Genomic DNA, 111686 nt, shown 5'->3' with positions numbered 1-111686 from the left:
AGCCTCTATTGACTTTCAGGAGTTAGTTTCAATCGTGCTAATTTTCCTTTTCTTTTTCTAAATGTTTTATATGTTGTTAGACTATTTTTTTTTTTTTGGTTATTTTTATTATTCTAAACTTCCAATTACCCTCTTGGAAAACTAAGGTAAATTTAGATATAATTCTCACTCTTAAGGACAACTGTAACGCCCCAAAATCATAGGCAATAAAAGTCTATTTAATCTTAATAATCCATAAAAAATATTAAATAAAAGAAACTAGCAACCTTGAATCTGATTACAAAAGTCAGAGCTCTAATTCACCAAGTACAAAACATCCTCAAAATAATTCTCCAATACAAAGTTTAATGCCATAAAATAATAATAAAATCCTCAGTTCCACAAAAATAATTTGTAACTTCTGTCTCCCAAAAATCTCTACTCCAATAATCCACCTAATGTATTTGTAATGGGAAAATAAAGGGGGGTGAGATAACTCAATAAGTGGAATTCACTAACATTGGGGTGTGGGAACAAACCTTTCAAATAAATAATTCTTTCAACAGATTCACAACTTATAACTCACCAATATTTTGTCATCAACTATTTCATGTAAAAGAAAATAATATCTTTATATTGTGAGCCATCATAATATATATATATATATATATATTGATACCATCACATAAACAATTCCCTAGGCTTTTCTTGTGGTCAACGTTTGCGCCCCGTTGACAGGGTTGTGCTGTCCCCTTTTTGGGACTGGAACCTCCTTTCATCCCATTTCTCAAGGATGGCTCCTTTGGAACCTAAAGGTACACTCCCTTGCTAAGGAGCTTCCTTTTGGATCCTCAATAGTATGCTCCCTTGCTAAGGAGCTATCAAATGTGCACTGTCCCCTTTTGGGACTGTCCCTTGCTAAGGACTCGTTGCAGCATGATTGTCCCTTGTTAAGGACTAAATACCATACTGAGCTTCTAATCACGACTTGCCATAGGTTTTCAAAACATATTCAATATGCTCATAAAATAATCCATTCATACTTCTCAAAATATAAAGACATATTCACATATACAAGTTTAAATAAAATTAGGTTGGCCCACAAGTTTTTCATAAAACGAGTAGCCAATGTGCACATCAAACATTTGTAAAATATTCATTATATATAGAATATCAACATATTCTTTCATATAAAATAGTTTAATAATTAACATTGTTTTGGGATAACCCCCAAAATTAGTAAACACCACTTACCTCTTAGTTGCAAAAAAATAAAGGAAATCAACCTCCCTTGAATCACAACAATTCAGTAGAATTAGAACCTAGCAATACCAAAAATAGGTTCATCAATACACAATTTCCCACTTCAAAATTTATTTTCACACTTAAACAGTTTTATCCTAAACAATATTAATATATCCAAAATCCTCCATTCATTCACTTAACTATCAAATTTACTATTGGAAGCCACGTATTGTCTTAATTTGTTGCTTAGCATTCCCTCTTGATGTCATTGGATGTCCATTGACTCTAACCATTATATATATAACTATATATATTCAACTTAACATTGAAGGCCACGCGAGATTGCTTTAATCCATCAATCTAGTGCTAGAATGCTCTCTTGATGCCGCTAGGCATCTACTGACCTTAATATTACATATATATATATATATATATATATTAAACCAAAGTAAAAGCTACGTAAACAATCAAGCTTGGACCATGCTTAGTAGGGAATAGCATGGCAATACATGAGGTAGCATGGCAATACGTGATGTAGCATGGCAAACGGTCAGAATTTATTTAGTATTCTTAGTTTTTCAGCCTCAATGTTGGACTTAGAACTACTAGATCAGTGCAACTATATAAACAATTGCTATTATAATATTGAAATCATCACTCCCAGGACCCAAAATCTATTACACGTTGAACTAGTGTGAATGCAAAATAACCGGTCAACAATTGTGGCTTAGTGTAAATGCAATAACATAAGCATTCTTTTCACTTTAACATGGTGACCAAGTCCACACCTATTACTCTATTTGGCTCAATTTCAAGTCTGTATCTTTGCCTGACATATTGACCAAATCTTTATCTAATATAATACAATTATAGGAAACCCTTTTCTATTAGTATAATGATAGTCTAGGTTCCAATCAATTGCAAGCTATTGACCATACAAACTTTTTAAATCTTGAGCATGAGAAAAATCATACCTGAAGACTCCCACCAACGCCACAGTGGAGAAAGGCAGAATTCAATTGTCGGCTGAAGCAAAAAGAAATCCCATCAGAAAAACACGTGTGACCTAAGAGAAAAAAGGCTAGGGTTTTTAAGGCCCATATATGTACTTATGTCACCTCACTTGGGCTTCATATTCCATAGAATTTATCTTTTTTTTTTTTTTTAATACCTTAGGCCCAAATTTATTTAATCCATTTTAATTATAGGCCTCCATTAAAAATTTACGTATAATAATTTAATTGGTATCAAATTATGGGGTGTTGCAACAACCATAAATTGGTAAATCTAAAACACAAAAACCCTAAACTTGCACCTCTTCACTTCCCTTTAAAAGACAGTCAGTGTCTAATCAGAAAAAAAGAAAAAGAAAAAAGACAGTGCTCTATGATATACACATCTCATACATGTGTAGCAAGCAAAATTGTCATAATTAAGTACTACTTTATCGGAGAAAATGGGCAAATGCCCCTTTCAAAAAAAAAAATCTAGCATTTTGCCCTTTTTCCCAAACTAATTAGGGAAATACCCCTCTTTTAAAACTCAATTTTCTCAAAATCGAGTTATAAAAAAAAAAAAATTTGGACCCCTATAATTGCGTTTTAAGGAGCCTATAATGACGTTTTAAGGACCTATAGTGGCGTTTTGTAATCCGATCTCTATGAAGTCGAGTTACATGCAAATTTTTTATTCTATTTTTTTACCTATAACTCGACTTTATGGAAATCAAATTACAAAACGCCACTGTAGGTACTTAAAACGTCACTATAGGATTCTTAAAACGTCACTATAGGGCTTAACTCGATTTTGAGAAAATTGAGTTTCAAAAGAGGGGTATTTTCCTAATTAATTTGGAAAAGAGGGCAAAATGCTGGATTGTTTTTTTTATAGGGGCAAAAGCCAATTTTTTCCCTACTTTATCAAACATGTTTTGGAACATTCACTTGAACTTCTAATGCAATCATGACAAAGCCTTCCTTATAGATGCATCAATATATTCCTATATGATTTCATTAGAGCATAGAATAGAGTACTAAAAGCTTATGGTGTTTACATATATGGCCATTTAGTTTTGTTGATGAATTCGGGTTTAATGTTTTGTATTAGATTTGCTTCCATTAAGTTCTAATCACCAAGTTATATTCTAATTAATCATTCGGTGATTGTGCTTCCAAAACTTTCATGCCTTGGTTGATGAATTAAATAATTCAAGCTGAAGCATAACCCCCAAATAAATGTATTTATTGCCTAGCAAAATTGATGGGAGGCACAGGACAAGCATCTGAAATTCCATTTAAACACGATACCAAAGGTTGTGTTTTACAACCATTGATCTTTGTTAATGGTTTTATAATTAATTTGCTTTATAAATATACAATGATGAACTAAAAATCCTGCACCTATTTTTGTTTATTGTTTAAAGTTTAGACCCATTAAAAATGTTTGTTAATGGTTTTTCGTGTTTTTTTTTTTTTTTTTTTTTTTTTTGTAGGGTTGCTAAGAACACACCCTAACAAGTGAGAAAAAAAATAATTTATTTTATGATTTTTCATGTACTTTTTAAAAAGTGATCTTGATACAGCCTTCTATACAACTATGAATCACCAAACCCTATGCCTTTCATTGTTTAAAGTTTAGACCCATTAAAACTTGTTTCTTTTTATGGGATCATGTATTTCTGTTTTGAATAGTTATATATTTTTTTGAATTGTTTCATTAACTTTTATGCTCTAGATCTTCTAATTCTTTAATTATATATATATATGGCATTTTAGAAGGGTTTTTTTTTTTTTGGTGCAATATTTGAACATGTTTGATAAATTTCAATGATCATACCATAGATTATTCTTTTGAAGATAATCAATTTTCCTCTTATATTTATCTATTGTGTAGTCATATATATTTTTTGTTTTATTTCAATAATCTACAAGAAGTGAATCTTATGATTTTTTGGCTTTTCAAAAGTTTTAATATCTAAATTTTTTTAGTTAATTTTTTTATAATATGTAAAATTATTTGACAACTTTCAATAACTATAGTCATAAAATATTCTTTGAGGGATGGTTTTATTACTGTTTTTCGAGGTAGGCTTGCTTTGGCTCTTTCCATCCGCGTCGCAACATTCATTTATATATATATTTTTGATAAATTTTTCTTTATATTATATAATTGAAAAATATAATAATCTCAAATTATAATTTATGTAAATTATTAAATTTTATTCAAAAAATAAATAGCCTTTAAACCCGGGCAAGCATGCACGTGTATATATATATATATATATATATATTTTTTTTTTTTCTTTCTTTTGATAAAAGCCTCTCTTATTTGACTCTCTTTCGATGACAAATTTTTTCTCCTTTTCTCAACCTTGGATCCCCAATATTTATCCAGTCTTCATCGTTTCCACTAACCCTCCCCTGTTACTGCCTAGTCATCAATTTGCTACCCTCACCGAAGCTGCTTCTCCCCTCTCTTTTCTTTTTCTCTCATTTACAAACAAAACCCGATAACCTCTTTGTCCCTTTTTCCCTGATAAGCCAAACCAAACGAAACCATTCGACTACTTTTCGATATATTACTATCAAACGCAGACCCACAAACGTCTTTCACCAATTCTCACTTCCTTCCTCTCCTCTCCTAATATTGCGACTGTGTCCTCTACGCCAATGAAAGAGAAATTTGTTTATAGCTATTGATGTGCAATATGATGCATGTAAGTGTGTGCTCACTGCTCACTTAGGGAATCATATATGAAACATGCATAACTTAGGAAATAATCATGAAGCGGGCGCTGATTCACTTGTGATTAGAATATGGGAAGAGCTAAGCTAATGCTAATGCTGTTTCTAGGAAAATTTTGGAGTTGGGTATTGTTAAAGAGTTTGGAGAACTTAGTCTATCAAAGGATTTTGATGCTGGGTTTTGAGTTGAATGTATTTGTGGGTAGTTCTTTGATAAGATTATATATGCAGCAGTGGTTGCAACAATAATGCATGATGTGTGTTTGATAAAATGCCTCGAAAAGATTATATGATGTGGAATGTTTTGCTAAATGGTTTACTTATTGTAGTAATTCTCTAGAACTTTTTTTGAAATCAAATTAGTAGCATGAAATGCTTACTTATTGGGTCAATAATAGATTGTTAGTGTTTAATTGGAAGAAAAGCTAAGCTTGATAAGTTTAAATTAGTCCTTAGAAATCAACTATTTTTAAATTTGTGATTGCCCCTTCCTACTGCTTGCAGTTCATTTGTACGGCCATGTGTGTGGTTTTTGAAAGTTTTTGAGCACCATGCTTAGTAGCCAAAAAAAAAAAAAAAAAAATCAATGTTATGCAGAAGGTAGAAGTGTTTTAAGGGTATGAAACTGCCTTGAGTAACTTGGTTTTCCTCCTTATGTGTTTATTTTCTTGCTCAAACAAGTATTAGAAGTCTAATGAAATTTTTGATTGGGTTTTTTACAAAAGTTTTGTAATCATGTTGACTCGCCCAATATTTTGTTGGGAATGGCTTATGAAAGTGATCAAGTCTTCTAATCATAGCACTATCTAGCTCATTTTTGTTGAACTGATGCATCCATGTCTTCTTAGGTCCCTAAAAATCAGGCCGACTTCTCACAAAAAGCTTTCCTCTTCGCTTTTTGGACTGTAGTTCACCATTAGGCCTACTTCCTCCCATTGTATAGCGTCCTGCTACCGTCTTTTCGAAGTCGCTACCAAACTCTATTGTGTTAGTTGGCCTATTTTGAAAGTCCATTCAGTCAATTTGTAATATATTATGTTATCTGTCTATTGAGCCAAGCTTGGTTTTGATGCAGGTAATGTAGCTGGAGCTGAATTTGAATATGAGGGTATAATTCCGATTAAAGAACTTCAACTTACTATGTCCAATGAGTTTGACTTAGTGCAGTCAGCAATTTATTTATTATTTTTAGAAACCATCTTGTAAGCAAGTTTGTGTATAGCTGAGTGATGAAGGCAAATCTAAAATAGGGACATTTTTTGGATCTTCATGGTTCACTGAAGAAAATAAGTCTCTACGGCCAAGTAATACATGATGAAACTCCATACTGAACCACATGCTTCACTCTCTTTAACTCATCTTCATTAGCACCTGAAACAAAAACATGAAAACTAAATGAATAACTTGCAGTAGATCTATCAAATCACATATACACTAATTTGCAAACTTTCTACATTTATTGTTAAGGTTTGTGGTAGAAATTTATTTGTTCTGTTAAGTCTCAGAATAGGCAAAGGAAAATGCAATCTTCTAATCTTAATGTTTTTATATTTCTATTTGTATTCAAATTAAAGATGTGCATTTCAACATTTTATCAGGGACGTGCTTGGGAACCCAAAGATGGATGATTTTGTTGATGATAATTCAAGAATCTCATTTGGTCACCAATTGATACTTATATTAGATGAACTCTATGAGGTATGCCATGTCTCATCTTGCTTCATTTGTTCTGTTCATTCTATTGTACGTACCTAAGCTAGCATATGGATCATCTTTTAATTTGAATTAAATCATTCTAAATCAAAGTAATGTTTCATGCCTTTGTAGTCAGCCAAAGAAAGCTGCAATGGTGATTGTGTGAATTTAAATGAGAGCAACATTATATTGGATATTCAAGTGATCGATGAGGTCAGAGGGTCTACCACTTTTTGATATGCTTAGATATATCCTTATCATTATTAAGCCATGTGCCTATGTGGTAACCTTTTCAAAATATTTTTTCTTTAGGAACAGCCTTTTCAAATAACCCCATATTCCAAAAGCTGAAAAATAAGCTATACCAATCTGGTACGTAAGCATTTAAACATATTGTTATCCTTATTAAGTTATATAAGCATTTAGACAATTTTGAAATTTTGCTATTACTGTTGCTGCTTCAAATAAACCTCATGTAAGTTCTGCATCTTGAAGATCAAGTAAAGAATACCTTAAGAGAAGATTTTTTGAAGAGAACTCCAATGAGAGTCTTCTTTCTATAACAAATCCTGCATATTGGTGTTAGGTAAGCCTTTCCCTCTTTGTTTATGTGAGTTTTTTTTTTTTTTTTTTACTCTTTTTAATAACATATATAAATGTCCTTAACATTTTTCACATTACTTTTGTTGTTTTCTAAAATAAATTTGTTGTTTGGTGTTAATATCCCTATTTGATGCAAAAAGCTTTGTTGTTTTCTAAAATAAATTTGATGTTTGGTGTTTATTTCCCTATTTGATGCAGAAAACAAAATATTATAAACAATTATTCTTTTTTCCTTCTATTCACATATCTGTTGTGCTTGGAAAGTTTTTCCCCTTTCATTTCAAAATGCATGACATCACCCCTCATCTTTATAATAATGTCATGATATGTGATAAGTATCTTATTTTAGCTTAGGGTAGAAGTTATTTTTATTGTGAACATGATGTGATGATGCAATGATGAGTTTATTTTATTTTGGCTTCGGATAATAGCCATTCTTATCGTGAACAAGGTCACTGACCTGATCAAACCACTTTGCAACAAGTTTAGCCCTATACCGATCAATAAAACAGTTAACCTTCTGTTTAAGCTTGTAAACCCACTTGTTACAAATAACATTTTGATGTGTGAGATGTGGTACAAGGGTCCATGTGTGGTTAGATAAAAGGGAATCAAACTCAAGGTCCATGGCTTTCCTCCATTCCTCAGACACTATAGCTTGAGAATAACATCGTGGAGCAGGTGGAATTTGAGTGTTGTCTATTGAAATATCGAAAAATTGAAGAAAGCTAGTCTTTTTTTAATTGGTTTCTTGTAAGTTGGTTAGTTTGTATCTTTTCGGCTTACTCTGTTCAGTATATAACTATATATAAGACGGTCTCTGTAACTTAGTTCATTATGTGAATATAGAAACGACTTTCCAAAGTCTTGGTTCATCAGCTTAAAGTTCTATGGTCTTCATCTTCTATGGTTTCCTCAAGCAAGTTTAATATTGTGAAAAGCACAAAAGGGATGCTTAGATGAATAGAAGACATTAAAGTTAACCGTGCCTAAGTGATTTTTATTGTATGTTTAAATATTAATTTACAAAAAAGCACTCAGTTTGAATTTACAGAATGATTAGTATACATTTGAATCCTATACAGATATTCTAGTATTTATCTTCATGGTCTAGAATTCTTCCAACATTTTCTTCTTGTGACTTTATATCAAATTCTATCCCTTCAGCTCCTTCATTTGATTCTAGAGTTCTTCCAACTTTTTCTTCTTGTGTCTTTCCTTCAAATTCTATATCTTCAGCTCCTTGATTCTCAGGTCTACTAGGCTCAGACACAGGTTGGTTGACAGTAACAGTGTCGTGTGGTTGTTTTCAGTCTTTACAGATTCATCTTGTGTATCATCCAAGAAAATTTCTTTTGCGTTTGTTTCAGTTGTGCCACCATGGCTGATAACATCTTCTTGTGCATCATCTATGAATTCCACTGATGCATTATTTTCAACTGTGATAGTTTCACTCTTGGAATCATCTTGCGTGTTATGTAACAAATGATACTGTTCATCTGCTTCAGTTGTGATAGAGTGGCTGATTTCATCCAAAATTAAGTCTTGTACATCATCTAAGGCAATACTCTTTATGCATTCCTCTTCTGTAATGCTTACAGAATCCTCTAGTTCATCTGTTTCGATTGTGATAATCTGGTGGTTTTCACCATCAAAGTTTTCCGTATCATCTAAGACATCTATCTTATTAGTTTCTATTGTGATAGCGTGGTCATCGCCACCCTTAACAGGGACCTCTTCTGTATCATCATCGAAATAATCATCTTTTGCATTCAGTGCAAGCATAATTGACACTAGCCAAAAGAGAGATGCATCCAAGGACACTGAAGCAGCACCACCAATGAGACCTTTTTTAGCTGTGGAACAATCTTGGTTGCCACGTATGTTGCATGACAGGTGAAGTTGCTCGATTATGGTCAGCCACAATAAAAAAGTGGCCCCAATTGCAGATGTAGATCTGCATACACAATTTATAAAAGAGTGCAAATTTGGTCTGGACTTGGCGCAAACCCATCATTTTACACCATCTAATAGCATCGGCCACATCAGCATTTCACAAAACAATCAAATACACTTAACACACACAATCACTTCTTAAAACCCACCCACATCGTCATCAAATAAGCTTCCAGAGCGTTGACGGACTGTACAAAAGCCGTCGGATTCACTGTTTTTGTGGTAGAATTCAGCAAAACCCAAAAGCCATCAAGCCCAGATTCAGATGATGGTGTTGCCAAGTGAAAAACTCCAAAAAGTTCAATTGGCTCAAAACCAAAAACAGAAGTAAAAGTGTAAAACCAAAAAAAAAAATTCTAATCTCCGATCCAAAGTAAAAGGAAGACCACCCCCACCCCCACTATTATTCTCCTCTTTGGCATTTGCTCTCTTTGTTTATTAGCTTAGACTTTGCCTTCAGATCTACCAAATACGCAAACAAACTCCTTTACACAACCAAAAAAAAAATCCAACTTCTTTCACTACCATTAAAGACTTATAGTCTCCCCCAACTTCAACCTCTTCTTCTTCATTTTCATTTACCAAAAAAACCCAAATAGATCTGGAAAATGCTCTAGCACCATTGAGACTCCAGGCCAAATCATCATTTGTAACTAGGCTTGATGGGTTCTAGGTATCACTTAATTTGAACACATAAACAGCGGCTCTGACGGCTTTGTACTGTTTGGCAATGCTCCGAAAGCTTTCCTAACGATGGTGTGCAGTGTGGGTGGTTCTACCGTGCTTGGGTGGTTTTTTATTTTTATTTTATGAAATTGGGTTTTAAGGAGTGATAAGTGTGGCAGGTGTATTTGATTGTTTTGTTAAATGTTGATGTTTCTTGTTATTATTGGAGGCATAAAATGCTATGTTTACGCTAGATCTGGATGGAATGCTTTCTCTTTATAAAATAGGTTATTAGATAAATTAATTAAGACACATAATTTGTTTGACATACGTATGCATTTCTATAAAATAAATTAAACCTACATTGGATACGTGACTAAATTTGTAATTTTTAATCTAAATCCTAACAAAGTAAATAAAAAAGTCAAAACATTCTTAACCGTGATTTAAGTGAAATATGGGAAGTTGTTCCATTGATAGACCATGCCTTATGACAGAATATCAAAATAGTTGGTCTAGTGTTACAATATATATATATTTTTTTAATTTTGGAGAAGTTTATTTTGAAGACATAGATTAGTAGTAGAGTGTCCTATTTTGTACGAATTTTAAATAGAGTTGAAGATATATTTTTTAGTGTTGTCCACTTTTTCCTGTTAAATCTAAAGTTTATAGGTATTTCTGAACCACATAAAAATTCAATTCAAAAAGAGAAATTATCTAATAGATAGTATAGATAAACTTATAAATTAAATTATACAAAAAATGACGGTGAAGTTGGTGCTTTTAAATAAAATGCAATTGAAATTGTTTTTCCTTTGTATGGGCAAAAGATTGACAGCCAACCAGCCACGCTTGAAGCTAATAGAAACAGAAATGAGATACATCTGAAAACAATTGTGGGAATCGATGGATACTTGCCACCTGCAGGCTAAATCAAAGCCCAAAAGAACAAAAATCAAATATATATATTTATCAAAAAGGAAAAGAAAAGAAAAATTATTGCAGCGCTAATTATGAAGGAAATTACACATTAGGGCAGCAGAAAAATAGTAACAACTAATTCAAAAAAAAAAAAAAATCACCCAAAATGGTAAAGTAAAGAACAAGTTGATATCTTATAAATGTTTACAACATTTTTCTTTCCAATATAGTTTGTTGTGATTCAAGGTGTACCCACAATAAGAGCCAATTTTGTCTCAATGAAGGCCATGATGCCAGCCAATTAGGATGACATATAATGGAATGTGACTGTCACCAGAGGATCAGGGTGAAAATCAATGAAAAGTATAGCATCGTGAAAAATCAATGAAAGGCTTTTGTTAAAAATTTGGGATTCAAACTCCATCTACACTAAAAACAAATTTGTGCTTTAGCCCGATGATAAAAGGTAATCACCATGAAACATACATCATATCTTGAAATTCCATCGTATCTATAACAGAAAAAAAATATTAATGACTAATATTTTTTTTATTATAGAATTAATCACTAATAATTTAGAGTAGTCTAATTTATCTAGCAAGTAAGTTGGAATCTTTGAGGCAACTCCTATTTAGTTTTGGCTTTTCTATTTAGAGTCCAAATTTGGTAAGGACGGGTTGTAAAACCCCTGTTTTACGCATCCAATAATAGATTGATACATTAACTTTTTACTTAACAAGAAATACATCCTACCATAGCTAATAATATCCCAATTAACTCCCACTTTCATCAACATCTTTGATTTCAGAACAAACTGAAGCCCAAATCTCATCCTCTCCTATCCAAAATAAAATAAAAATCTGAAATCTCATTGTTTCTAGCATCGTTGCTAAAGTTTTAATTTTTCAAATAAGAAATCTCATCGTTTTTGCAGGTTTGCTCAAGTTTTAATTTTTCTTGATTTCTTCTTTTTCCCAAAATGGATTTCGAGATTCCTCAATCGTTCCCATTGTTTGCTCAAGTGAATACTACTGAGATTTCTTAATTGTTTTAGCAGCATCGTCCCAATCGCAGTCGTTGTCGAATCCTATGTTTCGTGATCTCAAGGTTTATTTCTCTCTTTTTTTTTTTCTTTTTTTTTTCTTTTTTTTTTTTTTTTTCAAAATGGATTTCAAGATACTGACTCTTCATGTAATTTTGAAAATTTTCTTTTAACCTTATCATTCAGATTTATGTATTTACTTTGTTGCATGATGGGAGAAGTAGATAGATTTTCATAAAGTTGTACTGGTTTATTTGAGTTCTTCCAATTTTTTCATTTGTTGGGTGTATATTGCTTTTGATTTAATGGATTTTGAGTTTTGTGAAGCATATATTAGTAAGGATGGTAAAATCTTACTTTTTGGATTTAAAGATAGACTGAATATTGGCCTGAATGAATTAGTATTCTTTAAAATAATGAACCCATTCACCCATATATTCGTCACTCTCACACCCATAGTGCAGGAATTTTAATATCAGTCAAAAGATCTGTTGGTTAGTGTAGGAATTTTGTAACATCAGTCAATAGTGCTTCTTAATGCTCTTGGGAAATATATATATATATATATATATATATATTTATATTGAAAGAGTTTCAACCTATGGCATCTGCTCTTATTTTTTATTATTAGACTAAGACACTAATCAGTTTTTAGTACATGCGGAGATTGAACCCTAAATATCTTATTTAACAATAATAGATTTTAGTAGTTGAGTTAACTTTATCGGTTAAAAAAATAGTTTTTTCTTTTTTGATGAGAGGTCAAAAAAATAGTTAAATCAATGCAGTATAACATTTTGGTATGGAGGCACATGCACCATATTGGATACCTTTGGTGTTAATTCTTTCGTTCAGCTTCATAAGATAAGATTTGAAAAAGGTACTAGAGTTGTGAACAAACATTCAATTGTGTCAATTCATTGTAATCATTCATGGTACTAACTAATTACAACAAAATAAAGGGACTAAATCACGAAATTGCATAAGAAAAGGTAGGGGTAAATAGCAAAAATGTGATTGAAAGGAAAAGCCAGAAACTTCGTAGAAATCATCCCCTCCCAAGACTCACAAAAGGCAAAGTCAAGAAAGGAATTTAAAATTAAAAATGGCCTTGCAAGTTGAGGAACACGACCCAGTGACCCACGAAAATTGTTAAAAAGATCAGTACTTCTCTCATAGAGAGAGACAGACAGTACACGTGTCACAATATTATTCGATGAGAATCAGTGTGCCCCAGACACTAGGCTTTAGGTTTTTGATTAGATTCTCTCTTCCTTTATATAGTGAAATAAAAAGAAAAAGCAATGAGCAAAATGTTGATGGCACCTAATGAATTGGCTATTCTTTTACTTATAATTTTTCATGCTCATTGTTGATTGTGAAGTTTGGCAAAAGTCATTGTTTGAACAACTTTGGTCTTGTAACCACTGATGATATGCAAAGTTCAAGGATTGGCCGTATAATCTCACTTTGTGTCAAAGCCCTTTACAAACTCATTGAAAAGCTGCACTAGCATTTTTAGCATGTGCAATGATCTCTCTGTAAATTATAACATCATGTTTATTGTGGGTAAAGAAAATGCAATAGAGTTATATGTTAATAACTGACAGAGTTTGAAAATTCACTAAAATTTTTCCCTTTAATCTATTTTCCTTCGTAACCCAAATTCTATGGATAAGTAACATAAAGACATTCTTTGTTATTTTCCGACTCAGCATTATGTGGCTCATTCTTTTTTTATTTTTTTGGTATTCAGGTATTTTTATGAAAAACACAAGATTCATCATGTTAGGACATCACACCCTTTGCCACAACTCACCAGCCAAGACATTACACCATTTGCTACAATTCACCCGCCAATCTAATAAACAAGATTCAAAGGAGACAAAACCAAACAAGTGAAAGACTACAAGCAGAGACAAACATGATCACTACTTAGATTAAGACAAAACAGTAAAGTATCTTTTAGTGGTTGAGTAGGGTGTTCAAATGAACCTTGCCCTTGTTGTTCATGGAATGAATTTGAACTTCCAAGAAGAAGAATGCAATTAAGGACAGCAGATTGAATGAGAATCTTGATACTATTATAGGTGGAGTCAATAGTGATTTCTCTATGTGTTAAACTTCTAGATCCATGTCAATAGTGATTTCTCTGCGTGATAAATTAGCAATGAATAAAATCAATGAAAAAATTTTCATTGTACTAGCATTGAAAAATTATGTTGCTAAAAACACCAATGAAAAATTATAAAACCCTGTCACATTTTTTTTTTCCTGGAAGTTTCTAATCTAAAATAAAACCTGTCACATTCATGTGAAATAAAACCAATCACAATTCAAAATATAGGACGGAGGTCCAGCGAGGTATGTAGTGGTTAACGAAGGTCCGATGAGGTTTGTGGTGGGAGACAGAGGAGCTGAGGAGGAGGGAGATGAGATTTTTGGGACTCTTTTTCACATCTAGTATGATAACGTGAAATAGGATTTTTTTTTTAAGATGTTATTAGATGTATTAGTATGTATTGGTTTTAAAACGAGTGTTAAGCAAAAAACTAATATGGCTCCTTATTGGCAGGTGTAAACCAAAGGTTTACACCCCGTCCTTATTAAATTTATTCTCTTAGTTTAGATATGAGCTTGTTAATTTCAATATAAAATCAACAAATGGATAAGTATAAATTTGACTATTTGTTGGTAGGTAGATCATGAGAGCTACTTGAACTTTAAAAAATACACAATCAGAATTTTAAAGATTCACTTGGTTGATAACTATTGATGCAAAACAAAGCCATCACTCATCACAATTGATTTATTATGTAGCGATGTAATCATTGGCATAAAATATATCAATTTATGTTACATTTATAATTTACTTTTTAGTTGCCACTTCAAGAGCTTTATAGTCTAACGTTTTCCATGACAAACTTTAGGCATTATCTTAGAATTTGTTTTAAATTTTTTATAATTCATGAAAACTGCTTGTAAGGATACCAATTAATTGAGTACACAAATTGCTCATCATCGGTCTATTATTCCCTTTTAATTAGAAAAGAAAGTAGAAGTAGCTTATTGAACTACTCCATTAATATGCTTAGTTTGAACTTCACAATTTAAAATTTGTTTTTATGATATAATTGATTTTGATATATATATATATATATATATTAAAATGTTACTAAAATTGATTCCTTTATTAAAATCCATTGAAAAGGTGCAACAGAATATTGTATTATTACTAAGTTTTTCAATGAAATTTGTATTTGAATAAATGATAATAAGTTTAAAAATTCTTTTAAAAAAATTATGTTGGGATAAGATTCTCATCCATTAAATCCTTCAATTTCCTCAAATTTTTAGTCAAATGCAAGACACTTGATATATATTTAATTTTTTATGATTGATAAAAATTGAAAGAAAGTTGAATATTTAAATAGGAGGGGATCTTATTGTTATCCCAACCTAAATTAGAATAAACTAGCTTAACTAATGGGAGGAATCCCTTAGAAGATGGGGTTAGGGGTTTTGAACCCAACACCTCATGGATTTCATGATGTTTTTAGAACCATTATACCAACTTATTGAGGTTTTAAGTATTTAGTTTAGATATGAGCTTGTTAATTTCAGTATAATATAAAAAAAAAAAGTATAAATTTGATTATTTGTTGGTAGGTAGATCATAAGAGCCACTTGAAGTTAAAAAAAAAAAAAAATACTAAATCAGAATTTAAAGATTCACTTGATTGATAACTATTGATGTAAAACAAAGTCATCACTCATTGAAAGTGATTTATTATGTAACAATGTAATCATTGGCATAAATTATATTGATTTATTGACATTAATAATTTATTTTTTAGTTGCCACTTCAAGAGCTTTATAGTTTAGTGTTATTTACTGATTTCTTTATAAAAAGAATCAAAATTCAAATTCCCATTTTTCAGTTTTGGTAACAATTCAATTATTTAAGAAAGAAATTACTCATAGATATAGAGGCATATATTATAATCAAGATTTAATTGAGTATGGCAAAGAGAATGTACCATGCATATGAACCCAGGGAATTAAGAGAGACAGAAGTAGCTATAAAATATGAAGATCCAAAATTTGGTATTTTTGTGGATGCGGTGAAAGTATTATCTTATAATCTCTATTATGTAATACCTATCAAAACTTTTATTTTCAAAAAGTAAAATCAAGTTACTTTCTTTTCAATTTGGTATTTTATGGATGTGGAAGGTGTTCGTCAACATATGATGACTTGTAAGTGCCATATTGGACTCTTGGAAAATTTCATGACAATTGACTTATAAGCACCAATTGGACTCTTAGAAAATTTCATGACAATTGACTTATAAGCACCAATTGGACTCTTTGGAAACTTCACAGCTACCAATGCCATTCAACATAATAAGGCCATGATGAGAAGGGAGGGGAATTTCATTCAAATGAGAAAAGGAGAAAAGGATTGCGGAATATATGGTACAAGACCAGAAAAACACAAAAATCCATAAGCAAATAGGTATAGAAAGAAAAGAAATGGACCCTTAGGAAGGTAAAGATGAGTTCGGGGAAAGACAAACATAATTGAAGGGGTGCCACAATGTGCGGTTGGCAGGTAAAGTGGAATAGTAAGCTATGAATTATAACTCCTCACATAAAAAGAGCCAAAACATTTGTCAGTGACTTCAAATTCTTGGCTTTGTTAATCTAAAGGATGACATAATTGGCCGACGACCATGGACTCTTGGGAAATTTCTTGACAATTAACTTGAAGGTTCTTGGACTTTCTTTTTAATTTGTGGACAAACTTCTTTCAATTATTTAATTTTTAGTTTTTGTTTTGTTTGTTTACAGTTAGATAGCTCCAACAAATAGAAATCTAATATCAAAATATTTACTTGACTTGACTTAACTTTTTTTTTTTTTTTTTTTAATTGCATGCAATTGATTGCAATTTTTTCTTCTTGTGCTTTTACTTTTGGAAAACACAAAAGTATTTCTTGCTTTCGGCCATGTCCATGGGGCAACCCCACGCCAAACCCACATAAGATTTGCCCAACTTTTATATATATGGGAGGGTATCAGACAAAAACTTTTTCTTTTGGGGTGGGTCACAGACACAAACTTTACAACCCACTACTCTTCTTTTTTATGCGTTCTGTTCTTAATTGTTTCATTTGCTTTGTTTGGACGGTCCTAATTCTTAGTCCAAAATAGAAGGCATACTTTGTGGAAAGAGTGGTAAAGTTTCTTTCATACGTTTGAATGAATATTAGTGTGGAAAACGCGTGTTAAAGTGTTACTGTACTTAAAACTAGTGTTTACAGTGCTGGTAGTCTTTTACCAGGTACCTTCTTGGAAGAAAGGAAGAAAAATTATAGACGCGTGTTTACAATGTTCTTTTTAAAAAAAGATATGCATTTTTCGTTTTCCTACACCCCACTCTCATACTTTCTTCTCTTCGATCGCATTCAAACGCATTACCTGATGCACTGATCTGATTCCTTTTTCTTTCTCTGATTCAATTCACTCCTTTCTTAATCTTCTGTTTATAGATCCCATGATGTCTTTCTTGAACAATAAAGGAGCCTCTTCTTCTTTTTCTTTCACTCGCCGATGGAACTATGATGTCTTCTTGAGTTTTAGAGGTGAAGATACCCGCGAAGGTTTTACCAGTCATTTATATAAGGCTTTGTGTGACAAAGGCTTTTATACCTTCATCGATGATAAACTTCGGAGGGGAGAAAAGATTTCGGAAGAACTTATCCAAGCCATAAAAAATTCATCGATTTTGGTTATTGTCTTCTCTGAAAACTATGCACAGTCCAAATGGTGCTTGGATGAACTTGCTGAGATTGTTAACTGTAGAGAAAAGGACCAGGAGGTTCAAATTCTTCCAGTTTTTTACAATGTTGATCCATCAGAAATACGAAATCAAAAGGGAAACTTTGGAATGGCACTGGCTAATCATGAAATGAAGTTCAAGAATAACAAGGATAAGGTGCAGAGGTGGAGGGATGCTCTAAGAAAAGCAGCTAATGCATCTGGATGGCATTACAAGAAAGGGTATGTATCTAATTGTTGATATCATGATTCATGAGTTTACTAATTTTATACAGCTATTCTGGTTTGTCATAACCACTACATGCAAAAGTATTCTATTTTGATCATATCATCTAGTACAAAGTTATTTAGTCTACAAAGGTCCAATTATGAGTTTCTCTCATGTATTTTTATACTTCTAATATGATGTTAATATCAATGACAGCTATCAAAGATATGAATTATATTCCATTTACTTTATTTAAAAATGTGTTAACTGTGTGTTACAACTTACAACTAGATATCTTGAATTTGTAGTTTATCTTCTATTTCAACTAATTATACGTTTTCTTATGCTATGTGATTGTCAGCTGCTCTATATATAAATCTGAATCTCACTTCATTCAAAACATTGTTGAAGAGATATCAAGTGCTATATTAAATTGGACGTCATTATATGTTGCTGAATACCCAGTTGGAATAAATTCTCGTGTAGAGGCCATACAGTCACTTTTAGATATTGGGTTAGATGAATTTTGCATGGTAGGGATTCATGGCCTTCCCGGAGTAGGAAAGACTACAATTGCAAAAGCTGTTTATAATAAAATTGCTAAACATTTTGATGGAAGCAGCTTTTTAATGAATGTTAGAGAAAATTTAGGGACAGAGGTTGGCATAATCACACTACAAAAGCAACTTCTTAATGACATCTTAGTGGATGAAAATTGGAGAGTGGACAACAAATTTAGAGGAATCAGTTTAATAGAGAAGAGACTTCGCTGTAAAAAGGTTTTTTTAATCCTTGATGACGTCGATGATTCGACAAGAATAGATAATTTTCTTGGAAAATGTAATTGGTTTGCTCCCGGAAGTAGAGTCATTTTAACATTAAGAGATAGATGCTTGTTAACTGCCCTTAAAGAAAAGCTTTGTACAACTTACAAGGTCAAGGAATTCAAGGTCGAGCAATTAAACAAACATGAAGCTCTTCAACTCTTCAAAGACCATGCCTTTTCGGGACACAAACCTCATGATGAAGATTATTCTAAACTTGCAAGCAAATTCATAGATTTTGCCAAAGGCCTTCCACTAGCTCTAGAAATAATAGCTCGTGATTTGTGTGGAAAAGCTAAAGGTGAATGGGAAAGTGCATTAGATATGTATAACAAAATCCCCAACAAAGACATTCAAAAAATACTTAGAGTAAGTTACGATGGATTGCATGACACAGAGAAAGATATTTTTCTCGATATTGCATGCTTCTTCAAAGGATGGAACAAAGATTATGTTGTAAAGATATTAAATGCTTGTGGATTACGTCCTGGCTTTGGTATTCCGAGACTTGTTAATAAGTGTCTCATAATTGTTGACAGATTTGGTAAATTGTCAATGCATGACTTGATACAACAAATGGGCAAGGAAGTTGTCCGACAACAAGCACCAGACATTCTCAAAAAACGTAGTAGGTTATGTTGTTATGAGGATTCACTTAAAGTATTAACTACAAATAAGGTATAAGTTCTTTTTCTTCAATTGTTTTGCTCTTTAATTTTTTTTTCTTTTTCACTAGCTACAAGTATTGTATTTTTTCTTTAAATTTTTTTAACATTTTATAAAATATTAGTTCATTAGTATTTTTTTTTTTTGGCTTAAAATTTCAAAATCATTATACAATTTGAAAATTCTATCATTTTCTATGGTTGACTTGATGCTTCTCCAATTAGGGTTCAAAACACATTCGAGGCATAATGTTGCATTCGCCTCAACAGGTAAAGGTGCAACTACACACTGAAGCTTTCAGAAAGATGGAAAATCTCAAATTTCTAATAGTTGAGAATGTACATATATGTAAACCACTTGAATTTCTTCCCAACAATTTAATACTTCTTAAGTGGCCCTATTATCCTTTTCATTGGCCATTAGAATATTTTCCTAAACAACTTGTTGCTATTGAGATGCCACATAGTCGCATTAGATTGCCAAAGCTAATCCAGCAGGTATGATTATGTGTATTTTTAAATTGGGATTTTTGATAAATTTTTATTTCAAATTTTGTTTTAGTTAACTTTTGATTTTTTCCACCCTACAGGAGTGCCGCTTAGAAAATTTGAAAGACGTCAATTTTGAAGGTTGTGAATTTATTAGGATTTTACCTAAATTATGGGCCCCAAATTTAGGGAAATTGAACCTCTCTTGTTGTAAAAATTTAGTTAAATTACCTAAATTATGGGCCCCAAATTTAGAGTATTTGAGCCTCCATTGTTGTAAAAATTTAGTTAAATTACCAAAATTATGGGCCCCAAATTTAGAGTATTTGTACCTCTCTTATTGTAAAAATTTAGTTAAATTACCTAAATTATGGGCCCCAAATTTAGGAATTTTGGACCTCTGTGATTGTGTAAATTTAGCTGAGATTGATGAATGCTTTGGATATCTTGAAAAGCTTAGAGTATGGAACCTCAGTGGCTGCATAAAACTTCAGTTTCTTCCAAGCCAACTCAGGTTGAAATCTCTTTATTATTTTTATCTTACTGGCTGCTCAAGGCTTGAGAAGCTCCCCGATTTTCATCAAGAAATGGAATGTTTAGAGAGTTTATATTTAGATGGGAGTAGTATTAGAGAGGTGCCTTCATCAATCGAGCATCTCACTAAGCTTAGAACATTAAGACTTCATAATTGCAAAAACCTTCGGGATCTTCCAGATAGCATTTGTAAATTGCAACAGCTTCGGGAATTGCGGACTTCTACTACCAAATTGAGACCAACGTGCAATTATTTTGATAGCTCTTCCGAGGGCTATGAAGACATAATTGAATTAGATCTTTTGACGAAGCCTGATTACTTCCCCGCATTGCAAGTATTAGAATTATTTGAAACCAATATTGTTACCATCCCTAAAAGCATTAGCAGATTTCCCAACTTAAGATCCCTTTCTACTACGAATTGCAAGCTTCTACGTGAAATTCAAGGACTTCCAGAATGGGTAACTGTGAACAATTCTCAATCAGCAAGCGGGCTATTGAATCAGGTCTCTCTCTTTCTTTAAGATATATATAAAGAAACAATTTTTGTTACTTTCTCTTAATACTTTACTTGATTTGCTAAATGAAAAAATATCTTGAATTTTCTAATTGCATGCAGGTAATAGAAATTATTGGGATTTCACCAAATAGAGTATGTGGTAATAGAAGCACCAATTACTTCCCATCTGAATCTGAAGGTGGGGACATATCAATGGATCGGCAGTTCTCCAATCATTTCCCATCTGAAACTGAGGGCGTTGAATATGAAAATCAGTTCTCCAATCGTACTATTATTTTAGGGGAAACTGAGATGCCAAAATGGTTTAATCATCAAAGTGTTGAAAATTCCATATTTTTCTGGGTTGGTCGCAAATTTCCAAAATTGGCTGTCGGTATTGTTCTTGAACGACAGTTCTTTATTGATTTTGTTTACATTTCCATCAATGGTTATAAAAGACGTGAATATGAGCGTATTATACACTATGGAAATAATTGTAATCTACAGTTATTTTCTCTATCTCAACGGTCTCTGCAGGAGCATTTGAATGAATCAAATCCAACTGACCAGAATCATGTTGAGGTTACAATCCCTCGCGGTGCGAATGTTATAAAAAGGTGGGGGGTCCATGTAGAATGCACCTGTCCTCCTCAAGAACCTGCTATACCTAACTTGCCCCTTCTAACTGCTGGATATGATGATGATGATGTTGTTGATTACATGCGTGAGTTGCCATTTTATGTATCTGATGGTAAAGAAGAATATCAGTCTCCTCTGGTCCATGATGATGGTGTTGATTACTGGCGTGAGTTGCCATTTTATGTATCTGATGATAAAGAAGAATATCAGTCTCCTCTGGTCCATGATGATGGTGTTGATTACTGGCGTGAGTTGCCATTTTATGGATCTGATGATAATGAAGAATATCAGTCTCCTCTGGTTCATGATGACACATCTATGTCGTGCATGAGTTGGCTAGTTGGGCCCACCACCAAGCTTTTTAAGCTATTTTGCTTTTGCTGCACTAGAGATTTTTCTTGAAAGGGTTACTGAACTGAGGCCCTTAGGCCTTGGTTGGGTTTTGTTTGTTTTACACTTCAATGGCCCAAGACTTTGTAAACTTCAGTCTCTATTCATCGTGGTTTCTGTCTGTTTCCTTCTTGCATTTGATGAAAAGGTATGTTTCCCTTTTTGGTAGCACTGTTTCATTTGCGTCTTTTACCCAACGGCAATGGATATCATATCGACTTATAAGTATTTATTGTGTTTCTGTAAAAACAATTGGGAACTGAATAAGTTTCTGAACTTAAAAATTATTATTTTATTTCTGTTAATTGATCTTTTTTTTGGTTAATGCAGTTGACTGGGATGGTTGCAGTTGAAGTCACGGATTTCCTTCTGCCTTGGATGTGAGCTCAGTCTTGTTTTCTTTTGTATGATTTTATTTTTTTATATCTGATTTGTCAAATTGAGATGCATAATTTCTGCATAGCTTACCATGTGGCCTTCTCGTGGTGAGGAAAAATCTTGCAATTGTTTCCTGGTTTTATTTATTCGTTTGAACTTAATTGGTTTCTTAATTTAAAATGGCTGTGCATATTAATATCTAAGAAATGCACATTTTTTCTTATTTCTTATTGTCGCTATTTTTCCAAAGTAATGAAAAAGTCTAAGAAATGGGACACAAGAAATGCAAATTCTGGAACAGCTTTCAAGATTATCTTCTGCATAATCCTAACAAGTTATGAGGCTGATATAATACTGGCCAAAATTGTGTCCAATGACATCTTCCTTATGTGTAATTCTATATTTTAAATATCATAAGCATTAGATAGTATTTCAATTAGGTAGTATCACTGTCCTCTGCCATTTTTTCTTCAGGTTCAACCTGAATTACTTGAATTTTACAACTAGTGAACAAAACTATCAAAGGCCCATGTAAATATGAAAATAAAATTATTTTCAATGCTTAACTGGACAAATGAATTAAAGTTAGATTTTATTCAAGTTCATTAAAATCCGACTCTTTTATTCTTTAAGAACTAGCCACATTGCTTTGGCCACAGTCTGTTTGTAATATTGATGCAAAAGGGACATCTCCTGAGATAGTTCTAACTCCTATAGATAATTCATAATTTATAATTCACCATTATCATATTGATGCACAAGGGACATATTCTGAAATAGCTGCAACTCCCTTACATAATCCTGAACTATCATAATTGAGAAAAACGTATAACCAATTCCATCAAATAATGGGAAAGCAAATTAAATAATACCATGCAGGGTGAAGAGATGTTCCCATTTATGCAGCAGCAACAGAGGCACTCTCACTCTCTGTACATTGAAATCGAACAAATGTCATCCTTCATCAAAGAGGAAATGAAATTTAACTTTGAAACAAGTAAATACTCAAAATTCTGATAGCAAATATAACAAGTGTTTCATAATTTTTACTTGAAACATTGGGGAATCACTGCTAACATCTTAGAAGAAACCACCCAGTGGAAGATCATAATTCTCGGGGAAAAACAGCAACAAAAATCATATTGACTGGTAGTAGGTAATCCATGTCATATAGGTACCAGAAAACTAAGATATTATTTGTTCCAACCATGCATATGACAAAGAGAATTCCCTTGGCACTCCTTTATGCTAAATTCTCTGTCAAAAATTTCAGTTGTAATATCAAAATTTCATTGTAGTTTTATTTATTTATTATTTTTTTTAAAATTCTGCCTAGAAAATTCATGTCTATATTTCTGCACTGTATCAAGCTCTGCTAAATTGCATGAAGTAAAGACTCAATGGGAAGTAATGGTTACAGATGAATCTGCTCAGCTTAAGGAATGTGAATCCACCATTCCTTTACAACTTCCTGGCCACCGCCTCCCTATTCTCATTGGGGATGAGCAGCAACTTCTTGCAGTGGTTAAAAGCAAGGTTTAAAGTTTTATCTGTCTTTCTGAAAAAGCTGAATTTGGAAGAAGTTTGTTCCAGAGGCTGGTATTGCTAGGACAAAAGAAAGAACTTCTTAATATCCAGCACATGAAGCATCCATCCATAAGCTTATTTCCAAATAGGGTGTTCTATGAAAATCAGATTTTGGATGGCCCCAATGTCAAATGAAAGGAGTTTCCTTCAGGGAACTATGTTCGTCTCCTACTCTTTCATTAATGTCACACATGGAATAGAGGAACTCGATAACAGCCAGTCTCAAAAATATGGTTGAGGTTGCTGTGTCGTCTGAGATAGTTGCAAGCCTTTTCAAAGGTATGTCTACATTTGGAACTAATCCTAATCTCAATTTTGCTGAAATGTTAGTCTAGGAATTTTAAATTATGGCCAGCTTGATGATAAATCATTTTATGAGTACAATGGCTCTTTTTTATTTGTTTCTCTTGCCACTGCTAAAGAATCCATTTGCACAAAGAAGAAAGCTAAAGTTGGTATCATCTCACCATACAAGGCACAAGTCTATGCAATTGGAGAGAAGGTGAAAAACTACAATGCTGATTCTAATGATGACTTCTCAATTAGTGTTCGCTCTGTTGATGGGTTCCAGGGTGGTGAGGAGGATGTGATAATTATCTCTACTGTTAGATGTAATATGAATGGAGTAGTTGGTTTTCTTAAAAATCATCAAAGAGGAAATGTGGCACTAACCCGTGCAAGGTAATACATTCTTGAGTCTTGACATATTTTGAGGCTTTGGTGGCTTTTGCAATTAATAGGCACTCTTTCACTCTGCAAGCATTGCCTTTGGATATTGGGAAATGAAGCAACTTTAAATAAAAGGTGCACTATTCGGAAGGATTTAGCCATCGACGCCAAGAAGCAGGGGGTGTTTCTACAATGCTGATGAAGACAAAAGCTTTGCTCAGGCTATTACAATTGCCTTGGTTGAACATAACCAAATACACATTTTACTCAACATGGATTCCTTTCTGTTCAAAAAGACCAAATGGAAGGTATGCTAATTAAATTATTTTTTTCCTTTTACTATTTTTAATGATACATCAACTATTGTTTCCAGTTTCTATGCTTCTTTTATCAAAAAGTATGAGCTGAAAAATTCTTTTATTTTATATATGGTAGTTTCTTTTCGACAATATGAAGAATTTATTGACCTCAGTTTCTATTTTGTCCATAAAGTTAGTATGGTTTGTTCATAATATAATAAAACTGCTCAAAAAATGAAGGGGAAAAGATTTAATCATTGTGTCTCAGTTTTGTTCTTCCCCTTGAATAGATATTATCAAGGGAACAACATATTAAAATTGATTTTAAATATCCAAGTGAGTTCATTTTAATTAATTTCCATTTACTTCTTAATTACAATTTTATGCTAGGAACCAAAGCATAGATTATATTCAATATAGGAGGCCGAGGCTTTTGGAATTTGAATTCCATATTCCTCAATTCATTAGGTTTAAACAATAATCAATTGACCCTCACTAATTTTTTATTTTTTATTTATTAATATAGGCCTCTTTCAGCAATGACTTTTTGAAATCCATGTTGAAAGTTGAAAATGCTGAGACTTGTAAAGAAGTGCTTACTTTATTGGAAAATCTTGCAAATGGTTGGCGTCAACCTCTCAAAATGAAAAAACTCTTTTACCATCATGGAACTTCTTCCCAATTATTAGAGCAGTACAAGGTCAATGGGTTGCTAAATCTTGTTTGGACGGTTGACATACTTGAGGAGAATTCATATTACATTCAGATTTTGAAGGTCTGGGACATTTTGCCATTATCTAAAATGCCAAGACTAGCAAATCATCTTGATGTCTTATTTGAGAATTACACAGTGGATAAGATGAATCGCTGCAAACACAAAAGTCTCACCAGGTATGCATTTGTCAGTATTCATGCTTGTCAAATAGCTTTTAATTTTTTCCATGATTGTTGAAGATGTGATTTCTAAAGTCAAAATGGTGAACTTTTTCCCCCTACTCTATAGCCTTTGAACCTTTGACGTTGGGGATAAACACAAATTCAGCTAACCACCTATTCTAGTTAGCTTTCCTGGTTGGAGGCAACGTGGAATAATCAAGTTGGCCTCAACCAAAGAAATCTGTCAGAGTTTTAGAAGGCAGTTGAAGATTCTTCATCTATTAATATAAGTATATATATATATATATATATATATTTATCGTACACACATAAGTATAACTAGACAAGGAGAGAGAAGACCTCGATATATTTTAATAATTACTACTTAAGCAAGGGCATTGTTCCAGAATATGTGCTTTAGGCCTGAAGGGTTTGGGAAAGAAGAAAATTTAAACTTTTATGTTGGATTTCTCAAATTTGGGAAAAATTTGTGTTGTGGAAACCTAACTCAAAGTTTTATTTGCTATAGGTCTTTGGTTGTTCCAATGAGATAGTCGATTGGCTCAAATAGATGTACTAATGCTGATCCTGTGCAATCAATATCAGAACCATTGGCTTCATTCAGTATGAGGGATCATTCAGAATCATCATCTACAACTTTTAAGTAAGTAACAAGTTCAAATTTTCAGCAATTATTTTATTAGTTAATTTGTCTTACTTTAGAATAGCTTAAACAAATTTAAATAGAGAGCATAGGGAAGTTTTTATTCAAAATTTTAAGCATGCATTACATTATTGAATGGGAGTTACCATGCTGTTGGAGTAATGTGTCAGTTAAAAACATGAACAGCAAGTTTTGTTATGCTTAGGCCAACTAGCACTGCTACTTGTTGAAATCCTGATACTGCACATAATGTGACTAGGTACAGGTGATTTTTATTCCTTTGACTTTTGGTGGTCCTTGTCTAAATGGAAAATTTCTAGGTCATATAGTATTCGATCACTAATTACTTTTCATAATAGCTTTTGTTATTATCAGTGTAGTTCCTGATTTGTGACACATCTAATTATCATTAGTGATATATCATATATTATTATTATTTTGGTGTGCAACATTGTAAAATAATTTCTTTGTAACCTTATTTTGACTGGTATTTTGAAGGCTTCAATCTGCATAATCAGAACCTCATGTCATTTTTTTTTTCCTTACTTTCTCTCATGTGAGAAAACGTGCATGTTAAATTGAAGGCTAGTTTGAAGAACTTACTGTTTTTCCAATCAATATGATTTGCAGAAATAAGTCTACTATGGGGAGAAGTGATGTCACGAAGTGGTTAAGAAATTTTCCTGATGACTAATGAAGTATGTTTACATTCTTCCTGGGACAACTAGTAATTTATCATAATCATTGAGTAAATATTTGAATTTAAGTAGTAGTTTGAAAATGCTGTGAGACTTATTATTTTTAACTTTTAATATCTTATTATTATTGGATTCTAGCTAACATGAATAAATCTATAATTATCACTTCTTGTTCTGTTTGGATGCAGATCATTGGGTTTGTAGTCATGATTCCTCAAACAAAGATCATAACCATCACCAGCCATGTTTCTTACATATTATACATGTCCTGCCCATCTTAACTACATTCAATGCACATTTGTTCTTGTTTTCTTTTCTTTTTCTAAAATATTGAAAAACTCTACCATGGATAGAGGATTTGAACTAAGAATACAATACTCTCTTGAGAAAGACTACTGCCCATCTCTTCGTAATTGCATGCAAAAAAGTATTTTGGTCTTATTTGCACAAAGTGCTTGATCTTCAAGACAATAAAACTAGCATTGCATCATGATCCTGCATTATTGCAATTTCTCAGACTACTTGATCATCAACAGTGTTGCAGCAACCTATACAAAACAGTCAAATGCACAATTTCAGTCTAATAAATGAACACCTGCTATTCTCTACTAGAAAGTTTCTGATTGTGAATTATATATAGCTCTTAGACCTTACTCGCTTTTGAGTGTCCCCATCCAACATGTTCTCATATGCTAAGATACACAAGAGGCTGTGATTAAGGAGACATCTTGCATCTTCGAGACAACTTATGAATTTCATAGAATAGTATTATAGCAACCAAGAAAGAGAAAAGTCAAAGGAAACAACATGGCTGCTCATGATTAATTAGTACCTACTAATGAGATAAATGACAATAGCGGCGTACACTAGCAAATTTTTTTCCCAGTATTATCTTATGTGAAAGAAAATTTTCTAGTCAATATCAAACTAGTCAATCAGTAAATTGACAAACATCCTCTAGACTTCAAAAGGTTAGTTTAGACATTACATTATTATTTTGGTTAGATACAAATTCCCCTTAAGTTCGATAGTACTAATTATTTATGTATTTACATGTTAACTTTTTTATCAATTGTGGAAAGATATAAACATGGCACTGTTTTGGAAACTTGTGAAGACTTCTAGTTGAGCATTGCAATTTAAGATGTGAATGTCTTGAGAGAACTAGTAGTACTCATGGACCCAAAAGATAGAGATTGCCAAGTGAGCTGGAAATACTTACAAAGTCTATGAGCCCATGGGCAAGCCCATGTGCTGGTCACAAACACAAAAAAAAAAAACACCTAGACTGATTTCTTATATTTGCTCAAAATCTTGAACTAATTTCCTCCACAGTCCACTATGGAAAAGTAATATATGACCTCGCTTAGTGCTAGCTGACTAAATCCCCTTTTTAGGGGATCACTTTCCCTTGAGATAGCACAACAAAGCTGGTTTGGTCAACATATTAGCCAAAATAGTTACAAATCAAAATGGTTCTAATATTCAAATAAGAACAAAACCCAAAGGTTGCCATTTTTTGAAGTAGACTATTTGGTGAAATCCCAATAATTTCTATTACCTGCATGCAATTAGAAAATTCAAGATATTTTTTCATTTAGCAAATCTTGTAAAGTATTTGGAGAAAGTAACAAAAATTGTTTCTTTATATATATATATATATTTTAAAGAAAGAGAGAGACCTGATTCAATAGCCCGCTTGCTGATTGAGAATCCAACAACATGCAATTGTTCAAACTTATCCATGGTATAAGTACTTGAATTTCACGAAGAAGCTTGCAATTCGCAATAGAAAGGTATTTTAATTTGGGAAATCTGCTCATGCTTTTAGGGATGGTAACAATATTGGTTTCAGATAGACGTAAACTTTTCAATGCGGGGAAGTAATCAGGCATTAGGCATGTCCTAAACCTATATAAGGCATGGTTTTAAGCCATGCATTAATTAGACTTCACTTACCTCACATAACTACACTTGATAAGGGATTACTCCGTTAGGTCTTTTAGGTCCGGCGCCGGCCGGTAATGGACCTACTTACCTTGCTTGTGGACCAGTTGCAGAGCTAACCCTTGTTCTATTGGTTTGGTGGTTGCTACCAAGACGATTTCTTTATGCCCATCAAAGCACACTTGCCCATTTTTATTTTACGATTTTTCTTTTTCATTTTCACTCGATTCATAAACTTCTCTCAACCCAATTCGATTCTTTTTTCGACCCAACCCGGGGGAGGAGGGGCTATATGGGACATCTATCTACGGGGGCCTGCACTTTCTTATAGAGACTTCACTTACCTCACATAACTACACTTACCCTTGAGTCCAAACTTTTGATTTAAGAGAAAACAGATCCAAAAGGAGCTCTTGTGGATGTTGTAGTGCAGATAGCTCTCTCTGTCTCTGTCTCTGTCTCTCTCTCTCCAATTCCTTCTTCTTCCTTATTCTGCTATATTATAAGCATAATGAGACAAGGATCATTTATGTTAATATTTTCCTTTTGTGAGTTAGTGTCTTTAAGGATCCGTTTGGTTGGAGAGATGGAAAAGTGGAAGGATAGAAAATAGGGAAATGATAGAAAAGTGAAGGGATAGAAGATATTTTAGTTTTATCTTGTGATATTTGATTTGGGGTGGAAAGTGGAGGGATGTTAAACTTTTTTATTTGGTTGAAAAGAAAAATGAGAGGATAGAAAATATTGTCATGCCTCTATTGAATATATATATATATATATATATTACTAGGAAAAAAATTTGGAGTTTTGAACAGCTTTGTTGAACTTAGAAACATATAAATGTGTCAATTGAGATTTGAGATGCAAACATTGCCTGAAAATATTCACTGATCTGATAAAGAAGATTCAAAACAAAGTGATGTTAAAACATAAAGAAGTTTTAGTTTGTTAACTTAAGTCGATCTCTTTTCTCTATCCCGTCCCTTGTGGTTTGGGAAAACAACCCTCCAATCCAAACTTGAAGGAAAAAAAACACTTCCCCCTCTTGACATGTAATTGAGCAAACTTTGTTAAATTAATATTAAAAATATTGTGTACTAACTTGGGTGGATTTTTAAAATTATCTTATTTTATAATTAAAAATCATTATTTTAAATTTTTATTTAAAATGTATTTTAAAATATTAAGTGTAAATTTTGCTTATTATTCTTTTTTTTAACAGATTATGGCAAGATTTTCCGTTGTAAGCAGGGCCGGCCCTAGGCCTAGGCCACTTAGGCCACTGCCTAAGGCCCCCTACGGCCCCAAAAATTGGGGCAAAATTTGATATATTTAAAAAAAAAAAATTGAGATGTAGGAAAAAAAAAATAGTTTTGCATCTTTTTTCTACATTTATAAAATCTTATAGAATTGAGTAATATTAGAGATAATACAACTTTAAATACATAGATCTTACAAATATATGTGTCATTATTCATAAAAAATAATTTAGATTGGAAAATGCTAGAAATACTATAAATTTAAGTACATGGGTCTTATAAATTGATGGGACAATTAATATGATTTATGGACATCAACAACTTATTAAATATATTTTTGAATTACTTTTTGTGATTGTTGATACATCTTTGTAAGTCTCATGTTGTAAAATTTATAATATCCCTAATTTTATATATTCAAATGCTTGTTTATTATTTTCTTGAAGTGTCACTAATCACATTGATTGTTACATCGTTTGCAAGTTTTATTATAGTAAAATTTGTTATAGCTTTAGCATTTTTCCCAAAAAAAAAAAAAAAAAAAAAAAAAAAAAAAACCGTAATACAAAATAAAAAGAATAGATTTTTGTTATATAAAAATTATGATATTAAACACTAGTTAAATATTATTTAAGTAGGTTCCTTAAAAAAATTATTTAAGTGATAATAAAAACACCCCATTTAAATATATCGCCTTAGGCTTCCAATTTTGTTGGCTGCCCCTGCTTGTAAGTGTTTTGATGCTTGATAAATTTTGCATTTTTATTCTAAATTTATCAATTATATTTTTTTTACTAACAATGGTTAAATTTTCGTAAAGAGATTCTAATGAAAATTTTAAACATTTCATTACTAATATAAACAAAAGGGGGTTGGAGTGTTAATTTCTTCGAATCTTAAGAGAGGGGAGTGTTTTTTTCCTTCAAATTTAGAGTGGAGTGTCATTTTTCCAAACCTGGAGGAGGAGTGTAATTACCCCCATTTTATTTTTATTCTTAAAAATAAAAAAAATAAAAATAAAAAAGGAGTTAGCTAGATTACGCCAGCCTTCGGGCCGGGCTCTCAGGTTAAAGCCTATCATTTTTGGATGCAACAAACCCTTATAGATGCCCACCAACAGACTCTCGTTGGTAACAGGACTCAAATCTAGGTAGGTTAGAATTTTTATTCCTTCTTCATCAAGGCCCTGTTCGGCTGTTCCTGTGTATATAAAACAGAGCTTTAGACTATTGTAGACTATCTCAAATGGTGAAGCACATTGGCTGTCATTATTTTCCTAATAAATTTAAAACTTAAAAAAAGCTTGTAATCTCAAAAGGCAGAATGTAGTTAAAGCAAAAGTCATAACGTGAAGCAAAAATTATGAAGTGAAAATAATAAAGATTCTAATTCTTCTGTCCATGACTAATCCATTTGGGAAATAAAATTACACTAAAGAAGAAGAAAGCAGTCGACAAGGTCTGCTACTCATTCACTGTTTTTCTGAGAAAGAAATTAAGAAAAAGGCTACTCATTCTCACACTCATTATGAGTTGTTATTTGCTCATATTTAACTATTCTTGCTCCCCATAAATTTATAAAAAAAAATAAATAAATAAATAAAAAACCACCATACATGCTCAATAATTTGTGTCACGTACATATATGCTCACCAATATCCACAGCGTTCCTTGCTTGTGCAAACCAGGTACGTTGTAGTACTAGACCATGCAACTTACTACGCTCACATGTTCATACCAAAGTGCAAACCTTGCAACTGGTGCCTCGTTGTCCAACTGCTATGCGTTGTGTTCGAAGACTGTGTGCATTGTATTGGTATCTCTTTTTCTCCAATTATTTAATGTCTGTAAAAAATAACTCGTACCATATAAAACGTAAATGAATAGACCAGATTGAAGACCAAAAGGCATACGCGTAAGTCCATTGATATGGTGATCCTTCTAGGCCTTTCATTTACTAGGACCTGTTGAGCTATCCATTGATCAATATGTTAATATACACTATAAATGTAAAAGTGATCAGAACCCAAACACAAAAAATGTCAAAACATGTGGATGATAGCTAGAATGAGTAATATACATGTGTCATAATTATTTTTGCCAATGATATATTGAGTATACTGAAGATAACAAGAATCTGAAATAATGATGCAGAAAAGACTGAGGTGAAGAAGGAAGAAATTCCGGGTATAGGCTTAGTAGATTTGGTATTCTCTTGGTCTCTCAAGGATGTTCTCAATGAAGATCTTTACAAATACCAGGTTTGTCCACCATGTAGCCCTCACTCTCCTCCTCATTGTAAATGTGGATAACAGAACCAATTATAATTATACAGAACGGTTTTATAGTAAAATAAAAAAATAAAATAAAACTTATCCAAAATACCATTTTCTTTTCCCTTTTAGTCTTACTTTCTTTTTCGTGTATTGCTGAATCATTGCATTTTTGAATTGTACTAGTTGGAATAGTATCCATTCCATATTCACTTGGTAGCTGACTACAATAAAATGTATTTTTAGTGACAAAAATTAGTGAGGAAATTATTTTCGTCACTAAAAATAGAGATTTAGTGACAAAATATAGATTTCGTCGCTAATAATGAAAAAATTGTTAACATTTAGTGACGAAAAGTAATATTCATTGCTATTGTTGTAGTGTGATTCCCAGACTTTTACGTATATAAAATTATTGTTTTACACTCCTTAATGTATAGTTTGTTCACACTTTCACACAAAGTGTCCACTTTTTTTAAGAATGTCTATACTTAACACATGATGTGTTCGGATATAAGGCAATCAAATCCCTTTACGTATTGACTCGTTTATCTCTTAGAGAAAGAAATATTGCTTCCGGAGTATTGAATAATTACTCTAAAATCCTCATCATGATAGGAAAAGATAATGTGCTACAACTATTTGGTATTATGTGTAGTTGTTAGACTATGCACTGAGTTCATTTACTGTGATTTGATTTAACTAATTGATACAAAATTGATGGTAACTTGGAGTTGGATGTAGTTCTTATTTATTTCAATATGTTACCATTTTCGTGCAAAGATATAGCCTTGCTTTGCAATTATATTCATATCATGTTTATCACAATTCTAGCTACGTGTGCTCATTGGCCATAAAAAAAAATAAAATTAAAAAAATAAATAAAAAAATTAAAAAAAAAAAAGAAGCTATGTGTACTTACCTGCTTTCTGATGATAATTATTGATTCTCTAACAGATGAGAAAGATCCCACAGTCATTCTCCTCGACGAAAGAGTACATGGCCTCATTCTGTGATTCACTTGCTGAAGAAACACATGCTGACTTATTGTCAGGCATGTCAACTCTATCTCAAGCACCTACACGTGAAATATTTTTTGTCAAACAATTTGTGATATTGGAAACACCCAAAGACCTCTTTTACCATGTTACACTTGAAAGTGTGAGGAAATTCAAGGATCGTGGTGGGAGATATGAACCTGTGGCTCGGGACCTCATTGCCATAACAGATGTGAGACCAAAATGCATTGCGGATTTTGTAAGCCCCAACAGATCCTATCTTGTTGCTTTTGTTCTAAATGTGAGACAAGAAAGTTGTATGACAATATTATCCTCAAAGCCTATCTTGTTTAAAAAAGACAAGAACAAGAAGAGAGAGACTCTTTATGCCGTTCCCTTGATGAACATGAACACAAATATCCGTATATGGATGGTGTTGAACTCTAAGCTGGAAGGTGGGAACTTAAACATCATTCAGAATGTGCTGCAATATAGTTCAGTGGTAAGAATTATTGCTTATTTCGTCTGGCATATTGATATTAGGCTTCAATATGTTTTTGTTGGTTCTAATATTTAGTACATGAGCGATTTTTGCCCTGGAAATTTAAAGTGATTGCTTTTTAGTCCCTTAGATGATGTGGTAAACTAAAAACTGACATGTCATCACTCTACATGAACTAAAAGTGATCAATTTGAGGCTAAAAAGGGTTCACTTTAAACTTTAGGGACTAAAATCGCTCGAGTTAGGAACAAAAAGTGTATTTTGGCTTGATATAGCAATAATTAATTTTGAGAACCTTTCTTTACATCATGTAGAATGCCACAAATTGTACTGCCTGCCTTTTGGAAAAAAATTGCAGTGCTGCCTTTGTAGATGTTAGGTACAGAATCTGCTCTTCTGATTTAAATGACTCCCAAAAAGATGCAGTTTTAAGCTGCTTGTTAACTAGGGAATGCCACCATCAGAGTACTGTCAAACTAATATGGGGCCCTCCGGGGACTGGGAAAACCAAGACAGTTGGTTTCATGTTATGCTCTCTTCTTAGAATGAAATGCAGAACACTTACATGTGCCCCAACCAATACTGCTCTTTTAGAAGTGACGCAGCGGCTTCTAAAGAATGTGACAGGGTCACTTGAATATGATACTTATGGGCTTGGAGATGTGGTTTTGTTTGGGAATAGTGAGCGAATGAAGATTTTCGATCGTCCTGACCTCCTTGATGTATTCCTTAATAACCGTGTTAAAATACCATATGAATGCCTTGTTTCATCATCTGGTTGGAAAGGTAGTTTACTATCAATTATGTGTTTGCTGGAGGTCCCTAAACGCCAATATGAGTTGTACTTGAATGAAAGAAGCATGACAGACAATAAGGAGGACAAAATTGAAGGGATGTCTAAAAATAAAGGTAGAAACAGGATCCAGGGAAAGGAGATTGATCAATCCTTTGAAGACAAGAAGGGCAAGAAAAATATAAAGAAAGTTATTGTTCAAGTCTTAAATGAAAACAAAAACAAGAAAACACTGGAGAATTTTCCTTCTGAGAAGGAAAAGAAATTAGAGAATGAGGAAATACAAAACAAATGTGATGATCCTTTATCTTTTGAGGAGTTTTTTCAGAGAAGAATTGATTGCACTTTAAAGCGTCTCAATTACTGTATTGTAAATTTGTATACACACTTACCTACTTCTTTTATTTCGTTAGAAGTGGTATAGAACATGAACTTGGCTCTTGATTTTCTCAGATCTCTTGAAACATTGTTGTGTACCGATACCGTTGCTGATAAAGGATTAAAGCAAGTCTCTGGTGAAAATGAACAAAGCAGACTCGGTAACTTAATGAAATCTAGTTTTGTGAGAAAAGATTGCCTTCGGAAACTTAGATCACTTCCCCAAAAATTCCCTGTTCCAGATTTTAGATGCAGGGATGAGATAAAAAAATTCTACCTGGAGAATTCATGTCTATTTTTCTGCACTGTATCAAGTTCTGCTAAATTGCATGAGGTAATGGTTAAATGGGAAGTACTGGTTATAGATGAAGCTGCTCAGCTTAAGGAATGTGAATCAACCATTCCTTTACAACTTCCTGGCCTCCACCATGCTATTCTCATTGGAGATGAGCAGCAACTTCCTGCGATGGTTAAAAGCAAGGTTTAGAGTTTTATCTGTCTTTCTGTCTTTATGAATTATTAATAGATTTTATGTATCCTTAAAATTTGCTATTATTAGGTTTCTGAGAAAGCTGAATTTGGAAGAAGTTTGTTCCAGAGGCTGGTATTGCTAGGACAAAAGAAAGAACTTCTTAATGTCCAACACAGGATGCATCCATCCATAAGCTTATTTCCAAATAGGGTGTTCTATGAAAATCAGATTTTGGATGGTCCCAATGTCAAAGAAAGAAGGCATGAGAAGCGTTTCCTTCAGGGAAATATGTTCGGCTCCTACTCTTTCATTAATGTAGCACATGGAAAAGAGGAATTCGATAGCAGCCAGAGTCTCAAAAATATGGTTGAAGTTGCTATGGCGTCTGAGATAGTTGCAAGCCTTTTGAAAGGTATGTATAAATTTGGAACTAATCCTAGTCTCAGTTTTGCTGAAATCTTATGCTAGGAATTTTAAATTATGGTCAGCTTGATGATAGATCATTTTATGAGTACAATGACTCTCTTTTTTATTTGTTTCTCTTGCCACTGCTAAAGAATCTGTTTTCACAAAGAAGAAAGTCAAAGTTGGTATCATCTCACCATACAAGGCACAAGTCTATGCAATTGGGGAGAAGGTGAAAAACTATGGTGCTGACTCTAATGATGACTTTTCAATTAGTGTTCACTCTGTTGATGGGTTCCAAGGTGGTGAGGAGGATGTGATAATTGTCTCTACTGTCAGATGTAATATGAATGGAGTAGTTGGTTTTCTTAAATATCGTCAAAGAGCAAATGTGGCACTAAACCGTGCAAGGTAATACATTGCATACTTGAGTCTTGACATATTTTGAGGCTTTGGTGGCTTTTGCATTAATTAGGCATGCTTTCACTCTGCAGGCATTGCCTTTGGATATTGGGAAATGAAGCAACTTTAATTAAAAGGTATACTATTTGGAAGGATTTAGTCATCGATGCCAAGAAGTGGGGGTGTTTCTACAATGCTGATGAAGATAAAAGCTTGGCCCAGGCTATTACAGTTGCATTGGTTGAACATAACCAAATACACATTTTACTCAACATGGATTCCTTTCTGTTCAAAAAGGCCAGACGGTAGGTATGCTGATTAAATTATTTTTTTTCCTTTTACTATTTTTAATGATACATCAACTATTGTTTCTAGTTTCTATGCTTCTCTTATCAAAAAGTATGAGCTGATTTTTTTTTTTTTTTTTTCATATATGGTAGTTTCTTTTTGATAATATGAAGAATTTATCAACCTCAATTTCTATTTTGTCCATAAAGTTAGTATGGTTTGTTTATAATATAATAAAAATGCTCAAAAAATGAAGGGGAAAAGATTTAGAGTGCGTTTAGTTTGTCAGTTTAAACATTAGTGTTCAGTGTTTAAACACTGAACACTAGTGTCCAAAAACAAGAAAAGGTGTTTGGTATGCCATTCCTGTTCAGGGATTGTTTGGAAAACAATGTTCAAAAATCAGTATTTAAAATGATATTTTTGAAATAATCTTCGGCCTGTTTTTAAACAGCAAAAACTAGTGTTTTAGTGGCAATTGTGTAATTATCTTGAACATTGTATGGCCCACCTGGTCAGACATCAAAAGCTGTATTGTCTCCTCAATCTCACCCATACAGTCCTAGCGGCATTAAAAAAATATTTTGTGAATAAAAAAATGTTTATTTCGGTCAAAGATGTCAGTTTTTTTTTTTGTTTTTTTTAAATCAAACACACATATCAAATACATTTTTATGTTTTTTGAACACTGAAACATGTTATTTAAACCATGATATCAAACACATTTTTTTGTTTTATAAACACTAAAAACACGTATTTCAACAACACTTTTTAAACTACAATTTTCACATCTTTTTAAACAACAATTTTTGAACTCTATGACCAAACGGGCCCTTAATCATTGTGTCTCAGTTTTGTTCTTCCCCTTGAACAGATATTGTCAGGGGAACAACATATTAAAATTGATTTTACATATCTAGGTGAGTTCATTTTTATTAATTTCCATTTACTTCTTAATCACAATTTTACGATAGGAACCAAAGCATAGATAATATTCAATATAGGAGGCTGAGGCTTTTGGAATTTGAATTCCATATTCCTCAATTCATTAGGTTTAGAAAATAGTCAATTGACCCTCACTAATTTTTTATTTTTTATTTATTAATCTAGGTCTCTTTTAGCAATGATTTTTTGAAATCCATGTCGAAAGTTGAAAATGCTGAGACTTGTAAAGAAGTGCTTACTTTATTGGAAAATCTTGCAAATGGTTGGCGTCAACCTCTCGAAATGAAAAAACTCTTTTACTATCATGGAACTTCTTCCCAATTATTAGAGCAGTACAGGTCAATGGGTTGCTAAATCTTGTTTGGACGGTTGACATACTTGAGGAGAATTCATATTACTTTCAGATTTTGAAGGTCTAGGACATTTTGCCATTATCTGAAATGCCAAGACTAGCAAATCGTCTTGATATCTTATTTGAGAATTACACAATGGATAAGATGAATCGCTGCAAACACAAAAGTCTCAACAAGTATGCATTTGTTTGTATTCATACTTGTCAATTAGCTTTTAATAATTTTTTCCATGATTGTGGAAGATGTGATTTTTGAAGTCAAAATGGTGATTGGTGAACTTCGGTTTTTTTTTTCCTACTCTACAATCTTTGAACCTTTGACGTTAGGTATAGCTACAAATTCAGCTAACCACCTATTCTAGTTAGATTTCCTAGTTGGAGGCAATATGGTATAATCTAGTTGGCCTTAACCAAGGAAATTTGTCAAATAGAGTTTTAGAAGGCAGTTCAAGATTCTTCATTTATTAATATAGGTATATATATTGTAGACACATAAATATAACTAGACAGGGAGAGAGAAGACCCCAATATATTTTTATAATTACTATTAATCATGGGCATTGTTCCAGAATATGTGCTTAAGGCCTGAAGGGTGTGGGAAAGAAGAAATTTTAAACTTTTATGTTGGATTTCTCAAATTTGGGAAGAATGTGTGTTGTGGAAACCTAACTCAAAGTTTTATTTGCTATAGGTATTTGGTGGTTCCAATGAGATGGCCAATAGGCTCAAATAGTTGTACTGAAGTTGATCCTGTGCAATCACTATCAGAGCCTTTGGCTTCACTTAGTCTGAGGGATGATTCAGAATCATCATCTACAACTTTTAGGTAAGTAACAAGTTCAAATTTTCAGCAATTATTTTATTGGTCAATTTTTCTTACATTAGAATAGCTTAAACAAATTTAAATAGAGTGTAGAGCAGTTTTTATTCAATCTTAAGTATGCATTGCATTGTTGAATGGGAGTTACCATGTTGCTGGAGTAAGGTGTCAGTTAAAAAAATCGACAGTAAGTTTTGTTATACTTTAGGCCAACTAGCACTGCTACTTGTTGAAATCTTGATACTGCACATAATGTGATCAAAAAATGCTCATGTTGGTATAGGAAGAAATCCTTATACATGACTTTAAATTATGTCTAGATACAAGTGATTTTCTTTCCTTTGATTTTGTGGTCCTTGTCTAAATGGAAAATTCCTAGGTCATACAATATTAGATCACTAATTACTTTTGATAATAGCTTTTGTAATTCTCAATATAGTTCCTGATTTGTGACACATCTAATTATCATTATTGATATATCATATATTATTATTATTTTGGTGTGCAACATTGTAAAATAATTCCTTTGTAACCTTATTTTGACTGGTATTTTGAAGGCTTCAATCTACATAATTAGAACCTCATGTCATTTTTTTTCCTTACTTTCTCTCATGTGAGAAACATGCATGTTAAATTGAAGGCTAGTTACTATTTTTCCAATCAATATGATATGCAAAAATAAGTCTACTATGGGGAGATGTGATGTCACGAAGTGGTTAATAAATTTTCCAGTTGACTAATGAGGTATGTTTACATTCTTCTTGGGACAACTGGTAATTTAACATGATCAATCATTGAGTTAATATTTGAATTTAAGTAGTAGTTTGAAAATGTTGTCAGACTTATTATCTTTAACTTTTAATATCTTATTATTATTATTGGATTCTAGCTAATATGGATAGATCTATAATTATCACTTCTTGTTCTGTTTGGATGCAGGTCATTGGGTTAGCAGTCATGATTCCTCAAACAAAGATCATAACCATCACCAGCAATGTTTCTTACATATTATACATGTCCTACCCATCTTAACTACATTCAATGCACATTTGTTCTTATTTCTTATTTTGTTTTCTTTTTCTAAAGTATTTAAAAACTTTACTATGGTTAGAGGATTTAAACTAAGAATATAATACTCTCTTGAGGAAGACTACTGCCCATCTCTCTGTATTTGCATGCAATTTCATGCAAAAAAGCATTTTGATCTTATTTGCGTTAAGTGCTATTGCATCATGATCCTGCATTATTGCAATTTCTTAGATTGCTTGATTGTCAACATTGATGCAGCAACCTATACAAAACAATCAAATGCACAATTTCAGTCTAATTAATGAACACTTGCTATCCTCTGCTAGAAAGTTTTTGATTGTGAACTATATATAGAAGAAGACATCTTGCATCTTCCAGACGACTTATGAATTTCATAGAATAGTATTATAGCAACCAAGAAAGAGAAGTCAAAGGTAACATGGTTGCTCATGATTAGTGCCTACTTATGAGATAAATGACACTTAATCAGCGCCCTATACTAGCAATTTTTTTTCCCAGTATTACCTTCTGTGAAAGAAAATTTTCTAGTCAAAATCAAACTAATCAATCAATAAATTGACAAACATCCCCTAGACTTCCAAATACAAATTCCCCTTGAGTTCTATAATGCAAATTATTTATGTATTTACATGTTGACTTTTTACCAATTGTGGAAAGACATAAACATGGTATTGTTTTAGAAACTTGTGAAGATTTCTAGTTGAGTGTAGCAATTTAAGATGTAAATGTCTTGAGAGAACTAGTAGTACTCATGGACCCAAAAGATTGAGATTTTTTTTTTTTTTTTTTTTTGGATAAACAGATAGAGATTGCCAAGTAAGCTAGAAGTACTTGCATAGTCTATGTGTCCATGAGCAAGCCCATGTGCTAGCCACAAAAACAGAAAAACGCACCTTGACTGATCTCTTATATATTTGCTCAAAATCTTGAACTAATTTCCTCCACTATGAAAAAGTAATATGACCTCGCTTAATGCTAACTAACCAAATCCCCTCTTTAGAGGTCATTTTTTCTTAAGAGAGCACAACAAAGCTGGTTTGGTCAACATATTAGCCAAAATAGTTACAAAACAAAATGGTTCTAATATTCAAATAAGAACAAAACTCAAGGTTGCCATTTTTTGAAATATACAACAACCAAAAGCTTGAATCCTTGTTCAAGGATTCAAGGATGGACATTAGGCATGTCCTAAACCTATATAAATTATGGTTTTAAGCCATACATTAATCAGACCACTTACCTCACATAACTATGCTTATCCTTGGGTCCAAACTTTTGATTTAAGAAACAACAGATCCAAAAGGAGCTCGTGGATGTGGTAGTGCAGACAGCTCTCCCTCTCCAATTCCAACTTTTTCCTCATTCTGCTATATTTTAAGCATAATGAGACAAGGATCATCTGTGTTAATATTTTCTTTTTGTGAGTTAGTGTCTTTAAGGGTCCGTTTGGTTAGGGAGATGAAAAAGTGAGAGGATTAAAAATAGAGAAATGATAGAAAAGTGAAGGAATAGAAGAGATTTTAGTTTTATCTTGTGATGTTTGATTTGGGGTGGAAAAGTGAAGGGATGTTAAACTTTTTTATTGGTTGAAAAGAAAAATGAGAGGATAAAAATCATTGTCATGCCTCCATTGAATATATATATATATATATATATATATATTACTAGGAAAAAAATTGGAGTTTAAGTATAAAAAAATGCATGCCAAATGTTAACTTAAAAGTAGGGGAAAAAAGAAAAAAAAAAAAAAGTGGAAAACAGTGGGGAAAGGTTTGTAGGGCAGAATGGTATTTAGCATTTACCATTTGCCCTCAATTTTCTCTCCTATTTTTTGGGGGTTGAAATTTGGTGGGCCCAAAGAGAAAATCGCTAAGCCTCACCATTTTCTCCCCCCTTTTTCCCTTCTCATCTAAACACTCCTCTCTCCCATTTTTTCCCTCTCTTAGTTTTTGACTCAACCAAATGGACTGTAAGCATTTTTTTTTTCCACAATGTACCACTAACCTCCATTCTTGTATTAGATTGAGCAATGGGCTTGATGCTAAAGGACTAAGGGTTGAGTCACCCTTGTCTATGGGTTTCATCTCATTAAACCTAACATTTTTTTCATTTAATAACCGAGTCATTCAAAGAATTGATCTATCTTATATAAGCAATTGATGAAGATTTATGGTTGTATGATCATCAAGTATAGAAATGAATACATGTCATCATCTGGATAAATTTAATGCAACTAAACACTGAACCCAATTCTTACCTTTGTGGTGACATGGGTTGATTGAGATTGGTCAAATCATCTTTGTTTGTAATATTGTGGGCCTTGATGGGTATGTGACCCAAGCCCACATGGAAATGTAACTATTCCTTCACATATGGAATGATGAAAAAGGCCTAGTGGTAGTTGGGCCTCCCTTTTCTGCTTTTTCTAACTGAACTAGAGATTCTTCTAAAATAGGGCCGGTTCATTCAAGACCATGGTTTAAGACCCTCTTTCTGATTTCTCAAATCTCGATCTCATACCTCTCTCTCTCTCTCTCTCTCTCTCTTTCTCACGCACACGCACATCCAATCTCGAACCTTAACACCACCACTCCCATGGGTTCCAGGAGGAACGACAACCCACACTATGGCGATGGTGCCAGTCCTGGGTTCGTTCTCTCTCTCTCTTTGTGATATAAATGTCTAAGGGCTAGGCCTATGGTTAATGGGTTTTTCTGGTTTTGATTTTTTTTTTTCTTCTCTTTTATGTTTGTTTTTTGGTGCAGTAAAATCTTCATTGGAGGCTTTGCCAAGGACACCACCTACGGTAAGAGAGAGCATTCTATTCTTTTCTATGATTCTCTTGATGGGTACTGTGTTTCTCTTGATGGGTGTTTTTGAATCTGTAATGGGGGGGTTTGCTATTGTTGTTGTGTGTGAAAAGTTACTGTTTTTGCGTGTTTGTTTCTGTTGATGGGTATTGTTTGAATGTGTGATATATTATATATATGATGTAGTTCTTGTTGGTATTTGACTGAGTTCAGAAACCTTTGTGAGTTACTTTTAGAAGTATGGAAAGATAACAGATTCTGTTATCATGAAAGACCGGCACACACATCGACCAAGGGGATTCGGTTTCATAACTTATGAGGATCCTTCTGTTGTTGACCAGATGATCCAAGAGACCCATGTCATCAATGGCAAGCAGGTTGTTCTATGTTCTCTTAAATAGTGCGATTCTACTTGTTTTCTTGTCTATAACAAATTATTAAATTTTATATGTATGTGTGTGTTTGAGATCCTCTTAGAAGTTTGCTGCATTGTGGTTTCTCTATTGCAGTGATATTTTTTTATTTTTTGGGTGGATAATTGTTGAGGTGTTTAATAGTTGAGGAATTCGATAGCAGTATTAGATTCACTAAATACTTTTCATAATCGCTTTGTCATTATCAATATAATTCCAAAATTGTGACAAATTTAAATATCATCAATGATTATTATTGTTATTATTAATTACTACTACTACTTTGGTGTGCAACATTATAATTTTTTTTTCCCTTTATGAGGCCGTTTGGATTCAGCGTTTTCCGCTGAATCCAAGCTGCGTTTTTTCCTTTTTTTTTTTTTTTTTTTTCTTTTTTCCTCACTTCACGTGTTCCAGGGACTTCACGTGTTCCAAGGACAATAAACGCTGTAGCACACTGTAGCAGTACTGTAGTAACACTGTTTGTCACTGTTCACGTACTAAAAAATATTAAAAATGGATCCCACGGTACTTTTCACACATTTAAAAATGGGTCCCACGGTATTATATCCCTATTTTGCAATTGATTTTTTGAGGTTTCAACATGCATAATCAGAACTTTGTGTCATTTTTTTGTTCCTTTCCTTCCTATGAAGACAAGATATGCATATTTAATTGAAGGCTAGTTTGAAGGACTAACGGTTTCTCCTATGAATGATATTCAGAAATAACTCCACTATGGGGAGAGGTGTTGTCAGGAAATGGCAAAGAAAGTAGCCTAATGAGTAATGAGGTAGGTTTACATTATTTTTAACATATATTTACTAATTAATCATTCTGTCAATATTGGAATTAAAGAAGAAGTTCGAAAATGTTAATAGCCTTCTATCTTTAACTTTAAACAGATATTTACTAATCAATCATTACGTCAATGTTGGAATTTAAAATGAAGTTTGAAATGTTGAGAATGAGAGCCTTCAATCTTTAACTTTTAATATCTTGGATTCTAGCTTTCTTGGAGACATCTATAATTCTCACTTCTTGTTCTATTTGGATGCAGGCTTTTGGCGGCAGTGATGCCTGAAATGCTTCTTACAAGTTATACATTTCATGCAGATCTTAACTACAGTCAATGCACATTTGTTCCTATTTCTTATTCTCATTTCTTTTTCTGAAGTAATGAAAAACTCTGAGAAATGGGACACAAGAATTGCAAATTCTGGGCCAGCTTTCAAGATTATCTTGTGCATAATCCTAACAAGTTATGAGGCTGATATAATACTGGCCAAAATTGTGTGCAATGGCATCTTCCCTATGCTGCGATTCTATATTTTAAATATCGTAAGCATTAGAAAGTATTTCAATTAGGTAGTATCACTGTCCTCTGCAATTTTTTCTTTAGGTTCAACCTGAATGACTTGAATTTTACACCCAGAAAACAAAACTATCAAAGGCCCTTGAAAATATCGGTTCGAACAATTGCTACAAGCAACTATCAAAGGCCCTCGTAAATAAGAAAATAAAATTACTTTCAACTAGAAAATAAATTAATATCTGTTACTGGTACTACTTAGTTGTGTTCATTAGTTGTTGAATGAATCTTTGATGTCAACTAGAAAACTGAGAACCCCAATCATTCTTCAAAAAAAAAAAAAAAACCCCAATCATGCTTTATTTATTTATTTATTTTTTTGAAACCATCAAATCCAGAATAAATTAAGATATTCAATACAACAGAAATTTATAGTTCACTAAAACTAGCACTAGTTTATGGTACAGAAACATTGCCAAATTTACACCGATTTCACTGCCAAGCTGGCCCTCCTAAGAGTTACACAATGGCTAACGAAAGAATTGGCTCCTCCTCCTTTCCGTTGAGAAAAGGCAAACAAGGAGTTGAAAGATGCCAGTGCTGAAAACATATCACTTTCTGTTCCTGCTCTCCTTCTCCCGCTTCTTGTAAAGCTTCTCAAGAACACGCTTAGCCTCACACAGGGGGAAGTTCGTCAGATCATAATAATGTGGTGCTATATCAATTATCCATTCACCATTAATATCTGTCACCGTCCGAATGTAATTACTCTTTGTTTGAACATCTTCATTATAAATGACCCACTCCGGCTTGTGATCCAAGCAATTCGATGGATGCAAGTGCACCACTTGGTTGTCCTTCACTGTCAAGTAGTGTCCAGTACGTTCCAGGTGAGCTACCTGCATGAAATATCCTGCTACCATAGCCTTCCTTATGTTGATGTAGTAATCACGGCTGTTGAAACCAGTGCTGCACAACCTGAGGTTAAACCTGGCCATGATACGCACGAGCTGTTGTCGAACATTATCAGCAGCCTTCAACACCCTTTGGTTGATGAAGTTCTCATAGCACCATAATGGGTCCTCGTTGTTTTGCTTGTATGCATGATACACATTCAAGAGCGTGAGGTGATCTCCATCGATGTGCCCAAACCTAGCTTTTGCTTCATCAGCGGCTTTCTGAGCCTCCCTAGGCCTGACAAAGCAATTGGGTACTGAAAGCATGGCAGAAATTGATAGAATTTCATTTGAACAGTTGAACTCAGGGCTAACTACAAGCATCTTTGACATCTGAGGATCCAATGGAAATTCACTCATAATTTCGCCCAGCTTTGTCAGATTTCCATCATCATCTATCTCTCCCAGGTAATTCAAAGCCTCTAAAGCCCGCATCAATGTCTCTGGAGCAGGGGCATCCATAAAATCAAAATGCACTAGATCATTTATCCCCGTTTTCTTCAAAGTAAGAACCGTATTTGCAAGGTTTGATCTTAACATTTCTGGATAGGTCTGTGGTTGAAGATCATTCTGGAAACTTTTCTCGGTGTAAAGTTGAAAGCATTTTCCAGGTTGAGTTCTTCCCGCACGCCCTGATCTCTGGTGTGCACTAGCCTTAGAGATCGGAGATACCAACAACGATTCCACACGCACTCGTGGGTCATAAACTTTTTGTTTTGCAAACCCAGGGTCAACCACATACACTACCATCAATGGTCAAAGAAGTTTCGGCAATGTTTGTTGACACCACAATCTTCCTTCCAGCAGGACCACCCTCTTTCAAAGGAGGCGGAGCCGGTTCAAATATCTTCTGCTGCATAGCCGGAGAAAGAGAAGAATACAAAGGCACTACTTTAACAGGTCCCAACTAGTCACCCATATTTGCTACTTTTTTCGTTATTTTTCGACATGCATCTTCTATCTCCTCCTCGCCAGTGAGGAACACCAGTACATCTCCAGGAGTTTCACTCGTATGAATTTGCACAATTGTTCGGATTGCTGCATCTAGGTAGTCCCCTTCAGGCTTTTCAGTGTAAAATATTTCCATTGGATGAAGCCTCCCAGAAACTTTCAAAAGTGGAGCATTAAAATAACTCTGAAAATTTTCAGCCTCAAGAGTAGCACTCATTACAACTAGCTTCAGATTAGGTCTATTTGTCAACACTTGCTTCAGAAGTCCAAACAAAACATCAATTGCCAACGTTCTTTCGTGAGCCTCATCAAGAATTATGACCTTGTAGCGTTCCAAAAGCGGATCTGTCATTGCTTCTCTTAAAAGCATACCATCTGTTAAATACTTGAAAATTGTTCTTCCACTGCTGCAGTCTTCGAAACGGATACTATAACCAACTTCTTCTCCGATAGTTACATCCATCTCTTCAACAACACGACGAGAAACAGACATAGCAGCCACCCTACGACGCTGGGTGCACGCAACCATCATCTTCTTGCGCTTTTCTGAAGTTGTTTTTACATCGATAGCTTCCAAAACGGACTGGGGAATCTGAGTGGTTTTGCCACTACCAGTCTCACCGACTAGGATGACAGTCTGGTTAGACTTGAAAACTTGCAAGAACTCTTCTTTTTGGTGCCAAACAGGCAAGTCTCTCCGCTTCACCAAAATCTCGTAGTATCTCTGCGAGTACGACCTCCCCGTCCAGCTATTTATCCCAGAGCCTCCGCCAATAATACTACCACTTGCTGCAGAGGACAAGAAGCCGCCATCGTTGATTTTGGCGATCTTCGACTTGTCCACCGCGTTGAACAAGCTCACTTTCCTCTTCCTCTCCATTCCCATCAATAAACACTAACCCTAACAATACAAACCGCACAGAACTCTATTGCTCCGATTAGCTATGAGATTTGACTAATTTTAGCGTGAGTTTGGGTCTGGCTGATGCGTTTGCGTTTGCGTTTTTCTGCTTTTTTTTTTTTTTTTTTCACACGTTTTGTGACAAATTTTACCGTTACGGCTACTGTTCATGCACTGTTTATGAACAGTAGTCGCAAAGTTTGACTTGTCAAATAATTTTCAGCCAATTAGTGCATACCGTACACTGTTCACGGACCCACAAATTTCATTTTTCAACAACTTTTTCATTAAAAATGGGCTCACACATTTAATAATTATTTTATTACAGTGTTTTTCTGTTTTCAGTTTTGTATCCAAACGGACCCTTAGAGAGAAAAAGAGAATTTAGGGTGAGAGTGAGAGGGAGTTATCCTATAGATATGAAAGTATGTATCTACTTCTATTTCACAACTTCGCCTTGTGGTATATATAAGAACATGACCGACTTAGGGTGGGAGATAGAGTAACCGACTTAATCGTTCTTTGCTCAAAAAACAAAAGCATGACTGCACGGTTCAATCCACTAATTAATTTCCAATCCTAATTATATTGGGATTCCTTTTTCTACGTGGATAAACAGGATTTTAATAATAACAATAATCTATTATTTTCCATAAAAAAATACCTTTTGATTTAATAAATTAAAATTTATAAATCAAACGTCAAGGTTTTCAAGATTAAGATCCAGAATCCTAATAATGCTAGTAACCCTTGAAAACAAAATCCTAATCCTATTAAGAATAAATTTCATTAAAGGATTTCATCTTGATATATCTTCATATAGAGCACAACATATAAAACACTTCAATTATAACATATGGATTAACAAAAAAAAAAAAAAAAAATTATAACATAAGAATTTAATGGAAACAATATGTCTATAAAATGGTCAACAAACATAATTGATGATCCATTGTCTTATTTATATCTAAATCTATATTTATATATCATATCATATACTATATAATAAAAATTGGGTTTAGAAGCCGTGATTGTACTAAGTGGTTTCATTAAATTGCAGAAAATTTTTTAGATTTAAAAAAAAAATAGATATATATATATATATATTGTTCTTATCTTCTTCTCTTATAATTTCTAACTTGATGAAAATTTAATTGGATTACAATCCAAATTCTAAACCTTTTATTATTAATTTATTTTTTACTTTTTTTTACTTAATTTATTAATCTATTTTTACTTCTTTTTTTTTAACAAATACTTCTTAGACTTCTATAGCTCTATGAACCTAAACGCTATATATAATGTTCCTAATGGATATATACTTATTTATTGTACTATTAAAAATGATGGCAATCTTTTTTTTTTTTTTTTTTTTTGACGAGAAATAGGTGTATTTTATTACTAAACAGATAGAGCATCCTGAAAAACAAAAAGTTCAATACATGGTGGAGTTTCCTCAATCTAAGTACAAAGTCATCTATTCCTTTGGCATGATGGGCCAAAGTGTGTGCAGGCTTATTTCCAATTCGCTTAACATGCTGTATCTGTGTTCTTCGAAAAGCTTGCAAGCTATGATGAGTGTCCTGTATGATGTTGTCAATGTTGGTTGGTGTCATGGAGATATCATTTAGGGCAGTTGAAAGAATGACAGAGTCTGTCTCGAAAATGACGTCCTGAAGTCCAATATCTTTGGCAAAAGTGACTACTTCATGCATGGCTTTTGCTTCGACTTCAAGAGGTCCCAATGGCAGTGGCATGCGCTTGCTTAAAGCTGCCACAACTGACCCCTCATGGTCACGTACCACAACACCAACTCCCACAGACTTGGAGACGACGAAGACAGTGGCATCGATGTTGATCTTGTACCACAGGAAGTTCGGCGGAGTCCACTGTATATCTGCGGGTTCCTTATGATGAGGTTTCGCTAGGCGGGCAAGCTAGTAGCTCTCAATCATGCTTCGGGCTTTGAAGATTATCTCTTGGCTGGACTGTCGTGTGGTCCCATGGCGGGCTTTGTTCCTTGTCCCATATTGTGCACCAGAAGTGGGTATGGTCAGATCCATGTGACGCCAGCATGGGTTTGCATGGGGAGATAAGGATAGTGCCACCTTATAAGCATTATTAACAGTGAATATACCTCTTGGAGTATAAGCCCATATTAAGCGGTCTCTAGTGGGATTTCGGCTCCTTGGTATTCCCAAGATTGCATCGGCATCAGTTGGCAAGAAGGGTTGCCGAATCATGTCTGCATTCCTTTCACCCGTTTCATCATCTATGAGAGTGCAAACCCGTGAGTCTTGAGGTAGTGTGCCCGTCGGCGAGGTGACTCGAAAAGTGGAATGTGTAGGCAGCCACTTGTCAAGCCAAATCTAGATCGAGGAGCCATTTCCCACTTGCCATCTGCTGCCTATCTTGACCACCTCTTGTGCAGCCATGATGCTTCTCCAAGCAAAGGAAGGTTTTGAGCCCAACTCTGCATGTAGGAAGTTAGTATTTGGGAAGTAGTGAGCTTTGAGAACACGGTGAATTAGGGAATGGGTGTTTGTTTGAAGTTTCCATCCTTGTTTGGTGAGAAGTGCCAAGTTGAAAGCCTTTAGATTTCGAAATCCCAAGCCACCATCAGATTTTGGAACACAGACTTTATCCCATGACAACTATGCCATTTTATTACTTCCATTTCTTTGGCCCCACTAGAAGGAGCACATCATGCTAGTCATCTCATCACAAAGTGTATCTGAGAGTTTGAAAATACTTATTGTGTAAGCTGGGATTGCTTGGGCCACTGCTTTAATAAGAATCTCCTTTCCTAATTGGGAGAGTAGCTTTTCTTTCCATCCTGAAATCTTATTGTCTAATCTTTCCTTCAGAGCACAGAAGGTGTTCTTTTTTTATCTACCTACGAGCGAGGGTAGGCCAAGGTAGGTTTCATGCTGTTGTATAACCTCAGCACCAAAGCATTACTTGATCTCTTCCTACAGGTCCTGTGTGGTGTTTCGACTGAAGAAGAGAGAGGTTTTCTCCCAGTTTATTTTTTGCCCAGATGCATGCTCATATATCTCAAGAATTTGTTCCAGGTGGCTACAGTCTTCCCGGGTAGCTTGGCAGAAAATAATATTGTCATTTGCAAAAAAGAGATGTGAATATTGTGGGCCGAGTGGGCAGGCTACTATACTCCTTTAAGTAGACCAGTTGCTGTGGCCCGTTGGAAAAGAGATGAGAGTCCCTCTACGCAAAACAGAAAAAGGAAAGGAGAGATGGGGTCCCCTTGCCTCAAACCCCAAGAGGGGATGATGTGGGCACGAGGCTTACCATTTAACCTGACAGAATATGTAACTGAAGTAACACATTGCATTATAAGGTTCACCCATTTTTTATCTAAACCCATCTTATGCTTGATATCTCGAAGGCAACCCCATTCCACTCTATCAAATGCTTTACTCATGTCAAGCTTTAAGGCCATCTCCCCTATTTTACCATTTCTTTTCTAGTTTAAGTAGTGCATGGTTTCAAAAGCAACCAAGACATTATCAGTGAAGGCACTCTGGTGTTCACTGATTATTTTTGGTAGGAACCTCTTAAGTCTGTTTGCAATGACTTTTGAGGCTAGCCTCAAGATGACATTGCTCAAGCTTATGGGCCTGTATTGTATTATTTTTGTAGGGTTCTTGACTTTGGGAATAAGAATAATATGAGTTTCATTAAACTTGGGGGGGAATAATGCTCAAATTTAAATAGTCAAGTACAACTTTAGTAACACAATCACCAGATAGAGACCAGAAGTGTTGGTAAAATAATGGAGGCATACCATCAAGACCCGGTGATTTCTTTGGATGCATTTGCTTTAATGCTCGGTGGACCTTATCTGCCTAGAAGGTTTGGCTCAAGAATCTGTTCATAGAGTCAATAACAACTGGTTTGATTGCTGCAACAACTGCCGAAGTGTCCGTGGGACCATTAGAGTGAAAAATATCAAAGAAATAGCCCAAAGTAATCTGTTCCATTGAGTGATCATCAATCTGCCACCTACCATGTTCATCGGTTAAACCTTCAATGAAGTTTTTCTACTTGCAGTTGGATGCCTTTTGGTGGAAAAAAGATGTGTTTCGATCTCCATCTGTGATTCATATTTGCTTTGCCTGTTGGTGCCACATGGTGTTTTCTGTGTCCAGCCAACAATCAAGAGCTTTGCGGACCTTTTGGATTAGTTCAAAGTTTTGTTGTGGCTAGTGATCAAGTGCCTGCAACTCCTATTCCAACCTTGCTATTTGGCATCCAACATGGCCAAATTCCATTTTGTTCCATGATGTTAAGCGAGCCCTGCAACTGTCATGGCAGTTTGTGATAGGTGTACCCTCTAGTTGGTAGAGCCCTTCCATCCATGCTTCTTGAACGACTTCAGCATAGCAAGGGTCCCTTAACCACATTGCTTCAAAGCGGAATGGAGGCTGTGATTTAGGTCATCAATGCCACATTTAAGGGAGATTGACTATGAGCCTGAAGTGATCCGAAGCGAACGTTGGCACATGCTGTACGACAGTGTTTTGGAAAAGTGACTTCCATGCTATGGTGGCAAGTGCTCGGTCCAAGCGGATGTAGGTTTGGCCATCAACAGGATGATTTCGAGACCAAGTAAATGGAGAGCCAGTATAGCCCAAGTCCATGAAACCACAGTGATGGATCACTTCACGGAACTGGTCCATTTGTCTAGTTGGCCGCAATCTCCCTCCATTCTTTTCTGTTTGGCTGATGATCTCATTATAGTCTCCAAGGCACAACCATGGAAGATTATTTGAGTGCTTTAAAGACTCGAGTAAGGTCCATGTTTCCTCCCTTCTGCTCGTATCAGGTTGTCCATAAAAGCCAGTTAGCCTCAATTTCAAACCTGTGTCATTACATAAAATATGGGCATTCATAAACCACCGTGAGAAATTTTGGACATATACTTGCGTATTGGGTTTCCAAAGAAGAGCCAGTCCACCACTAAAGCCATCACTAGATACTACAAGTCCTTGGTTATAATCCCAGTTCTGTTTCATGCTATTCAGTTGTTCAGTGGTGAGTTTTGTCTCCATTAAGAAGACACAAATGGGAACTTTTTTCTTCAGTGCTCTCTTGAGAGCGTTAACTGTTCGTGGGTTCCCAAGCCCTTAACAATTCCAGCTTATTATATTCATTGCATCCGGCGGTGCTGCATAGTAGCCACCGCCGATCCCAGGTTGTCCACCAAAAGTTTACCCAAAGCCTTTGTTTCATCGTCCAGGCATTTTTTTTCTTTTTGTTTGTGAGAATGGCAATATATGGTTCAGTGTTATCACACTTACGTTTTGGGCCAAGCACCTGTTCAGTTTTTTCAAAGGTGTCCATTGCATGGGCCGGTGGCCTAAGTCTGCACCATGTACCAATTTTTGGGCCCACCAAAGATTCAGTGTTCCAACTTAGGTGTGAGTCTCAGATATGTGGTTCAGGTGTAATGGAGGTAAGGTCCTATGTCCTTGTTGAGGCGTGGAGTAGTTGACTTTGAGGGCTCATATATGGAAGTATTTTCATGGGCACGTGGGTGGGATTCTGCTAGTTGCATGGAGTTTGCATTAGAGGGTAATTTATGGCATGGTCAATTTCTGTAATGTGTGCATGGAAAAGATCATGATTTGATATTATTTCCTTATTTGTGGGGGTATGTTTGGAAAGTGGTGCTGAAGTAACATTGGTGTCAGACGATGACGGTGGTAGTGGTGGGTCCGAGGTGTTTGCCATTGGTGGGGTCGGTTTTGTGGACGGGCAAGGAGTGGGGCGGTGAGGTGGGGGTGGCGGTGTGGTTTGTGTTGTCTTGGTGTTCACAGTTTGTGGTTGCTGGATGTTGTGTACGGTTGCCCAGAGCCAAGGCCAGTACTGCTGCTCTTCTTTCGTCAGTGAGTCGCCACTGTCAATCCAAGTTTGGTAGTCTTTCTCATCATGATTCAGGAGGCCACACTAGTAGGAGTACGCAGGTAGCCTTTCGTATTGGAGCGAGATCCAGAGTGGGTCCGAGTCACCCAAGTCTACGAAACGGCCACAAGAAAGGGGTTGGCTGATATCAATGTCAACTCAGATTCGGAGATAATGACCGCGACATTCTTCGGTTGGCGACGCATTAACTTGTTTCAGTTTACCTAGGGATATATCGCCCAATAGCTTCTACATTGGCGCGATTCATTCGGCTAAAAGGTAAGTTGTGCACTTGAATCCAGAATGAGGTGTTGTAGAACTTGGCATCGTCAACGGACTCCTTCGCTGTCGGTTTATAGAAACCAATCAGGTACTTGTCAAAAGACCATGGTTGCTAGTCAAGGATTTTAAGGGAGTAGGCTTCATTGGAGAAAAGAATAAAACCGTATTGGATCCGAGATCTCGGAGTTCGAAGTCTTGTATGGAGCGCCACATGTTTTTAAAGGTTCTTGATAGAGCTTCCATGCTAGCTTTGCGTTTGGTGAAAAGCTTTGCGACAAGGACCTTACTATTATCTTCAATAACAAATGCAAGAGGGACGATTTGGCTTTCTTGTGTATTGAGTGATAGCTTTGCCCATCGTCCAGTGAGGGTGGGTAGTGAAGATTTAGAGAAGAGAGTAGAGATGAGGTTCCACCGAAATGGGGAAAAGGAGGCCTATACAGGCATTAGGGTTTCATCGTGGCAAACCGTCTCAAGGGAGAGAGCCAGCGAGAGAAAAAGCTGATAAGATTAATACAAGAAGATATGATGGCAATCTTATTAAGCTACAGACAAAACAAGTCAAATGTTATAAATTTGATGATATTATAGAAATGAAAATTTAAAACTATCATACGAATTTAGAATTCTAATCATTTTATTATTAATATATTTTTTACTATCTTTTTTTTACTTAAATTATATTACTACACGTAAAAATAAACAGTATCATCACTTTTTTTTTTTTTTAAATCTCTGGATTCCCTCTTCAAACATGGTTACTTTTTTTCCTTTTTTTTTTTTTTTTTTTGGATTTCCTCTTCACATGCTACTTATTTTTTAGATTTAGATTTTAACTTCACACTTACACACATTTATAGATAAAAAAAACTTCTTATTTGTTCTTATCAACTATTGCTTTATCACTAATTTTTAAATAAAAATAACTACAATTTTTTAGATACTTGCTAATGCTATCTCATGAAATTTTAAAGTAAAAAAAAAAAACCAATGTGCATAGTTAGGAAGAGTTAGACATGTGCATGATTTGGAGAGTTATATACTTATATCTATTTGATTATTGAGATAAAACCGATATTCATTGTGAATGAGTTATAGTATAATAGTAATTCCTAATTAGCGTAAATGGGTAATCTATAATGTATATTTATCTACTATATATAAAAGCTAATAAAAAATAAACAACTTCACAGGATGCAATCATGCAACTTTACAAGATGTGCAATCATGCAATAAGACACAACAAGAGCTTATGTGTTTATGATGCTATATTTTGTTTAACATTAGCCATGAGGAGATTTAGCGTACAAGGAATAAATCTCAGGCCAAAAAAGCCTCTATTGACTTTCAGGAGTTAGTTTCAATCGTGCTAATTTTCCTTTTCTTTTTCTAAATGTTTTATTTGTTGTTAGACTCTTTTTTTTTTTTTTTTTTGTTATTTTTATTATTCTAAACTTCCAAATACCCTCTTGGAAAACTAAGGTAAATTTAGATATAATTCTCACTCTTAAGGACAACCATTCAATTCCCATTTAAATAATTTTTTTCTCTATTAACTCTACTTATAATTTTTTAAATAATTTTTCTTTAATGAAAATTGTCGTATATTCATTATATGATTATTTATTCCATTCTAACCTTTTGTCTCTCTTAAAGTAATCATTTTTATTCTCATATAATCATCAGCTCGATATATTAAATTTGTCCTTAATTTTATGTAGTATTACTATCAGAGAGCTAAAATCTCCTTTATAAGTTCAAAATTTTTAATTTAAGCCATGTATCGCACAGGTATAACACTAGTAATAACTAATGTAGGGGGGCGGTTTTGGGGCTCAGGCCCAACAGGCGGGTGGTTCTGGCCCAAAAGTCCCTCAACAATGAATTTGTAGAGAGTAGGTTACAGAACTAGGTCTTTGACAGGGGAAACGTAATTGTGACCAAGCCATGCAACCATTTGGACGTAGAGATATTCCTTCAAACTTTTGGAGGAACGATTCCTGGGGCTGTTTCTTCTACTTCTACCTCCTTTCTCCTCTTTTATCTTTTTCTTCTTTCTGCCTGCGATCCCCTTTCCATGGGGATCTTCTTCTCTTATATAGCATCCTTCCTAAGATCATGACCCTACACTTGTCAACCATCTAACCCTCCACTTGAGTGCCTGTCCCATAGGTCATCCTTCCTCTTTTCTGTGAGTTGCACTGGCCAAGATGATTCTGCGTTCCTGTCCCTTCCACATTAATGCGGCTGGAAAAGTAGTTCCTTGGCATTTAATGCGGCAGTTGTAGTTGCCCCCCTTCCTGAACGTCACGCACTATTCCTTCATATTGGGTGACCTTTCGCCAGGTATGGAGTGCGAATTTGACACTTACTTGGCGAGTCCGAGGAGGTACTCCTCCTCGGACGCCCCTAAGCAGGCCCGGCCCATCATGGTTAGGACGGGATATCCTACGCCCATGCCTTTTCTTCTTATCGTGGCTGGGCTTGGTACATGAACTACGGCCCAACATCAGCTGACAGATTTTACCCCCCACAATAGCCCCTCAAAATGCCGGCCTTTTTCTGGGTCCGAGGAGAAAAGGCGGGATTTTGATACCCACTAGACGGCTCGTGGTGAACCACTGCTTCACACGTGTAGGGGGTGAAGGCACGCCTTTACGTGCCTCATTAATGCTGTGGGCAGTTAATGACTCTGGGGATAGTAACCGCAGCTTTCGAGGTTTTACACTCGCCCAATCCAACGGTTGGAGGCAGGATCTACAGTGGACAGCGCTTCACGTGCCTTAGACGCGAGTGCGTCTGTTCAACTTCTACCGAGTATAACAGGCTTTGAGGGTGTTCGTCCCTCACTTTTGACGAGCCTTCCAGTATTCAGAACTTCTCAGAACTTATTCCTTCAGTCCGTTCTTACTTCCGCTGCCATTCTCTTGAAGACTCCTTCGTGCCTCTTACCCGTAAGTGCGTGCTTCTTCTCCATTATTCTTCATTAATCATACTGCCTTCAAGTTGTTTTTAGGATTAGAGGGGATGGGTAGGCTTGAGAAAATGGTAGATTCTCCGACCGGTATGGCGGGCTTCAGGGCGAAGTATCGTATCCCACCGGAGGTAGGTTTAGAGTACTGTCATCTGGAGGACATTTTGCTCAAACGGAGAACAGGAGAAGTCGCAATTCCAATGATAGCCTTCGTGGAAGGAGGAATGACCATTCCAATGGGGAGAATAACTAGGGATTACCAACGTGGTCATAGGTTGGCCCCCCATCAATGCACTGCTAATCTGTTCCGGATCCTGGGGTGTGTCGAAACCCTGAACGGTCAGATGAACCTCGGCCTCTCATGGCATGATGTGGTTCATCTTTATGAATGCCATAAGCTCGGCGACACATACTATCTAAAGTCTAGGAATGACGAAGTGAGGTTGATATCCTGCCTTCCAAAGTCCAGCAAAGGCTTGAAGGACGACCATTTGATCGTCTCCGGGCCATGGTATGACGGCCCTCACTGTCCAACTAGGGCGGGAAAGCCAGGTGGGGTGTCGTAGGACTAGATGCCGTGGGGAGGACTTTGGCTTCAAGCTCCTCCCCCTCTTTTTCTTTTTCTTTTTTTTATTTTAAACTTGTTGGTTTGGTTGCATGTCTCCTCGGACTAACATAAATCTTCTAACGGCCTTTGCAGACAAGGGACGAACAACTCCTCGGCTGAGCCTAGTCAATATCCTAGCCCTAAATTACCTCCTGAGGTCGGAGATTTTTGTTAGCAAGGACGGACAACTACGGTCGGCTCCTTTGATTTTGGATTACACTCCGCTCACTCGAGCCCAGGTAGAAGCCGGACAAGTTATTAGAGCCGGTAGTCCGAGATTAGCACGGATTGACGTGTCCATACCAGGGTTCCTCGCTGATACAGACTTGCCTCCAATTCAGTTACCTCCCCAACGTGTCTTTCCCCCAGTAGTTATCCCAGAGGAGGAGGCCGGCTCTTCACATTCATCCTTAGAGGATCAGATAGACCAGTTCCAGTTTACTGAGGAAGGGGAGGCTTCGGTCAGAGTAGTAGAGATCTCTGACTCTGACGCTGATTTAGACCGTGCCTCAGCGGCTCCTGGTACTGGTTTGGTCATCGCACAACCTGATATCAGCGAGGACACAGAAGAGGAAGAAGGAATGGACCTCCAGCCGAGGACTGGCCTTAGGGGTCTCCTATCCAACAGGTCCAAAGGGCAGACATCCAAGGAAATCTCGAAAGGACAGACCGTCTCCAAAGCCCCCGCTCCTCCTCCCCCTCCCTTGTCGGGCGCGGCGCTGAAGCCTATGCCTAACCTAAGGCGAAAAAGGCCTGTAGAAGAGGCGGAGGAGGGAGAGGTTGCCCGTGAGAAAGCCGGGCCTAAAAAGAAGGGCAAGGAAATGAAAGAGCCCCGAGAAAAAAGAACCAGGTCCACTGAGAGCCGAGATGAGGCGGCCACTCTGAGGGGACCACGAACATGGTCTCCTCGGATCGAGCTAGATGGCGCTCCAATCCTCTGGGATGCGACCCTATGGGAGTCCCAGCGTGAACAGGCTTCGTTCATGGCTGAGGCGTTGCAGCAGCCTCTTCTCTTGCCACGTGATATGGAAGGTCTCAGGAAGATTCGTCAGTCAGAGCTTTTCATGTCACTGAAGAGGGACATGGCTGTGGTAAGTGGAATCTTCTATCTTGTCTTTGTGTTGAGAACCTTCCTATTATCTTATCTTGGTATCGCCTTCATTTCCGTCTGAGTGCAGGTCACCCAACAAATTTATGTTGCTGAGGAGTGGGCCAAGAAAGCTCGTGAGGATGCGCATAGGGAGGCTCAGTCCCGTGCTGCAGCTGAGAGGGCCGCTGGTGATCTCAAACGAGATCTTGATCGTCAGGATTATGAGCTAAAAGAGGTGAAGAAGGCCAATGCGAGTGCAGAGGCTGGCCTGAAGAATGCTAAAAAGCAAACCGAAGAGCTGCGCAAGCAGCTCCGACACTCTGAGGAAAGACTGTCAGCGAAGCAACAGGCGGTTTCGGAGCTTCAAGCTGAGCTTGCAAGGACCAAGGAGGAAGCTCGCTTGTCCAGAGAGGTTGCCGAGAAGGCTGTGGCGGCTTCATATGAACGTGGGGTTCACGATACTGAGGAAAGACTGGCCGAGGAAGTTGCCACCGTCTGCAGGGAATACGTCACCTCGACCTGGGGATTGGCCATGGATCGGGCAGCCGTTCCCGCAGATTCTGATCTCAGGAAAGCTGAGAACATCTTTTTCCCTGCGGAGATACGTGAGATTCCTGGTGAGGTCACTTCCACTGAGCCTCTTCCAGCAGATTCCTCCATTCCCGAGACTGGGGGCATGGAGCAAGCTACGCAGGGTTAGTCACCCGAGGACAGTCTTCGCATCAGCGATATCCTTGCCCAGGCCCAGGAGATCGCCCCGGAGAACCCAGCAGCGGATGATCAGCCTGCCCCAACTCAGGGCCCTTAGGGACGTAGAATAGGAATTCGTCTGTTCCGTTTTTGTACTACGTTTTGTTTGATCCTTGCTAATATTTCTGAACTGAGCTACTTTGAACATTATATGACAAAAGTTATTTCATTACATATATCGTTGCTTTATTCTATTTTGTTTTCATCATGAATGGATATTGGTTTTGCCTGTTTACTGCTGAAAGTCAAACAATAATGAATGAATACGTTAGAATTGCGACACTTTGTAATCGGGCAAGAACGATTACAATGCTGATTTCTCCCAAGTCCGTGGCTAAGAATCCGCGCAGGACTTGGGCTCCTTTTAACGCTTTTCGAGAATCATAAATGGTTAACACTTGCTTAAAGAACTGTGTGGTTAATTTCCCCCAAGTCTGTGGTCCGAGGAGCCATGCAGGACTTGGGTTCTGTTTAACACTTATTGAAAGTTGTTGCGTGGTTAATTTCCCCCAAGTCTGTGGTCCGAGGAGCCATGCAGGACTTGGGTTCTGTTTAACACTTGCTGAAAGTTGTTGCGTGGTTAATTTCCCCCAAGCCTGTGGTCTGAGGAGCCATGCAGGACTTGGGTTCTGTTTAACACTTATTGAAAGTTGTTGCGTGGTTAATTTCCCCCAAGCCTGTGGTCTGAGGAGCCATGCAGGACTTGGGTTCTGTTTAACACTTATTGAAAGTTGTTGCGTGGTTAATTTCCCCCAAGCCTGTGGTCTGAGGAGCCATGCAGGACTTGGGTTCTGTTTAACACTTGCTGAAAGTTGTTGCGTGGTTAATTTCCCCCAAGCCTGTGGTCTGAGGAGCCATGCAGGACTTGGGTTCTGTTTAACACTTGCTGAAAGTTGTTGCGTGGTTAATTTCCCCCAAGCCTGTGGTCTGAGGAGCCATGCAGGACTTGGGTTCTGTTTAACACTTGCTGAAAGTTGTTGCGTGGTTAATTTCCCCCAAGCCTGTGGTCTGAGGAGCCATGCAGGACTTGGGTTCTGTTTAACACTTATTGAAAGTTGTACAGTAAAACGACATCAAGTAAAGTGTTTTTCATTAATAAAAGTACCTTTTCAGGTTATTTACATTCCACGGACGTGGCACTACACGTTCGTCCAAGTCTTCCAAATAGTACGCTCCAATGCCAGCCACAGAGGTGATACGGTATGGACCCTCCCAGTTTGGTCCGAGCTTTCCCCATGCAGGATTCCTCGCGTTGCCCAGGACTTTCCTCAGCACCAGGTCCCCAGGCGTCAAGGGTCTCGCCTTCACCTTGGCATCATAGCCCTGCTTGAGCTTTTGTTGATACTGAGCTAGATGCACCATCGCGCAATCCCTTCTCTCTTCAAGGAGGTCTAGGCTTTTTTCTAGAAGCCCGTTGTTAACAATGGGGTCGAATGTAGCAGTCCTCTGGGAGGGAAAGTTTATCTCTAATGGGATGACGGCCTCGGCCCCGTAGGTCAACGAAAAGGGGGTTTCTCCCGTGGATCGGCGGGGCGTGGTGCGATACATCCACAAAACATGGGCGAGCTCTTCAACCCACCTCCCTTTCGTGTCGTCCAACCTCCTCTTCAGCCCATTCACTATGGTTTTGTTGATTGCCTCTGCTTGTCCGTTACTCTGCGGATAGGCTGGTGTAGAGTACCTGTTGACAATCCCCAATTCACTGCAATATTCCCTAAAGGCCTTGCTATCAAATTGCAGGCCATTATCCGAGATTAGGGTGTGTGGGGTACCGAACTGGGTGACAATGTTTTTCCAGATAAACTTCTTGACATCAACATCCCTAATGTTTGCCAGCGCCTCAGCCTCGACCCATTTCGTAAAGTAATCGGTGCCGACGAGAAGAAACTTCTTGTTCCCGGCAGCTTTGGGAAACGGACCTAATATGTCGAGGCCCCATTGTGCAAATGGCCAAGGGCTGGACAATGGGTTAAGTACCCCACCCGGCTGATGTATATTCGGAGCAAATCTTTGGCATTGGTCACACTTCTTCACATATTCCAAAGCCTTCTTATGCATGCTCGGCCACCAGTAACCCAGCGTCATAGCCCTGTGGGAGAGGGATCGGCCTCCCGTATGGCTTCCGCAAATCCCCTCGTGCAACTCCTCCAGAATGAGTTCACTAGACCCAGGGTGCACACACAGCAAGTACGGCCCTGAGAAAGAACGTCTGTAAAGCTTGGAGTCCTCAGACAACCAGAATCGAGGAGCCCTCTTCCTGATTTTGTCGGCCTCGACTTTGTCGTCCGGTAAGGAATCGTACTTCAAGAATCGGACAAGAGGGTCCATCCAGCTTGGTCCCTCAACGACGTTATGTACCCGAATACCGTTAGCGTCATCTTCCGTGGGGCGGCAGAGGTCCTCAACCAAAATTACCCGCGGAAGGGGCTGAGCCGAGGATGTGGCCAGTGTTGCCAGAGAATCGGCGTGGGTATTCCCGCTTCTGGGTATATGTGTTAAGTGGAAGTCATCGAAGTGCGCTTGTAGGCATTTAGCTCGGGCAAGGTACCGCTGCATTCTTTCATCTTTCGTCTCCAATTCCCCGCTTACTTGCCCCACTATGAGTCTCGAATTCGAGAATATGCTCGCGCATTTCCCACCCAACTTCCAGATCATGGACATCCCCTCCAGCAGTGCCTCATACTCAGCTTCATTATTCGTTGCTGGGAATCCCAGTCTCAACGACTTTTCCAAGGTTATACCTTCGGGAGAGATTAGAACGAGCCCCATTTCGGAGCCCTTTTGGTTTGCTGCCCCATCAATGTATGCTCTCCACTTATCGTGTTCTTGCACAGAAATCGCGCTGACCAATCTCCTATCGTCATTCGGTGATTCCGACACTTCCACCCCTTCCAAGGTAGGCTCCGCAAATTCAGCTACCAGATCGGCGAGGACTTGACCTTTTATGGCGGTGCGTGGCATATATCTGATGTCAAAGGCGCTCAAGATGGTTCCCCATTTAGCTATTCTCCCAGTGTAGTCGGCGCTACGGAGGACTGATTTCAATGGAAGTTGGGTTAGCATAACCACTGTATGTGCCTGAAAATAGTGGGGAAGCTTCTTTGTAGCTTGCACGACAGCCAATATTGCCTTTTCGAGGGGGAGGTACCGGGTCTCTGCCTCCTGTAGCGACTTGCTTACGTAATACACGGGCCGCTGCGTGCCGTTGTCCTCTCGGATCAGTACTAGGCTAACCGCATGATCGGCGACTGTGATGTATGCATACAGCACCTCGTCGGTCTCGGGACTGGACATGATCGGAGGTCTGGCGAGGTATTCCTTGAGCTGTTGGAATGCTAAATCACACTCCTCGGTCCACTCGAAACCCTTCCACTTCTGCAATAGGAGGAAAAAAGGTCTGCATCTGTCCGCCGAGCGGGAGATGAAACAGTTCAAAGCTGCTATCATGCCGGTAAGCTTCTGGACTTCTTTCGGATTCCGAGGAGGTTGCATACTATGAATGGCCCTTATTTGGTCAGGGTTAACCTCGATCCCCCGGTGGGTTACCATGTAGCCAAGGAATTTCCCCGATCCCACTCCAAATGAGCACTTGGATGCGTTCAGTCGCAGCTTGTACCTTCTCAGAATGTGAAACACCTCGTCAAGGTCCCTGATGTGGTCGGTCACCAATTTACTCTTTACTACCATATCGTCTATATACACCTCGACAGTTTTTCCCATCTGTTGTTCAAACATCCTAGTCATCATCCTTTGATAGGTCGACCCGGCATTCTTCAGGCCAAAAGGCATCACCTTGTAATGATAGTTGCCAATTGGGGTGACAAAGGCAGTTTTTTCCTGGTCTTCCGTGGCCAAGGATATCTGATGGTAGCCCTGGAAAGCGTCCAAGAAACTCATTCGGGGATGCCCGACAGTTGCGCCGACCAGTCGGTCTATCCTCGGCATTGGGAAAGGATCCTTCGGGCAGGCCTTGTTTAAGTCCGTAAAGTCCACACAGACTCGCCATTTCCCGCTCTTCTTCTTCACCACGACTGTGTTCGCCAACCATTCGGGGTAAAACACTTCCTTGATAGCCCCAGCTTTTTTCAATTTTGCCACTTCTTCCCTCACAGCGTCTGCATGCTCCCTTGACGGGCGCCGAGGAGGCTGCTTCTTTGGGGTAATAGCCGGATTAACATTGAGGTGATGGCGTATTAGGTCTGAGTCAACCCTAGGGGCTTCATAAGGATCCCAAGCAAATACGTCCTCGTTTCGGCGCAAAAAATTAATTAGCGCCGACTTCTCCTGTGCTGGTAGCTCCGAGCCAATCTGGAAAAATCTCTCGGGGACTGATCCGACGAGCACTTTCTCCAGCTCTTCACAGCTCACCTCCATGGCCGGTCCTTCATTACCCGTAGCTAGGATCGGGGTCCTTGATTGCTATAAGGTATTCCCGGCTGAAGTGGAGGGCCCGTTGCTTAATCGTCGAGCAATTGCCGATACCATGCATTGCCTGGCCATTCCTTGATCCCCCACTATCTCTTTGATTCGGCCCTCTGACGGATATTTCACTTTCTGTTGCAGGGTAGACGACACAGCCCCTAGTGTATGAAGCCATGGCCGTGCCACAATAGCTGTGTAGGGTGAGTATGCGTCCACAACAATGAAGTCCACTTCCACTATTTCTATGTCTGTTTGCACTGGCAACCTAATCATGCCTTTCGGGATAACGATTTTTCCCTCAAAGCTAAGCAGGGGGGAATCGTATGGCGACAGGTCTTCCTGCTTCAAGTTCAGCCCCTTATACAAGTCTGGGTACATCACCTCCACGGCGCTACCCTGATCAACTAACACCCTCTTCACGTCATAACCTCCTATTCTGAGCGTCACGACTAGGGCATCCTCGTGGGGTTGAATAGTTCCCTCCTTGTCCTCCTCCGTGAACCCAATTAATGGCGGGGCCCTCACTCTAGCACTCCTGGACTCCCTTCCACCTGGCTCTGTCGGGGACTTACCCACTGACATCACTCTGAACGGGCCGGAACCGGTTCTCCCAGGTGCGGCAAGAATGACATTTATCGTGCCTATTGGTGGCCTCAAGGCGCTTTGCCTGGTATCGACATTTGATTGCTCAGGGCGTTGCAACAGATGCCTTAGCTTTCCTTCTCGGACAAGCCGATCCAAATAGTTTTTCAGGTTCCTGCATTCGTCAGTAACATGACCAGGCTCTTGGTGATACGCACAATATAGATTCTGATTGCGTCTTGAGGGGTCGCCTGCCATCCTATTCGGCCATTGGAAAAAGGGTTCGTGCTTTATTTTCTCCATGATCTCGTGTAATGGCTCTCGGAACACAGCGTGGACTACCTGAGCCCCTGTAGATCCCGATTGTTCCGTATAATCTCTTCTCGGCTTATTGCTGCTACTGAAGCGGTCCGACCTGAAGTCCCTTCTCTCCTGAGGGACAAACTTCGCCTTTCCCTTCCCGGTTTGCTGGTCCTCTTCGACCCTTTTATATTTGTCTATCCTGTCCATGAGTTGCCGCACGCTGGTGGCTGGCTTCCCAGTAAGAGACTTTCTTAAGCCATGCTCTGTCGGCAAGCCCCTTTTAAAGGCACTGATGGCGACGTCATCGTGACTTCCTTCTACCTCGTTGTGCATCTCCCAATATCTGTCCGAGTAGGCCTTCAGCGTTTCTCCTTCTCGCATGGACAGAGATAAAAGGGAATCGAGGGGCCGAGGGACTCTAGTGCTGGTGATGAAGCGGGAGCCAAAAGCCTGCGTCAATTGTTTAAAGGAGTCTATGGAGTTTGGTGGGAGGGCATCAAACCATCTCATGGCCAGGGGCCCCAGGCTGGATGGAAACACTTTACACATTAACGCCTCGTCCCTGGAGTGGACGGCCATCCTTTGGTTAAACTGGCTCACGTGCTCCACTAGGTCAGTTCGGCCATTGTACAGGGTAAACGTTGGCTGATTAAATCGCCGAGGGAGCACCGTCCGCTCTATTCTACGGGTAAATGGCGACTGGGAGATTTGGTCCAGGGCCTTGCTCATGGCGTCATTGACCAAGCCTTGGTAAGGTGGGCTTTTGCGACCGCGTTTGTGAGGCCGCTCTTCCTCATAGGAGAACGTCTCGCTCGGAGGGGTCCTCGTCCTTCGTCTGTATTCATCATCCTCACCACTGCTAGTATCCGAAATGGGCGAAGGACGTTTTTTCTGGGCTCGACGCAGCCTTTTCTTCAAATCCTCAATCTCTTGCTGTAGAGCCTTCCGCTCGTTGTGCTGGTGGGACGCATGATCCTTCCCTTTCGAGCGACTTCTACTCGTGTGAGAGGTGTTCACACTGCCCTCTCGTTGATTATCTTGGTCCTTTGCTCGTTCAAGGTTCACAAAGTTGTCCTGTCGTTGAGATTCTGCACGTCTGGTTTGGCGCGGACCTGATCCTTCCATCCCTTGCTGTGTCACTTGTCGAGACACAAGTTCTTCCCACAGACGGCGCCAATTGTAGGGGGGCGGTTTTGGGGCTCAGGCCCAACAGGCGGGTGGTTCTGGCCCAAAAGTCCCTCAACAATGAATTTGTAGAGAGTAGGTTACAGAACTAGGTTTTTGACAGGGGAAACGTAATTGTGACCAAGCCATGCAACCATTTGGACGTAGAGATATTCCTTCAAACTTTTGGAGGAACGGTTCCTGGGGCTGTTTCTTCTACTTCTACCTCCTTTCTCCTCTTTTATCTTTTTCTTCTTTCTGCCTGCGATCCCCTTTCCATGGGGATCTTCTTCTCTTATATAGCATCCTTCCTAAGATCATGACCCTACACTTGTCAACCATCTGACCCTCCACTTGAGTGCCTGTCCCATAGGTCATCCTTCCTCTTTTCTGTGAGTTGCACTGGCCAAGATGATTCTGCGTTCCTGTCCCTTCCACATTAATGCGGCTGGAAAAGTAGTTCCTTGGCATTTAATGCGGCAGTTGTAGTTGCCCCCCTTCCTGAACGTCACGCACTATTCCTTCGTATTGGGTGACCTTTCGCCAGGTATGGAGTGCGAATTTGACACTTACTTGGCGAGTCCGAGGAGGTACTCCTCCTCGGACGCCCCTAAGCAGGCCCGGCCCATCATGGTTAGGACGGGATATCCTACGCCCATGCCTTTTCTTCTTATCGTGGCTGGGCTTGGTACATGAACTACGGCCCAACATCAGCTGACAGATTTTACCCCCCACAACTAAAAATTGAAACATTTGACTTTTTGTTGACCACTCATTATTATGCCATATGGTTACATAAGTTATTGTCACATTAACATTTAAAAACTCCCCAAAAAAAGGTGCATTTTCATTTGAGAAATTAGCAAATAAGTCAATTCAGTTATTTTAGATTCACGCACACACATGTTCACAAAAAGTAGTTATAATTAAAAAAAAAAAAAAAAAAAAAAAAAAAAAAAAAAAAAAAACACTTCTTTAAAAATAATAATTAAAAAAACAAGAACACGTTGCAAACTTCAATTGGTAAATCTAAAACACAAAAACCCTAAACTTGCGCCTCTTCAGTTCCCTTTAAAAGACAGTTAGTGTCTGATCAGAAAAAAAGAAAAAGAAAAAAGACAGTGCTCTATGATATTCACATCTCATACATGTGTAGCAAGCAAAACTGTCATAAGTAAAGTACTACTTTATCAAACATGTTTTGGAACATTCACTTGAACTTCTAACGCAATCATGACAAAGCCTTCCTTATAGATGCATCAATATATTCCTATATGATTTCATTAGAGCATAGAATAGAGTACTGAAAGCTTATGGTGTTTACATATATGGCCATTTAGTTTTGTTGATGAATTCGGGTTTAATGTTTTGTATTAGATTTGCTTCCATTAAGTTCTGATCACCAAGTTATATTCTAATTAATCATTCGGTGATTGTGCTTCCAAAACTTTCATGCCTTGGTTGATGAATTAAATAATTCAAGCCGAAGCATAACCCCCAAATAAATGTTTTTATTGCCTAGCAAAATTGATGGGAGGCACAGGACAAGCATTTGAAATTCTATTTAAACACGATACCAAAGGTTGTGTTTTACAACCATTGATCTTTGTTAATGGTTTTATAATTAATTTGCTTTATAAATATACAACGATGAACTACAAATCCTGCACCTATTTTTGTTGATTGTTTAAAGTTTAGACCCATTAAAAATGTTTGTTAATGGTTTTCTGTGGGTTTTTTTCTTTTTCTTTTTTTTTGTGTAGGGTTGCTAAGAACACACCCTAACAAGTGAGAAAAAAAAAATTATTTTATGATTTTTCATGTACTTTTTAAAAAATGATCTTGATACAGCCTTCTATACAACTATGAATCACCAAACCCTATGCCTTTCATTGTTTAAAGTTTAGACCCATTAAATTTTATTTCTTTTTATGGGATCATGTATTTCTCTTTTGAATAATTATATATTTTTTTGAATTGTTTCATTAACTTTCACGCTCTAGATCTTCTAATTCTTTAATTGTATATATGGCATTTTATAAATTTTTTTTTTTTGGGTGCAATATTTGAACATGTTTGATAGATTTCAATGATCATACCATAGATTATTCTTTTGAAAGTAATCAATTTTCCTCTTATATTTATCTATTGTGTAGTCATATATATCTTTTGTTTTATTTCAATAATCTACAAGAAGTGAATTTTATAATTTTTTGACCTTTCAAAAGTTTTAATATCTAAATCTTTTTAATTAATTTTTTACTATATGTAAAATTATTTGAAAATTTTCAATAACTATACCCATAATCCATAAATTATTCTTCGAGGGATGGTTTTATTACAGTTTTTCTAGGTAGGCTTGCTTTGGCTCTTTCCATCGGCGTCGCAACATTCATTTATATAAATATAAATATAAATATATATATATATATATATATATATTTTTTTTTTTCTTTTTTTTTTTGGATAAAAGCCTCTCTTATGTTATTTGACTCTCTTTCAATAACAATTTTTTCTCCTTTTCTCAACCTTCAGTCATCAATTTGCTACCCTCACCGAAGCGGCTTCTCCCCTCTCTTTTCTTTTTCTCTCATTTACAAACAAAACCCGATAACCTCCTTGTCTCTTTGTCCCTGATAAGCCAAACCAAACCAAACCAAAAAAAAAAAAAAATCAATGTCATGCAGAAGGTAGAAGTTTTTAAGGGGTATGAAACTGCCTTGAGTACTGTTTCTTTATTGGGAATTTTGGTTGTAACTGCCTTGGTTTTCCTCCTTATGCGTTTATTTTCTTGCTCAAACAAGTATTAGAAGTCTAATGAAATTTTTGATTGGTCAGTATGGTTTTTTACAAAAGTTTTGTAATCATGTTGACTCGCCCAATATTTTGTTGGTAATGGCTTATGAAAGTGATCAAGTCTTCTAATCATAGCACTATCTAGCTCATTTTTGTTGAACTGATGCATCCATGTCTTCTTAGGTCCCTAAAAATCAGGCCGACTTCTCACAAAAAGCTTTCCTCTTTGCTTTTCGGACTGTAGTTCACCATTAGGCCTACTTCCTCCCATTGTATAGCATCCTGCTACCATCTTTTTGAAGTCGCTACCAAACTCTATTGTGTTAGTTGGCCTATTTTGAAAGTCCCTTCAGTCAATTTGTAATATATTATGTTATTTGTCTATTGAGCCAAGCTTGGTTTTGATGCAGGTAATGCAGCTGGAGCTGAATTTGAATATGAGGGTATAATTCCTATTAAAGAACTTCAACTTACTATGTCCAATGAGTTTGACTTAGTGCAGTCAGCAATTTATTTATCATTTTTAGAAACCATCTTGTAAGCAAGTTTGTGTATAGCTGAGTGATGAAGGCAAATCTAAAATAGGGACATTTTTTGGATCTTCATGGTTCACTGAAGAAAATAAGTCTCTACGGCCAAGTAATACATGATGAAACTCCATACTGAACCACATGCTTCACTCTCTTTAACTCATCTTCATTAGCACCTGAAACAAAAACATGAAAACTAAATGAATAACTTGCAGTAGGTCTATCAAATCACATATACACTAATTTGCAAACTTTCTACATTTATTATTAAGGTTTGTGGTAGAAATTTATTTGTTCTGTTAAGTCTCAAAATAGGCAAAGGAAAATGCAATCTTCTAATCTTAATGTTTTTATATTTCTATTTGTATTCAAATTAAAGATATGCATTTCAACATTTTATTAGGGACGTGCTTGGGAACCCAAAGATGGATGATTTTGTTGATGATAAATCAAGAATCTCATTTGGTCACCAATTGATACTTATATTAGATGAACTCTATGAGGTATGCCACGTCTCATCTTGCTTCATTTGTTTTGTTCATTCTATTGTACATACCTAAGCTAGCATATGGATCATCTTTTAATTTGAATTAAATCATTCTAAATCAAAGTAATGTTTCATGCCTTTGTAGTCAGCCAAAGAAAGCTGCAATGGTGATTGTGTGAATTTAAATGAGAGCAACATTATATTGGATATTCAAGTGATTGATGAGGTCAGAGGGTCTACCACTTTTTGATATGCTTAGATATATCCTAATCATTATTAAGCCATGTGCCTATGTGGTAACCTTTTCAAAATATTTTTTCTTTATGAACAGCCTTTTCAAATAACCCCATATTCCAAAAGCTGAAAAATGAGCTATACCAATCTGGTACGTAAGCATTTAAACATATTGTTATCCTTATTAAGTTATGTAAGCATTTAGACAATTTTGAAATTTTTCTATTAATGTTGCTGCTTCAAATAAACCTCATGTAAGTTCTGCATCTTGAAGATCAAGTAAAGAATACCTTAAGAGAAGATTTTTTGAAGAGAACTCCAATGAGAGTCTTTTTTCTGTAACAAATCCTGCATATTGGTGTTAGGTAAGCCTTTCCCTCTTTGTTTATGTGAGTTTTTTTTTTTTTTACTCTTTTTAATAACATATATAAATGTCCTTAACATTTTTCACATTACTTTTGTTGTTTTCTAAAATAAATTTGTTGTTTGGTGTTAATATCCCTTTTTGATGCAAAAAGCTTTGTTGTTTTCTAAAATAAATTTGATGTTTGGTGTTTATTTCCCTATTTGATGCAGAAAACAAAATATTATAAACAATTATTCTTTTTTCCTTCTATTCACATATCTGTTGTGCTTGGAAAGTCTTTCCCCTTTCATTTCAAAATGCATGACATCACCCCTCATCTTTATAATAATGTCATGATATGTGATAAGTATCTCATTTTAGCTTAGGGTAGTAGTTATTTTTATTGTGAACATGATGTGATGATGCAATGATGAGTTTATTTTATTTTGGCTTCGGATAATAGCCATTCTTATCGTGAACAAGGTCACTGACCTGATCAAACCACTTTGCAACAAGTTTAGCCCTATACCGATCAATAAAACAGTTAACCTTCTGTTTAAGCTTGTAAACCCACTTGTTACAAATAACATTTTGATGTGTGAGATGTGGTACAAGGGTCCATGTGTGGTTAGATAAAAGGGAATCAAACTCAAGGTCCATGGCTTTCCTCCATTCCTCAGACACTATAGCTTGAGAATAACATCGTGGAGCAGGTGGAATTTGAGTGTTGTCTATTGAAATATCGAAAAATTGAAGAAAGCTAGTCTTTTTTTAATTGGTTTCCTGTAAGTTGGTTAGTTTGTATCTTTTCGGCTTACTCTGTTCAGCATATAACTATATATAAGACAGTCTCTGTAACTTAGTTCATTATGTGAATATAGAAATGACTTTCCAAAGTCTTGGTTCATCAGCTTAAAGTTCTATGGTCTTCATCTTCTATGGTTTCCTCAAGCAAGTTTAATATTGTGAAAAGCACAAAAGGGATGCTTAGATGAATAGAAGACATTAAAGTTAACCGTGCCTAAGTGATTTTTATTATATGTATAAATGTTAATTTACAAAAAAGCACTCCGTTTGAATTTACAGAGTGATTAGTATACATTTGAATCCTATACAGATATTCTAGTATTTATCTTCATGGTCTAGAATTCTTCCAACATTTTCTTCTTGTGACTTTATATCAAATTCTATCCCTTCAGCTCCTTCATTTGATTCTAGAGTTCTTCCAACTTTTTCTTCTTGTGTCTTTACTTCAAATTCTATCCCTTCAGCTCCTTGATTCTCAGGTCTACTAGGCTCAGACACAGGTTGGTTGACAGTAACAGTGTGGTTGTTTTCAGTCTTTACAGATTCATCTTGTGTATCATCCAAGAAAATTTCTTTTGCGTTTGTTTCAGTTGTGCCACCATGGCTGATAACATCTTCTTGTGCATCATCTATGAATTCCACTGAGGCATTATTTTCAAGTGTGATAGGTTCACTCTTGGAATCATCTTGCGTGTTATGTAACAAATGATACTGTTCATCTGCTTCAGTTGTGATAGAGTGGCTGATTTCATCCAAAATTAAGTCTTGTACATCATCTAAGGCAATACTCTTTATGCATTCCTCTTCTGTAATGCTTACAGAATCCTCTAGTTCATCTGTTTCGATTGTGATAATCTGGTGGTTTTCACCATCAAAGTTTTCCGTATCATCTAAGACATCTATCTTATTAGTTTCTGTTGTGATAGCGTGGTCATCGCCACCCTTAACAGGGACCTCTGCTGTATCATCATCGAAATAATCATCTTTTGCATTCAGTGCAAGCATAATTGACACTAGCCAAAAGAGAGATGCATCCAAGGACACTGAAGCAGCACCACCAATGAGACCTTTTTTAGCTGTGGAACAATCTTGGTTGCCACGTATGTTGCATGACAGGTGAAGTTGCTCGATTATGGTCAGCCACAATAAAAAAGTGGCCCCAATTGCAGATGTAGATCTGCATACACAATTTATAAAAGAGTGCAAATTTGGTCTGGACTTGGCGCAAACCCATCATTTTACACCATCTAATAGCATCGGCCACATCAGCATTTCACAAAACAATCAAATACACTTAACACACACAATCACTTCTTAAAACCCACCCACATCGTCATCAAATAAGCTTCCAGAGCGTTGACGGACTGTACAAAAGCCGTCGGATTCACTGTTTTTGTGGTAGAATTCAGCAAAACCCAAAAGCCATCAAGCCCAGATTCAGATGATGGTGTTGCCAAGTGAAAAACTCCAAAAAGTTCAATTGGCTCAAAACCAAAAACAGAAGTAAAAGTGTAAAACCAAAAAAAAATTCTAATCTCCGATCCAAAGTAAAAGGAAGACCACCCCCACCCCCACTATTATTCTCCTCTTTGGCATTTGCTCTCTTTGTTTATTTGCTTAGACTTTGCCTTCAGATCTACCAAATATGCAACAAACTCCTTTACACAACCAAAAAAAAAATCCAACTTCTTTCACTACCATTAAAGACTTATAGTCTCCCCCAACTTCAACCTCTTCTTCTTCATTTTCATTTACTAAAAAAACCCCAAATAGATCTGGAAAATGCTCTAGCACCATTGAGACTCCAGGCCAAATCATCATTTGTAACTAGGCTTGATGGGTTCTAGGTATCACTTAATTTGAACACATAAACAGCAGCTCCGACAGCTTTGTACTGTTTGGCAATGCTCCGAAAGCTTTCCTAACGATGGTGTGCAGTGTGGGTGGTTCTACTGTGCTTGGGTGGTTTTTTATTTTTATTTTATGAAATTGGGTTTTAAGGAGTGATAAAGTGTGGCAGGTGTATTTGATTGTTTTGTGAAATGTTGATGTTTCTGTTATTATTGGAGGCATAAAATGCTATGTTTACGCTAGATCTGGATGGAATGCTTTCTCTTTATAAAATAGGTTATTGGATAAATTAATTAAGACACAATAATTCGTTTGACATACGTATGCATTTCTATAAAATAAATTAAACCTACATTGGATACGTGACTAAATTTGTAATTTTTAATCTAAATCCTAACAAAGTAAATAAAAAAGTCAAAACATTCTTAACTGTGATTTAAGTGAAATATGGGAAGTTGTTCCATTGATAGACCATGCCTTATGACAGAATATCAAAATAGTTGGTCTAGTGTTACAATTTATTTATTTATTTATTTATAATTTTGGATAAGTTTATTTTGAAGACATGGATTAGTAGTAGTGTCCTATTTTGTACGAATTTTAAATATAGTTAAAGATATATTTTTTAGTGTTGTCCACTTTTTCCTGTTAAATCTAAAGTTTATAGGTATTTCTGAACCAAATAAAAATTCAATCAAAAAAGAGAAATTATCTAATAGATAGTATAGATAAACTTATAAATTAAATTATACAAAAAATGATGGTGAAGTTGGTACTTTTAAATAAAATGCAATTGAAATTGTTTTTCCTTTGTATGGGCAAAAGATTGACAGCCAACCAGCCACGCTTGAAGCTAATAGAAACAGAAATGAGATACATTTGAAAACAATTGTGGGAATCGATGGATACTTGCCACCTGCAGGCTAAATCAAAGCCCAAAAGAACAAAATTCAAATATATATTTATCAAAAAGGAAAAGAAAAGAAAAATTATTGCAGCGCTAATTATGAAGGAAATTACACATTAGGGCAGCAGAAAAATAGTAACAACTAATTCAAAAAAAAAAAAAAAAAAACCACCCAAAATGGTAAAGTAAAGAACAAGTTGATATCTTATAAATGTTTACAACATTTTTCTTTCCAATATAGTTTGTTTGTGATTCAAGGTGTACCCACAATAAGAGCCAATTTTGTCTCAATGAAGGCCATGATGCCAGCCAATTAGGATGATATATAACGGAATGTGACTGTCACAAGAGGATCAAGGTGAAAATCAATGAAAAGTATAGCATCGTGAAAAATCAATGAAAGGCTTTTGTTAAAAATTTGGGATTCAAACTCCATCTACACTAAAAACAAATTTGTGCTTTAGCCCGATGATAAAAAGTAATCACCATGAAACATACATCATATCTTGAAATTCCATCGTATCTATAACAGAAAAAAAAAATTAATGACTAATATTATTATTATTTTTTTTATAGAATTAATCACTAATAATTTAGAGTAGTCTAATTTATCTAGCAAGTAAGTTGGAATCTTTGAGGCAGCTCCTATTTAGTTTTGGCTTTTCTATTTAGAGTCCAAATTTGATAAGGACCGGGTGTAAAACCCCTGTTTTACTCATTCAATAATAGATTGCTACATTAACTTTTTACTTAACAAGAAATACACCCTACCACAGCTAATTATATCCCAATTAACTCCCACTTTCATCAACGTCTTTGATTTCAGAACAAACTGAAGCCCAAATCTCATCCTTTCCTATCCAAAATAAAATAAAAATCTGAAATCTCATTGTTTCTAGCATCGTTGCTAAAGTTTTAATTTTTCAAATATGAAATCTCATCATTTTTGCAGGTTTGCTCAAGTTTTAATTTTTCTTGATTTCTTCTTTTTCCCAAAATGGATTTCGAGATTTCTCAATCGTTCCCATTGTTTGCTCAAGTGAATACTGCTGAGATTTCTTAATTGTTTTAGCAGCATCGTCCCAATCGCAGTCGTTGTCGAATCCTATGTTTCGTGATCTCAAGGTTTTTTTTTTTTTCCCAAAATGGATTTCAAGATACTGACTCTTCATGTAATTTTGAAAATTTTCTTTTAACCTTATCATTCAGATTTATGTATCTACTTTGTTGCATGATGAGAGAAGTAGATAGATTTTCATAAAGTTGTATTGGTTTATTTGAGTTCTTCCAATTTTTTCATTTGTTGGGTGTATATTGCTCTTGATTTAATGGATTTTGAGTTTTGTCAAGCATATATTAGTAAGGATGGTAAAATCTTACTTTTTGGATTTAAAGATAGACTGAATATTGGCCTGAATGGATTAGTATTATTTAAAATAATGAACCTATTCACCCATATATTCGTCACACTCACACCCATAGTGCAGGAATTTTAATATCAGTCAAAAAATCTGTTGGTTAGTGTAGGAATTTTGTAATATCAGTCATTAGTGCTTCTTAATGCTCTTGGAAAAAAAAAAAAAAAATATATATATATATATATATATATATTGAAAGAGTTTCAACCTATGACATCTGCTCCTATTTTTTATTATTAGACCAAGACATCAATCAGTTTTTGGTACATGCAGAGATTGAACCCTAAATATCTTATTTAATAATCATAGATTTTACCAGTTGAGTTAACTTTATCGGTTAAAAAAATAGTTTTTTCTTTTTTGATGAGAGGTCAAAAAAAATAGTTAAATCAATGCAGTGTAACATTTTGGTATGGAGGCACATGCACCATATTGGATATCTTTGGTGTTAATTCTTTCGTTCAGCTTCATAAGATAAGATTTGAAAATGGTACTAGAGTTGTGAACAAACATTCAATTGTGTCAATTCATTGTAATCATTCATGGTACTAACTAATTACAATAAAATAAAGGGACTAAATCACGAAATTGCATAAGAAAAGGTAGGGGTAAATAGCAAAAATGTGATTGAAAGGAAAAGCCAGAAACTTCGTAGAAATCATCACCTCCCAAGACTCTCAAAAAGCAAAGTCAAGAAAGGAATTTAAAATTAAAAATGGCCTTGCAAGTTGAGGAACACGACCCACGAAAATTGTTAAAAAGATCAGTACTTCTCTCATAGAGAGAGACAGACAGTACACGTGTCTAGGGCCGGCTCAAGGCCTAGGCCTGGCCCCATTAAAAAACAAAATTTTTCTTGAGAAAAAAGGTCCCATTCTAAATCTTCTGTCTTCCTTTTCCTACTCCACTTTATGCTCCACCAATAAAAACTTGTCATATGTTCACTTAATTAATTAATTATTACCATTAATTAATAATGGTAGTATTAATAAGTCAATAATTGTAGTATTTAATTAGTTAGGTGAATATGTGGCAAATTTTTATTGGTGGAGCATAGAGTGGGGCAGGAAAAGTGGAACAGAAAATTTGGACTCATTTTTTATAGTTAAAGACCCAACTTTATATAAAATTATATGTATTTTTTAAAGATTGTACTTTTTTTTATTAGTGATGTACAAATTTTATTATTAGTTTACAAATTGTCATGTTATTAATCACAAAAAAAATGTGATATAAATATTCATTAGTTAAATTGATGAAGTTCATCAATGAGAAACAATATCACATTATATTTTGAACATTTTATAGTACTTTTAATTAGTGTATTTTTCTTTTTCATTTCTATTAAGACTCTTAAAGTACGAGACAACCTTAACTCAATTGAAACCCAAAAATATTTCAAAAAGATGTTGCAAATGTGTTAAATCATCAATTATAGATTAATCTCTCCCAACAGTTTGAGACTTTGATTTTTGTAAACTAATATCCTACAAAACCATACACCAAATAATATATATATATATATATATAAATATCTCTCTCTCTCTCTCTTAAAATCAAAATATAAAATTAAAAATTAAATTACAACTTTATTTAACTATGCATAATCTTATATCCAAAATAAAATATATTTTTCAATCGCAATATATTTTTATTTCTTTTTATTAATATTTATAATTCAACTATGATATTCAATTCTCTATATAAAATTAACATTAGTCTAGTTGGTATTATTTATGTATTTAATGTATCAAATTAACCTTAATTTAATTAGTATTAAATAATTTTGTTTAATTAATATTTACATATTAAAGGCTCCGCATAAATTTTTCACCTTAGGCCCCGCATAATTTTTTCGCCTTAGGCCCCAAATTATGTTGGGCCGCCCCTGCACGTGTCACAATACTATTCGGTGAGAATCAGTGGGCCCCAAACACTAGGCTTTAGGTTTTCGATTAGATTCTCTCTTCCTTTTTATAGTGAAATAAAAAGAAAAAGCAAGGAGCAAAATGTTGATGACACCTAATGAATTGGCTATTCTTTTACTTATAATTTTTCATGCTCATTGTTGATTGTGAAGTTTGGTAAAAGTCATTGTTTGAACAACTTTGGTCTTGTAACCACTGATGATATGCAAAGTTCAAGGTTTGGCCATATAATCTCACTTTGTGTCAAAGCCCTTTACAAACTCATTGAAAAGCTGCACTAGCATTTTTAGCATGTGCAATGATCTCTCTGTAAATTATAACATCATGTTTATTGTGGGTAAAGAAAATGCAATAGAGTTATATGTTAATAACTGACAGAGTTTGAAAATTCACTAAAAATTTTCCCTTTAATCTCTTTTCCTTCGTAACCCAAATTCTACGGATAAGTAACATAAAGACATTATTTGTTATTTTCCCACTCAGCATTATGTGGCTCATTCTTTTTTCATTTTTTTGGTATTCAGGTATTTTTATGAAAAACACAAGATTCATCATGTCAGGACATTACACCCTTTGCCACAACTAACCAGACAAGACATTACACCATTTGCTACAATTCACCCGCCAATCTAATAAACAAGATTCAAAGGAGACAAAACCAAACAAGAGAAAGACTACAAGCAGAGACAAACATGATCACCACTTAGATTAAGACAAAACAGTAAAGTATTTTTTAGGGTGTTCAAATGAACCTTGCCCTTGTTGTATGTTCATGGAATGAATTTGAACTTCCAAGAAGAAGAATGCAATTAAGGACAGCAGTGATTTCTCTATGTGTTAAACTTCTAGATCCATGTCAATAGTGATTTCTCTGCGTGATAAATTAGCAATGAATAAAATCAATGAAAAAATTTTCATTGTACTAGCATTGAAAAATTATGTTGCTGAAAACATCAATGAAAAATTATAAAACCCTGTCACATTTTTTTTTTCTTGGAAGTTTCTAATCTAAAATAAAACCTGTCACATTCATGTGAAATAAAACCAATCACAATTCAAAATATAGGACGGAGGTCCGGCGAGGTATGTAGTGGTAAACGAAGGTCCGATGAGGTTTGTGGTGGGAGATAGAGGAGCTGAGGAGGAGGGAGATGAGATTTTTGGGATAAGTATACACCCCGTCCTTATTAAATTTATTCTCTTAGTTTAGATATGAGCTTGTTAATTTCAATATAAAATCAACAAATGGATAAGTATAAATTTGACTATTTGTTGGTAGGTAGATCATGAGAGCTACTTGAACTTTAAAAAATACACAGTCAGAATTTTAAAGATTCATGAGCTTGTTAATTTCAATATAAAATCAACAAATGGATAAGTATAAATTTGACTATTTGTTGGTAGGTAGATCGTGAGAGCTACTTGAACTTTAAAAAATACACAGTCAGAATTTTAAAGATTCACTTGGTTGATAACTATTGATGCAAAACAAAGCCATCACTTATCACAATTGATTTATTACGTAGCGATGTAATCATTGGCATAAAATATATCAATTTATGTTACATTAATAATTTACTTTTTAGTTGCTACTTCAAGAGCTTTATAGTCTAACGTTTTCCATGACAAACTTTAGGCATTATCTTAGAATTTGCTTTAAATTTTTTATAATTCATGAAAACTGCTTGTAAGGATACCAATGAAATGAGTACACAAATTGCTCATCATCGGTCTATTATTCCCTTTTAATTAGAAAAGAAAGTAGAAGTAGCTTATTGAACTACTCCATTAATATGCTTAGTTTTTACTTCACAATTTAAAATTTGTTATTATGATATAATTGATTTTGATATATATATATATATATATATATATAAATGTTAATAAAATTGATTCCTTTATTAAAATCCATTGAAAAGGTACAACAGAATATTGTATTATTACTAAGTTTTTCAATGAAATTTGTATTTGAATAAATGATAATAAGTTTAAAAATTCTTTTAAAAAAATTATGTTGGGATAAGATTCTCATCCATTAAATCCTTCAATTTCCTCAAATTTTTAGTCAAATGCAAGACACTTGATATATATTTAATTTTTTATGATTGATAAAAATTGAAAGAAAGTTGAATATTTAAATAGGAGGGGATCTTATTCTTATCCCAACCTAAATTAGAATAAACTAGCTTAACTAATGGGAGGAATCCCTTAGAAGATGGGGTTAGGGGTTTTGAACCCAACACCTCATGGATTTCATGATGTTTTTAGAACCATTATACCAACTTATTGAGGTTTTAAGTATTTAGTTTAGATATGAGCTTGTTAATTTCAATATAATATAAAAAAAAAATGTATAAATTTGATTATTTGTTGGTAGGTAGATCATAAGAGCCACTTGAACTTAAAAAAAAAAAAAAAAATACTAAATTAGAATTTAAAGATTCACTTGGTTGATAACTATTGATGTAAAACAAAGTCATCACTCATTGAAAGTGATTTATTATGTAAAAATGTAATCATTGGCATAAATTATATTGATTTATGTCACATTAATAATTTATTTTTTAGTTGCCACTTCAAGAGCTTTATAGTTTAGTGTTATTTACTTATTTCTTTATAAAAAAGAATCAAAATTCAAATTTCCATTTTTCAGTTTTGGTAACAATTCAATTATTTAAGAAAGAAATTACTCATAGACATAGAGGCATATATTATAATCAAGATTTAATTGAGTATGGCAAAGAGAATGTACCATGCATATGAACCCAGGGAATTAAGAGAGATAGAAGTAGCTATAAAATATGAAGATCCAAAATTTGGTATTTTTGTGGATGCGGTGAAAGTATTATCTTATAAGCTCTATTATGTAATACCTATCAAAACTTTTATTTTCAAAAAGTAAAATCAAGTTACTTTCTTTTCAATTTGGTATTTTGTGGATGTGGAAGGTGTTCGTCAACATATGATGACTTGTAAGTGCCATATTGGACTCTTGGAAAATTTCATGACAATTGACTCTTAAGCACCAATTGGACTCTTTGGAAACTTCACAGCTACCAATACCATTCAACATAATGAGGCCATGATGAGAAGGGAGGGGAATTTCATTCAAATGAGAAAAGGAGAAAAGGATTGCGGAATATATGGTACAAGACCAGAAAAACACAAAAATCCATAAGCAAATAGGTATTGAAAGAAAAGAAATGGACCCTTTGTTGTCAAACATAATTGAAGGGGTGCCACAATGTGCGGTTGGCAGGTAAAGTGGAATAGTAAGCTATGAATTATAACTCCTCACATAAAAAGAGCTAAACCATTTGTCAGTGACTTCAAATTCTTGGCTTTGTTAATCTAAAGGATGACATAATTGGCCGACGACCATTGACTCTTGGGAAATTTCTTGACAAATTAACTTGAAGGTTCTTGGACTTTCTTTTTAATTTGTGGACAAACTTCTTTATCAATTATTTAATTTTTAGTTTTTGTTTTGTTTGTTTACAGTTAGATAGCTCCAACAAATAGAAATCTAGGGTCCGTTTGGATTGAGCTTATTTTTGCTGAAACTGAAAACACTGTAGCAAAATAATTTTTAAATGTGTGAATAGTATTGTGGGATCCATTTTTAATAAAAAAGTTGCTGAAAAGTGGAATGTGTGGATCCGTGAACAGTGCATCCGTGCACTGTTCACAGTTGACTTGGTCATATTATGCGGCTGCAAAAAAAAAAAAAAAAAAAAAAAAAAAAAATAAGAAAACGCACACGCTGGATTCATTCAAATCCAAACGGGCACCTAATATCAAAATATTTACTTGACTTGACTTAACTTTTTTTTTTTTTAAATTGCATGCAATTGATTGCAATTTTTTCTTGTTGTGCTTTTACTTTTGGAAAACACAAAAGTATTTCTTGCTTTCGGCCATGTCCATGGGGCAACCCCACGCCAAACCCACATAAGAATTCTATGTTGCACGTACATGGATACAGACACGGATACGGACACGGGGATACGGCAATTTTTGAAAAATAAGGACACGACACAACGGGGACATGGCGGTCAAATAATTAATTATATTTTATATTTAGGCATATTTTTTAATATTTTTAGACATAAAATATGTTTATGTCTAGAATTTAAATTATGTAAGAACTACAAATAAGTAAATTAACACCCAAAGTAGTACAATAATACACAATATTTAACTTTAATAAATAAATAAAACTATAGCAGGACACACAAAAACAAAAATCACTAAATTCATAATAAATATTATAATTTATAAGTCAAAATAAAAGACTGAGTAAAAAAAATACATTAACTGTGAGAGTGGGATTAAAAAAAAAAAAAAAAAGACAAAACGTTAAAACTTATAATCGGCCCGATCTAGCTTTGGCGAGGGACATAGGGCAGCAGCAAAGGTCAGAGGGAGGGTGGGTTGAGAACTTGAGAGGTGGGTTTCTCAAAATCAATGTTATGAATACCGTTTCGGACCCTATTTTGGTTTGTCTATTGGAACGGAATGTTTTGGTACCAACCTATTTCGACATATCGTTGCATATTGTTTCGGGTTTACCACTATTTTATATATATATATATTATTGATAAAAAAAATCCATATAATAAATATTGAAGGTTTTAAAGTTATAAGTATATAATTTTTTTTTTTACCAATTACAATCTATCACGTCACAATTGTAACAAAAAATTGTAAAAAATTTTGTAGTCCTATGTTTTTTCTAATTTTAATGACTATGGAATCAAAAGGTTGAAAGTTTCTTTTTTTATCATGAGTCACGTGAGGTTCACAAAACAAAACAAAGAAAAAAAAAATGTTAATTAAATTCAAATGGACAAAACAAAAGAGCCTGGAAGGAATGAGTATTACGTGGGGCTCACAAACACCACAAAACAAAGAAAATATCTAAAGCCTAAGAGCATCCACATCCGGATTCTAAATCCCATCTTATTTTACCATCCCAAAAACCTACTTTATCAATTATACAATACCATTTTACAATACACCCAACATCCCAACTTTTATTTTCCTATTCTACTCATTAAAATAATATTTTTACATAATAAAATAATATATCCTTAAACCCAAATAAAAACAAAAACCCAATCCCCAAATAACCTCTTCAACCAACTGCTGCTTCAACCCAATACCCAATACCCCAGAAACGCCAGCCACAAACGCCATCCAAACCGATCCTCAGCCCCAGAGCCACCACAACCCACCACCGACGCACTACACACCTGACACCGCCACTGCCACCACCAGACCCAACTCATAATTTACCGTCAACAACCAAAAAAAAAAAAAAAAAAAAAAAAAACCCAGGCAGCAAGCCCACCCTGCCACCCACTGACCCAAAACCCATTCCGACGGAGCCATAGACACCCACCCCACCGTCGACCCACCAGCCACAACTACTTCCACCACCTCCACCGTCGGCCCACTAGCCATAACCACAAACCCAGTAGCTGAACCAAAAAAAAAAAAAAAAAAAAAAACACAATCCAATGGCAACACAGTACAGCCAAATCCAGCCAAATCAAAATCAAAACCAAAATCAAAATCCTAAATCAAAATCAAAATCCAAAATCCAAAATCAAAAATCAAACCCATCTGTTCTCGCAAAACCCAAACCCAAACTCATCTGTTCTCACCCATTCTCCTCCTTCACGCGCCCTGACACACTCGGCGAAGCCACCGCTCGCTTCAAGCGCAACCTCGGTCACTTCCGCGTGAACTACACGTTCATCGCGCTCCTCATCCTCTTCCTCAGCCTCCTCTGGCACCCGATCTCCATGATCGTCTTCCTCGCCATCTTCGTCGCCTGGTCTTTCCTCTACTTCCTCCGCGACCGTCCACTCCTCCTCTTCCACATCACCGTCGACGACCGCATCGTCTTGGCCTTGCTCTTCATCATCATCATCATCTTCGACCCAAACGCCAAACACCACCCAAACGCCACCCAATCGCCACCCAAATTCGACCCTCACGCCGGAAACCCACGACCTCCACGCCTCCACCACAGCTTTTCTGATCAAGCCTTCACGCCGTTGCCTCCATTCCGTTGAAGAAGAGAGAGCAGGAAGAAAGAGAGAGAAAAGAAACAGAAAAAATGAGAGAGGAGAGAGGAGTTTACCGGGATAAATGAGAGAGGAGAGAGAAATGAGAGTATTAAAATATTATTTTTTTTTTATAACATTTAGCTACAGTACCATCTTACATTTGAGATGGTACTGTAGCTAAATCCCAAATTTGGAATTGGCATTTAGCATATGGCCTTCCCATTGTTGAGTAGTTTTGGGGCTTAAATGCCAAATGTTCCTAACATTTGGCATATAGAAGCCCCAATGTTGATGCTCTAAAGACTCTAAAGTCTAAACTATAAACACAAGTGGAGGACAGCCAAGACACACAAATAAAGAAGAAGAGGCAGTCAGGTAGCAGACCGAAACCAAAAGAAGAAGAGGAGGAAGAAGAAGAGACCGAAATTAAGAAGAAGAAGAGGAGGAAGAAAAGCACGAAACCCAGAAGGAGGAGGTAGGATTTTGATTTTGATTTTTTTTTTTTTTTTAGTCAAAATCTTGTATCGGACGAAATTTTCATTTCGGCCGAAATTGGCCGGAATAGCCGGAATGACCCGAAATATGCCTAAATTTTCTTTTATTTCACTGCTGGCGTGTCGGACGCGTCGGAGAAACCAAAAAAAAAGAGGACACTCGCCGGACACCGAAATCCGGCGAGTCGTACCCGTTCCGGTGTCCGACACGTGTCCGATACCCACACGACGCCAAAAATGGCGTGTCCTTCCAACCTAGCATAAGATTTGCCCAACTTTTATATATATGGGAGGGTATCAGACACAAACTTTTTGTTTTGGGGTGGGTCACAGACACAAACTTTACAACCCACTACTCTTCTTTTTTAATGCGTTCTGTTCTTAATTGTTTCATTTGCTTTGTTTGGACGGTCCTAATTCTTAGTCCAAAATAGAAGGCATACTTTGTGGAAAGAGTGGTAAAGTTTCTTTCATACGTTTGAATGAATATTAGTGTGGAAAACGCGTGTTAAAGTGTTACTGTACTTAAAACTAGTGTTTACAGTGCTGGTAGTCTTTTACCAGGTACCTTCTTGGAAGAAAGGAAGAAAAATTGTAGACGCGTGTTTACAATGTTCTTTTTAAAAAAAGATATGCATTTTTCGTTTTCCTACACCCCACTCTCATACTTTCTTCTCTTCGATCGCATTCAAACGCATTACCTGATGCACTGATCTGATTCCTTTTTCTTTCTCTGATTCAATTCACTCCTTTCTTAATCTTCTGTTTATAGATCCCATGATGTCTTTCTTGAACAATGAAGGAGCCTCTTCTTCTTTTTCTTCCACTCGCCGATTGAACTATGATGTTTTCTTGAGTTTTAGAGGTGAAGATACCCGCGAAGGTTTTACCAGTCATTTATATAAGGCTTTGTGTGACAAAGGCTGTTATACCTTCATCGATGATAAACTTCGGAGGGGAGAAGAGATTTCGGAAGAACTTATACAAGCCATAAAAAATTCATCTATTTTGGTTATTGTCTTCTCTGAAAGCTATGCAAAGTCCAAATGGTGCTTGGATGAACTTGCTGAGATTGTTGACTGTAGAGAAAAGGACGAGGAGGTTCAAATTCGTCCAGTTTTTTACAATGTTGATCCATCAGAAATACGAAATCAAAAGGGAAACTTTGGAATGGCATTGGCTAATCATGAAATGAAGGTCAAGAATAACAAGGATAAGGTGCAGAGGTGGAGGGATGCTCTAAGAAAAGCAGCTAATGCATCTGGATGGCATTACAAGAAAGGGTATGTATCTAATTGTTGATATCATGATTCATGAGTTTACTAATTTTATACTGCTAATCTGGTTTGTCATAACCACTGCATGCAAATGTATTCTATTTTGATCATATCATCTAGTACAAAGTTAGTTAGTATTCTAAGGTCCAATTACGAGTTTCTCTCGTGTATTTTTATACTTCTAATATGATGTTAATATCAATGACAGTTATCAAAGATATGAATTATATTTCATTTACTTTATTTTAAAACGTGTCAGCTGTGTGTTATAACTCACAATTAGATATCTTGAATTCGTAGTTTATCTTCTAGTTTAACTAATTATATGTTTTCTTATGCTATGTGATTGTCAGTTGCTCTACATATAAATCTGAATCTCACTTCATTCAAAACATTGTTGAAGAGATATCAATTGCTATATTAAACTTGACGCCATTATATGTTGCTGAATACCCAGTTGCAATAAATTCTCGTGCAGAGGCCATAGAGTCACTTTTAGATATTGGGTTAGATGAATTTTGCATGGTAGGGATTCATGGCCTTCCCGGAGTAGGAAAGACTACAATTGCAAAAGCTGTTTATAATAAAATTTCTAAACATTTTGATGGAAGCAGCTTTTTAATGAATGTCAGAGAAAATTTGGGGACAGATGCTGGCATAATCACACTACAAAAGCAACTTCTTGATGACATCTTAGTGGATGCAACTTGGAGAGTGAGCGACAAATTTAGAGGAATCAGTTTAATACAAAATAGACTTTGCTGTAAAAAGGTTTTTTTAATCCTTGATGATGTCGATGATTCGACAAGAATAGATAATTTGCTTGGAAAATGTGATTGGTTTGCTCCCGGAAGTAGAGTCATTTTAACATTAAGAGATATAAGCTTGTTAGCTGCCCTTAAAGAAAAGCTTTGTACAACTTACAAGGTCAAGGAATTCAAGGTCGAGCAATTAAACAAACATGAAGCTCTTCAACTCTTCAAAGACCATGCCTTTTCGGGAAACAAACCTCATGATGAAGACTATTCTAAACTTGCAAGGAAATTCATAGATTTTGCCAAAGGCCTTCCACTAGCTCTAGAAATAATAGCTCGTGATTTGTGTGGAAAAGCTAAAGGTGAATGGGAAAGTGCATTAGATATGTATAACAAAATCCCCAATAAAGACATTCAAAAAATACTTAGAGTAAGTTACGATGGATTGCATGACACACAGAAAGATATTTTTCTTGATATTGCATGCTTCTTCAAAGGATGGAACAAAGATTATGTTGTAAAGATATTAAATGCTTGTGGATTATGTCCTGGCTTTGGTATTCCGAGACTTGTTAATAAGTATCTCATAACTCTTGACAAATTTGGTAGATTGTCAATGCATGACTTGATACAACAAATGGGCAAGGAAGTTGTTCGACAAGAAGCACCAGACATCCTTAGAAAACGTAGCAGATTATGTTGTTATAAGGATTCACTTAAAGTACTAACTACAGATAAGGTATAATTCTTTTTTTTTTCAATAGCTCTTTAATTTTTTTTTTCAGTAGCTACAAGTATTGTATTTTTTCTTTAATTTTTTTAACATTTTATAAAATATTAGTTCATCAATATATATATATATATATATATATTTTTTTTTTTTTGCTTAAAATTTCAAAATCATTTTACATTTTGAAAATTCTATTATTTTCTATGGTTGACTTGATGCTTCTCCAATTAGGGTTCAAAACATATTCGAGGCATAATGTTGCATTCGCCTCAACTAGTAGAGGTGCAACTACACACTGAAGCTTTCATAAGGATGGAAAATCTCAAATTTCTAATAGTTGAGAATGTACATATTTGTAAACCACTTGAATTTCTTCCCAACAATTTAGTACTTCTTAAGTGGCCCTATTATCCTTTTCAGTTGCCATTAGAATATTTTCCTGAACAACTTGTTGCTATGGAGATGCCACATAGTCGCATCAAATTGCCAAAGCTAATCAAGCAGGTATGATTATGTGTATTTTTAAATTGGGATTTTTGATAAATATTTATTTCAAATTTTGTTTTAGTTAACTTTTGATTCCCCCCCCCCCCCCCCCCTATAACAGGAGTGCCGGTTAGGAAATTTGACAGATGTCAATTTTGAAGATTGTAAATTTGTTAGGACTTTACCTAAATTATGGGTCCCAAATTTAGGGAACTTGAACCTCTCTTATTGTAAAAATTTAGTTAAATTACCTAAATTACGGGCCCCAAATTTAGAGGATTTGAACCTCTCTGGTTGTGAAAATTTAGTTGAGATTGATGAATGCTTTGGATATCTTGAAAAGCTTAGAATATGGGATCTCAGTGGTTGCTTAAAACTTCAGTTTCTTCCGAGCCAACTCAGGTTGAAATCTCTTAAATCTTTTTATCTTGTTGGCTGCTTAAGGCTTGAGAAGCTCCCCGATTTTCATCAAGAAATGGAATGTTTAGTGGGTTTATATTTAAGTTGGAGTGGTATTAGAGAGCTGCCTTCATCAATCAAGCATCTCACTAAGCTTAATAGATTATGCCTTTCTAATTGCAAAAACCTTCAGGATCTTCCAGATAGCATTTATAAATTGCAACGCCTTGGGGAATTGTCGACTTCTACCACCAAATTGAGACCGACATGCAATTCTTTTGATAGCTCTTCCGAGGGCTATGAAGATCTTTTGATGAAGCCTGATTACTTCCCCGCATTGGAATATATTGATCTATCTGAATCCAATATTTTTAATATTGTTACTGTCCTTGAAAGCATTTGTTGATGTCCCAAATTAACAAAACTTTTCATCAAGCATTGCATGCTGCTTCGTGAAATTCTAGGATTTTCAGAATCGAAACTTCTGAAAAATATCGTGCTTTTGAATTCCCAATCAGCAAGTGGGCTATTGAATCAGGTTTCTCTCTTTCTTTAAGATATATATATATATATATATATATATATATATAAAGAAACAACTTTTGTTACTTTCTCTAAATACTTTACGAGATTTGCTAAATGGAAAATATCTTGAATTTTCTAATTGCATGCAGGTAATAGAAATTATTGGGATTTTACCAAATAGAGTATGTGGTAGTGCAAGAAGCACCAATTACTTCCCATCTAAATCTGAAGATGGGGACATATCAATGGATCGGCAGTTCTCCAATCATTTCCCATCTAAAATTGAGGGCGTTGCATATGATGATCGAGATGTTTATCGTACTATTTATTTTTGCGAAACTGAAATGCCAAAATGGTTTAATCATCAAAGTGTTGATAATTCCATATTTTTCTGGGTTGGTCGCAAATTTCCAAAATTGGCTGTCTGTTTTGTTCTTGGACGAGAGTCCTTTCATGGCAATGTTTACATTTCCATCAACAGTTATAAAAATCGTGAATATGAGTATATTAGACACTTTGGTAATAATGGTAATCTACATTTATTTTCTCCACCTAGACGGTCTCTACAGGAGCATTTGAATGAATCAAATCCAACTGACCAGAATCATGTTAAGGTTACATGTAGAGACCTTCACAATGACAATGCGAATTATATAAAAAGGTGGGGGGTCCACGTAGAATGCACCTGTCCTCCTCAAGAATCTGCTATACCTAACTTGCCCCTTCTAACTGCTGGACATGATGATGGTGATGTTGTTGATTACATGCGTGAGTTGCCATTTTATGTATTCGATGATAAAGAAGAATATCAGTCTCCTCTGGTCCATGATGATGATGTTGATTACTGGCGTGAGTTGCCATTTTATGAATCTGATGATAAAGAAGAATATCAGTCTCCTCTGTTCCATGATGACACATCTATGTCATGCATGAGTTGGCTAGTTGGGCCCACCACCAAGCTTTTTAAGCTATTTTGCTTTTGCTGCACCAGAGATTTTTCTTGAAAGGGTTACTGAACTGAGGCCCTTAGACCTTAACCATTAGTGGTGGGTTTTGTTTGTTTTCAACTTCAATGGCCCAAGACTTTGTTAACTTCAATCTCTATTCATCATCGTTTCTGTCTGTTTTCTTCTTGCATTTGATGACAAGGTATGTTTCCCTTTTTGGTAGCATTGTTTCATTTGCATCTTTAACGGCAATGGATATCATATCAACTTATAAGTATTTATTGTGTTTTTGTAAAAACAATTGGGAACTGATTAAGTTTCTGAACTTGAAAATTATTATTTTATTTCTGTTAATTGATCTCTTTTTTGGTTAATGCAGTTGACTAGGATGGTTGCAGTTAAAGTCACTGGTAGGCCCCGGATTTCCTTCTGCCTTGGATGTGAGCTCAGTCTTGTTCTCTTTTGTATGATTTTGTTTTTTTATATTTGATTTGTCAAATTGAGATGCATAATTTTTGCTCAGCTAACCATGTGGCCCTATCGTGGTGAGGAAAAATCTTGCAATTGTTTCCTAGTTTTATTTATTTGTTTGGACTTAATTGGTTTCTTAATTTTAAAAAATTATATATACCAATTGCATAGAATCCTGACTTTTGTAAAAAATGTGTACCATTTTGAATTTTAGAAGCTACATCAAATTTGTTTGGCTGTGTACAGGATTGTTTGAGATAAATCATAAATGATTTACGTTACAGCAGCGCACTTAAATGGTCTATAATAATTTGCTAGGTTAGCTAATCGTTTAAGACATGCTAACCAAAAATTGAAATGGTTGTGCATTTTATTGTCTTTGGTTGGATCTCTGGAAGAATATAGTTCATATTTGATTGGTTGAAGGGATGATTTTCACAGATATAATCTAAAAGCACAGGTCTTTAATATTTTTTGTTCTTTCTCTATTAATTAGGAATATTTGATATAGTGAGGATTACAGAGCCATGATTTCATTATTGTTGGCATAGCAGCTATAGCGGCTGTTATAACTTTGTTCTTCCTCAAGTTTTTGCGTTTAAAATGATCTTTCTATCCTTTAGGATCCTCTATCCATATTTTATAGCCAATTCTCTAAGGGTCAAACTAAATTTTCAAAGTAGTTCCAAGTCACAATATTGCCATTAGAATATAAGACAAGCATTAATTGGAAAGCTCCAATTTCAAGTCAAGTCAAGTCAAGTCAAGTCTTATGCAAGTAGAAAGGATAGTTGGAAAATGAAAATCAGCATTTAATAGGTCAACCCACTTCTGAATTCTGCAGAAGGTTATGAGCTATAAGCATCTCAAACTTCATGGCATACGGTGAACTGAAGACAAGGGCAGTCTAGCAAATCTCTTGTGAAACCTTTAAAAAAAATCCTATGATGGGCCCTCTACACTAAGGGAAACTTAAAGCTCCTTCTCTGCACATTAATGAAGTCACTTAGACCCAGACTCGGCTTTACCTGCATTACAAATAGCTCTTAAGTGGAGCAATATAGGATGAGACACCGTGTCTCCTTCAAGTTGGAGGAAATGACAAACCTTTCAAGTACTCAACGAACTGCCTCTTGGCTTGCTTGTCCTTAGGTAAATAATATCCATAGACATTTTAAGAACTTGCCTCGATTCAAATTTCTGCATAAACAACATATTTGATGAGAAAACAATGTACACTTTCTGTAATTCAATGCAAAAGTTCCAATTTACCTATAGCCAGGTTTTTGTTATGAATTTTAGCTGTAATTCAAGTTGGCACTATATGTCACTTAACTTCTCAGGCCACAAAATACATCGCCATAAACACTCTTCACAACATTGAGAAACAAAGACTGATTATAAGAAAACTGCTATTACCCATCCCAATACTCTAATTAAGTTGGGGGAAAAAAAAAAGATTGAATGTCTCAGCATTAGAAATTCTATTCAAGATTCATAAAATGTGTGGTATTCTAACATAAATACTCCAATAACAACCCCCCTCCCCAAATCCCATGCTAGAGAAATGGGAAGTTTCACAATCATGCAGATAAACAATGTGGGTTCAATACACGCTTGATATTGTATTCAAATCATATTTAATCATAATATATTAAGAATGATTTAGTAGATGAAAAATAATTGTTGAAAGCTTTTTATTTCTCTTTTTGTTTTGTGTGTGTGTGTGTGCATGCTATGACTAAGTAGTATGACATCTAGCTGTTAGCCACACCAAATAGTTGAATTATTATGATTTGGTTTTACTGATATGATACAAAATTGATTGAAACTCTTGGATGTGGTTACCTATTTATTTTGTATGTAAATTTTCATAGAGAGATATAGTGCTGCAATAACTTTCATATCATGTATTGTTTATCACACTAATACATGTGCTTATCTTTCCTCTAATTAAAATTATTCACTTAGGTGAGAAAGATCCTAGAGACATTCTACTCGACCACAGAGTACTTGACCTCATTCTCCTCAACAAGTCAGCATGAGTTTCTTATCAGAAGAAACTTATGCTGACTTGTTGTCAAGCGTGTCAACAGTATCCCAAGCACCTACGCATGCAATATTTTCTGTCAGGCAAACTGTGAAATGTAAACCACCCAAAGACCTCTTTTACCATGTTACACTTGAAAGTGTGAAAAAATTTGAGAATCATGGTGTGAGATATGAACTTGAAGTTAGAGACATCATTGCCATAAAAGGTGTAAGACCAAAATGCATTGCTGATTTAGAAAGACCAAACAGGTCCTATCTTGTTGCTTTTGTTCAGAGCGTGAGATACAAAAGATTTCTGACAGTATTATCCTCAAAGCCTATCTTGTTTGAACATGGCAAGAACAAGAAGAGAGACTCTTTATGCAGTTCCCTTGATAAACATGACCACAAATATTCTTATATGGAGGGCCTTGAACTCTAAGTTGGAAGGCGGGAACTTAAACATCATTCAGAATGTGCTGCAATCTAGTTCTATGGTAAAATTTTTGGTAATTTCTTATTTCATATGGTATATTAATATTAATATTAGGCTTAAATTCGCTGTTGTCGATCCCTAAACTTTAGCATGTGAGGAATTTTAATTTCTAAAGTTTAAAGTGATCACTTTTAGTCTTTTAGATGATGTGTCCAAATTAAAAACTTACACGGAATCACTCCATTGGGAGTAAAAGTGGTCACTTTAAGTTTGTTAAGGACTAAAAATGACCACTTCAAATTTATTTGGGATTAAAAGCAATCACTTCAAACTTTGGGGACTAAAATTGGTCATAAATTAAAGTTTTGGTACAATAGTTATTTTGGCCATGCTATTTTTATTGGCAATAAATTTTTTTTTGAGCTCCCTTTAATTACATTATGTAGGATGCTACAAATTGTACTACCTTCCTTATTGAAGAAAATTGCAGTGCTGCCTTTGCAGCTACTAGTTCCAGAATCTGCTCTTCTGATTTATATGCCTTCCAAAAAGATGCAGTTCTTAGCTGCTTGGTAACTAGCGAATGCGATCATCAGAATACAGTCAAACTAATATGGGGCCCGCTAGGAATTGGGAAAACCCAGACACTGTGCTCTTATTCTCTTTGCTTAGAATGAAATGCAAAGCACTTACATGTGCCCCAAGTAATACTGCTGTTTTGGAAGTGACACAGAGGCTTCTAAAGAATGTGACAGAGTCACTTGAATATGATACTTATGGGCTTGGAGATGTGGTTTTATTTGGAAATGGGAAACGAATGAAGATTCTTGATCACCATACCTCCTCAATATATTCCTTGATAATCGAGTTAGCATACTATATGAATGCCTTGTTTCATCATCTAGTTGTGTTTGTTTTTAGACCCCTTAAAGCACAACTAGATTAACCTAATTAATTAGCCAAGTGATTACTTAGTCAAATTAATCAGATCTAGGTTAACACACATATATCATATTATTGTAAAGTGTGGAAAATAAAGAATACAACGATATGATAATCCAGGAAAACCAAACTGGTAAAAAATTTGGGGATGATTTAACCTATCTATCTTCAAGGTAAAAAGCAAATCCACTATGAAAGAATTGAAGTTTGTACAATAGAATTTAGACCACTAACATGTACAATAGAACTTAGACCACTAACATTCTATTGTTACCTTGAGTAGAAAACTTACTACCACGATCCCATGATAGTTTCGAGTCCATGGACTACTTTTTTCCTTGGCCTTTGCAACAATACAAGCTCACTTGCTTGTGAATTTAAGACTCCACTCAAAGGTTTTGGATTTGTTTAAACGTTAATCTTGTATGCAATTTTTACAATATCGGATCTTGAGATTTTTCAAGGAATAACATCGGTAGAAGACATAAGAGAGTTTCTGGGTATAAAACCCTAGATCTACAAAAGAGGCACAAGATGCATTCTAATCTCTTTAAAAAACTCTCAAAACCCCACCTAGGGTAAGCTTATAATGTCCTTTAAATATTGGAAAAAAGGGCTCATGATTTGGGCTTCAAATTGTTAAGTTATGACCTTTTTACATTTGCTTCATTTTTTTTCATCCCGAACTCGAATTTTTTTGTCTTGGACTTCAATGTAGACCATTCTAAACCAATGAGACTTAGTTTTTGTCATGTTTTGTTAAGGTTTGCCAATGTTACAAACTCAAAACCTAACAATCTCCCCCTTTGGCAATCTGTGATAAAACACAGATATAACATAATGCCCATATACAATAAAATGTCCTAATACATCACAAATCTCAATCTAAGACTCCTAACTTAGAAGTTGCAAGAAGGAGTAGAAAGTCTTGATCAAAATGTACATGTCTTTCCTGAAAACACTCAAAAGAACACATCACCACATATGTGGAAAGAAAAACATATAAACAATAATATGAAATACAATATAAAAATGAAAGTAAATTAATTCTCCCTTAAGTTAGATACATCAAAAAGTTTTTATATTCTTCCCATTTCAAAAACAATTTCAACTCCCCCCTAAACAAAGCAACAGGATTCTTACATTTCATCTATTTCTCCCTATTTTTATCATTTATTGACAAAGACAACTCAAACAAAGAGTAAAAGAGAAAACATACGCAACAGAAGTCAAGAGAAAATAGAGAATTAAGGGAACACAAAACAATTCAACTCTATAGAGAATAGAGACAACTCCCCCTATGAACAACAAAAGTTAAAAACAAATTTCTCCACCTATAAAAATAAGAAAAACAAAACAAGTTTTTGGAAAAACAGTTTTGGGGAAAATTTAGGAGGTGGGGATAAATAAAAACACACAAACCAAACTCAAAAAAAATTTGAGGTTACACATGAACACAAATATTCTCTCTTTCAATAAATGCAAACTTGACATTATGTGACTCATAAACAGTTGCATGAGTAGAAAAAATATTTGCACATTGATGATCCATCAGATCTTTTAAGAAAAATATTTTTTGTAGTTCACACATAAAAAATAGCATATACTAAAATATACAAAGGACTCAAAAATTAATCAATCAATTTTTAAATCAAGTTGAGTACCCAATTTAGCAAAGTGTATGCATGTTATGTGTGAAAATAATGATAGATATGATTGCAAAACTACAAGACGGATACAAAAAAAAAATAATGTAATGCATGTGAATCCTAAATATAAATGATGCATGAAAAAAAAATTTGGTCAAAAAACTTAAAAACTGAAAAATTTTCAGTTTTGATCAGTCGAGCATCAATTGAGCACCAATCGAGCTAGGCAGATTCAAACCAAATTTTTTATCGCAATTTCGATTGATTAAGCAACAGGTTCGATTGATTGAAAATTTGGAAAAATAAGTTTTTTTTTTTTTATTTTTTTTATTACGGAGCTTTTTAATACAGAAACTCCTTAAAGCATATTGTATTATAAATAAAATGCATGGGTATTAGATGAATTTGTTTTTCAAAAGCACTTGAATTCAACTTAGATCTTCCAAAAACAAGATTTTCAATCAATTTGTCCTCAAAACTTAAACATTAAATACATTTTTCTTTAAAATCAAGGAACATGTAATCTTGGATGGCCAAAACAAATTCACACACAATATCATGTACCAAGTTTAGCAAAGAGTAATTTGTGTAGTGCCTGCAACTAGTAAAAACTTGAGATACATGTGAGGTGATATGTAAATAGAAATCAATCACAATTTCTAAAAAATTCATCACATAGAATTTGAAAGAGACCATCACCTAAAAAGTTATATCATATAACTCTTACATCTCTTAAAAAACAAGCTTGTAATCATGTAAGTTTATTGATTTGCCTCATAATATACACGCCAATTTTATTTGAGCAAAAACTTATTAAAGTAGTCGAGATAATGTACACACCAATTTTAGCATTTAAACCGAGGCTATACTTTATGTCCTTTTTGTGCATGTGCTACACTTTCTCGAGTACAAAATCTTACGATATGCACTAAGGTGTTCATGATTGGCTAGTAAACAGTGATAAGACGGTTATTTATATTTTTCTCAATAAGCTTAAGTCCGACAATCAAAAGCATGTGACTTCAAGATCAAGATCATGTGGTAAAAAACTATAAATATCTTTCCACACAATATACACTACAAAGTTTCAACTAGTAAAGTGTAATAAATAAGTTCATCCAAGTTAAACAAAGTACATAAACATGTTATGTAAAAGTAAATTGGCCAATCCTTGATTATAAATCTAAGATGTGAAATACAAAAAACAAAAATCTTTTTGGTTTTAAAAAATTTTATGACCAAAAAAAAAAAAACACACACACATTGTGCTAGATGATTAAAAATGCAATGCATGACAGTGCTTAACTAAGTTATAGAGGGTACACAAACAAGAAATATCAATTTCTTAATTAACCCTTGAGTATATGTACAAACTAGTACATACTCACATAAAATAAAAAATAGCTTAGCACTTATATAACACATACTATTCAAGTTTCTTCACAATGTTAAGCATGTTCTAAATTAAGAGAGAGATATTATAATTCATGTAATCCTCAAGAAAAATAAAACAGGACTCAAAATAAAATATTTTTGTCTTTTTGAAAATTTTCAATTTTTTTGGATTTTTTTTTAATAAAAAAAAAAACCTAAAAAACAAAACAACTAAAAACAAAAACAAAACATGTCCACAAACAATTGAAAGAATTAAATCAGGGACAAGAAAACAATACTCACCTTAGCAAGTCTTTTCTCACCTATATAGCACGAGTCTTTGGCTTTGTAGGTGAAAATCCATGAGAGGTAGAGTGTATTCGAGGGATTACACCAATTTTTTGAGAGAGACTGAAATCCTGCAAATTCCTTTCACAAGTCAACAAGCTCAAATTTTTCAAAAGAATATTAAACAATTTATATGGACTTATGTGACATATCCTAGACTGAAACACAGAATGCTTAAAATTCAATTTATGACAATTAGGACGAATGTGACTGGAGACATCACAAAAGTGACAAACAGGAACAAATTAAGTAACATCAGTATTCCTAACAACAAATCTAGTCTTAGATTTTAGTTTTTACCTCAACAAAGAACAATTTGGTCTAGCATGACCAACAGCACCACAAAGGCGATAAGTAGGCATAAAAACAAATTTATTATGCCCTCTAACAGTAGGTTTAGACATAGATTTAGAAACATTAGCATCTACATCAGAACTTTTACCTTTGTCTAACCTAGCAAAATAAGTTTTTTATTTATTATTCCTCTTGAAATAAGGGATATAAACTTTTTCAGCTTTAGGCTTAAGAGAAACATAAACACTTCTGTTATTAATAATATGCTTGGTACTAGTCAAATTTTCAATTTTAGCTTTAGATTCAAATAACTCTTGTTCCAAGCTTTTCATCTTCTCATCTTGAGAGAAAATTTGATTTCTCAAAAATTCATTCTTTTTATTAGATTCATCTAATCTAACAACTAATTCCTCTTTTTCAAGATTAGCCAATTTTAACTCTTCCTTGAATTTCTTAGCAATTTTCATAGATTTCAATATTTCCTTACGGAAAGTTTCACAAGCATCAATAAGATCAACAGAAATATGAGCAGAAATTTGATTAGAAAGACACTTAAAATTATCCATGACAACAGGGGTCAAGGATCAGCTCTTAGATCAAAGATCTAAAACAAAAGAGCTACCCGCTTTGATACCACTTGTATATTTTTAGACCCCTTAAAACTCAACTAGATTAACCTAGTTAATTAGCCAAGTGATTACTTAGTCAAATTAATTAGATCTAGGTTAACACACATATATCATATCATTGTAAAGTGCGGAAAATAAAGAACATAATAATATGATAACCCAGGAAAACCAAATTGGTAAAAAATCTGGGGAGGATTTAACCTAACTATCCTCAAGGTAAAAAGCAAATCCACTATAAAAGAATTGAAGTTTGTATAATAGAACTTAGACCACTAACATTTTATTGCTACCTCGAGTAAGAAACTTACTACCATGACCCCATGATAGCTCCGAACACAACACAAGCTCACCTGCTTGTGACTTTGAGACTCCACTCAAAGGTTTTGGATCTCCTTAAACGTTGATCTTGTATGCAACAACTTTTACAACACCGGATCTTTAGATTATTTAAGGAATAACACCAGTAGAAAAAATAAGAGCGTTTTTAGGTACAAAACCCTAGATCTACAAAAGAGGCACAAGATGCACTTTAATCTCTCTAAAAAACTCTCAAAACCCCACCTAGGGTTAGTTTATAATGTAATTTAAATACTGGAAAAAATGACTCGCGATTTGGGCTTCAAACTGTCAAGTTATGGCCTTTTTACATTTGCAACACCGGATCTTGAGATTCTTTAAGGAATAACACCGGTAGAAGACATAAGAGAGCTTTTGGGTACAAAACCCTAGATCTACAACAAAGGTACAAGATGCACTCTAATCTCTCTAAAAAACTCTCAAAACCCCACCTAGGGTTAGTTTATAATGTCCTTTAAATACTGGAAAAAATGGCTCGCGATTTGGGCTTCAAATTGTCAAGTTATGGCCATTTTACGTTTGCTTCAATTTTTTTCATCCCGAACTTGAGTTTTTTGTCTTGGACTTCAATGTAGACCATTCTAAACCAATGAGACTTAGTTTTGTCATGTTTTGTCATGGTTTGCCAACATTACAAACTCAAAACCTAACAAGTTGGAAAGGTAGTTTAACATTAATGATATGTTTGCTAGAGGACCCTAGACGGCAATAAAGTTCGTACATGAATGACAGAAGCATGACAGACAATGAGTAGGAGAAAATTGAAGACAAGAAGAGCAAGAAAAATGTGAGGAATGTTCTTGTTAAGGCCTTAAATGAAAACAAACACAAGAAAAATGAAGGACAGGTGGTTGACAAATATGATAGTCATTTATCATTTGAGTATTTTGTTCAAAGGAGTTTCAATTGCATCTTACAGCGTTTGAAGTATTGTAATGTAAATTTGTGTACACACTTACCAACTTCTTTTATTTCATTAGAAGTGGTAAAGAAGATGAAGTTAGCTCTTGATTTGCTCACATCTCTAGAAAAATTGTTGAGTAATGTTACTGTTGCTGACAAAGGAATAGAGCAAGTCTCCAGAAAATGATCAAAGATTTGGTCACTTAATGAAATCTAGTTTTCTGAGAGGATTCCCTGTTCCAGATTTTAGATGTGAGTAGGAGATTAAAAAATTCTTCCTAGAAAATTCATCTATATTTCTATACTGTATCAAGCTCTGCTAAATTGCATGAAGTAAAGACTCAATGGGAAGTACTGGTTATAGATGAAGCTGCTCAGATTAAGGAATGTGAATCCACCATTCCATTACAACTTCTTGGCCACTGCCTCGCTGTTCTCATTGGGGATGAGCGGCAACTTCCTGTTTTAAAAGCAAGGTTTAAGTTTTATTATTATCACTCTCTCTCTCTCTCTCTCTCTTTGGATGTTCGTCTGTGTTTACAAATTTATTACGAGTTTAGTATCTTTAAAATTTGCTATTATTAGGTTTCTGAGGAAGCTGAATTTGGAAGAAGTTTGTTCCAAAGGCTGGTATTGCTAGGAAAATATAAAAACCTTCTTAATGTCCAGCATAGGATGCATCCATCCATAAGCTTATTTCCAAATAGGGTGTTCTATGAAAATCAGATTTTGGATGGCCCCAATGTCAAAGAAAGAAGGTATTAGAGGCGTTTCCTTCAAAGAAATTTGTTTGGTTACAGCCATAATCTCAAAAATATGGTTGAGGTTGCTGTAGTGTCTGAGATAGTTGCAAGCCTTTTCAAAGTTATGTCTAAATTTACAACTTATCGAAGTCTCAATTTTGCTGAAATGTTATGCTAGGAATGTTAATTATAGTTAGCCTGGTGATAGATAATTTAATGAGTTCAACAACTATCTTTTTTATTTGTTTCTCTTGCCACTGCTAAAGAATCCATTCGCACAAAGAAGAAAGTTAAAGTTGGTATCATCTCACCATACAAGGCACAAGTCTATGCAATTGGAGAGAAGGTGAAAAACTACAGTGTTGATTCTAATGATGACTTCTCAATTAGTGTTTGCTCTATTGATGGTTTCCAGGGTGGTGAGGAGGATATGAAAATTATCTCAACTGTCATATGTAATGTGAATGGAGCAGTTGGTTTTCTCAAAAATTGTCAAAGAGCAAATGTGGCACTAACCCGTGCAAGGTAACACATTATAGACTTGACTATGGGCAGCTCAAACTTATTTTGGGGCTTTGTTAGTTTTTGCAATTAATAGGCATGGTTTTACTCTACAGGCATTGCCTTTGGGTATTGGGAAATGAAGCAACTTTAACTAAAAGTTGCACTATTTGGAAGGAATAAGTCATTGATGCCAAGAAAAAGGGGGCACAATGCTGATGTAGACAAGAGCTTGGCTCAGGCTATTACGGTTGCCTTGGTTGAGCATAACCAAATACACATTTTACCTTACATGGATTCCTTTCTGTTCAGAGAGGCCAAATGGAAGGTATGCTGATTCAAAGTTTTCTCCTCGTATTTCTAATGATACATCAACCATTGTCTTTGTTATTATCTGCTTCTTTAATATTAGGATTTGAATCCATATTCCTAGATTATTAATGTTAGTGTTGTGTTTAGGTTCAAACATTAATCAATTGACACATACTTCATTTTTGTTTTTGTTTTTTGTAGGTCTCTTTCAGCAATGATTTTTTGAAATCCACGTCGAGAGTGAAAAATGCTGAAACTTGTAAACAAGTGCTTACTTTGTTGGAAAATCTAGCAAATGGGTGGCGTCAATCACACAGGAAGAAAAACCTTTTTTTTTTTTTTATCGGGGAACTTCTTCCCAATTATTAGAACAGAACAAGATCAATGGGTTGCTGAATCTTGTTTGGACTGTAGACATCCTCAAGGAAAATTCATATTACATTCAAATTTTGAAGGTTGGGAATATTTTGCCATTATCTGAAATACCAAGAGTAACAAATCATCTTGATGTCTTATTTGAGAATTATACAGTGGATAAGATGAATCAATGCAAATACAAATCTCTCAACGGGTATGAATTTATCTGAATTCATGATTTGTCAATTAGCTTTTAGTCCACTTTATTTTATTTTATATTAAATGTTGTTTCTGAATCTAAATGTTGAACTTTTTCCCCCCTTATCTATAATCCATTGGATTTTTGACCTATGGGAAAGCAACATATCCAACTCACCACCAAGGTGACACAGAAGACTTGTAAAAAGTGGAAGCATTCACTTATGTGCTATTCTAGTTAGATTTTCTGGTTGGAGGCAACATGGTATAATCAATTTTGCCCAAACTAAAGGAATCTATCAATTATACTTTTAAAAGGCAGTTCAAGAGTCTTCATCTATTTATATATGTATAGGCACATACAAATATAATGTGAGAGAGAGAGAGAGAGAGAGAGAGAGAGAGAGAGAGAGAGAGAGAGAGAGAGAGATTTTTATAATTACTATCTAAGCAAAGGCATTGTTACAAACTATGTGCCTTGGGTCTGCAGGGTGTGGGAAAGAAGAAAATGAAAACTTTTATGTGGACTTCGTCAAACTAGGAAAAAAAGAAGTAGCTAAATATTAATATGTTTATTGTGGAACCCTAACTCAACATTTTATTTGCTATAGGAGTTTAGTTGTTCCAATGAGATGGTCAATTTACTTGTGTAGTTGTCCTAAAGCCAATCCTCTGCTGTCACTATCAAAACCATTGGCTTCACTTAGTCTAAGGGATGATTCAGAATCATCATCTACAACTTATATGTAAGTAACAATTTCAAATTTCCAACTATTATTTATAAGTCATTTTTTCTTAAGAATAGCTTAAACAAATTTAAACAAAGAGTATTCCTTAGAATGTCAAATGGGAGTAACCATGCTGTTGGAGTAAAGTTTCAATTAGAAACATAGTCAGAAAGTTCTGTTTTGCTTTAGGTGAACTAGCTTTGCTACTTGCCAAAATCTTGATATTGAAAATATTGTGACCAACAATTGCTTGTAGATTTATTTTGTCCCATAATCTCCCAATACTGTATATATCCTGGTGTTTGAAGATATCCCTATAGAGGACTTCCATATGTTTAAATACTAGGGGTTTTCTTTCCTTTAACTTGTTTTGTGGAACTTGGCCTAGTGGAAATTCCCTAGGTTGTACTGTATTGGATTCACTAAATACTTTTCATAATAGCTTTGTCATTATCAATATAATTCCAAATTTGTGACAAATCTAAATATCATTGGTGATTATTATTATTATTATTATTAGTATTTTTACTACTATTACCTACTTTGGTGTGCAACATTATAAATTTTTTCCCTTTATAACCTTATTTTGCAAATGATATTTTGAGGTTTCAATGTGCATAATCAGAACTTTATGTGTCATTTTTTTGTTACTTTCCTTCCTATGAAGACAAGACATGCATGTTTAATTGAAGGATAGTTTGAAGGATTAACGGTTTCTCCTATCAATGATATTCAGAAATAACTCCACTATGGGGAGAGGCGTTGTTAGGAAATGGCTAAGAAAGTTGCCTAATGAGTAATGAGGTAGGTTTACATTCTTCATAGGAATAGAATATCGATTCTTTATTTTTAATGTATATTTACTAATCAATCATTCTGTCAATATTGGAATTAAAAAAGAAGTTTGAAATTGTTAAGAGCCTTCTATCTTTAACTTTATACAGATATTTACTAATCAATCATTCCATCAATATTGGAGTTTAAAATGAAGTTTGAAAATGTTGGGAGCCTTTGATCTTTAACTTTTAATATCTTAGATTATAGCTTTCTTGGAGACATCTATATTCTCACTTCTTGTTCTATTTGGATGCTGGCTTTTTGTGGCAGTGATGCCTCAGAGGAAGGTTATGACCATCACTAGCCCGAAATGCTTCTTGCAAGTTATACACTTCATGCACATCTTAACTACAATCTTTGCACATTTGTTCTTATTTCTTATTGTCATTATTTTTCTGAACTAATGAAAAAGTCTAAGAAATAGGACACAAGAAATGCAAATTCTGGAACAGCTTTCAAGATTATCTTCTGCATAATACTAACAAGTTATGAGGCTGATATAATACTGGCCAAAATTGTGTGCAATGACATCTTCCTTATGTGTAATTCTATATTTTAAATATCATAAGCATCAGAAAGTATTTCAATTAGGTAGTATCACTGTCCTCTACCATTTTTTCTTGTTCAACCTGAATTACTTGAATTTTACAACTAGAGAACAAAACTATCAAAGGCCCATGTAAATATGAAAATAAAATTACTTTCAATGCTTAACTGGACAAATGAATTAAAGTTAGATTTTATTCAAGTTCATTAAAATCCGACTCTTTTATTCTTTAAGAACGAGCCACATTGCTTTGGCCACGGTCAGTTTGTAATATTGATGCAAAAGGGACATCTCCTGAGATAGTTCTAACTCCTATAGATAATTCATAATTCACCATTATCATATTGATGCACAAGGGACATATTCTGAAATAGCTGCAACTCCCTTACATAATCCTGAACAATCATAAATGAGAAAAATGTATAACCAATTCCATCAAAAAATGGGAAAGCAAATCAAATAATCCCATGCAGGGTGAATAGATGTTCCCATATATGCAGCAGCAACAAAGGCATTCTCTCACTCTCTGAACATTAAAATCGAACAAATGTCATCCTCCATCAAAGAGGAAATGAAATTTAACTTTGAAACAGGTAAATACTCAAAATTCTGATATCAAATATAACAAGTTTTTCATAATTTTTACTTGAAACACTGGGGAATCACTGTTAACATCTTAGAAGAAACCACCCAGTGGAAGATCATAATTCTCAGGTAAAAACAAACAAAAATCATATTGACTAGTAGTAGGTAATCCATGTCATATAGGTACCAGAAAACTAAGATATGATTCGTTCCAACCATGCATATGACAAAGAGAATTCCCTTGGCACTCCTTTATACTAAATTCTATGTCAAAAATTTCAGTTGTAATATCAAAATTTCATTCTAGTTTTATTTATTTATTATTTAAAAAAAATTCTGCCTAGAAAATTATGTCTATCTTTCTGCACTGTATCAAGCACTGCTAAATAGCATGAAGTAAAGACTCAATGGGAAGTACTGGTTATAGATGAAGCTGCTCAGCTTAAGGAATGTGAATCCACCATTCCTATGCAACTTCCTGGCCACCGTCTCACTATTCTCATTGGGGATGAGCAGCAACTTCCTGTGATGGTTAAAAGCAAGGTTTAAAGTTTTATTTGTCTTTCTGTCTTTATGAATTATTAATAGATTTTATGTATCCTTAAAATTTGCCATTATTTGGTTTCTGAGAAAGCTGAATTTGAAAGAAGTTTGTTCCAGAGGCTGGTATTGCTAGGACAAAGAAAGAACTTCTTAATGTCCAGCACAGGAAGCATCCTACAATAAGCTTATTTCCAAATAGGGTGTTCTATGAAAATCAGATTTTGGATGGCCCCAATGTCAAAGAAAGAAGGCAGGAAAGGAGTTTCCTTCAGGGAAATATGTTCGGCTCCTACTCTTTCATTAATGCAGCACATGAAAAAGAGGAATTTGATAACAGCCAGTCTCAAAAATATGGTTGAGGTTGCTGTGGTGTCTGAGATAGTTGCAAGTCTTTTCAAAGGTATGTCTAAATTTGGAACTAATCCTAATCTCAATTTTGCTGAAATGTTAGACTAGGAATTTTAAATTATGGTCAGCTTGATGATAGATCATTTTATGAGTACAATGACTCTCTTTTTTATTTGTTTCTCTTGCCACTGCTAAAGAATCTGTTTGCACAAAGAAGAAAGTTAAAGTTGGTATCATCTCACCATACAAGGCACAAGTCTTTGCAATTGGAGAGAAGGTGAAAAACTACAGTGCTGATTCTAATGATGACTTCTCGATTAGTGTTCGCTCTGTTTATGGGTTTCAGGGTGGTGAGGAGGATGTGATAATTTTCTCTAATGGAGTTGTTGGTTTTCTTAAAAATCATTGTAAGGTTGAATTTAATCAACCATTTTATTAGCTTTATTCCATGCCAAATTTGCTTGTATTTCAGCATTTAGTAACCCTGTATTTAGGTGGGCTTGTTGTAAGGGTAGTGAGTGAGATAGAGTGTTGATTGCTCAAGAGTGTGCAAGAAAACAGAGACTCGCGGCTTGTTCTCGCGGGTGGCTCGCGGCTTCAAGCCGCCAGACGAAGCACACGTGTCAAGCGTGCCAGAAGGTGAACAGTCATGCTAGCTGGAGCACTACAGGACAAAACAGGACAACTGGCCATACGGTTATCTCGCGACTGAATCTCGCGACTCAGTCAAGTCGCAAGGTCAAGCCGCGAGCCACCCCTATTTTGTAAAACCTGACGTTTCACATTCCTCTCTCACTCCAGTATAAATACCCCTTATACCCACAAATGAAAGAGAGCTTCCAGAGAGAATTTTAAGAGAGAAATCCTAAAGAAAAACAAGATTGATTCACCAACAATCTATACATTAGAGTCTCTTCAAATTCCTCAACTCTCTTCCTCTCTATTGTCAAATTCTTGAGAGGCATTTTACCAGAACCTTGTTCTCACCATATTCATCACTGTGAGAGGGCTGTTTGGTTTTCTGGGAAGCAGTTAAGAAGGAACCAATCTACATTGGTTGATGCTACGGTCTAGTAGCGGAATCCGGGAAGCTAGAAAAGAAAAAGGTTCGGCGCAACCTCGTTGGAGCAAGAAGCTTGGAAGGCTTAGGTGCACTGGGTAGATTAGGCTTGGAGGGTCTATTGCTGTCTATGTATCCCAACTACATTTTCTAGTGGACTGTTTACCGCTTGGAGGGCGACAGAGAGGTTTTACGTCGAAGGCTTCGGTTTTCTCTTCGATAACACATCGCGTGTTGTCCTTGTATTTGCATCTTCTTTCCCTTTTATCTTTGCCTTTTTATTATCTGCTGTGGGTTGTGATTTTAATTTGGCTTAGATAGTTTATCCAATTCTATATTATAACTTATGTTCATTTTCCGCACACTAGTTGTTTGACATAAAGCCAGAATTGGTTAATTTGTAAATCGAGGGTCTAAACGTTCAAGGGTGTTTATACACATATTTGAACTTTCAATCATCAAAGAGCAAATGTGGCACTAATCCATGCAAGGTAATACATTCTTGAGTCTTGACATATTTTGAGGCTTTGGTGGCTTTTGCAATTAATAGGCACGCTTTCACTCTGCAGGCATTCCTTTGGATATTGGGAAATGAAGTGACTTTAAATAAAAGGTGCACTATTTGGAAGGATTTAGTCATCGACGCCAAGAAGCGGGGGTGTTTCTACAATGCTGATGAAGACAAAAGCTTTGCTCAGGCTATTACAGTTGCCTTGGTTGGACATAACCAAATACACATTGTACTCAACATGGATTCCTTTCTGTTCAAAAAGGCCAGATGGAAGGTATGCTAATTAAATTATTTTTTTCCTTTTACTATTTTTAATGATACATCAACTATTGTTTCCAGTTTCTGTGCTTCTCTTATCAAAAAGTATGAGCTGAAAATTCTTTTATTTCATATATGGTAGTTTCTTTTTGACAATATGAAGAATTTATTGACCCCAGTTTCTATTTTTTCCATAAAGTTAGTATGGTTTGTTCATAATATAATAAAACTGCTCAAAAAATGAAGGGGAAAAGATTTAATCATTGTGTCTCAATTTTGTTCTTCCCCTTGAACATATATTATCAGGGGAACAACATATTAAAATTGATTTTACATATCCAAGTGAGTTCATTTTAATTAATTTCCATTTACTTCTTAATTACAATTTTATGCTAGGAACCAAAGCATAGATAATATTCAATATAGGAGGCTGAGGCTTTTGGAATTTGAATTCCATATTCCTCAATTCATTAGGTTTAAACAATAATCAATTGATCCTCACTAATTTTTTATTTTTTATTTATTAATATTGGTCCCTTTCAGCAATGACTTTTTGAAATCCATGTCAAAAGTTGAAAATGTTGAGACTTGTAAAGAAGTGCTTACTTTATTGGAAAATCTTGCAAATGGTTGGCGTCAAAATCTCAAATGAAAAAACTCTTTTACCATCATGGAACTTCTTCCCAATTATTAGAGCAATACAAGGTCAATGGGTTGCTAAATCTTGTTTGGACAGTTGGCATATTTGAGGAGAATTCATATTACATTCAGATTTTGAAGGTCTGGGATATTTTGCCATTATCTGAAATGCCAAGACTAGCAAATCATCTTGATATCTTATTTGAGAATTACACAGTGGATAAGATGAATCGCTGCAAACACAATAGTCTCACCAGGTATGCATTTGTCTGTATTCATGCTTGTCAATTAGCTTTTAATTTTTTCCACGATTGTGGTAGATGTGATTTTTGAAGTCAAAATGGTGAACTTTTTATTTTTTATTTTTTATTTTTATTTTTATTTTTATACTCTGCAATCTTTGAACCTTTGATGTTGGGGATAGCCACAAATTCAGCTAACCACCTATTCTAGTTAGCTTTCTTGGTGGAGGCAACATGGAATAATCAAGTTGGCCTTAACCAAAGAAATCTGTTAAGAGTTTTAGAAGGCAGTTCAAGATTCTTCATCTATTAATATGTGTGTGTGTATATATATATATCTATTGCACACACATAAGTATAACTAGACAGGGAGAGAGAATACCTCAATATATTTTAATAATTACTACTTACACAAGGGAATTGTTCTAGAATATGTGCTTTAGGCTTGAAGGGTGTGGGAAAGAAGAAAATTTAAAATTTTAAGTTGGATTTCTCAAATTTGGAAAAAATTTGTGTTGTGGAAACCTAACTCAAAGTTTTATTTACTATAGGTCTTTGGTTGGTCCAATAAGACGGCCAATCGGCTCAAATAGTTGTACTGAAGCTGACCCTATGCAATCACTATCAGAACCATTGGCTTCACTCAGTCTAAGGTATGATTCAGAATCATCATCTACAACTTTTAGGTAAGTAACAAGTTCAAATTTTCAGCAATTATTTTATTAGTCAATTTTTCTTACTTTAGAATAGCTTAAACAAATTTAAATAGTGAGTGTAGAGCAGTTTTTATTCAATTTTAAGTATGCATTACATTGTTGAATGGGAGTTACCATGTTGCTAGAGTAAGGTGTCAGTTAAAAACATCAACAGCAAGTTTTGTTAAGCTTTAGGCCAACTAGTATTGCTACTTGTTGAAATCCTGATACTGCATATAATGTGACCAGAAAATGTTCATGCTGGTATTTGAAGAAATCCCTATAGAGGACTTAAAATTATGTCTAGATACAAGTGATTTTCTTTTCTTTGACTTTTGGTGGTCCTTGTCTAAATGGAAAATTCCTAGGTCATACTATATTAGATCACTAATTACTTTTGATAATAGCTTTTGTCATTATCAGTATAACTCCTGATTTGTGACACATCTAATTGTCATCAATGATATATCATATATTATTATTATTTTGGTGTGCAACATTGGAAAACAATTCCTTTGTAACTTTATTTTGACTGGTATTTTGAAGGCTTCAATCTAATCAGAACCTCATGTCATTTTTTTTTTTCCTTACTTTCTCTCATGTGAGAAAACATGCATGTTAAATTGAAGGCTAGTTTGAAGAACTTACTGTTTTTCCAATCAATATGATATGCAGAAATAAGTCTACTATGGGGAGAAGTGATGTCTCGAAGTGGTTAAGAAATTTTCCCGATGATTAATAAGGTATGTTTACATTCTTTTTGGGACAACTAGTAATTTATCATGATCAATCATTGAGTAAATATTTGGATTTAAGTAGTAGTTTGAAGATGTTGTGAGACATTATTTTTAACTTTTAATATCTTATTATTATTGGATTTCTATATTTATCACTTCTTGTTCTTTTTGGTTTCTCAAAAAAAAAAAAAAAAAAACTTGTTCTTTTTGGATGCAAGTCATTGGGTTTGCAGTCATGATTCCTCAAACAAAGATCATAGCCATCATCAGCCATGTTTCTTACATATTATACATGTCCTGCCCATCTTAACTACGTTCAATGCACATTTGTTCTTGTTTTCTTTTCTTTTTCTAAAATATGGAAAAACTCTACTATGTTTAGAGAATTTGAACTAAGAATACAATACTCTCTTGAGAAATAGTACCGCCCATCTCTCCATAATTGCATGCAATTGCATGCAAAAAAGCATTTTGGTCTTATTTGCACAAAGTGCTTGACCTTCTAGACAATAAAACTAGCTTTGCATCATGATCCTGTGTTATTGCAATTTCTCAGACTGCCTGATCATCAACAGTGATGCAGCAACCTATAGAAAACAATCAAATGCACATTTTCTGTCTAATAAATGAACAGCTGCTATCCTCTGCTAGAAAGTTTCTGATTGTGAATTATATTTAGCTCTCAGATCTTACTCGCTTTTGAGTGTCCCCATCGAACATGTTCTCATATGCTAAGATACACAAGAGGCTGTGATTAAGGAGACATCTTGCATCTTCTAGACTTCTTATGAATTTCATATAATAGTATTATAGCAATCAAGAAAGTGAAAAGTTAAAGGAAACAACATGGCTGCTCATGATTAATTAGTGCCTACTAATGAGATAAATGACAATCAGCGGCCTACACTAGCAAATTTTTTTCCAAGTATTTCCTTATGTGAAAGAAAATTTTTTAGTCAATATCAAGCTAGTGAATCAGTAAATTGACAAACATCCTCTAGGCTTCAAAAGTTTAGTTTAGACTTTACGTTATTATTTTGGTTAGATACAGATTCCCGTTGAGTTCGATAGTGCTAATTATTTATGTATTTACATGTTAACTTTTTACCAATTGTGGAAAGACATAAAAATGGCACTGTTTTGGAAACTTGTGAAGATTCTTAGTTGAGTGTTGCAATTTAAGATGTGAATGTCTTGACTCCTGAGAGAACTAGTAGTACTCATGGACCCAAAAGATAGAGATTGCCAAGTGAGCTGGAAATACTTGCAAAGTCTATGAGCCCATGAGCAAGCCCATGTGCTGGTCACAAACACAGAAAAACACACCTGGACTGATCTCTTATATTTGCTTAAAATCTCGAACTAATTTCCTCCACAATCCACTATGGAAAAGTAATATATGACCTCGCTTAGTGCTAACTGACCAAATCCCCTTTTCAAGGGGTCACTTTCCCTTAAGAGAGCACAACAAAGCTGGTTTGGTCAACATATTAGCCAAAATAGTTACAAATCAAAATAGGTCTAATATTCAAATAAGAACAAAGCTCAAAGGTTGCCATTTTTTGAAATAGACAACAACCAAAAGCTTTAATCCTTATTCAAGGATGGACATTAGGCATGTCCTAAACCTATATAAGACATGGTTTTAAGCCATGCATTAATCAGACTTCACTTACCTCACATAACTACACTTACCCTTGAGTCCAAACTTTTGATTTAAGTGACAACAGATCCGAAAGGAGCTCTTGTGGATGTGGTAGTGCAGATAGCTCTCTCTCTCTCTCTCTCTCTTTCTTCAATTCCTTCTTTTTCCTCATTCTGCTATATTATAAGCATAATGAGTAGGGATGGCAATTTAGATCTGACCCGCGGACACCCGGTCCGGCCCGACCCTAATGGGCCGGATTTTACCCGGCCCGATAAAGAATAGGGTCGGGTATGGGTTTTTAAAAAAAAACCCGAAGCGGGTCCTGGTCGGGTCCGGATTTTATAAAAAAAAAATCTGAAACCCGACCCGAAACCCGACCCGGATAAGATCCGGTTATATATATATATATATAATATTACTAAATTACCCTCACATATATATAGTTAAAAACCCTAAACTTTTTCTACACTCTCCTCATTTCAGGCTTTCAACTCACAGTCACACCTCCGCCTCTCCCTCTTCATCTCTCAGCTCTCTCACATACACAGCCACAAGAAGCCCACAACACACACGGCCACAAGCAGATTGAGTCCTCTGCCCCTCTCATCTTCCTCACGTCGCCGTCACACAGGCTTTACCCATGCCGCCGCCGCACAGGCTCTCTACTCTCTCAACTCCGTTTCGTCCTCGCCGTCGCCGATCTCACACTGTCGCACAGACGGCACAGTCCTCTACCCTTCTCATCTTCCTCGCCCATGGCCACAAGCATGACACGGCCTCACTCCACCTCATTCTCCATTTTTTTTTCATTTTTCTTTTTTTCTTTTTTTTTTTTTTCTGGGTTCTTCGCTTCAATCATGTGAGTTTGTGTTTGTGTTTATGATTTCTGAAAGGGAAAAATGAAAATCATAGATCTGAGATTCTAAAATTTGTGTTTGGTTTGTGATTTTGAAAGGGAAAATCGTAGATCTGAAATCTGTGTTTGTGATTTTTGTGTTTATGTTTGTGATTGTGTTTGGATTTATGTTTGTGTTTGTGATTTGGGGCTGAAAAATCATAAATCAAAATTTTTGTTTCTGATTTTCTCTCAAAAAAAAAATTTTGTTTTCGATTTTGGGCTGGACTGGTCATGAGGGATGGGGCCCGCGGGGCCCGTGGGGCCCGTGGAGCCGGGTTCGGGTCCCGGGAAAAAAATCCGTTTAGTAAACGGGTCGGGTTCGGGCTGCGGGTCTTGGCCCGCGGATCGGGTCCGGGTATGAAAAAACCTGGCCCGAACCCGACCCGTTGCCATTCCTAATAATGAGACAAGGATCATCTGTGTTAATATTTTTCTTTTGTGATTTAGTGTCTTTAAGGGTCCGTTTGGTTGGGAAGATGGAAAAGTGAGAGATATAGAAAATAGGGAAATGATAGAAAAGTGAAGGGATAGAAGATATTTTAGTTTTATCTTGTGATATTTGATTTAGGGTGGAAAGTGGAGGGATGTTAAACTTTTTGATTTGGTTGAAAAGAAAAATGAGAGGATAGAAAATATCATCATGAACAAGTTCGTTTAACTTAGAAACATAAAAATGTGTCAATGGAGATTTGAGATGCAAACATTGCCTGAAAATATTCGCTGATCTGATAAAGAAGATTCAAAACAAAGTGATGTTAAGACTCAGCTTTGAAGCAACATGAACTGAAGATCAGCCCCCAGGAATAAAATGGTAGCATTTTACAACAAAGACCCCGGCTTAAAAATAAAACGACAACATTGCACGTAAGATTTAAGACACTCTGAACTGAAGTGTGAATACACTTAAATGAAGACATGCATTTCTCATGTGCCATAAGTTTCAGTTTGTTAACTTAAGTCGATCTCTTTTCTCTATCCTGTCCCTTGTAGTTTAGGAAAACGACTCTCCAATCCAAACTTGAAGGAAAAAAAAAAAAAAAAACGCTTCTCCCTCTTGACATGTGTTGAGGGTAAAATTTTGATGTTCCCAAATAAAATATGGGGTAGCCAAGTTGAAACTCGATGATGGGCCCTTGAAATAAAACCCAAAGGCTTTCGGTGTCGTGTAAGCCTACCCAAGCAAGAGATAAAGGCTACACCCTAACAAGAAGACAACAATAAAGCCCAATAAATACATTACTGTTGTTAGTTTGTTATATTATTAGTCCTTTTACATCATCATAGTTCAAATCAGTCCTCTAGCAATACGGTATTATCTCCACCGATAGGGTATTATCTCCAGCGGTAGGGTAATTTATATTCAATTATTAAATAAATTTAATAAAGCATTAACTTCAGGAAATTCTTGTGTATTTTGTTCAATAGGGTCC

The 111686-nt window shown here is 35.4% G+C and overlaps 4 protein-coding genes, 4 long non-coding RNA genes and 3 pseudogenes across 20 annotated transcripts; 10 read left to right on the top strand and 1 right to left on the bottom strand.

The window, feature by feature from the left end:
- The first annotated feature begins 4576 nt into the window (after positions 1-4576).
- LOC126720961 (uncharacterized) lies at positions 4577-13842 on the top strand. 5 transcript variants are annotated; one of them, XR_007653748.1, is made up of 7 exons: positions 4645-4939; positions 5816-5954; positions 6043-6075; positions 6566-6665; positions 6795-6875; positions 6975-7248; positions 13610-13842. It is a non-coding gene; the product is annotated as an uncharacterized LOC126720961 (long non-coding RNA). The 5 variants fall into 5 exon arrangements; XR_007653749.1 differs by lacking the exon at positions 13610-13842 and having other exon boundaries at positions 5877-5954; positions 6975-8174; XR_007653750.1 differs by lacking the exon at positions 13610-13842 and having other exon boundaries at positions 6981-8174.
- A 3206-nt stretch (positions 13843-17048) lies between these two features.
- LOC126720947 (TMV resistance protein N-like) lies at positions 17049-35882 on the top strand. Of its 8 annotated transcripts, none has more exons than XM_050423884.1 (8): positions 17049-17919; positions 18267-19407; positions 19620-19892; positions 19985-20923; positions 21037-22093; positions 22276-22325; positions 23744-23859; positions 35747-35882. In XM_050423884.1, the coding sequence occupies exons 1-5, from the start codon at positions 17414-17416 to the stop codon at positions 21955-21957; spliced, it is 3780 nt and encodes a 1259-aa protein (XP_050279841.1). In that variant the 5' UTR covers positions 17049-17413; the 3' UTR covers positions 21958-22093; positions 22276-22325; positions 23744-23859; positions 35747-35882. The 8 variants fall into 8 exon arrangements, with proteins under 8 accessions (XP_050279841.1, XP_050279840.1, XP_050279843.1 ...); XM_050423883.1 differs by lacking the exon at positions 35747-35882 and adding an exon at positions 23907-24054; XM_050423886.1 differs by lacking the exon at positions 35747-35882 and adding an exon at positions 23904-24054.
- On the top strand, positions 24615-27116 carry LOC126720959 (uncharacterized). Of its 2 annotated transcripts, XM_050423901.1 has the most exons (4): positions 24615-24887; positions 25416-25769; positions 26284-26418; positions 27049-27116. In XM_050423901.1, exons 1-3 carry the CDS (start codon positions 24772-24774, stop codon positions 26306-26308), a joined length of 495 nt encoding a protein of 164 aa, XP_050279858.1. In that variant the 5' UTR covers positions 24615-24771; the 3' UTR covers positions 26309-26418; positions 27049-27116. The 2 variants fall into 2 exon arrangements, with proteins under 2 accessions (XP_050279858.1, XP_050279859.1); XM_050423902.1 differs by lacking the exons at positions 26284-26418; positions 27049-27116 and adding an exon at positions 25882-25903.
- Positions 32466-77578, top strand: LOC126721615 (uncharacterized; annotated as a pseudogene).
- Positions 38969-40201, top strand: LOC126720965 (uncharacterized). Its single transcript, XR_007653755.1, has 2 exons — positions 38969-39693; positions 39889-40201. It is a non-coding gene; the product is annotated as an uncharacterized LOC126720965 (long non-coding RNA).
- On the top strand, positions 42385-44580 carry LOC126720962 (uncharacterized). Its single transcript, XR_007653751.1, has 5 exons — positions 42385-42647; positions 42765-42805; positions 43023-43186; positions 43948-44015; positions 44283-44580. It is a non-coding gene; the product is annotated as an uncharacterized LOC126720962 (long non-coding RNA).
- Positions 45125-47327, bottom strand: LOC126720951 (probable pre-mRNA-splicing factor ATP-dependent RNA helicase DEAH3; annotated as a pseudogene).
- Positions 67929-70775, top strand: LOC126720966 (uncharacterized). Its single transcript, XR_007653756.1, has 5 exons — positions 67929-68559; positions 68648-68680; positions 69171-69270; positions 69400-69639; positions 69763-70775. It is a non-coding gene; the product is annotated as an uncharacterized LOC126720966 (long non-coding RNA).
- A 5553-nt stretch (positions 77579-83131) lies between the features above and the next one.
- Positions 83132-86093, top strand: LOC126720956 (disease resistance protein RUN1-like). Its single transcript, XM_050423898.1, has 3 exons — positions 83132-83297; positions 83881-84599; positions 84947-86093. Exons 2-3 carry the CDS (start codon positions 84094-84096, stop codon positions 86091-86093), a joined length of 1653 nt encoding a protein of 550 aa, XP_050279855.1. The 5' UTR covers positions 83132-83297; positions 83881-84093.
- Positions 86094-86223: 130 nt separating this feature from the next.
- Positions 86224-87369, top strand: LOC126721614 (disease resistance-like protein DSC1). Its single transcript, XM_050424665.1, has 2 exons — positions 86224-86582; positions 86686-87369. Exons 1-2 carry the CDS (start codon positions 86334-86336, stop codon positions 87367-87369), a joined length of 933 nt encoding a protein of 310 aa, XP_050280622.1. The 5' UTR covers positions 86224-86333.
- A 1395-nt stretch (positions 87370-88764) lies between these two features.
- On the top strand, positions 88765-105376 carry LOC126720958 (ATP-dependent helicase NAM7-like; annotated as a pseudogene).
- The last annotated feature ends 6310 nt before the right edge of the window (positions 105377-111686 follow it).

This window comes from Quercus robur, chromosome 4 (assembly GCF_932294415.1).
Source record: "Quercus robur chromosome 4, dhQueRobu3.1, whole genome shotgun sequence".
In the NCBI taxonomy this organism is placed as follows: Eukaryota; Viridiplantae; Streptophyta; class Magnoliopsida; order Fagales; family Fagaceae; genus Quercus; species Quercus robur.
Note: the sequence above shows the minus strand (reverse complement) of the source record. Positions and strands in the feature narration are given on the sequence as shown.

What these genes read in the sequence shown, in the direction of transcription:
- LOC126720947 (XM_050423884.1), top strand. Translation starts at nt 17,414, where the DNA reads ATGATGTCTTTCTTGAACAATAAAGGAGCCTCTTCTTCTTTTTCTTTC. An exon ending in AAGTATTAACTACAAATAAG is followed by an intron (nt 19,408 to 19,619) that starts GTATAAGTTCTT and finishes TTCTCCAATTAG; the next exon opens with GGTTCAAAACACATTCGAGG. An exon ending in CAAGCGGGCTATTGAATCAG is followed by an intron (nt 20,924 to 21,036) that starts GTCTCTCTCTTT and finishes AATTGCATGCAG; the next exon opens with GTAATAGAAATTATTGGGAT.
- LOC126720959 (XM_050423901.1), top strand. Translation starts at nt 24,772, where the DNA reads ATGCTGATGAAGACAAAAGCTTTGCTCAGGCTATTACAATTGCCTTGG. An exon ending in TCAAAAAGACCAAATGGAAG is followed by an intron (nt 24,888 to 25,415) that starts GTATGCTAATTA and finishes GGCCTCTTTCAG; the next exon opens with CAATGACTTTTTGAAATCCA. An exon ending in AAACACAAAAGTCTCACCAG is followed by an intron (nt 25,770 to 26,283) that starts GTATGCATTTGT and finishes TATTTGCTATAG; the next exon opens with GTCTTTGGTTGTTCCAATGA.
- LOC126720956 (XM_050423898.1), top strand. Translation starts at nt 84,094, where the DNA reads ATGATGTCTTTCTTGAACAATGAAGGAGCCTCTTCTTCTTTTTCTTCC. An exon ending in GGATGGCATTACAAGAAAGG is followed by an intron (nt 84,600 to 84,946) that starts GTATGTATCTAA and finishes TGTGATTGTCAG; the next exon opens with TTGCTCTACATATAAATCTG.
- LOC126721614 (XM_050424665.1), top strand. Translation starts at nt 86,334, where the DNA reads ATGTTGCATTCGCCTCAACTAGTAGAGGTGCAACTACACACTGAAGCT. An exon ending in TGCCAAAGCTAATCAAGCAG is followed by an intron (nt 86,583 to 86,685) that starts GTATGATTATGT and finishes CCCCTATAACAG; the next exon opens with GAGTGCCGGTTAGGAAATTT.